Here is a 143,423-nt window from a genome sequence, read left to right as displayed (position 1 = left end):
ATTAAGATATTCCAATGCTGTGATTAATTAGTTGCGTATTAGATTTTGGAAATTTTACAATTTATGCACATAGAGCAACATTGGACATTTGTTATTATTAATTTCATCCAAATGGAAGGCCATTTAGCTTAATTGAGGGTTTTGCTGTGCACATGGGAGCATCTAAACAAGCAGTGGCACAAGGCGAAGGCAATGAACTTCCTCCACTTGCAAATGATCGTGCCCAAGAACATTTGGTATTGAAAAATTTGACTGTTCAAACTGTTTTCCACTTTATATATATAAATATAGCATTTGTCGCTACCATATCTAGCAATTTTCATTGTGTTTAGACCTTATCTTCGTTTATAAAAATTGAATATTTCCCATGTGTTAGGATAAATATCGCGATGGAATGAAGGAGGCTCACGGTGAAAATATTCCATGGGTGAAGGTTCCTCTGGACCAACAAGTTATGTATAAGTGCACTGGACGGAAGCCACATGGGAAGTTTGCAATAGCAGATGGTGCCATTGACAGCTCACAAGTGCAATTCTCCCCTGATATACGTCCTTCTACATGCTATAGTTCCAGTAGTCAAAGAGAAAGGGAGCTTGAGCAGGAGGTTCGAGATCTCAAAAGATCTTTTTGCAATGCATTTACCAAGTTCAATGAAGATTTGACCCAGGTTATTGTTCCTTCCATATCACTAATACATGGCTGTATAGATTGTATGAACTACTTATTATGTGCATGTATAATAACTAATTATTACAATATTTATTAGTATATGAGGCAAGGTTGCCGAGATGCTCCTCCTTCTCAGATCGATCTGGCCTCATTGTTCCAAAACCCTGTACCTCCAACTTCTGAGCCGGTAATAATCAATTTATTTAGTTGAATATGTTACTACTTTGAACTGTTACATGGTATATGACAATTAGCATCTTACAACTTACATGTCTGTCTAAGTATCTCCTGACTTTTCATGTCTCGGTGTAGTTACTAATTTTTACATTGTTCATTAGCATACAAGACCAGGCGGTGAAAGTGCTTCTATGCCTCCGATCAATTTGGCCTTGTTTTCCCCTAGCTCTGTACCAGCACGGCCTCCACCAGTAAAATTCTTAAAATGAATACTATATATGAATTCAATAGTACTTTGTACGGTTGTATGTATATGTATCTCACAACTCACACCCTTGTCTTATATATTTTAAGGGCATCATGGACAACAATTCTGTAAATGCAACGATACGACACATGAGTGGAACTCCATCTGGACATGTTGGCCAACAATCTCCTCCTAACATCTATAGACGGCAGGTAGTAATATTCGATACTATCTTTTACTGACCCTAAAATATCTTGAGTGTCACCTATCATAAATCTGAAAGATCTTGCACCACTATCTAAATATTGTCTGAAGGGCGGCATGGATATCAACTCTGTAAATGTTGTGCCACATCAAATGAATGGAAATTCATATGGACATGTTACTGGACAAGCTTTTCCAATGCCTTATCAACAGGTTACAATGTGCTATTGTTATGTTTTTACTACACTTCATTATCATCCCACATATGTACTGGTAAGAAATTGCACCAATGCATTTTCTTTTTGGTGAAGGATGGTAGTGGAAACAATTCTGCTAGTGTAGATTTACAGAGAATGGATGGAAGTACCTTCCGGTATTCAGCACGGCAGAACACTTTTCAGCCGGTAATAATAACAAAACTTTGTCAAGTCATTTGAATTTATTCATTCATCAGTGCACAAGATTGAATGATTTCACAGCTCTTGGTTTTTCTTTTTGCAGGAATCAATGCAACGAAGTTCTACAAACGTACTGGAGAGAATGTGGGGATCTTCCATCAGAGACCAAGGGACTCCTACAACAAACTATCACAGCAGCCACATGAGGGACAGGGATACCACTGACAATGGAGGAGACGATTTTTTCTAATAGGATGCAGTAACATTTTAGTCATATTGGAACTTATCCGTAGATAATATTAGTCGTTTATCTATCACTTGTTTTAAATGTTAGATTTCCAATTCTTTATTTACTTGTGAAAGACTACAAACATAACTTTGCTTTTATTCTCTAATGATGCAAGGACATGATATCTCTATACTGCTTGATATCTGCAATGTTACATGAACATGTATGATTATTATGATATGTTCTGTGTTAGGTGTCCATTAGCTGATAGTTCAATTTGATACAAATATCTGGATATTTTGGAAATATAAAAAGTTCAATGATACAAAACCATTTTATGGCAGTGATGTCATAGTTTTTTTGATACGGGGGCCTTGCTATAATTGTATGGGCAACAATGCTGTCAGAGGACAATAAACAATTCCATGACAGGGGCCCTGTCAGGGAATAGATATCCAACATTGCTCTCGTTGTTTGTTTCAACCAAAATGGTGTGATGGCTATCGGGAAAGAGGGCATTATTATCCGACAGTGCAGTCATGGAACAGTCTCTGCCGACACCCATCCTGGTCAATCTGACAAATTGCTTCTCCGACAGTCCTCACTGTTGGAAAAACTCAGCACCGACAAGGCTGTTAGAGTTTAATTTCTATTCCCGACAGAGCAACTTTGACAGGTAATCTCTGACAGCTAGCTGTCAAGAAATAACAGTCCCGACAGTTTCCCTATATTTTCCGACAGTGCTCGGCTGTTGGGGTTGCTGTGATTCGTTGTAGTGATCGGAGCAGATAGAAGATCCTTGATAAGTTGAAGCTGATGTGCCAAGTTAGCCGATTGTTGCAGAGAAGATGTTTCTGCTCCAGGAGTAGTCAGGCCCATTGATGTAGGGTCAAAGGAAAGCAAACCTGAAATATCAAAACTCTATGGGCATATCTGGAGTTAGTGCAAGATGCATTTATGGAGTTATCGGCTGGTTCAGAATTGGTTTTGTAATGTTACCTGTTCTGAAGAAGAAGTGTTGGGCGGTTCAGGAGCAATCGTCCTATCAGAGCTGGTGTTGACGTCAAGAGCATCTACTGCATCGGCTTGTTCTTCGCTTGCATCCGACAGTGCATCAGGAGTTGCAGCTAGCTCATGTTGATCCAGGTTTTCTGCATTGGGGATTTCTTCAGCTGTGTCCTGAAAATAGAATTACAATCAACTGGAGTATACGTATACGAAATAAAAAAAAGGGGGTTTTAGAAAGATGAGTTACCTGGTTGGTGTTGGACTCTGATGGACTTGGGGATGCTGGTGTTGGTTTCTTGACCACTGGCCTTGTGATCATCTTCCTTTTCTTGGTCAAGACTCGGGGGGCAACGATTGCAGAAGTTTGTCTTCGCTTGGAAGCCGACTGAAGTAAGTCTGGCTGAACAGTCATTATCACTTTCTTCATTGGTGGTGATCCTTTGCAAAAGAGTATATCGGAACAGTTGGAAGAAAGTGGAATGGCTCTCCAGTGCTGGTCATAGGTTCTGGACCATCTTGTCGCTGCAAACAGGATGGGTTAGAATTACACAGATGCAAAGGATGGAGGACGTAGAAGGATGAATGCGTAAATTCAGTACCTCTTCCTCGGGGATTACATATTCAGGATCGATTTGCTGCAGTTGAGGACCTAGAGCTTTTCTGAAGACATGAGTTTTCCACATGTTCCACCAGGTATCAAAGCCGATTGATGAAAAAGTGAAGGACAGATCGGCTGGTATTGGAATGTGGAGATTGTCAAACATGTTGTAGCATCTCGAGCTGGTGAGACCATCAGGCAGATCGGCTCTGCTCTCCACCAAGTGGTGAATATGGAAGTGGGGAGGGACCTATCCTAGGCCAAATTGCCGAGCTACTATAACTGGTTGGTAAGATTCATAACCTGGCTTGATAATTCTGTTAGAAGTGCTGATGCCAACAGGAAGGAAACCGGGTTGAATCATCAAAGAATATAGATGCCGAGTGCTGTCGTCATCGGCAAAGTTGTCTAATCTGAAGGCAGTGGGGTTCTCAAAGGATTCAGATTCATTAAACGGGAATTAGAGAGGATTGTCTAGTCCTTTGTAGAAGACTCTGAACCAATTTGCTGCATCTGTTGAGTTCAATTTACTTCCAGGAAGGCTGAACAAAGCTTGGCCATAACTAGTACATCTGATTGGTTTGCCACTTTCATCGGGGAAAGAGTTCTTGGTCAGGCCTTAGAAGTTGGGAATATGATGTTGGAAGTACAATTGTGCCCACAACTAAATGAACCACCAAGGGCCTCCAGTTCTCAGTTTCTTTTTATTAAGCAAGTTAGATGTCATCAAGTGGAGATATCTGTAAATTTCTCCAAGGAAGAGTTTGCCTAGGCCGGTGTGATGACCATGGGCTAGGTGGTAGGCCAAGGGGAGATAGTTCTTAGTTGGAGCTAAGGAAGGGCCACAGAAGATGAAGTGCTCTAGCCAAAGATTTAAGAAGGCTGTGTGTTCCTTCTCAGTCACTGGACCTTTTGTTTTCATGTGCTGACTCATGTAAGTACCCCAATTTGTGCAGTTGACTTTGGAAGAGAGTTTAAAGGGGACTTCTGCCATTTTGTGAGCAGTAGGATTAGGAGAGCTAATGTCTAGTCCAGTGATCATGGTGATGTCTAGCAGAGTAGGGGTCATGGGTCCATGACCAAAAAGGAAACAATTCAGAGCATCAGACCAGAAATAGCCGATGGTTTTCAGAAGATTTTCATCTTTGTCAAGGGGTGACAGTGATAGGCTAAGTGCAGCGGCTATGTTCAAATCTTGCCACAAGGGCATGTAGGCTTTTGCTACTCTATTGTACCACGTAATCCAGCTCTCGGGTGGATTAGGCCAGACTCTTAAGCAGTCGGCCCAGAGGTTCAGGTCGATGTTTTGACTCACAAAAGGGATCCTATTTGCTTCACAAGAGATCAAATCTATGGGGTTTTCATGGGTTTGTGGGCCAAGACAGAAAGATTTTGGATTGGAGGGATGCGGCAGAAGGATGTTTGACACCTGAAGTTCAGAGGTTCAGAAGCATACGTATGGTGTCATGTTTCAGAATTTTAGTTTTAGAAGCTTAATAAGCTGAAGAAAACTAAAAGACTAGGCCGAATATTACCTTCAGGCCGTGGATTGCCGCATCGTGGATTGCAGAGCTTGTCGTTTGAGCTGCAGAATCTGCCATGGTCAGATATGTTGACTTAGGGTTTTATTGCTGGAGATTCTGATTCGAATTCCGGCTGCTTGGGGAGTTATTGCTCGGATTTGTAAAGCTTGGTTTTCGAATTGTGCTCGGATTCAAGAGTTCGTTTCAAGTTGGAGGTGTTACTCTATTCCTGTGCGGGTTGCTTCTGGTTTGAATTTCGTCGGCTCTTGGATATTTATGGAAGCCTGATGTGTTGCCATCGGCTTTTTGGAAAGTAGATATCAGACATATGGAATTGAAAGGAAACTGATTTCATTAATGGAAAGTTCATTACAAAGAAAGCCGATTGCTACAAAGGAATTAATCCTTCGGCTTTATGATTCTACCCCTTCGACGCTACCTACATCTACCAGTCGTAGGTGTCTAAACTCCTACGGTGCTTCGGGCTTCGCGACGGTGCGTCTCCACCATCGTCATCGTTATCGTCGCCGTCATCGCCGCTGCTGCTGCCATCGTCCTCGGCGCTGCTGCTGCTTCGCCCGCCGATGCTGCTGCTTCCCTCTTCGCTTCCCTCCATGGGGGCTTTGAGGAACTGATGGGGGTTTCCCCCTGCCGCCGTATCGTCGCTGGAAGAAGAGCCGATCTCTTCGGAGGAGTCGGCTCCTTCCCAGGAGAAGGCGTCGTCTTCACTGCTCTCCAGTTCCTCTTGGAAGAGGAACTGGAGGTCTTCCTCTCCTTCAGTCATGGGCTCGTCCTCCTCGGAGGTAACTCCGAAGTCGAACTCCTCCGCATCCTAGTGCAGAGGAGCCAGCGCCTCATAGGCTGCTGTCGGGTCCCACTCGGGGGTCGGCTCTCGGCTCTCTGGGATAGAGTCGATGGAGGAGGCCGAGAGGGAAGAAGAAGGAGGAGAGGAAGAGGAAGAAGAGCAATCTCCAAAAGAGTTGGAGCCGGAGGAAGAAGAGATGGCCATGGCTGGTGGAGGATTGGGATTTCTGCGCTACTGGCTCTAGGAGGAAGAAGGAGTTTGCTGTGAAAAAAAGGCGATTCGGGTGAGATTAAATAGTGAAAAGATGGAAGACGGATCGGCAGTTTTCACATTCTACGAGGAGCCAGTTGCAGAGACGTTGCGTCTTCCTTTATGGTTACAGTGTGTTTAATGAGCATTAACGGGAAGATGAAGCGACGGATTGGTTTTGGAAATATCATTGCCAAAACCAGGAGCCATGTGTTATCACCAGGGTTAATTTATGGGCCGAAATCAAGATGGGCTTAAAGCAGAAGACTGAAGAAGACTTGTAAATTGGCTCCTGCGTGAGCATCTGGGCCACATGGGCCTTGTATCTTTAGATTTAGTTCAAGGTTAGAGATAGAGTCCGATCGGGACAAGATTAGTTTAGATTGTTTCACAAGTCTCCGGACTATAAATATGTATCCTTTGTTATTCGTAAAGAGAGCGTCATCACGACTCACAAACAACAACTCTCGGCACAGCGCCACCCCTAATCTTAGGGTTTCATCCAAGTAAGCGCCATGCTGCCCTGATCACTTCTTGCGATCAGGGCAGTATTGTTCTTGCTTTTACCTTGGTATTACTCGTACTGAAGCATTTTTTATGGCGAGTAGTACTAGTTATCATGATGTTCGTAGCATGGCTTTTAGTAGATTTATTGTGCTTCGTTGCTTGTCATCTGCAAATATCATGTTGTCTCTGTGCAGTCACGTTTCAATCTCATGCTAGTTCTTGTCGCATAGAATTAGTTGCACAGAGGCAACACCTTGCTTCTTTTATGTTTAGTAGATCTGATCTGTTCTGGTTTGCTCTTATCTTAAGAGTTGGCGTAACATCTGCTAGGTTAGGCCTTGCAAACGGATTGGATGATCCGGTGGTGTAATAGATGCTTTATCTTAGCCTTGATAGGGATTGTTCCGGGAATCGGCTCTTGCTAGTTCTTAGGCCTCTGTTTTGGGTTGTGGTTTAGTTATCTGTTATGTTCATTAGGCCTAGTCACGTGTAGGAAGTTCCGATCTAGCAGTGAAGCTGTTACCATCGTGGATTCGATCAATTAGATTTATTTGAAGCAGTTTTATAGTTATTTGCTTTATTTATCATATCTGGATACAATCAGATCCCATCTGACACCGGGACTCGATCGGCTTTTTAAAGCCGATGCAAGAGTCATCCCGGGGAGCCGACCACGGCTCGGACTTACATTTACACATGTCTTTGTATGCAGGAAACTGTTTGGAGCACGTCCGCACCCTCCTGATCGGGTATAGGTCAGGTGGCACGCCCGGTTTTCACACATCCTCCGGGCGCGTGACGGAATTACGGGCCGTCGACGAGGGAGCAGTGCCTGCCAGCGCCCCAGCAACCTCCCGGCTCTTCGTGTTGCCCGTCGCTGCTCGCCGGTGGGTTTCGACTGACAACACCTCCTTTCTTCTTTGTCATCTTCCAGGATGAAGTGTCCACGAAGATAGGCCATTATGGTGGCCCTCCAGTCTTCACTGGTTATGGCGTTGATGAACTTTGCAGGCTCTTCGGCACAATTGACAGAGCCCTGCTTTATTGTTTCGAAGAACACATCAGGTGGCAACAGATCATATTGTGCTGCGGCCTTCGCCAATATATCTGCTTGCTTGTTTTGTGATCTGGGAAAGCTTCGTATGCTGAATCCAAGGAAGAATTTCTCCATGCTTCACACAGCTGCTAAGTACTTTGCCAGCTCTGGCTTTAGTGCTATATTGGATTTGTTGATGTGCCCTGTGATTAATTCAGAGTCGGATCTGATTGACAGCCTTCGCGCCCCTAGTGCTCTTGCCTTTCAAAGACCCAAGAGCAGGCCTTCATATTCTGCAACGTTGTTCGTACATCCTTTGAAGTCGAGCCTTACTGCATATTTCACCTGTGTGCCCGAAGGGGATGTTAGAATTGCCGAAGCCCCGGCTCCATCCCTCAGGTACGCCCCATCACATTCAAGTTGCCATATTGTTTCAATCTTTGGTGGTTCATGCGAAGGCATCGCTGGAGTCCAGTCTGCGATGAAATTTGCCAAGACCTGAGACTTGATTGCCGTTCTGGGGACGAAGTCAATTGTGTGCTCCGCTAGCTTTGTGGCCCACTTGCCAATTCTGCCGGAGGCCTCCCTGTTCTCAAACATGTCCCGAAGAGGGAACGAAGTTGGGATTTTTATCTTGTGACTTTGGAAATAATATCGGAGCTTTCGTGAAGCCATCACAACTCCATATGCCATTTTTTTCCATTTCTACATACAAGAGTTTTGATCCGTTCAGGGCTTCGGAGACCAAATATATTGGGATCTACTTGAGTTCGCCTTCGATCATGCGTTCTTCCACAAGAGCTGCACTGACTGCTGCGCCCGAAGTGGCGATGAACAACAGTAGCTCCGCCTTCTCCGAAGGGCTGGACATGATGGCAAGTTTTTCTATGTATGCCTTCAGGGCTTCGAAGGCCTTCGACTACTCTTCGCCCCACTGCATGTTGCCAGATCCTTTTAAAACCTTGAAGAATGGAAGACATTTTTCTGCCGATCTAGAAATGAATCTGTTCAGCGAAGCCAGTTGGCCCGTGAGTTTTTGGACCCCTTTCTTTGTGGTTGGTGGTTTCATCCGCCTAATGGCCTCGATCTTCTCATGGTTCACCTCTATGCCTCTCTCAGTGATCATACAGCCTAGTAGCTTGCCCCTTCGGACGCCGAGGACACATTTTTCCGGATTCAGTTTTAGTCCGTGTCGACAAAGGTTGGCGAACATTTCGCGAAGATCTTGAATGTGATCTCTTTTCCTACTTCGGACGACCACGTCGTCAAGATATGCGGAGACATTTCTGCAGAGTTGGTCTCCGAGTACTTTCTTGATCATTCTGTTGAAAGTACAACCCGCGTTGCGAAGGCCTTCTGGCATTCTCACGTAACAATATGTCCCGAAGGGAGTGGTGAAACTGGTTTTTTCTTCGTCCGCCTTGTTCATGAAAATCTGATGATAACCGGAGAAACAGTCCAACATGCTCAGCATTTCTGAGCCCGCCACCGCGTCAACCAATGTGTCGATGCGAGGCAAAGGATATTCATCCTTCGTACAAGCCTTGTTGAGATTCGTGAAGTCAATGCACATCCGACACTTCCCATTCTTCTTCGGTACTATAACAACATTTGCCAACCACTCTGGGTATTGTACCTCGCGAATGACGCCTGCATCTAGCAACTTTTGCACCTCACCTTGTGCTACCTTCCGCCTTTCTTCGGACATTGACCTTTGTCCCTGCTTTATTGGTTTTGCCTTCGGGTTCATTGTGAGCGTGTGTTCGATGACTTCTCGACTGACTCCTCGCAAGTCCGACGAGGACCAAGTGAAGACGTCTTTATTATTCTGCAAGAACTATACAAGTCTTGTTTCTTCAGCCTCTTCGAGCTCTTTGCCGATGACCACCATGCGGTCGGGCACGTCTTCGCGCAACGGTACCTTCTTTGTGTGTTCCGCTGGCGACACCCCCTCATTGTTCTGATTTCTCTGGTTGTCTTTGGTAGCAAATGCTTCGGTGTCCTCTTAGGACGCTTCGATGGCGTGCACCATCTTGTTAGCGCTGTACGCGTTGTCTTCGCATCTGCGTGCTTCTTCTTGATTGCCGTAGACAGTGACATCTCCTCCAGCCGATGGCATCTTCATACATAAGTACGGCTGATGAATTACTACCGCGAACTTTACTAGTGTGTTACGGCCGAAGATGGCGTTGTAGGGGTAATTGATGTCCACCACATCGAAGGTTATCGCTTCTGTTCTTTGTGTAGCCCCTTCGCTGAACGTGACATTGAGCTCTATTTTGCTAAGGGCTTCGATTCTCTTGCCTCCGAAGCCAATAAGAGGGTACTGCGATTTCTGCAAGGCTCTCTATGAACCCCATCTTGACGAAGCACTGCCATACCAAAATATCTGCGGAGCTGCCATTGTCGACTAAGATCCACCCTACATCATTTCCTGCGAAGTGTACTGAATTTTTGCTAATGTTTGCTCTGGTGACAAGGGGGTCATTGTGAGGGTAATGTTGCAGCCGAAGATCTACCTGTGTGAAGGATATTGGGACATGCGACCACGGGGTACGGAAGCATTTGCCTTCGCTCACATGAGAGACAGTTCTGAAGTATTCTTTGCGCTGTCTCTTCGTCCTATCGGGTACCATAATTAGAGGCACCCTGATTACGGACTAAGACACCCCCAAATAACTCAAACACAAACCGAATGCTCGGCCCAAATCCTATCCAGGTGCGGGCGGCCCAAATACGCGCCGGGCCCACGGCCCAGCACCACGGTACGCCCCCTCCGAGGCTCCCCCGGTCGAGGGGCAATCTCCGACTCGCTCGAGGGTTGCCCGCCGTGACCCCTCGATGCGAGGACGAACTCTGCCTCACTCGAGGCCCCCTCAGCCGAGCCCTCCACAGGGCCTCGGCGCGGGGGCAATCTCCGCCTCGATCAAGGCCACCCTCGGTGGGCTGGGGCTGCGACTCAACCACTCGATAGGACGGGTGTATTTATGGTCAGCGTCCCGTCCGCCTGCACTGCTCACTGTGCCACTGGTTCCTGGCGTGGATCAGAGAGACCCTTTGCGGACAGGTCTGACACCCTCTCACCACTGTGCTGCCTACCCCTTGTACTTTTCTCTCCTGCAGGACCCCCGACCGGCATGGGTGACAACCCTCGAAGACGGTACGACATTTGACCAAGGAGAAGCCACCCTCGGAAACACCCTCAGCACCTTGCCTCGTCAACTTTATACCCAGCGCGCCTCTACAGCAAATGCCACACCGCCGACTGGTGCCAAAGGATAAGGACGCGCTCCGAGTATGGGCAGTGGGATTCGCAAGGACGATGACCATGCCTGGCGTCACGCTCTACAGCACTCGGCGACAGGAGCTGCCAGCTACTCTCCCCAGAAATCTCCCACGAATGTAACTCATCCCTCCTTGAGTATATAAGGGGAGGGAAGAGCTGACAACGACAAGTCTCCCGGACTCACACGCGACTCTCACCTACACTCACTCTCCCCACTGGATATTGGCACTCGCCTCAATTAGACTCTAGCTCACCTAGAGACTTGGGTCCTTCCCTCCCTATCTCACTCAAGCTTGTAGCCCCTACAATAAGCACTCCGGTGCAACAAAATACAGTGCATCCCCCTCTGCTGGACGCATGGCCCCCTCGGTCGGAACCAGGATAAATCTGGTGTCATTGTGTTTTCTCTTGCATCAACCATCTAGAGACAGGGACACGCTGCACATTTACTAGTTGGTGCCGGGCCGCGAGGTTCGAACACCGACAGTTGGTGCGCCAGGTAGGGGCCGCTGCGTGACAACTCTTTTTTGTTCCCATTTGATCTCCATATGGCGGGCAGATCAAACCCGTTTCTGATGGGCGTATCGGATCCGTTCCCAGCGGGATATGTGATCTGGTTTGGGAGCCTCGAGTTCAGGGCAACCGGCAACAGTTACCTTATGAAGCGCCTCTCGTCCAGGAGCAACCCCGACACCCCAACGCCGCAGCCACGACGTAGGGGACGCTCGGACGGCGCGCGCGGCAGGCGCGCACAGAACGACGCAGAGCAGCTCGCGCTAGATCCCCCACGCGGGTCGAAGCTAGCGAGCTGCGAACTGATGCCACGGGGGGTGTCGGTGTTTACCGCTAAGCCTGCTCAGGGATACCCTTAGCAGTAGGGTTTGTAGGTAGGGATCGACAGCTCTAGAACTCGATGGTGCAAGGAACACAAGGATTTATACAGGTTCGGGCCGTGAGTTGCGTAATACCCTACGTCCTGTGTGGTGGTTTGTATTGCCTTAGGTGTAGATGTGTTTCGAGAGGGTCCCCGTCCACCCTTATATATCCGGGGGAACAGGGTTACATGGAAAGTCCTAGCCGAGTACAGTTAGAGTCCTACTACAGCACGATCGGGTAGTTTCCTTTGTACTGCAGCTAGTTCTACGCCTATTCGGGTTGTTTACAAGAGAGGTAAGATATATCCATGAGCTATCCCTTACTCTAGAACATTCTACGCCTGTGAGCAGTCCCGCTGCCCCGGGTCTGACAAGCCCCCAAGCTCTTCGTAGCCGAGTCCTGCAGGCGTCGAGTACTTGACGGGGCGTCTTCGAGTACTTCAAGTAGTCTGAACATCTTTCTGGTTGATTCTGGTTCTTCCTTCAGACACGTCGAGTAGTCCTTCAAGTACTTCCGTTTGCCTCGAGGATGTGAGGTGCTCATGCCCCGAAATCTTGATCATATACGGTGCGCGGAGTACTCGCGCTCCATATGGAGTAGCCCCCGAGCCATAGGTTGAATCGTAGAATCAGGCTGAGGGTCACTTCAGTCTTTTTCTTCTTCTTTATTTTTCAAAAAATTTGAAAAATAAATCTCTGATACATATATTCCGCAGCCCCCGAGTCTTGAATTTAAATCCCTCCATTTAGATTTAAGAATCAATGAAATCTCGCGGCAAAAACTGAAATCTTCCCTGAGAAGGAAAGAATCAGTTGGCATCTTAGATATTCATGAAATTACCCCTGAAGACCGTATAAAGTCGGTTGAAAACTTCCGAGGATTTTACCCCTTGAACTCCTGGCCGCCGTCAGACTCAGATTCACATTCATATCTTCTCAGTCAAAATCCAAAATCCCCTCTCGTAGCCCCCGAGTTAAAACTCGTGACTGTAAGATGGCTCCCAAGAAGAACAAGTCCAAGATTGAAGAGGAAACGACCGCCAATTTGTCCACAGGTTGGCGCAAAAGCAAGATGTCTGAATCACTGGTCCGAGAGTTGGAGAATATGGGTCTCCTCCAAGAGCAGGGCGTGAGCCAATGGCGTGCTGGAAGGTATTCTTGAGACCGTTATGTTTCGCGATTTTGTAGAACGTGGTCTCACCCTTCCTGTGTCAGAATTTTTCTATAGTCTGCTTCAGTTCTGGGGAATTCAATTACACTATCTCACTCCCCAATCCATCTTGCATCTTTCAATTTTCACTCGTTTCTGTGAGGCATTCCTTGGAATTCTCCCATATTTCCACCTTTTTCAACATTTCTTCTTCCTTGTTCCTGTTCCAAATGCCACCAATCCCGCCGTCGTCGGGGGATGTGACTTGGTACTCCACCCTGAGAACCGAGGTGAGTACTTGGCTTATGATCCGGTGAGTAAAGGAGCCGAATGGAAGAAGTTCTGGTTTCATGTTGGGAACTTTGAATCCCACTTCCAGGAAGGACTGCTGGTGCCCCCCAAGTCCAGGAGAGCTGGTCGAGTAGAGGACCTAGTGGCAAGCAAGTTGAAACCATTCTTCGTGCGATTGCCGTTGTTAAGAAAAAAGGAGTTACTGGAGATCATGTGGTCTTCTCGTTTATCGGTCACCGGACGCAACCTCTTCAGCTGCGACAACATCCTGCCTTTAGATATGAAGGCACAAAGGATCCCACTAGGATGTCCCCAGAGCCAATGGCTCAGTTTGAAGTAATCAAGAGATGTTGTAAAGTACTCGATAACTTCGACAAGTCTTTGGTGCTTCCAACGCTCTTCTCAGCACAGAATCCACCCGAGAATACCTGGGTACGTGTGTTGGAGACCGTGTCGAGTACTTGTAGTTAACCATTCATGATTTTTTGACTAACTCTTGGCCTTTTTTCTGTAGAAAAATTATAAATCCTGGTATTGCATGCCGCCGACTTCTGTAGGTGCTGATTCTGATGACAGCAAGAAACGGAAAGCGACTTCCGGATCAATATTACAGAGAAAAGTTCCTCGTCTTGATGCCGGCCAGTAAGTGTATAATATTTTGTTGGTTTTATCCTCGTTGCCTCAGCTGTCTTATATAGAATCTTGCTTGGCTAGGGTCCAACATCTTCCGGCGCATGAGAAAATTCAGGTCCAAGACTTCCGCAATTGGGTGTCGAGTAGTTCAGAGGGAACTAGTCGATCGGCCCCCGAGTCTCCTGTAATTGGGTTGATCGAAACCCCAGATGCCAGTTTGCCCAGTGCAGACATAGCTAAAAAGCTAAGCGAACCATCCCTTAAAGCACCTGAACATACTCCAGCTGCTGCTGAAGGAGCCTCCAATGCTGGTGGGTCTGGAAATAATGGGGCTGAAGGGTCGAAAGGTCCTTCCGTTCGACTGGTACCTTTCCAGTCTATGCTTCAGTCAACCCAGGAAGAATTGGAAAAGGAACTATTTGATGATCCTTTGTTGACTGTAGACAACATGAAGAAGCTCGCAGATTGTATGCAATGGAGCTTTAAATTTACCAAGGTGAGTCTTCTACCGCTACTTGTCTTTGTCGAGTAGTTGTTGATGACTAACCAGACTTGCTTTGAATGTAACAGGATGTAGCCAATCGATCTTTCTTGAAGTCTCATGCTTTATACAAGACTGTAGACAATCGGAAGATCTTGGAGGAACAGAAAGCCATAATTGCCAAATGACTGGATGAGGCCCTTGCTGCTCGGAACAAGCTTTATGAAGCAAGTCAGCAGCATCATCTGGTGGTTTGTGGCATGAAACGCCAGATTAAGGATCTTGAAGAAGAGAGATCAAAGCTTCAAGAGAAAAACTCCAGGCTGCAAAATCAATTGCAGACTGCCCAAGCCTGTAAGCACTCGATCTTTTGTCTTGTTTTCTGCCTTGCCAACAATTATTGAAATATCTTTCTTTCAGGTTCTCCAGAAGACCATACTCGACTAGTTGCAGCAGCTCAAGCTCTTGTGGATGTGGTTGATTCTGAAGAAGAGTCGTCGAGTAGCAAGTCTTTGGTGGAGCGTTTGGAAGAAGCTTCCCAGAAGATATTTGATGTTATGACGGCTACTTCCAAGAATTATCTAACTCACATAATAGGAGTTGTCAAGTCATACTTGCCTCAATTTGATTTAGCTCCCAGTTGCTCTGATGAGAAATTCCGAGAGTATTGTAAGGAATCAGAAGTGATTGCGGAGGAAATCCTGAAGAACATGGCAGAGTAGACTGCTTGTAACAACTCCTGTAATCTTCATTGTGTTCTTGTCATTGTCCATAATTAGTATCCTGTTGGTGTGTCTTCAGAAGCATGAACTGATACCGTAGGATAAATATGAACTTAATCGAGTAGAATACTTGAGTGGAGTGATCCTTAAAGTTAATCATTTAGGATAGGTCCCGTCAGGCTACCCGATTTGAGAAACTTGTGAAGGTATCCATAAACTACTCGAGCAAGCGAGTAGTGTGTCCTTATCAAGGACTGGAGTAATCCATAGGACAAAACTGTTAGGTACGAACCCCGTCGGGTTGCCCAAGACGTAAATGTCATAGGGATATCCAAGGCTTACTCGAGCAAAGCGAGTAAGGTGTCCTTTAGCCAAGGACTGGAGTAATCCTTAAGGCAAAACTGTTAGGTACGAACCCTGTCGGGTTGTCCAAGATGTAAATGCCAAAAAGGTATCTGAAACTTACTCGAGCAAGGCGAGTAAGGTGTCTAACCTGTAGACTGGAGTAACTACTATGATTGACCTATTAGGGCGAACCCCGTCGGGTTGCACAAGATGGACAAAATGTAGTAGTATCCATAACGTACTCGAGCGAGCGAGTAGTTTTGCCTTTTCAACAAGGCTGGAGTTCCTCATAGTTGACCTGTTAGGATGAACTCTGTCGAATTACCCAAGATGAACAACTAGTAAAGGTATCCAGGACGTACTCGAGCAAGCGAGTAGTTTTGCCTTTACAACAAGGCTGGTGTTCCTCATAGTTGACCTGTTAGGATTAACTCCGTCGAGTTACCCAAGATGGACAGCTAGTAAAGGTATCCATTCACCTTCTCGAGCTAGGCGAGTAGGTTGTGCCCTTATATTAAGGGAAAGGATGCGGCTTGTATAGTTGTTCTGATGGAAAACTGTGTAAGCTTATCCTGAACTGGTGATGCTGTCAGATTGCCATTAATGTAGTCGATATGCCAACAAGGATCCTCGCTTTATTAAAGAAATCCACTAACACCATTAAACTGCTTGGATCAAGGATAAAACTTGCGCAAGTGCTCAATGTTTCAGGAATTCGGGACCTCATTGCCGTCTGCATCAATAATTCTATATGTTCCTAGTCTTGTAACCTTGGTTACGATGAATGGTACCTCCCATCTGGAATTTAACTTGTGCAATCCTGTCTCATCCTGAATCCTGCGTAGTACTAGATCTCCAATGTTGAAAGATCTTTGCTGGACATTGCGATCATGATAGAGTGTGACTCCTTGAAGATATCTAGCCGATTGAGTTAAGGCATTGATTCTGGCCTCTTCGACTGAGTCTAACTCAAGTTGTCGAGCTTCATCTGCTTCTCCTTCTTGATAGGCTTCTACTCTTGGAGATTTCCACGTGATATCTGCTGGTAGTATAGCCTCTGATCCATAGGTGAGGAAGAAGGGAGACTGTCCGGTTGCTTTGCTAGGCTGCGTTCGCAGCCCCCAGACCACATGGGGTAATTCTTGAATCCACTTGCCACCTTTCTTGGTGTTAGCGTCGTAGAGTCTTTTCTTCAAGCCGTAGAGTACTAGGCCATTGATATGCTCTACTTGACCATTTGCTCGAGGGTGAGCCACTGAGGCATAATTGACATCGATGCAAGAGTTGTCGCAAAAATCCCAAAGCGACTGAGACGTAAAGTTAGAGCCAAGATTTGTGATGATGGTATGAGGAAAACCAAACCGGTGGATGATGTCAGATATGAAATCCACTGCTCGATCTGATGAAATCTTGACAATAGGCTTGTACTCGATCCACTTGGTGAATTTGTCGACTGCTACCAGCACATGATTGAATCCTCCAGGAGCTACGGTTAATGGTCCGATCATGTCCAAACTCCGACAGGCGAATGACCATGATGGAGGGATTGTTATCAGGTTGTGTGCTGGAATGTGAGTCCTTTTGCCAAAGAATTGGCAGCCTGGGCATCATCTGACAAGGTCTTCTGCATCTGAAACGGCTGTTGGCCAGAAGAATCCTGACCTGTAAGCCTTGCCGACTAGTGTCCTTGACGCGGCGTGATTGCCGCAAACTCCTTCATGTATCTCCCTGAGGATGTCTTTGCCTTCTTCAAGGGTAACACATTTCATGAGGATGCCGGAAGCAGAGTGCTTGTATAGGTTGTCGCCAACGAGGACGAAACCCTTGCTACGCCTGATGATGCGGGCAGCTTCAGCGCTTTTGTGATCGACATGTGGTGGAAGCTTGAATTCCTTGATGAAGTCGATAAACTGAGTCCGCCAATCTGCTTCAATCATCAGCACTTCTCTAACTGTGGCCGAGGCCTTAGTGTCAGTAGCTTGTTGGCTTTATTCCTTGACTGATGGGTGGTGAAGTTCATGGACGAAGACTCCTGGTGGAACAGCTGCTCGAGTGGACCCAAGTTTGGAGAGGACATCAGCTCCCACGTTGTTGTTGCGATCGACGTGGTGGATCTCCAATCCTAAGAACTTATTTTCGAGCTTTCTGATTTCCGTAACGTATGCGTCCATTGTGTCCTTGTTGGTGTCCCATTCTTTATTAACTTGTTGAACAACGAGTAGTGAATCGCCATAAACAAGTAGTCGCTTGATGCCGAGAGATACTGCTAGTCGGAGGCCGTGTAGCAATGCCTCGTATTCAGCTTCATTATTGGAGACCTTGAACATAATTTGGAATACATACTTCAATTGTTCTCCCTTGGGGGAGATGAACAAAACTCCTGCACCGCCTCCGTCGATCTTGAGTGAGCCGTCGAAGTACATCACCCAATTCTCTGAAACGTTCTGGGGTGCTGGAATTTGATTTTCCCGCCATTCAGCCAAGAAGTCGACTAGTGCCTGTGGCTTGATTGCTGTTCTTGGCTTGAAGTTGATTTCCAAGGCTCCCAGTTCAACTGCCCATTTTGAGATTCGTCTAGTGGCATCCCGATTGTGGAGTATATCCCCCAATGGAGGGTCAATTATGACTGAGATCTTGTATTCGTTGAATTAATGCTGGAGCTTCCTGGAGGTGATTAGAATTCCATACAGAAGTTTCTGAATTGATGGGTATCTAACCTTTGATTCAGAGAGTGCTTCGCTGATGAAATAGACTGGTCTCTGAACACCGTATGCGTGGCCTTCCTCCAGTCGTTCGACTACTATCGCCGTACTGACTATGTGGGTAGTCGCAGCGATGTAGAGGAGTAATTCCTCATCAGGTAGTGGAGCTGTTAGAATCGGCGGTGACTGGAGATGATGTTTGAGACTCTCGAGTGCTTACGCGGCTTCTGTAGTCCACTCGAATTTGTCTTGTCGCTTTAGGAGTTCGAAGAAGGGTAATCCCCGTTCGCCAAGCCTAGACAAGAATTGGTTCAAGGCTGCCATGCAGCCTGTAAGCTTCTAGACGTCCTTGATGGTGGCTGGAGCGTCCATGGCCATGATGGCATTGATCTTCTCTGGGTTGGCCTCAATTCCTCGGTTACTGACGATGAATCCGAGTAGTTTTCCAGAGGGTACACCGAAGACGCACTTGGTTGGGTTGAGCTTCCAGCGAAATTTTCGGAGGCTGTTGAAGGTCTCTTCTAGGTCAGTAATGAATTGATCCTGGGTCTTCGTTTTGACAATGACGTCATCAACATAGGCTTCAACATTGCGATGTAGCTGATCGAGAAGCACAGCTGTATCGCACGTTGGTAGGTGGCGCCAGCGTTCTTCAACCCAAAGGACATGGTCTTGTAGGCGTATGCCCCGTAAGGGGTGATGGAGGCCGTCTTGATTTGGTCTTCTTCTTTTAGGGCGATCTGGTGATACCCTGAGTAGCAGCCGAGGAAAGATAACAGGACGCATCCTGCTGTTGAGTCGATTACTTGATCAATGCGTGGTAGCCCGAAAGGATCCTTTGGGCAGTGCTTGTTTAGATCAGTGTAGTCGACGCACATCCTCCACTCGTTGTTGTTTTTCTTCTGGACGAGCACAGGGTTGGCCAACCAATCAGGATGGTAGAATTCCTTGATGAACCCTGCTGTGAGTAGTTTTGCCAGCTCTTTCTTGATAGCTTCACGCTTGTCCGGGGAGAACCGCCGCAACCGTTGCTTCTTCGGTATGGCTTTAGAGTCGACTTTTAAGGCATGCTCGATCAACTCCTTGGGCACCCCTGGCATATCCGCTGGTTTCCATGCGAATACGTCTCGGTTGGCCCTAAGGAAGTTGACGAGCTCGAGTTCCTATTTGTCGCCCAGTCCTGCTCCGATGATGGCTGTTTTGGAGTCGTCTCCCTCTTGCAACTGGATAGTCTTGGTGCCTACGTCACTGGTTGGTTTAACTGATGGATGACTTGGCTTCTTGGAAGGTATCGAGTCCTTGAGTGAGAGTTCCTCGGTAGCGGCTAGTATTTCACTGACAGAACTAGGAACCCGGATAGTGGAGGCATGATCTATTGCTTCCTTGTCGCACTCAAAAGACTTGAGGAGTTCTCCACGTAATGAAAGGACTCCTGTGTTGCCTGGCATCTTGAGGAGCAGGTAAACATAGTGCGGTATTGCCATGAACTTGGCTAGTGCTGGTCTTCCCAAGATAGCGTGATAGGAAGATTCGAAGTCGGCTACTTCGAACTTGATGTACTATGTCCGGAAGTTCTGTTCTGTACCAAATGTGACTGGGAGAGTAACCGAGCCGATTGGTGTAGAAGAGTTCCCGGGGACGATGCCGTAGGACAGAGCCTTGCTTGGGGTGAGCAGACTCATATAGTTGAGGCCCATCTTTACCAATGTGCTTGCAAAGATCAGGTTGAGCCCACTTCCGCCGTCGATGAGTACTCGAGTAAGCTTGGAGCCTTGAACGACTGGATGAAGTACTAGCGGGAATTTTCCAAGTTCAGAGAAGCTGGTCCACTAGTCCTCCCTAGATGAGGTAATGGGGACCTCGCTATATTTGAGTGGCCTCTGAATTGCTGGCTCGACTGAGAGGATCTCTCTGAGTAGGAGCTTCTGAGCTCGCTTGGAGAAGCTAGGATCTCCTACAAATATGACGTTGACGATGTTTTGATGCTGTTGGAAACCGTCACGGTCTTTCTTGTCGTCTTCATCATCTTTATCTTGTTCTTTCTTTGGAGCAGCTGCAGGTGCCGACTGGAAGGATTTGCGCAGGATCGTGCACTCCCATATCGAGTGGTTGCTCTTGGGATGGATTGGACATCGTTTGGTGTGGAGAATCTTGTCGAACTGATCCTGCGGTTTGTCGCCCTTCTTACCACACGGGGTGTGATCCATAGTACCGACTGTATCGTCAGGCTTGCGCTTGCGCGCGGGATCCCACTGGTTGCTGGGGCCTCAGCGATCGTTGAAGCGCTTCCCATTGTTGTCGTTGTTGCGACGGGGGAAGCGACCTTGTTCTTGCTCCTCTTCATCTGCCCAGCGCTGCATCATGTCACGTAGATCTACCATCATTTTGGGCCGATTACGCCCAAAGTTGTGGTATAGTGACTGGACGGTGATGCCGCTCTGGAAGTAATCGATGACGTCGTCGTTGGCGATGTTGGGGATGGTGGCTCTTGTGTCAAAGAAGCGCTTGATGTAGGATCTGATTGACTCGCCTTGCTCCTGCTTGCACATGGACATGGCGTGTCGAGCCCTTGGAAGTTGTTGATGAAGGCCTCCTTGAGGTCATCCCACGAGTGTATGGACTCGCGCGCCAAGCTTTCGAGCCACGTGAGGGGTGCGGGCTCCAGGGCCATCGGGAAGTAGAGGACCTTGGTGTTGGTGTCTCCCCCTGCAACACTAACAGTGGTTGAGTATAAACGTAACCATTCAGCAGGGTCTTGCTTACCGTCGTACTTCTGGACGTTTGTCGGCTTGAAATCCTTTGGGTCCTCGATGTTGTCGAAGACACTGCTGAGGGCGGGGAAACGATTGGAGTTGTCTGCAAGCTGTGCTCTGTGTCTTGCGTTGATGATATCCCGTGCGTCCATGATAGAATCGGCTACCTCTTCCCTGTTGTGCCCACGGTTGTTGTTGCGGTGCAGCTGAGGCCCAGGGGCTTGGATTACAGGTGGTTGGCCACCCCTAGGGCGATGGCTACTCGCAACTTCTTGATCTTCTTGGTTTCTTTGGTTCTGCTGCTCCGGGGGTGCGACTTGCTTGAGGTATTGCTGTTGCAGTAGCCCTTGATCGCGTACCGTGAAGCGAGGACAGGGGGTTCTGTCTCTCGAGTTGTTCAACAGCGTTTTTAGTGAGATTTATGACTCGTTCCAGCTCGGGATTCTGGGGCATGGTCATGAGTCGCAGGGTTGCTTCTGTCATTGCGGCGATTGGTGTTTTGAAGATAGGATCCGCAGCATTGTTGAATTCATTGTTGAGGTTGCGTGGCGGAAGATTGGCACGTTCGGCCGCACGAATCCTGCGCACTTTTTTGCATTGATTCCTTTCCCTACGGGCTGTACGAGTAACTTCGTCTTCATCAGCTGGGGCATCTTGGGTCAGATTGTCTGCTGAGATCTGATCCAAGGCTTCGTTTGGATCATGGTGGCTTGGAGCTTCCCCGTGCTGGATGATTACCAGAACCAAATGTTCGCGAGAGAAGCTCTCCAGGTCTGATCTGTAATCAGCTAGGACAGTTCCACCGGAGCCAGTTTCCCTCTCGGTTACGAGGGGAGCACCGTGTTGGAACGGGAGATCGTCAATGCTGGCGACTTCTCACATGTTGACGAGTAGTTCTGCGAGAGTGTGGCCTCGGCAAGATTTGAGTTGCATCTTGGCCAGTGCATTGGTGATGAAATCTAGGCTGTCTTGAGACGACTCGACTGGATCTGGGTATACGTCAAAAACGGGTGCCTCCCGGCTAGCGGTGGCTGATTGGTTTTCAACGTGAAGTGGGCGATCCAAGCTACTTTCATAGATGGATTTAATCATCTGTTTGTAAGCAGATGATGAATTGCGCAGACCAAAGATAGGTTGCGCAAGAAGAGTCCCAATCCAAGTAGATTTTGATTTGAGATCAATCTGAGTCTGAGTAGAACTCGAGTTGTCTTCGAGTTTCGGCTCGGTATCCTTGGCGAGGTCGGGAAGCAACGCAACGCCGTGATCATGAGATCTGGCAAACTTGTTGGAATCTTCCGATGTAGGATTCTTCAGCGTGGGAGAGTTGGTTAAGTGGCTATCGAAGCCGCCTGAACCATTGGCGACGCAGACCCACGAACCGAAGATGAAGGTGATGCCTCTGGGAGGCGTCGTGGTGCTGAAAGCGAAAGTGGCCATCGAACTCGCTGATGAACTCACCGAGTCCCCTACCTGGCGCGCCAGCTGTCGGTATTTACCGCCAAGCCTGCTCAGGGATACCCTAAGCAGTAGGGTTTGTAGGTAGGGATCGACGGCTCCAGAACTCGATGGTGCAAGGAACACAAGGATTTAGACAGGTTCGGGCCACGAGTTGCGTAATACCCTACATCCTGTGTGGTGGTTTGTATTGCCTTAGGTGTAGATGTGTTTCGAGAGGGTCCCCGTCCACCCTTATATATCTAGGGGAACATGGTAACATGAAAAGTCCTAGCCGAGTACAGTTGGAGTCCTACTACAGCACGATCGGGTAGTTTCCTTTGTACTGTAGCTAGTTCTACGCCTATTCGGGTAGTTTACAAGAGAGGTAAGGTACATCCATGAGCTATCTCTTACTCTAGAACATTCTACGCCTGTGAGCAGTCTCGCTGCCCCGTGTCTGACAGGGGGGACATCGCCCCTTCACCATCAACGACGACTGCGACGCTGACGGGCGACGGCGTGTCTAGGCCACCGCTCTACCCTTATGGGATGCGAGCTTCTGCAGCAACCTACGCATCATCCGTCAGCACCAACATGAGCGTGTATGAGGACTTTCCAGGGCATCACCTGCTCTCGGCTCGCAACCTCATCGCGTCGACGCCTGACAGCTCATACCCCTACTCCGCGGATGAAGGGTCTGTCCCCGAGCAGGGTCGTGCGAACCCGGAGTGGGATTACTCCGGGGTCCGCGATCTGGGAGCTTTCTTGTCATTTTAGGCTGCGGCAGACTATTGCCTCACCTGTTCTGACGATTCCAGCGAAGGGGACTATGCCAACTCGGGAATGCTTCATTGCTGTGCTAGGAGAGCACAACGACGACGACGATGTCGCGGCGGACGCGGCTCGCGCCGCAATGGCCGCGGCAGGAGCGACTGCAGCGCCTGGACCATCCACCCCGACAAACGCGGCAGAGCAGCAGGCACAGCTGGCGCAACTCCGGGGGCTTGAAGTCAAGCTTGACGATGAGCGCCAGCAAACGCAAAAGCTGCACCTCGCGCTCGAGCAAGGACATACCGGCCACAGAACGGGAGCTCAAGAAGCAGGACGTGTAGCTCGAGAGCTAATCCTAGCGGATGGCGGCGAAAAAAGTCCCCTGGCTTTGAACAGGGATAGCCAGAAGATCATCGCTGCAGCACTCCTGATCCGAGCTATGCCCGAGCCATCGACGCCCGAAGGTCACAATTTACGCCAAGAAGCGCAAGTCCTCCTCGAGGAAGCCGCGGTGCAGCAGGCCGAAAGCTCTGCGTCTCGAATGTGCTCGGTGGCCTCGGCAAGAGCTGGCGGGGCGGCACAGCAGGACCGTGAGGCCTCGGTACACACCCCACCAGCGGCGGGCGGTGCAAAGGCACCCACGGTATACGACCGTGTTAAGCTGACTCCTACAAGGGATCGCCTTCAGGACACGCGCGGCAATGCCTATGACGGCGACGCTCGCGACATCCTGAACCAGAAGAAGAAGGATGGAGCCACACATGGCTACCACCCTCGACGTGGTGGACACTTTGATAGCAGGGAGGATAGGAGCCCATCACCGGAGCCTCCGGGCACCCGTGTGTTTAGCTGGGAAATCCGCGCTGCTCCGTTCCCCCCCTCACTTTCGATAGCCCACCACGCTCACTAAGTATTCGTGAGAGACAGACCCTACACTCTGGCTCAACGACTACCGCCTGGTATGCCAGCTAGGTGGCGTGACTGATGACGCGGTCATCATTCGCAACCTTCCTCTGCATCTTGCAGACTCTGCACGCACCTGGCTTGAGCATCTTCCGGCCAGCCAGATCCACGACTGGTCCGACCTGGTCAAGACTTTCGTGGGAAACTTCTAGGGCAAGAGGAGGACTCCGACGAGGCCCTCGTTGTCACCCCTGATGGCAAAGGTCCTCGAGGCCCCACTCGAGGCGGCGGCTTGTTCGACGACATGCTCAAGAAGCCCTGCCCTTATCACAAGGGCAAGGTTAACCACACCCTCGAAGAATGTGAAATGCTCCGCAAGTACTTCAACCGTCACGGCCGAAAGGACGAGTCCAAGAAGGAAAAAGACAAGGAAGACAAGGGTGGCGACGGTTACCCCTCGGTCAAAAATGTGTTCTTCATCTTTGGTGGGCCAACGGCAAACATGACTGCTCGGCAGCGCAAGCGTGAGCGCCGAGAGGTCTTTTCCGTCACCAGGGCTACGCCATCTTACCTCGACTGGTCGGACGACACCATCTCCTTCAGCCGCGAAGATCACCCCGACTATATCCCAAATCCGGGCATGTACCCACTCGTTGTCGACCCCATTATCGGCAACACTCGGTTCTCCAAGGTGCTCATGGACGGGGGCAGCAGCCTCAATATCCTCTACGCACATTCCCTCGAGCTCATGGGGATTGGCTTGGACAAGCTGCGTCCCAGCGTGTCGCCGTTTCACGGCGTCGCGCCACGGAAGCGAGTCCAACCCCTCGGTCAGATAGACCTGACTGTCTGCTTCGGCACGCCGACGAACTTCCGCAAGGAGGTACTCACCTTCGAGGTGGTTGGGTTCCATGGGGCGTACCATGTCATACTGGGACGGCCATGCTACGCCAAGTTCATGACGGTCCCCAACTACACCTACCTCAAGATGAAGATGTCGGGCCCGAAGGGCGTCATTACCGTTGGTCCGTCGTTCGAGCACGCCTACGAATGCGACATCGAGTGCGTCGGGCGCGCCGAAGCCCAAGCGGAGGACGAGGCCCTCGCAGCCACCCTTGATAAGATGGCGAGCAAAGCTTTGGACTCCGTGCACCGACATGCAGGCAGTTTTGAGCCCGCAGAGGGTACTAAGAAGGTGCCCCTCGACCCGAGCCACCCTGTCGACAAGGCCCTGCAAGTCAGCGCCACCCTCGACAGCAAATAGGAGGTGGTGCTCGTCGACTTCCTCCACGCCAACGCAGACATCTTTGCGTGGAGCCCCTCGGACATGCCTGGCAAACCAATGGAGGTCGCCGAGCACTCCCTTGACATCCGACCCAACTCCAAGCCGGTGAAGCAGCGCCTGCGATGCTTCGATGAGCTCAAGTACCGGGCGATCGGTGAGGAGGTGCAGACACTTCTGGCGGCCGGATTCATCAAGGAGGTATTCCATCCCGAGTGGCTAGCTAATCCTGTGTTAGTTAAGAAAAAGAATGGAAATTGGAGGATGTGCGTAGATTATACTAGTTTAAATAAAACATGTCTGAAGGTTCCTTTTCCTTTGCCACGCATTGATCAAATCATTGACTCAACTGCGGGATGCGAACTCTTATCCTTTCTTGATGCCTATTCCGGTTATCATCAAATAAAGATGAAAGAGTCCGACCAGCTCGCGACTTCTTTTATCATACCCTTCGGCATGTATTACTATGTCACGATGCCATTCGGCCTCAGAAACGCCGAAGCTACATACCAGCGGTGTATGCTCCACGTGTTTGGGGACCATATCGGGCGGAACATAGAAGCATATGTCGATGATATCGTCGTAAAAACCAGGGAGACGGGCGACCTGGTAACCAATCTCAAGATCGCGTTCGACTGCCTAAGAGCTAAGGGGGTAAAGCTTAACCCAGAAAAATGCGTGTTCGGGGTACCTCGAGGCATGTTCTTGGGCTTCATTGTCTCCCAGCGAGGCATCGAGCCCAATCCCGAAAAAGTCGAGGCCGTCAGACGGATGGGACCAATCCGAGACTTGAAGAGGGTGCAGAGGGTCATGGGTTGTCTTGCAGCCCTCAGCCGTTTCATCTCGCGCCTCGGCGAGAAAGGCTTGCCTCTGTACTGACTCTTGAGGAGAACTGAACGCTTTTCGTGGACCCTCGAAGCCCAGGAAGCCCTCGATAGGCTGAAGGCATCGCTCACTCACGCCCCCATCTTGACACCACCGATAGACGGCGAGCCCCTCTACCTATACGTCGCCGCGATGACCCAGGTGGTCAGTGCGGTGATCGTTGTGGAGAGACAAGAGGAGGGTCATGCTCTGCCCGTCCAACGTCCGGTGTACTATATCAGCGAAGTGCTGTCCGAAACCAAGACACGGTATCCACAGATCCAGAAGCTGCTCTACACAGTGGTTCTGGCTCGGCGCAAGCTGCGCCACTACTTCGAGGGCCATCCCGTCTCCGTGGTCTCGTCTTTCCCTTTGGGGGAGATAGTCCACAACAGGGAAGCCTCGGGTAGAATTGCCAAGTGGTCGGTGGACCTAATGGGAGAAACACTCACCTACGCACCTCGCAAGGCGATTAAATCCCAAATTTTGGCAAACTTCGTTGCCGAGTGGACTGACACTCAACTGCCCCCACCACAAATCCAAGCGGAATGTTGGACCATGTACTTCGATAGGTCAGTGATGAAAACCGGAGCCGGTGCCGGCCTCCTTTTTATCTCACCCCTCAGAGTGCATATGCGCTATGTGGTTCATCTCCACTTCCCGGCATCCAACAACATGGCGGAGTACGAGGCCCTTCTCAGTGACCCCCGCATCGCCATCGAACTCGGCATCAAGCGCCTCGACGTGCGCGGTGACTCTCAGCTCGTCATCGACCAAGTGATGAAGGAGTCAAGCTGCCACGATTCAAAGATGGAGGCATACTGCAATGTAGTACACCGCCTCGAAAACAAGTTCGACGGCCTCGAACTCAACTACGTCCCACGCAAGTACAACGAGGATGCGGACGAGCTAGCCTAGATCGCGTCGGGGCGGACCACCGTTCCCCCGAACAACTTTGCCCACGACCTCGCCAAACCCTCCGTCGATTTCAAGGATCCGGAGGGGCCGGGAACCTCGACCGTCGAGCCCTCGGACAGGGACCCCTCGGCGGATGAGGCCGAGCCCATGGAAATCGAGACCTCCTCGACGGACGAAGCTGAGGCAATGCAGATCGATGAGGCCCCACATCAGCAAGATTGGTGTGACCATTACCTCGACTGGATCAACCGAGGGGTCCTACCCTCGGATCGTGCTCAGGCGCGATGCGTCACCAGGCGGGCCAAGTCCTTCGTCATAATCGATAGGGAGCTGTACAAGCGCAGCCCCTCGGGAGTCCTGCAACGTTGCGTTCCCATTCCCGAGGGAAGGGAGCTACTTCGAGACATCCACGCTGGAGTTTGCGGTCACCACCCGGCGCCACGAACCTTTGTGGGTAACACGTTCAGGCAGGGCTTCTCCGGCCCACGACAGTCGTTGATGCCACGGAGATCGTGCGAACTTGCTAGGGTTGCTAGTTCTACGCCCGTCAAACGCACCTCCCAGCTCATGCTCTGCAGACCATCCCCATCACATGGTCTTTCGCTGTGTGGGGATTGGACCTCGTCGGACCACTGCAGAGAGCGCCCGGGGGCTACACCCACTTGCTGGTTGCGATCGACAAGTTCTCCAAGTGGATCGAGGCTCGACCCATCACCAAGATCAAATCCAAGCAAGCCGTGCAATTCTTCACCGACATTGTCTACAGGTTCGGGGTCTCTAATTCGATCATCACGGATAATGGCACCCAGTTCACGAGCAAGAAGTTCTTGGAGTTCTGCGACGACTATCACATACGTGTGGATTGGTCGACTGTGGCGCACCCACAAACGAATGGCCAAGTGGAACGTGCCAATGGCATGATCCTACAGGGCCTCAAGCCAAGAATCTTCAACAAGCTGAACAAGTTTGGCCGAAGATGGCTCACGGAGCTACCCTTGGTCATCTGGAGCTTGAGAACGACCCCGAGTCGAGCCACGGGTTTTAGCCCGTTCTTCCTGGTCTATGGCGCCGAGGCCATCCTCCCCACTGACTTGGAATACGAGTCCCCGAGGCTCAAAGCCTACCAAGAGCACCTGAACCAGCAAGCACGCGAGGACTCGCTGGATCAGGTGGATGAGGTTCAAGACGTGGCGCTTCTACACTCGGCACGTTACCAGCAGTCTCTGCGATGGTATCAGGCGCAGAGGGTTCGACGTCGAGACCTCAACAAGGGAGACATCGTGTTGAGGCTTCGGCATGATAGCCGAGGGCGCCACAAGCTCACCCCGCCATGGGAAGGTCCGTACATTGTTGCAGAAGTCCTCAAGCCTGCACCTACAAACTAGCCAACAAGAAGGGCGAAGTCTTCACCAACGCTTGGAATATCCAACAGCTAGTCGCTTCTATCCTTAAAATTCCAAGCTATTTGTACATATTGTGTACTCGTATCTTAAAATTCCCGAGATAATAAAAGGGCGCGCTTCACTTGTAATTTTCTCGGGAGTCTTCTGAACCCTCGGGGGCTACGCCCTCGGGGGCTCGGATGCGCACGCAACACTGAGAGAGCCTTGGCTTTGCCCTCGTCAAAGCCGAGCCTCCCTCGGGGGCTACAACGGGGGGAACACCCAGATGTCCCCAAAACATCACGTTTTTTCCCGAAAATTTTTTCGCACCTAAGTCTCTCGAACACTTAGAAAAAAATGAACGCAAGGCGTAAACAACTCTGGCACGGGACCGGCCGAGCTGTGGGACCGCCTACGCCTTCGGGATACGGCATCCCCACTCACCTCCCTGTACCTAAGTAGTTTACAAATGCGAAAATCCTTGCAGAAGTTTATCTAAGCCACACGCAAGAGCGCGAGAAAATAAGTAGGGAAAAAATGACACATAAATACACACAAAGGCCTCGAACGGCCACTCTGTTAAGATATTGTCTTTATACAGTGAAACAAAATTAAGACAAAATCCTAACTTATCTACTTGGGCCTTGAAGCCCAGACTATCTACAGACTGCCCTCCTCCTCATTGCGCTTTCCTCGTCTTCGTCATCCGCGGCGTCGGGGAGGAGGTCACCCTCGAAGAGCGCAGATAGCATGGCAGCAGCACCCTCGGCACCGGCATCGGCCTGCTCCATAGCCTGGACCTTGGTGTCATCGTCGCCGTCAGGGACGATGTAGCCAGTCGCCAGGTGCTCGAAGTCGATGATGTAGTGCGTCGAGAACACCCCGAGGGCCTTCTACACGCCAAGGCGGAGGGCGCCTTTGAGCCGCTCGGTCACCCGATCGCCCAAGGATCTCAGGCGACCCGCCCGATGAGCCGCCTCACCCTCGACCTCCCGGCACGCGGCCACGGCGACTCCCTCCAGGTCCTCGTAGTCCTTTTGTACAGAGGTGTACACGACTTGGAGGGCCTCCTTCACCGCGGACTCGTCCGCCACCTTCGTCCGTAGCTCTGAGTGGAAACCAAGATAAGTTTCGACAAAGTTAAGTAAACTGAGCCTAGTCTCGGTACTTACCCACGACGCATTTTCTCTCTGCATCTATGTCCTCCCGCGCAGCTTTGAGGGCAGCCTCCGCGCGAAGGATGGCTTCCCCTGTCCCTTGGCGAGGGCACTCTTCTCCGTGAGGGAGATGGTCTGCTCCTCGAGGGTTCCCTCCTGCTGCTGGCACCGAGCCGCGAGTGCCTCCACTTGTTTGCGAAGAGCGGCCACCTGCAGCTCAGCCTCCCTGGCCCGCTGCTCAGCTGCCGCCCTCTGCGCGTTATGCTCGGTGGTGGCACGGGCGAGCTCGCGCTCCAAGTCGTGCGCCCGCACCTCCATCTTTGATGCCTAGGTGATGGCCTCGTTTAGCCGCATGCCTACGCTGGCGCTGTAGCGTTCGAGCCAGTCCACCCAGGAGTACAGCTGCGCCAGCTTGACGCTCTTGTCCCTTGACATGTTCATCAGCTGCTGCGAGCAAAAAGCATGAGCAAACATCGATGGCAAGGAACGTGCAAAGAACAATCGAGAGTAAACAAGAACAGGAAGGGTGCTTACCCGGGTGATATTGTGCTGCTCCTGCTAATGGTTCTGCACGACGTGTTGGAGGCCGGCGTCAATCGCCGCGCCGAGATCGAGCTGTTCTTGCCAAATTTCCACCTCTTCGTGCTCAGCGCGGATAAAGTCCTCGGGGACCCCCCCCGCTGGACGACCGCCCAGCTCGCCCCCTCGTTGGGTGGCTCGGACGATCCGGCTCCAAGGTTACCTGTGGAAACGACCGCAACATGGCCGCTTGCACTGGCCTCGCCAAGTGAGGCGTTCAAGGCAGCTTCCCTCGGGCCCTCGAGCTGCGGCTCCACCACCGGCTCCACCAGTGGTGCCGCCAGCTCCAACGTCGTGACCACTGGCTCCGCCACCGGCTCTACCAGCGGCATCTCCGCCACCGTCTTAGTGGCCCCAACGTTCCCGGCCTCCGTGGGCTCCGGGACGGGACCTCCTCTTTCCACCTGACTGACGGGCTGCTCCGATGCAGCCCCGTCGGCCCTCTCCTCTCCACCGGTGTCCGGCCGGGCGGCATCCTCCTTACCGCCTCAGCCGGTCTCCCCCTCGGCACCTTGGCCGGCTTCCTCCTCGGCGCTCGGGCGAATGGCGTCCTCCGTTCCATGCCGACCGACGTCATCCGCGCCCAATTGCGCGTGGGCCGATGCGGCCCCCCGGGCCATCGCCACCAAGTACTCTTTGGCGATCTCCTCCGACGTCCGAGGCCCCTCAGTTGGGGGCCGCGGCGCCGTCCCCGGCATTGCGGACCTCCCCGACCTAAGAGCCTTGGTGGGTATCAGCTGGGGGGAGCCGCGCCAACCTTCAGGCTGAGCCAAGAAGAAGGGAGTTCAGAACCGACGGAGAATAGAGACGTCGGATTAAAACAAAACATGAACAAAAGGGAAACTTACCTCGAGGCAGCGTCCAACTTGGGCTTCCTTGAGCCGCTTTTTGGGGCCTGCGTCGACCTGCTGGCTCCCGCCTAGCGACCACCGGATGCCGCACCCGGGCCGGTTTGACCCCTCGGCAGCAACACCTGTTCGAGGGTCCCCGTGTCCGGCTGCGCGGGTGACCCCTCGACCAGCGACCGTGCGCGCGTGTCCTCACCCTCGGCCCGCACCGGGGGCTCGGTGCCAGCCCGACGCTGGCCCGGCGACTAGCCCCCGGCCCTCTCCATGTCGGACTCGGGCCACATCGAGTAATCGACTTGGCCCGCCGCCGCCGAGGATGAGGAGTCCGCCTCCGGCGTGGAGTCAGGCGAGGGGATCGGCGACTTGCCCTCCCTCCCTCGCGCCCGGTTCTCCTTCTCCCTCGCCTCTCTTCCGTCCCTCTTCCGGTCGCGGCACCGCTTCTCCGCGTCCTTCCACTCCTTCTTCCTCTCCGCGAACTCGCAGTTCACGGCCCGAGTCTTGGGGAGCGGAGGCTCCGAGGGGTACCCCTGGTGCCGCACCCCCTGCGAACAAAGCTCGGATTAGGGAAGAAAGGCTACGTCGACACCGAGGGCTAGACATAACACTTACCACTTGAATGTACCCCTTGTCGGGGCGCATCACGATCTTCCAAAGGTCTCCGAGGTTGCTCGGAGACATGCCCACCACGTGCCCCGCCCTGTGGGCGGCGATGTTGCGAGAAAGCAGCTCCGCCGCCATCCGAGAGCCCTCGAACGGGGCCTCCTGCGTCATCTTGAAGAGAGGAAGCCTCCTCTCCATGAGAGGGAGCACCCTCCGCCGATGAAAGCCGGTGATGATGATGGCCGCCGTCAGCCCCTTGTCCGCCAGCCGTCGCAGGGCATCGGTGTACACCGATAGCCGGGCTTGGCGCTCGGGGGGGGGGCGACACCCCGTAACCCCAAACGTCCGGCTTATCCGCCAGGATCTTGCCGGAGTATGCCAGGGGCCGCCCGCCGTCGTTGCGGAGGTAGAACCACGCCTTGTCCCAGTCGTTGTTGTTGGTCGTCATTGTGCAGGGAATATAGGAGTCCTTCCTCGACAGCCGCAGATGAAGCGTCAGGCCGCCGGCGCGGACTGGCCTCCTCACCCCTTGCTCCACGAAGCTGATGAAGAGCTCGCCCCGGAACAAGTGTTTCCACAACTCCCAGTGCGCCTCAACCCCCAGCAAGCCCTCGCAGACGGCGATGAAGATCGCCGCCTGCGAGATGGCGTTGGGGGAGAAGTTGTGCAGCTCCACCCCGTAATGGTGGCAGAGCGCGCGCACGAACCGACAGGAGGGGACGCTGAAGCCCCGCTCATGCAGCCGCCCCAGACTGACGATGTAGCCGCTCAGGGGCCTCGGCTCCATCTCAGACCCTGGCGCGATCCACACCGGCCGCGCCGGGTCGATGTTCGGTGCCAGGAGTCCGCCGGCGACCAACGCCTCCAAGTACGCCTCATCGGCAGTGGATCTCCCCCAGGGCACTGGGTTGACCATCACAGGCTTCACCATGACGATGACGGAGGAAACAAGGGGTAGAAAGGGCTCGAACGAAGCAGAGGTGCCCTCACTACTTTCTTCTTTCTCTCGCTCGTTTTGCTCTAGAGTTCTGGCGCAGGACGGAGGAGGAAGAAGACGAAAGCAATGGCGAAAGGGAACCGATCGGAGTCCCCCACGCCTCCCTATTTAACCACGGCCAGCAGGCGGATTCGCCGCGGCGGTTCCGAATCTACCGCATTAAATGCGGTAGATATCGCTGTCCCTGACAGCTGGGGCCCACAATCGAGAGAACCCACGCGCGCGCGGAGTAACTATGGCGGAATGGTTATCGAAGCGGCCCTGGCGCGCTGTCGCGGGCGTCCCATCACTCTGCGGCAGCCCGCACCGTTCCGTCTGCCCGAAAACACCGCCTCAAATGGCGCGCCCACTCCGCACGCGCCGGCCCACGTCAGGAAGCGACCCAATGGCTCCGCTCCTCGCACCGAAGACCGCGGCAGAATATTCCCCCGCGGGAAGGGGGTTCCTTTCTAACTAAGGAACTCCCAGCCCGAGCCCAACTGATCAGGGGTTCGAATGTTGGCCCACCGAGGGTTCGACAGCCGCCCAGATCGACCGAGTCAGGGGCAACATGGGCATGCTCATACAAAGCCTAGCCTCGAACATGAGTTCGAGATGCCCTACGTTGTGTTCGAGGCCAGATGAAGGCAGCTAGAACGAGGGATCCCATCGAGGGAGAGCGTCGAGCCCTCCGACCCAATCGAACGGGACCGAGCCCTGCCTAGCGAACCTTTGCGAGCGCTTTATGAATGTGTCTCCGGACCACGAGCCGACCTCTATCGAATGGGGCACAGACGTTCACTCGAACCACCCGCTAACAGCTCACCGAAGCGACCATAGCTCGCCGCCGGGGCAAGGGTAGCATGGCTCGTTTCACCCCCTCCTCCTTGCGGAAAGGAAGACCGAGGGTCGTAACAAGAAGACGAGGGTTTCCCCTGATCGCCCCCACAGGCTAGGGCTCGGGGGCTCCTCGCACGTCTCGGCAAAAGCCGTGCTCTCGAATAAACCGGCTACTGCCCGGTGGTGAAGTCTCACATGACAGACATGCCCCCTTGCATGCTCGACGAGCCATCGGAATTGGTTCACAGAGGGTAGAAATTGCCTTGCCAACTGAAAAGAACGCCGATGCCAGCTGAAATAATGCCGAGGCTAGCTGAAACGAATGCTGAATGGCCAAATCGCCCAGTCAACCATGCAAACATGATGCTCACAGCCCTTGGGCGAGTGTTTCCACTCCCCCAAGGCCTCGGGGGGCTACACCCGCGGGTGCGCTGACGCGCCCCCACGAAGAGACTTCACAAATTTGAGGGACTAACCCTTTAAGTGTTAAGCAAGAAGAAAAAACCACGCCAAAGGAATAGGAGGCTTCATTGCTTCTTGCAAACAAAGATTACAAAGGGTTATCGGCTCAAGGCCGTCGAAAGATACAAACGCATTGCCACTTACGTGGCAATCTTTTCTGTCTTGGGGAGGAGCGAGCGCCGATGAAGAGCACCGAGTCCTTGACCGACATTGCGACCAGGCTGCTTGGGATTCATGAGAAGCAGTCCCCAGACCACATGGGTCCGAAAGGATACCCTTCTCGCAAGCTTTCTTCTAGCTTCTCCTCCACCGAAGACCTTGCGGGGGTCAAGCTGGCGGACAGCACCCTCGAACACCACCTCTCCGAGAGCAACCTTGTCGCCGACGGGGACGGTGCGCAGAACGGCGACGAAACCTGGCACCGCCACCGTGCCTGAGATGCCTCGCCATCCCTATAGGCTGGGGGACATCACAGAAGCAGACCCTTCACGGGCCCGATGTTCTTCTGCTGATCCCACTAAAGCTGAGGGATGTCCAGCACGCCCTCTCCAGTTATCGCCCGCCGCTCGCAAGAATTCTTCTAGCCTCAGACCTAAGGACATTGAACCACCCAGTCCGGGGGTTGGCCACAGAAGATGGGAGGAAACATTACAAGTTTAAGGGAGGTTAGGAGCAAGAGCAGGGAAGCTGGAGAGGCGAGGGAGTTCCCGGACCCCTATTTATAGCCAAGAAAGAGCATCAAGTCCAACCCGTCACGGGCACACAGCTTGGAATGCCCGTGAAGGCACAGCACACCACGAGCAAGAGATGCTCTCGGTTAGCGCATCCTGACGAGATGGAGCGAGGCAGAGCTGAGCCCCCAACTGCCGAGCGGCGCAGTGACAGCACTGTATGCTGCCCTCGGTCAGTGAGTCACGATGCGATCGCACGGGGTAAAGCCGAGCCCCTGCCCGCTGGACAGCATGATGTCGGCACTGGTCGCGGGGCAGCGAGCGTCATCATAGCTTTGACCCGCCCAGTGCGCCGACAGGACCCGCCGCTGAAGATAAAACAAAGGGGGGCACGCACCCCAGAGTACCTCTCCAGCGAGCGCACCTCCCCCTGCACGAATCGTCTAATCGTGCACAGGCTCGGGGGCTGCACCCACTGGACCACCCGCATGCAGCTGACAAAGAAAGCTGCGTCGACCGGTCATCCCGAGGGGCAGTTACCCATCCATATGATCCTTTGATCGAGTCTCTAATTCGACCAAAGGCTCGGGGGCTACTGTCGGGTACCATAATTAGGGGCACCCTGATTGCGGACTAAGACACCCCCAAATAACGCAAACACAAACCGAATGCTCGGCCCAAACCCTATCCAGGTGTGGGCGGCCCAAATACGCGCCGGGCCCACGGCCCAGCACCACGGTACGGCCCCTCTGAGGTTCCACCGATCGAGGGGCAATCTCCGACTCGCTCGAAGGCCGCCCGCTGAGGCCCCTCGATGCGAGGACGAACTCCGCCTCGCTCAAGGCCCCCTCAGTCAAGCCCTCCGCAGGGCCTCGGTGCGGGGGCAATCTCCGCCTCGATCAAGACCGCCCTCGGTGGGCTGGGGCTGCGGCTCAACCACTCGATAGGATGGGTGTATTTATGGCTCCACCACTCCGCGGTCAGGGCAGAGAGTCAGACAGTGTCAGCCACCATGCCGCACAACGGATATGGTCGGCGTCCCGTCCGCCTGCACCGCTCACTGTGCCACTGATTCCCGGCGTGGCGTGGATCAGAGTGACCCTATGCGGACAAGTCTGACACCGTCTCGCCACTGTGCTACCTATCCCTTGTACTTTTCTCTCCTGCAGGACCCTCGACCGGCATGGGCGACAACCCTCGAAGACAGTATGGCATTTGACCAAGGAGAAGCCACCCTTGGAAACACCCTCGGCGCCCTGCCTCGTCAACTCCATACCCAGCGTGCCTCTACAGCAAATGCCACGCCGCCGACTGGCGCCACAGGATAAGGACGCGCTCCGAGTATGATCAATGCAATTCGCAAGGACGACGACCACATCTGGTATCACACTCTACAGCACTCGGCGACAGGAGCTGCCAGCTGCTCTCCCCAGAAATCTCCCACGAATGTAACTCATCCCTCCTTGAGTATATAAGGGGAGGGAAGAGCTGACAACGACAAGTCTACCGGACTCACACGCGACGCTCACCCACACTCACTCTCCCCACTGGATATTGGCACTCGCCTCAATCAGACTCTAGCTCACCTAGAGACTTGGGAGCTTCCCTCCCTCTCTCGCTCAAGCTTGTACCCCCAAAAACAAGCACTCCGGTGTAAGATAATACAGTGCATCCCCCTCTGCTGGACGTACGGCCCCATCGGCCGGAACCAAAATAAATCTGGTGTCATTGTGTTTTCTCTTACATCAATCATCTAGAGATAGGGACACACAGCACATTTACTAGTTGGTGCCGGGCCGCGAGGTCCGAACACCGACACGTCCCATGCACTGATTCGTTGGATCCTCCGGAGATGGCGTTGATGATGTTGACCATGCTGCCGGAGGGTGCGTCACTTGCTCTTTCTAGTATCTGTCTTGGTTCAAGCTTAGGTGGTGGGGGTAAGGGCGTGGAGCTTCTTGACCATGTGTTGGCGTACTGCGGAGCGGGTAGCATCGGCATCGGCTGGTGCGAAGGTGGTGGCATGGATTGCTGCGAGGGCAATGACATTGGGGGTGTGTATGATGGGTTGTAGTTATAGATTGGTTATGAAACTGGCCAATTTGGTGTTGGGGTCCAAGTGGTGGGTGGGAGGGAAGCTTGTTGCTGTTGTTGCGAGGTGTAATTGGCTGGTTTTGCTGACAGGGGGTTCTGGCGCTCGAGCTCCGCTTTCCTTTCAATGGTGATGGGGCATTCATTGGTCCAATGGCCTTGATTTTTGCCATGGAAATAATAGAATGGTGTTTTTTTCTCTTCGCCCCCCCTTTTCTCTTCGGCCTTTCTAGTGACGGTCTTCGCGGTTGTATTTGTCTTCGCGGCTAGACTGGTCATCACGGCTAGACCTGTCTTCGCGGGTGGATCTGTCATCGTGATGGTCTCTGTCACTCCTGCTCTTATGATGCCTGGAGTCTCGCGACTCCTCTTCGAAAACATTGTTGACAATTTTCTGTTTCCTCGACTGATCGGAGTGCCATGGCTTCGAGTGCGACCTCTCACTATTCCGTGACTTCCTCTGCTCGTTCATCTCTTTGAGTCTTTGCCTCTTCCCGCGGTCAGATACGCAGTATTCTTGCATTATTTCAAACAGCTTGGTGACTGTCTTCGGCCTCCGCCGGGATAAGTATTCTCTGCATGGGCCTAGACTGATCTCTTTGACCACTGAGTCGATGATGCTTTGACCCGCAACGTCCGGGCCTCTTGCGCGAAGCTTTATCAAGCTCTGAAGGTACACTTGTAGGGTCATGCTTCCTTGCTTCAAGTTGTTGAAGTCACAGGATGTGACTTCGTCGGGCCTGACGGCTCGAAAACTTGCGCGCAACTGAGAACGAAGCTGATTCCATGATAGAATGCTTCCGGATGGTATGTTTGCATACCAGTGCTGGGCCAGGCCTCGCAGCGTGAGGACGAGTGCCTTCGCCTTGCACGCAGTGCCTCCTCCTGCTGCCTCTATGGTGGCTTCATACTTGAGGAGGAACTCTTTGGGGTCAGACTCGCCGTCAAACTGAGGCAGTACTACTGCGTTGAGGCGATGGGGCAATTGTATCTCCTCCAGTTCCTCGGATAATGGTGTCCTTCGCTGATAGCTTCTTCGGTAATGATCTTCGCCTTCCGACTCGAAACGATCAGAGATCTCTTTGATCGGTATGATCCTTGGGCGAACCCTTGGTGGCTCATGTTGCCTCAGGTTGGTTGCAACCATCTCCTTCGGTGGTTGTGGTGGTGGTGGTGGTGGTGCTTGCATTTTCTCAAGCAGCAGCCGTTGTGCATGTAGCTTCTCTTGCAGCGCTTTGCAGCGAAGCTCCTCCTCTCTTAACTTGTTGTACTGCTCTTGACGCTCTGCTTCAGTGAGCATGGTCTCCTTCCCCTTCGCTCTTGTTATCATCTATCGCTCCGAAGGCTCTGCTTCCAAGGCTTGCTGTTGAGCCCTTCGCGCCTCTTCGATGCGGGCATCGATGCGGCGCATCGCCGCGATGTCTTCGGCTGAGACGCCGAGGTCGAGGAGGTTGACTTCAAGCTGGTCCCGTTGGTCTGCATTGCCGCCGCTTCGTCCTGCGTCATCGTCGTCGTATCCTCCGAAGTGGTTCCGGTGCTTCCCCTCTTCTTCGTTGCCGCCATGTGGTGTATCGAACCAACGGGTAGGCGCCAAACTGTTGGTGGAGAATGCCTCCGGAACGGACGAACACAACAATAGTAGGGAATATGCGCACCGGACAAAGACAACAACTCAGAGGCAAACACAAAGGCTTCGCACAATCAAGCGAAATTCTCTCTCTCTATCCAATGTGTCCCATCAATGTACAGCGGTCGGGTATTTATAGGTGACGGTTCACCTACCAATTCCCGTAATTTACACCATAATACCCTCCAACAACTATATTCCCAGAATATTCTTAGGACGAGATGGTATTTTTACATCACATAGTGGATCACAGTTAGACTCTCTACTGTCCCCTGGGCCCAGCCCTGTGCGTCATCAATCGCCAGCCCGGTCTCCACCGCCTTCGGGAGCGCCGCCGTCATCGAAACCCTCAGGTCTCCACCCAAGGGCTTCGTCTCTCCACAAGACTTCGCCAGGTATCTTCGCCTGACTGCTTTGGCTCTTCGCTTGGCTTTGCCATATGGCTTCGCCGGATGTCTTCGCCTGACGGCTTCAACCCTTCGCTTGGCGAATGGTCCGTCCTCACTCCTCAGACTCCGACGGTCCGCGGGCCTTCGGTCGATGGCCGAAAGGTGGCGTCCCCAACAACGGGCCCGTGAGCTCGTGCTTGGGCTGAGGACATGGCACGACGAGCAGCCCAGCACGGCCCATTAGTATGTTCGGGCCGGGCCTGGCCTGATCTGTTCGTGCCCGGGCCAGCCCGGGCTCGGGCCGGGTGGCCCGAATAGCCGCAGATCGCACGTTGTACCAGCGTTCCCGTCCGATCCGCCTACCTCCCCCCGTCTCCTGTCTCTCACCTCTTCCCGCCCCCGTCCAATCCATTTCGCCCGGACGCCCTCCCCTCGCGCAGCCCCAACGTCCGGCGCCCTCTCCCTCCTCTTCATCTCCTGCGCCGCGCGTTCGGCACCGCCTTCCTCCACCACGAGCCGGGGCCCTCCTCCTTCGCCGCCACGGCGCCAGGGCGCGAGCCGCAGGCGCATCGTCCCGGCGGAGTCCATTTGCCACGCCCGCCGCCACCAACAGCGCGCGCTCGGCACCCCTCTCCTCCACGAGCTGCGGCACCCACCCCTCCTCCTCCGCCGCGCCGCCTGGGCGCGAGCCATAGGCGGATCGAGCCGGTGGAGTCCATCCGCTACGACCGCCGCCACCAACCGGATCCAAACGCCTCAGCCGATTGCGCGATGTCCCTCCATCCCGCAGGCTTCGGATGCAGTCGCACCTCTACGAGCCCCCACCTCCACCTCGCGCCGCCCCGCGCTCCAGAACCGCCGCTGCGCCGTCGACCCGCTGTGCAGTTGCGCCGCCATCCCTTGTTCATCCTCTCTCCTCCACCATCCTCGACGCGGCGCCATCCGTCCTGCGTCTGCTCGCCGAAGACGGGCAGCGTCGTCTTCCACCACGCCGACCTGATGGAGGGCTCGAGGAGGCTGGATCCAGGGCGTCCGCGGTGAAGGAGAGGAGAGGGATGGATGCGATGGCGACGACAAGCAAGGTGGCGGTGTGTGGGATGGTGGTCTTGGTGCTGTTGAAGGAAGGGGCATATGCGACACTGCTGGTGCCAGCGCCTCTGCAGGACAGAGCCAGGACGGGGCCAGGACCTCCATATCTTCTACCCCGTCATCCTCTCTTGCACCTTGGAAATCTTCCATAGGTTCATTCTCTTTTGTCGTGCCAAGAGATTTTCAAGCTGGTAAGGTCAATTGATATGATTTCTACTGTCTTTGTGTGTTCAATTCGTTATGATTGAAATCCTCAACTGGATTCACATGGTCAAGTGTTGGAGGTTTGTTTCCTGTTTGTGTTAAAATTTAAATGGATCTAGTGTGCAGTCTGCAGTAATGCTCATTTCAAGTTCCAGATGATTTTGATGGTAACAGCGGATAGTTTTTCTTTTTGGCTGTGTACAAGAGAACTGAAATTGGATTACCAATTTACCATGCGAAAGACATTGTGTTTGGAGAATGCCGCAAGATAATGCTCCTGCGAGCTTTATGTTCGAATCATGTATGTTTATCTTTGCTTATATCTCAGGAGAATACCGCATGAAAGGTTAGAGAAATGACCAGCAAAGTTGGACCTGTTGTATCAGTAGTGTTAATCTGTTAGAGGCTGAACCACACATTACTGTTTGAAGAGCACACTGAGGCTCTTGTTAGCAAGTAAGTTACCAAATGTGAACTAATCTACTTCATGCATCTCCTTAGCACGCCTCCTTATTTGCTTGTAGATTCTGATAGTTCAGTTTATCTATGTTGTGACAAATGAATGGATCAACTGGATCTATTACATTATTGTGCTACACATCTCATATCAGCTCATTATTCCATGAAATTTTGGTGAATCTCGTAATTGTTATGTGCTTGTAACCTTTTCATTTTGGCATGAGTACAGATGGATTCTTTATGTGCCCTACGGTGTATGTTTTCTCTACCATATAACTGATGCAGCTAACTTTTTTCCAATTATGTCATGACCATTGGTGCTAGAGGTTTTTTTTAGAAAAAATGGAGCGTGGACTCGTAGCTCTAGAATCTGCAAACTAAATCTGTTGTAGAAGAGGTATGCACTCTCCTGAGTTTTGTAGATGCATTTTTGTGGTCGTTAGACAAATATGGAATTGTTGTTCCTGCATGTGACACCAATTTACAGTTAGAATTTTGGATTCTTCATTACAGCCTCTATATAAACTTTATAAATTTTGAGACATTTGGCTCTCTTAAGTAAAAAAATTACTTATATATCTCTATAGGATTCCTCTTCATGGGAAAAAGAACAAACTAAGAAGTTTCAAGCCCTCCAATCTCTCCCTGATGTGCTTACATGAATGCCTTTGTAATCAGTCTCATGCTTGCCTTTGATTTTTCTGGTCGTGCCGGATTTGCCTCACGATAACAAACCAAGAAGTTTCAAATTCTATTCATTTTTCTATCCTTGCGCGAGTCGTCTTTAATTTTTTGGATAATGATAGGTTCAATTTTTTTGTTTGAGAAATGGATGATCGATACATTTGACTGACACAAATAATAGATGATAGTTAGTTCATTTTATAGAGGAGCATGTAGGCTTTCAGGCTGAAGTTAGGTTAGTAGCTCACTTCAGCAGTTTTCTATGGTCAAACCTATCAGCACCTTTTTGATCTGCTTGTGTTGCACCTTGAAGCAGGGCACTAGGAGTCATGGATCAGAGCTGAACTCTGATCTCATCTGATACCAGCATAGAAATCTCTTGGTTTTTGCTAACAGATTGTTACTTATTTTGCATATTCGTGTCTAGCCACCTTCTCGGTACTCTGCCATCTTTTTGTTTATCTGTCCGCCATTCGCTTCAACTCCAGCGATAACCATGAGCCACACCATCGCCGGTCCTAATAATCCTGGTTCTAGCTTGCTTAGAAGTTAGAAGACACCATATAAGCAATGTTTATTCTGCCATGATGCCTCCATTCACCTTGCAAGCAAGCAGCAGGGATCAATGTGCTCAATATGTATCATGCACTCCTGTAATAATGTTGGCCTCCTGATTTGGTCGGAGAAGTGGTGCTGCTCCTGACTCAATGCACTAGGAGGTTAGATGAGTATTTCCATAAGTTAGGTCATTTCTCTTTTCTCCTGACTCTCTCTCAGTTTGACTGTTTGTCATGTGAGTAGATCATCAAGCCTATATAAGTGGTTTCTTTTGATCCTTTAACTGCAATCTGCTATATTATTCATTTGTATCGTCCTTGTGCAACTCAAGAGATTTCTATGCTAATCCTATATGAGATTGTCCGAGCAATTATCCTTTTGTGTGCCTAGAAAACAAATGTCAAGTTGATCGTGTTTTTCAGATGGTGTCGTAATTTTGTCAGTACACTTGAGTACTAGATGTTGCCTAAAAAGTTTTTTTTTAGTTTATTATTCCACTGAGATGCACTTCTCCCTTGCCCCATATATTCCATTGTGGCCAATTATTTGCATTTCTTTGTGTAATTATTCTATTATTTACTGTTACCAGAAATCTAGCATTGAAATATGCTAAGGTAGCAATTTTGGTAAGCCGTCAAAGCAGCTCCAGGTTTTACTTTGCTATTGGCCACTTGCTTGACCTTGAATATTTCATTTGTTGGGATTGCAGGTCAAGCTACATGATGGGTTATAGTGAGTTTCCGACGAGCTGAAGTTCACCATCAAATTAGGTGAGGCTATGTCTACTGTTGTTGAAGTGTGACTGAACTGAAATGCATATGTATCTGAATTTCAACAACAACAACAACAACATAGCCTTTTTTCCCAAGCAAGTTGGGGTAGGCTAGAGATGAAACCCAAAAGAAATAAGTTCAAGGTTCAGGCACATTGATAGCTAGTCTCCAAGCGCTCCTATCCAAAGTTATCTCTTTAGAGATATTTCAATCCTTAAGGTCTCTCTTAACCGACTCATCCCACGTCAGTTTAGGTCTACCTCTACCCCTCTTTACATTATCGACCCGCTCAAAAACCCCATTACGCACCGGCGCCTCAGGAGGCCTTCGTTGGACATGTCCAAACCATCTCAGTCGATGCTGGGTAAGTTTCTCCTCAATTGGTGCCACTCCGACCCTATCCCGAATAACTTCGTTCCGGACTCTATCCCTCCTTGTGTGCCCGCAAAACCACCGCAACATCCGCATCTCTGCTACACTCAGTTGCTGGATATGTCGCCTTTTTGTAGGCGAACATTTAGCACCGTATAGCATCGCCGGACGAACTGCTGTCCTATAGAATTTGCCTTTTAGCTTTTGTGGCACCCTCTTGTCACAAAGGATGCCAGAAGTTTGCCGCCATTTCAACCAGCCAGCTGAAATTCTATGCCTAACATTTTCATCAATGTCGCCATCCTTTTGTAGCACCAATCCTAAATACCAAAAAGTATCCTTCTGGACCACCACTTGTCCATCTAGACTAACATCTCCCCCCTCATGCCTAGTCGCGCTGAAATCGCAAATCATGTACTCGGTCTTGGTCCTACTAAGTCTGAACCCTTTCGACTCTAACGTGCGTCTCCACAGCTCTAACTTCCTGTTAACCCCTGCCCTACTCTCGTCAACTAGCACCACATCATCAGCAAAGAGCATACACCAGGGGATCTCACCTTGTATATCCCTTGTGACCTCATCCATCACTAAAGCAAATAAATAAGGGCTCAATGCTGACCCCTGGTGTAGGCCTATGTTAATAGGAAAGTCAGTGGTGTTGCCATCACATGTCCGGACAAACGTCGTCGCATCCTTGTACATATTTTTAATTAGGGTAATGTACTTAGTTGGGACTTTGTGCTTCTCCAAGGCCCACCACATGACATTTCTCGGTATTTTGTCATATGCCTTCTCAAGGTCAATGAAGACCATGTGCAAGTCCTTCTTTTGTTCCATATATCTCTCCATCAATTGTCGTATTAAGAAAATCGCCTCCATGGTTGACCTTCCAGGCATGAACCCATATTTATTTTGGGTCACACTTGTCACTCTTCTTAGGCGATGCTCGATAACCCTCTCCCAAAGCTTCATCGTATGGCTCATCAGTTTAATCCCACGGTAGTTAGTACAACTTTGAACATCACCCTTGTTTTTGAAGATATGTACTAATATACTTCTCCTCCATTCTTCCGGCATCTTGTTTGACCGAAAAATGAGATTTAAAAGCTTAGTTAACCATACTATTGCTCTATCTCCTAGGCATCTCCACACCTCAATGGGAATACCATCAGGGCCATCGATTTACCTCCCTTTATCCTCTTCAAAGCCTCCCCGATCTCTACCTCTTGAATTCTCCTCACAAAACTTCTGTTGGTATCGTCAAAAGAGTCATCTAACTCAAGGGTAGGGCCCTCACTCTCCCCATTAAACAACTTGTCGAAGTACTCTCTCCATCTATCCATGATCTCCTCATCCTTCACTAGCAGTCGATCTGTCCCATCCTTAATGCATTTGATTTGGTTGATGTCCCTTGTCTTCCGCTCGCGGATCCTAGCCATCCTATAAATGTCCTTCTCCTCTTCTTTCGTGCCTAGCCGCTGATACAGGTCATCATACGCCTTACCCTTTGCTACATTCACAGCTCGCTTTGCAACCCTCTTCGCTAATTTATAGCCCTCGATGTTGGCTGCACTCTTGTCAAGGTGGAGGCGCTTGAAACACTCATTCTTCTCCTTAATAGCCCTTTGCACCTCGTCATTCCACCACCAGGTGTCTTTCCCCTCCTGTTTGCCTCCCCTACTCACGCCAAACACCTCTGAGGCCACCTTCCGAACACATGTGGCCATCTTTAGCCACATGTCATCTGTGTCTTCTGCTTCTTCCCAAGGCCCCTCACCTAGCATCCTTTCCTTAAACGCTTGTGCCGCTTCCCCTCTAAGCTTCCACCACTTTGTTCTCGCAATCTTGGCACATTTGTCCCGGTGGACATGTACCCGAAGACGAAAGTCCGCCACCACAAGCTTGTGTTGAGGGACAACACACTCTCCAGGTATCACCTTACAATCTAAGCAATCACGTCTATCCTTCATCCTAGCAAGGATAAAGTCGATCTGGCTCGAGTGTTGTCCACTACGAAACGTCACAAGCTTGTGTATCTGAATTTCAGCTTCAAATATACATCCTCTTTCATGCTGCTGTGATATCTGGCTATTTTATTGTTGCTATTAGAAATAGCTGCACTTATGTAGCTTTCACACAACATTACTGCTATAATTGCAATGCACGAGCTTTTGGTTATCAATCGGTATCAGCACTGATGGGTGTTGGGTTTAGTCCCACATTGGAAATTAATGTAGGGGAGTACAACATATAAGACCAAGCAATCCTCACCTATCAGACTAGTCTTTTGGGTTGAGTTAGGCCCATTATCTTAATTCGTTGTGCTCCGTTATGTCTAGGCCTCCATATAATTTCTAACAAGTGGTATCAGAGCCCATGAGCTAACAATCTCTTTCACACGTTGACGGGGGAGCCCGTTATCTCCGTTCAATCTCTTTCACACGTTGACGGGGGAGCCCGTTATCTCCGTTCAATAGTCACGTCTTTGTGACATTGGAGATGAAATTACTCTTGTGACGGGGGAGCTCGTTCGGATCCACATTTGGAGAGTTTAAAAAATTGGCATCTCCGTTCGGATCTAAAAAAACTTAAGGCCCGTGATGATGCCTTCTAATAGAAGATTTGGGCCTAATGTGTGACCGGGGGAGATTGTTGGGTTTGGTCCCACATTGGAAATTAATGTAGGGGAGTACAACATATAAGACCAAGCAATCCTCACCTATCAGACTAGTCTTTTGGGTTGAGTTAGGCCCATTATCTTAATTCGTTGTGCTCCGTTATGTCTAGGCCTCCATATAATTTCTAACAATGGGTGTCAATGGGTATCAATGCACACGACTGTTTATTTATCTTGCCGTCTTAATCTATCAGATAATTTGGAGTTGGCTGCTATATATGCACAGAAAAATTGAACCCTCACAATATCTAAGTTTCTGAGTGGCAGTAATACTTTCAAGTAGTTCTCGGTTCTTACATTTTGGGTCATTTTGTCTAGGAAGGTAGCAAAATGGAACATAAGTTATGTGCAATAATTATTTAAATTGTTCAACGCGCAGTTCATAGTCAAATGCAATGAACTGATTGTGCCTACATTTTTATGGTTGAAGAGAGTATTACCTAAGACATACATGCCTGAGTGTTTGCAAATCCTGTGAACTCCCCAACCCTGCAGCTTGTTGCTTCGGTTCTGCAACTACAAAGAGCAGTGGATATTAAACTAGGGATGTGCCTGAGTTTAGGACGGTGTTGTTTATGGAAAATAATATTGCTTGGTATGCCATTTTCGGATCAAACTTATCAGGCGCTCAGCTTCCCTAATGGCCACATCAATGACAAAGGCATATTTAAACTTTTACTGTGTCTTGAATTATTAAGTCAACAAGAGACATATCTTAACTTTATAGATTTGTTGCCCCTACATTGTCACTGTATGTAATTTATCTTGAAATTTGTACATTGGTCATATGCATGGTTTTTATTAGGTTTTATTGTGTAGGAAATAATTCTAGACAAGGTAGTGGTTGCTGGGGCAGGAGATTGCAAGGGAGCAGCTGGATAGTCGAGAGTCATTGTAGCCTCACTTATGGATGGCTAGATTAGCCCATTTCCTGTTCCGCCTATCCACTATACACCATATTTTTAAAAGAAACTTTCAATGTAGTATAGGATACAATGACTTTGCTACATTTCAGTCGGTACCAAAATAAAAAGGCAAGTGTTTGTCAGATCCAAATGAGTAATACTTAGTCACATTAACGGATTTGCTAGAGGGCAGCACACTCTGGTTCACGTTTTTGTATATTTTGCTCCGATTGGCTGCTGTGTTTGTCTTCCTATAATGTTTTCAGTCTTTTGGAATTTGCACTAGTCCTTGCGTATAAATTTTGGCTGAATTTTAAATAATACATGGAAGTTTGCAAATAGTTCTGGATTGAACTTCAGGGTGCTCACCCAACTAACATGCTTGAATGTAGATATACACAATTTTGATTTTGGGATGAGATAAACAAATATGTATTTCTATGGGAGGTAGAAACTAATAGTTGCCAATATTTTTGTATTTCTTGAGTTGTATTTTACATAAGTCTTTACAAATATAAATATATCTTGCAAATAATTTGAGCTAATACATTTGTTGTCCGTAGAATCGCACGGGCACTGACCTATGAGGTTAGAAGCCAGTTGTTTGGATTTGATATCATGTTTGGATTTGATATCATGGCGTACCTTGGTTTGATTAATTTTAAAAGAATTATGTAACGCTTGTTTGTGGATATCGTTAAATTTGAAAATATCATGTGTTGCCCATAATTTATGTATTGCTATGAAATTTTATGCCGCCCATAGCAACGCACAGGCACGGACCTAGTAAATAAGTTTTTTTAGTATTAGTTCGATGCAATCCAATCAATTTTAGTATTAGTGGAGATGCACTTCCTCCGTTCCAGCCAAATTGATTGACTAGTGGAGATGCATACAACAAGAGTACGGCGACCAGGACGAACTGTCCCAAACTCTGGACCTGCATTTCCTCCGTTCCAGCCATCAGGGCCGGAGTGTGTCTGAATTCTGAAATTTGGCGATTTCCCTCGCGGAAGCTATCAAGAACGATAACTGAATTGCATCGTACGATACACATCCAAGTTTTATTGTGAAAATTCCTTCGTTCCGAACAGACCCTCATCCAAGGGTAGATTAGGTTGAACACACATGTATGCATTCACATTTGACACCAGTGACCACCAGAGCCCAGAGGTGAGAGGTCATCACACAAAATCAGTGCCATGAGGCAGTGGTTAACTACTAGTAGCAGATTGCTCCTAACTACTTCTACAGGTGAATTAAAAAGGAGGCAACCGCTTACTAGAAGCAAGCTCCTGAGGAAGGAGCTGGAACTCAAACAAGAAACGATGGCAGCTACCAAGCTTGTAGCCGATCACTAGTCGTCACTCCAGCTGACAAGTAATAACAGGAGGCTGACTTGTCTCTGTTATTCATGATTTTTTTGCTAAATCAGATCATTTGAACACCATTCTTCTAGATCATGCAGAAAAGAATCCACCTTATCACACACAAACACTAGTCACTCGTCCATTCATGCAGAATTGCAAGTTGAGTTTGGCAAGGAGTTCAGGAAGCGATTGACCTTTTTGGTTCTTACCACTCGGTTTTCTTGCCTGTACACCGAAAATCGGACCGAAAACAACCAAGTGGATGATGTGTCATTATTCTATTTGATGGGAAAACTTACTGAAATTTTTTTCACCTTTTTAATTGTTTTTTATCCGGTGGGTGAGTAGATAGTCAGGCTGAGTAAGATGGTTTGATACAGATCATTGATGATGAATGATGAGTAATAGGATGATCATTGCATGCCGCTGTACGCGGTCGCCGGCGTTTGAAAATCGCCGTGGAATTTAGGGTCGTCGGCGGCGAGGTACGTCCGGCCACCTGCCACGGACCGACATGTCCCTCTATTCAAGTCCGCCGTGTGTTCTTGAATGCCGGACCTGTCCCTCAGATTCGGAGCCTGCAGAGTGCATGGAATTCCAGCCATTTCCCAAAGGACAACCACCGGCTTCGTGGCAACGGCAGTCAGTCAATGGCGCCAACTACCAAACCGTCACCTCGTAAATGCCCAGCACGCGCCAAGCATGCCCCAATTTGCATCCGCCATTCAAAATCCGTCAGCAACACAAGACGACCACTGCCCCAAACTCGGGACCTGCAGTTGTTCCGCTCCAGCCATGCATCAGGGCCCGCCGGAGTGTGTCTGAATTCTGAAATTCGGCGAAGCTATCAAGAATGATATATAACTGAATAGCATTGGTAGGAAACGCATGCATTTTATTGTGGAATTCCTTGGTTCCAAACGGACAAGGGTAGATTAGGAGGCAACAGCTTACTACAAGCAAGCTCCTGAGGAACGAGCTGGAACTCAAACAAGAAACAATGGCATCTAGCAAGCTAGTAGACAAGCCTTGGCCATATCTGCATCGGTAGACATATAACCCCAGGGGGGCGACGGGCCGAACCCCTGCCGCCGCCGCCGCCCCAGCAGGCCACCCCGCCACCGGAGCGGCTCGACGGCCAACAAGCCGAACAGCCGCGAGGAAGGTGGCGGCCGGGCAAGCTCCACCTCCCCCACCCCCACCCATCCGCCGCCGTCGGAATTCAAGAGGAGGACGGCCGGATCTATCGTCTCCAAGGCCAGATCCACATCCCTCATGGCCAGATTTGGTGTCTCCAGGTGATTCCCCCGCCGTCGGCCGGATCCGGTGTTCCGGTCGCCGGATCCGTCGCCTAACCTGTGGTGCACCCGGTCCTCGACGTGCGTCCGAGCCAGGTGCCCGTTCTTCCCCAAATCCGTCGTCTCGTGATCGGATCCGTCGCCTCCATGGCCGGATTCGGTTCTCCTTGACCGGATCTAGCCATCCTGAGGGTGGATTCCACCACCCCCAAGTCCGGTCCGTGGTGGTGTGCATGGCTGCGCCGCCGGCGCCCCCCACCTTCTCAAGCGGCGGGATCCGATGGCCAGATTGACGGCCCGAGCATTCCACCGCGTCGACGGCCGTCTCGGTGGCGCACGGAAGTCACACCGCAGCGACGGCGGCGAGCGTTAGGAGTGCCAGGCGAAAGCTTTGTTTGGTACAATTTGTGCCGACTCCGGCAACAACGACGCCACTGGTGCTGTGTCCCTCGTTGGAGGTGTTGCTGAGGCACTCCTACTCATCGCCAGAGACCTTGCAAGGAAGTGTCTCATGATTCGGACCTCACGCCGCTAGCATATCCGATGCCGGCGGCAGCACCTCACGCCGCTCGTGCATAAGCTGCAGGCGGGGGTGCCCAAGGAGGAGGTCGAAGAGGAGAGGATGGGGTCGCAGATCCAGTGGCGACTTCCCGTCTTCGCCGTCACGACGACGGCGGCCGTTGCTCACGCATTCTAGCAGTGAGCAACGACCTCTCTTTCGTCGGGGACATGTGCTTCTCCAATGGCGACCATTCGGCGTCGCGATGCACCTTGGCGACCCGATAACGCAAAGAGTCGGCGGCATATCCATCGCCGGATCTGTTCCACATTCTGGTTTTTGGATCGAGCGTGGACCGTTTTATGAGCTGCAGTAGGGGATGTCTGGAAGGCGACATACCACTTTGCCTTCTCGTCGGGCGCGCTGAGGTGGGATGTCCATGGATCTCAATCTTTCAACGCCATGGATGCTAGTTGATCTTTAGTACACATATCTTCATATACTAAAGTTTTTTTTTGTTCGTAGATTCTGTAATAAGTTTGGCTATGTGTGGTCACGCAGAGGCTTTAGCTGTGTGCGTTACCGTAGAGGCCGGAATGTAATTCCGTTATCTTAAAAAAATCTAGCAAGCTAGTAGCCGATCACTAGCCGTTGGTAGGAGTGCAGCGCTAGTTTTGTGTGAGACCAAAAACAATCGGGACTTGGGACCACCAAGCTCGGATCTACTCCCTCCGTTCCAAAATATAGGTGATTTTAACTTTTTTAAATTTATATATTTTGCTATGTACATAGACATATATTATATCTAGGTGTATAGCAAACACTATGAATCAAAAAAATCTAAAACAACCTATATTTTAGAACGGAGGGAGTACTGTTTAATTTGTAGCAACTGTGTACTACATGCATCCATGCGTTGGTCGTCGTCGAACAAGCCAACCAGCGATCTCCATGAGGAAATTCCTTCGTTCCAAACAGCAGATTGTGCCCCAAACTACTTCTACAGGTAAATAAATTAAACGAGGCAACGGCCCACTACAAGCAAGCTCCTGAGGAAGGAGCTGCAACTCAAACAATGGCAGCTAACAAGTAGTAATATCAGAAGGCGGTCTCTGAAAAGCAACGCCCGTCGTACTTCACTGGCTGGTGCCTAGCTGCTGCAGCACGGCCGCCATGGCGGGGCGCTGGGCGGGCGCCTCGGCGGTGCACAGCAGCGCGACGCCGGCGAGCTTGGCGGCCTCGGCCCGCGAGAACCGGCCGCCGAGGCGCGGGTCCACGAGGTCGTCCAGCCTCCCGGACTCGGCGCCCAGCCGGAGGTGCGACGACACGGCGCGCCGCCCCGTCAGTGCCTGCAGCACCACCACGCCGAACGCGTACACGTCGCTCTTGTCGGTGGACCGCCCCGTGGTGGTGTACTCCGGCGAGAGGTACCCCATGGCCGCGCTGTCCTTGAGCGACGAGAACACCACGTCGTCGGCCAGGAGCTTGTGCAGGCCCGCGCCGGCGAGGCGTGGGGTGAACAGGTGGTCCAGCAGGACCTTGTCCGCAGAGATGCTCTGGTGGACGAGAGGGGGCTTGTGTGGCTTGCTGCTGTGGAGGTAGTCAATGCCTGAACAATTCAAGAGATTTTGCATATCAGCATAATGTATTGTGCAAACTGCTAGTAGTACACACACTACCAAGTGCTGATCCTATAATACTAATAGATATCGAAATGGATATGCTGAATTATGCATACCTTTGGCAATGCCCTTGATGATGGAGACCCGAGTGGCCCAGTCGAGGACGGTCGCATCGCCCTCCTTGACATCAAGATACTGCGAAAGGCTCCCATTCGCCATGAATTCATAGACGAGGAAGCATTCCCCTCGTGCCCGGGACCGGCAGAAGCCCCTCAGACCAACAAGGTTATCATGCCGCAGCGACGTGAGCATTCGGAGGCCTTTCAGGAAGTCGGCCTCCTCCGATTTGCAGCTGCTCTTGTTGATGCTCTTCACCGCGACAACTGAGCCATCCCGCATGATCCCCTTGTATGTCGCTGCGAAATTGCTCTTGCCAAGTAAGTTCACATCCGAGAAGTACTGTGTCGCACACTCCACCTCCTCAAGATTGAACCTCACACTTGGTGAGCCCTCCGATGACAGCCTCACTCCATGCTGTGACCCCTCAGATGAAGTGTCCCAGCCACTGGAGTACTCAACATTGATCAGTGAGGAGGCACTTCTCTGACATGTTTCCTTTGACTGGTCCAGGCTAAGCCGGCCTTCCAAATGCTCAACTGAACTGCCAACCTTCTGTTTCTGGCGACGGTGCCATGAGAACACAGACAGGCCGCAGGCTGCTGCTCCGGCTACAATGATGATTGTTCCAGCAATAACAGCCCCTGCAGAGAGCGTCGAAGATCTTGAGCAACCTCCTGTGTCGCAATTTCTGTTGAGGTCAGCTGTCTTTTGAATTTGTTGGGGCTTGACAGAGGTTGATTCGGGTTTATGGGGCATTTTGCCATCGTCATTGCCGTCGTCAGGACAAGCTTTCAGAGAATCGAATTGAGCTCCACATAGCTCTGAATTGTTCTCGTAGTGAAATCCCTCATGCAACTTCTTCAGACCTACATCATCAGATTCTTTTTTTCAGATAACAAAGAAAGTGGGCAGTGACATCAAGAAAGAACACCATTCCTGAGTTGTACTAATTAATTACCAGATGGAACACTTCCTGAAAGCGTGTTGTTCCGGAGGTCCAGTGTCAAAAGCTGAGGTATCTCAGCAAGCTTGGAAGGAATGGAGCCAAAGAGTTGATTGGAGCTCAAGTCCAGCCGTGTCAGTGCCGGCAAGTCCCCGAGGGATGCGGGTATTGCGCCAGTGAGCTGGTTGGACTGAAGGGCAAGAACAGTGAGCTTCTTTAGCCGACCCAGCTGAGTTGGGATGCTCCCTGACAACTGATTGTAGCCGAGCTGCAGTACTGCACAAAGAAAGGAACCTTTTTGAGCTAACTACCATTAGAGGCGGACACTTATTGCTGCAAATTAACTTTGGGTAGGTTGGTCTACTGATTTTGGGCAGGCTAGTTTGATCCTGAAGCAGACAGAGAAGTAATGTCAATTATGAGCTGTAGATCAACAGGAGCAAAGCTGTAGGAGCAGTGTAATTGCAGAGCTCTGGTGGAGCAAAACCAACACATTAACAGAATTCCTTGAGCAGAATCCAAGCATCTTTTTGTGTCAGTAATAACAAGCTTTAGGCCTCAGTACAAGAGGTAGGGAGTAAAGATGGGATGTCATGATTCATAGTACATCAAATTAGCCGTACAATCAAATCCACAAAAGGCCAAAATGTACTGAGAAAAAAACAACCTTTGTGTCGCTTCAGTCATGTGGTGCTGTCCTGAGCCTCTAGGCAGGCAATCAGCACTCGAGAGTCAACAGTCACGACAGAGGAAGCACAATGTTTTGAACGAATGAGAAAGGGCATGCCCTGGCTGAGTATGTGAAAGAACGGCATTTTGAGCAGCACGTGCACGAGAAATTGAACTTTCCTGCTGTCAGTTCAAAGCTCTGGAGGCCACAATAATAAGATAAAAAATAATTTCCCTAACAAACGAATTTTGTGTGTTCACTAGCCCAAATTCAAATTCAAATTTCCACAAGTTTTACCCATAAATGGAAGCAACTCGGTTGAACTAACTATTGAGGCGCGTGAATGCACACATGGAACTCCAAATAGGCAAATACTCCTACTCAGCATTTCAAATTGGGTAGCTAGCTAGCCCCAGACATGAGACACCCAAGGCAGTCGAGTCGAAGAAGAGCCAGGTCACCTTGGAGGCTGCGGAGCCGGCCGAGCTCGGCGGGGATGGCGCCGGACAGGTTGTTGACGCCGAGGTAGAGCTCAGCGAGGTCCGGGAGGCCGGCGAGCTCCCGCGGGATGTCCCCGCGGAGGTCGTTGTAGTGGAGGTAGAGGCCGGTGAGGCCCGGGAGCATGGCGAGCGCGGGCGGGACGGTGCCGGCGAGCCCCTTCCCCTGCAGCGCGATGGCGGCGACCCTGCCGCGCGCGTCGCAGGAGACGCCCTCGAAGTAGTCCCCGCGGCCGCAGGGGTCGCCGCCGCCCGCCCACGAGGCGAGCGCGCGGCCCGAGGGGTCCAGCGCCGCCTTGAGCTCCATGAGCGCGTCCACCTCCGCGCTGCGCGGGGACGACGCCTCCGCGGCGGCGGCCGCGGAGAGGAGCAGGAGCAGGAGGTGGATGAGCAGCCGGGGGAGCGAGCGCCTGGACGCCATGGCCGGGAGAGAGGGAGCGGGGACTGTCACTGTCGCAGTGGCACTGGTGAGTGGTGAGAACTGAGTTCTTGGGCGCCTGCCGCCGGGTGGGTGGAGGCGTGGGAATCGGGAGGTTTATAGGGGGTTCACGGTAAAAAGCGGGGGAGTCAAAAGTTGGGAAACTCGAAAGGCGTTTGGATGGATAGTAAAAAAGGTGGAAAAGGGATTGTAGCTGGTACCATGATGATGCTGGTGGTGCAGAGCTACAAGGATACAAAACGACGGATCAGAGACTGTATCAGCGTGGAAGTACACTGCTCAAGATCGGTGTGGGCGTGGTCTCTTGTGCGTCACATTAGGACCGGGACGTGAAAAGAATATGAAGTTCGAGACTAGTGTTGTTTTTTTGTGTATAAAGACAATAAAAAAGGTCGTGAGGACATTTGGCACCATCTTTCCTTTGCAAAAAAAGATATTTAATTATGTTCGGCTGACTGTGGCTGGTGCTGATTTGTTATGAGAGAAAAATATTGTTGTCTAGCTGGTGCTGGTGGCTGGTGCTAATTTGGTGTGTGAGAAAAAACTATTGGCTGGTTGCAGCCGAACAGAGTGTGGGTGAAAATGTAACGAGGAGTATTTTTTTCTTAAAAAAAAGTGAAATCAAGAATGAAATTAGCTTAGTTCTATTTCACTATTTGGATGGGCTAAAGTTGCTTGGATGCTAAACTTAATCACGTAATGTTTAAATTTTTTAGTCTTATTTAAATTTAGCTCACCTCATTAGTACTCCTATTTGAATGGGCTAGTACTAATTTTTAGTACTTTTGGACATTAGTGCTTGGATTCAAACACCCTGTAAAATCATTGTAGAATCACAGGAGATGCATGCGTGTCTTTGTTGGAGGACTCGTTGCAGGAAGAATGGCATTGCATCCTTGGAGCACGGTAGATGCGGCGGCGTCTTGCTCGCTGCTACGTACGTACGTACACGGGTCCAGCGTACACCACCACGCGACGCCGTGGCTGGCTGGTCGCCGACCGGGCATCGGCGCAGGCGCTGCTTGCTGCTTGTACAAGCCGCGGAGGTGTGCAGGGGAGACGACCACGGTGGGAAACCAGACTAGCGCCGGCCGCCGTGGCACGGTAATTACTAACCGCAGGTTAAGTTTTTTTTTAAGAAAAAAGAAACAGGTCGCTGCTGCGGTAACTAAATTCAAACAGGCGGAGGCGCCCCGACCCCACGGCGGTGGGTGGCGGGGCACGTGCCGGCCACGCACCGCACGTACGGCGATCTCACCGGAAAGGGAAGGGAATAGCAGGATGGATCATGGATGATCTCTATAAGGTTGGCGGTGTGCGCGACATGCTTTGACGGACGCGATTCAAATTTCGAATTAGGAGCGTCCTCCCGGCGTGACCGCATTAAATTAAGGCCTTTTGAGAGGGCTCCGGGTGCTCCGGCTTCACCTACTATAGACACTGTAGCGCAGTGTAACTGTTCGGAGTCGGAGCCGGTGGAGCTACGCTTTCCCAACTCCACCGGCTCCATTTGTTCTCTAGGCCGTGTTTGGTTGGGTTGTGAAAAAATTTTGATGAAAACTTTTTGGTATTTTGACCACGAATTAAGGGTATTAAATAAAGTCTAATTACAAAATTATCTCCACAATTATGGTACTGTAGCACTTACTCTAACTAATGAGGTCTTTGACCGCACAATCAGGGGATGATTGAGCGCGGTCACTGTAGCATCACTGTAGCCAATTATGATGAAACTTTGCTCATTAGATTCGTCTCGAAAAGTTACACCCATCCTTGAAAAATTTTTACAAATAGACTTCATTTAGTACTCCATGCAGATATTCGTCATTTTGTGAAATTGTGATTTGATGGCTAACCAAACATAGCCCTAATTTATTTTGGGTCTGAATTTACGGTATGGCTCCACACTATAGCGCGGAACAGAAAAAACAGTATCGCTACAGTGTTATTTACTGTAGTACGGAGCTGAGCCGTTCGGGACGGAGCTCTCCAAAAAGAGCCCTAAGCATCGACCGAGCGCGGAGTATTTTTTTTTTTTTGAGGGGGACCGAGGCGGAGTAGTTAATGCTTCGCGCGTCCAGGGCCCACACAAGTGGAGGATGGGATTTTGCTAGTGCTCCTGCTCTGGTCGGTCCGACAAGATGGGATGAGCCCAGTAGGCCCATAACTCGGCCCTGCTGCTGGTTCCGGTCCCCTGGGCCTCAGCCCACTCACAGGCCCACAGGCCCGCCCATTACCAGCCCATCACTCATCTTGAAAGTGCGCGCAGCCCATCGCGCTCAAGAGGCCCCCGAGCCAAATTCCACACCCAAGCCCACCACGTCCCCTCCCCGCTGGCACGCCACCACTAGCCCACCGCGTGATTCCGATTCCCCTCGCCGCTCGCTCGCTGGTTGGCTGTTCCCCACCACCACCGCCCCCAATCAATCCCTCCTCCCCTCCCCTCCCCTCGCCGCGAGATCCCCCCCCCCGATCCCGATCCGGCGGCGCCATGGGCGGCGGCAAGGACCTCACGGACGACCAGATCGCCTCCATGCGGGAGGCCTTCTCGCTCTTCGACACCGACGGCGACGGCCGCATCGCGCCCTCGGAGCTCGGCGTCCTCATGCGCTCCCTCGGCGGCAACCCCACGCAGGCGCAGCTCCGCGACATCGCCGCGCAGGAGAAGCTCACGGCCCCCTTCGACTTCCCGCGCTTCCTCGACCTCATGCGCGCCCACCTCCGCCCGGAGCCCTTCGACCGCCCGCTCCGCGACGCCTTCCGCGTCCTCGACAAGGACGCCTCCGGCACCGTCTCCGTCGCCGACCTCCGCCACGTCCTCACCTCCATCGGCGAGAAGCTCGAGCCCCACGAGTTCGACGAGTGGATCCGCGAGGTCGACGTCGCGCCCGACGGCACCATCCGCTACGACGACTTCATCCGCCGCATCGTCGCCAAATGATTCCTCGCCGATCCCACTACCCCCAAACCCCCGCCGCGCGCTTGACGATTTCATTTGCTTTGGTTTGCGTTCTATCATCTGATCTTGTCTCATTTGAATTTGCCCCGTCACTTCTCTTCTCGTCTGTGCTTTCATTTCATTTCCGGACTGCTGCCTGTGACTACTAGGGTTTGGATAAATGGATGGATAATGCTGTGTGCGTGTGTGTCTGTTTGTATCGACAGACCGATCAATTAATTAATGGATCTGGCTGATGATGCTTTGCTTAGCTACATGTAATGTAATACTTTTTGCAATGTAAAGTGTGGATCTGTTTCGGTGTTTCCTTCATCACTGTTTGGTGGCTACCTACCTTGCTTATTTGATTGATACTACCGTGATGGGATCAGTCGATACTACCTTGTTTGGTTGCTTGCCTTATCGCAAATTGATGCTATATAATCTGTGCCGGTTTACAAACTGTTGCTGATTTAGTGCTTCTGCTTTTGTTTGTTGCTGGTATAGGGTCCGTGATGTTGTCGGCCCACCAGTCCAATTGTGCCTAATCACACTGGTTTGCCTTATATCAATCTAAATTCTCATGAGTGGGACTAGCCCTTTATGGTTACTAACCTTGCAGTTCATGAGGTTGATGCTGATAAGTGGATGCCCATATACTTGAAATTGCAGTCATTTCTTTAGATTATGCTCAAAAGCTGTCCATGATTTCCGAGCATCATGAAACAGTACCTGAGCCTTCCATTGTCTTCAATTAGGAATCATGTTTTCATGAAGTTTTGGTTTCATAAGCTCAACTGATAGTCCTGATGAATGGATTGAAACTCCCTATGGTAGAAGGCTAGAAGCTATATGCTCTTTCATTTATCTAACTTTATACAATGTTAATTTACTCGTCGAGAAAACTGTCTTCTGATAGTAAAAGTAATCTAGCAAGAAGTATGTGAAATACGTTGGATGTTTTTTTTAGTATGTATTCATATCATTAAGATGTTCCTCCTTTTCAGAGCATGAATAACTTGTGTCTTCCACATACTTGTAAGTTCCATTATTTGTTTGGATCTCCCCTAAAAGCTTCTCATCATCTCATGCCTTTCAAGGTTGTCATGAAGCACAGTCCTCGAGCACCTACAATTAAAACATGCCTTCATGCACCTATAACACAGTTTACTTTCCTGATTGACTGGTTAAAATGCCTTCTAGAAATCTAATGTGCTGTTACACTGATCTAACACTATACAATGTTAATTTACCAAAGGAGCCAAAGGAGAAAACCTTACATTCGGCTTCTTCTAGCATATAGTTGTGGGCTTTTGCATGCTCAGCCAAAATTTGGGAAGTCTGGCTAGTGAAACAAGGTAACCATAAATGGAAGGGTTTCCCTGTGTTCAGCAGAGTTGAATGAGAAGCTCTTAGATCTCAGCTTTTGCATACTTGCCAAGGTTATCATGAACTATATCAATAACTGTAGACTAAATCCTTCTTTGTAATATATTTCCCTGTGCTCACAAAAGTCACAAAGATTATGTAATTTGTTTTCACCTCCCTTTGCTTTTGATTCATGTAAGCTATGGTCTTTCATTGGTTCAAAATTCCTTTATAAGTCCAATGCGCCATTACATCTTACAAAGCTCTACTAGAAATGCAATATGTTGTTTCTCTTACATTGATCTTCCAGAAAAGCATTGTGCTGTTGTCTGTTAGACTGTTACATTGATCTAGATATCTAATGCTATGCTGTGAGTTTGCTCATGGAGCCCTGTTGGTACCCAAGGTTGGAGGCTTCTGCCTGTTACACCTGTATATGTTGCCTATAGTCCTCCAAGTCTGTAAGTTTATTTTTTCCAATAAAACTGTTGCTGGTGAATCGAAGAAATTCATTAATTGTTGACTTCTCCCCTAGCCTCAGAAGGTTGAAAAGATAAGCGAAAGGATTCATTTACTATACACTTGAATAGTTGGTGCATGCAGTTCAGAAAGCTGTGCTGAGCTACCTCTAACTGACATCATCTGTAGATATCTATCTGCCTGTAATCCTAGCTTGGTGGTGGATCTTCAGTCAGCTGCTGAGCTCCCCTGCATACATTGCTCGATCATTCTTTCGCTGCTGGCCGGGTAGTTGCCTAGTTGGCTAACCGGATTTTCCTTCACCTGTTCTGTTCACAATGTAGCACAGCTATTTCGGCGAGTGAGGTCGTATGGGTGTACCTGTTCCATCAATTACCACATCCTCAAGTTTCTGAAACTTTCAGAATGTGAGCAGCTAGCTATACCTGCAACAATCAGGCTACAAGGCATACACCTCCATTTTCAGGAAATGTCGCCGAGGCCGTGTTTAGATCTTTTAGCAAAATTTTTTTGAAAGCGAATCTTACTATTTAGGAGTGTTAAATAAAATCTATTCATAATTTTTTTTGCACGGGTGGATTGTAAATCACGAGAAGAATCTAATAAGTCTAATTAATTTATGATTAATCTATAATTAGCGGATGGTTACTGTAGAATCAACTTCAGAGTTCCGACCCTGTGAGCATGCTGAAATGTTCAGTCAGCTCAAAACTTCGGAAATCAGATACTCCAACAAATAGAGTCAATGAAAAAGAAATTCCAAAATCTGTAACTTTTAGGTACTAATATAATCTCATAGTTGAATGAATTTCAATCGTAAAGTTGAAACAAGCCAAAAGACATTTTCAAAGATGGCTTGCCACAAAAGAGTAATTCCAGCAACTTAAATGACGCTCCCTGGGCCGAAACATCCCGCGTAAACGAACGAAGCCCATCATAAGGCCCAGCCCAAACCGGGCAGCCCTAGAAGCGAAACCCTCAGCGCCGCCACTCACTATAAAGCTCCCCCAAACCCTAGACCGAGGCCTCCCCTACGCCGCTCGCGTCGTCTCTCGCCCTCGCGCCGCCGCCGCCGCCGCAGCTGCTGCAGCAGCAAGACCGTCATCTCCTATCCCCCTCTCGTCGTCGTCCCAGCAAACAGTCGCCATGGGTAATTCCTCGCTTCCTCCTAGCTGCTCCTCTCTTCCGCTCCATTTACGATCTGGCCGATACGGTTTTTGCTGACTTTTTTGCTTTCGCTTTTCATTTCGCTGGCTGGATTTGGGGATGCAGGCAAGGTTAAGATCGGAATCAACGGTGAGTTTGTGCCCTGTGCTTGCAGTTCGTGCTCATTTGGTCCGTCTATCGTTGAATCTGGACTGATCTAAGCGGGTTTCTGCTCGTCTGCCTCTGTGATTGGGCTCAGGATTCGGAAGGATCGGCAGGCTCGTGGCCCGGGTCGCCCTCCAGAGAGAGCATGCCGACTATGTTGTGGAGTCCACAAGTGTCTTCATAGACAAGAAGGCTGCGGCTCTCTTGAAGGTATAGTTGCTGCTTGATAGTTCTATGGCTGTTGTAGAAAGTTTTTAGTTTGTTTGTGTATTATATGCTTATGTTCTCTCTAGTTTCTGAATGTATGCATTTGGGGGGATTCATGCTTGCAGGGATGACAAATTAGTTGGGGTTAACAAAATGGTGTCTTAATTTTTAGGAGTAATTTTTTCGTATTTATTAACTTGCAATATGTCAGGCCTGTGCTTAATGGTAGCTTCTTGGTTCCCCAATTGAGCTGATCATTTGCTTCTGACATGCTGTAGTAATCTGAGATTTGGAATTTACTCTTGTTTAGTCATAACTGTTTGTATAATGTCTATTAGTTTTTGTTGTTGTGAGCATAGATACTGGGAGACTGAAACAAGGTAGTTTAGTGTCATGATTAGAAAAATACATGTAGTCTATACTCATTCGCTATACTTCTCAAGAATTTATTTTTGAGCTGTGTGATTTTCACATATATTCTGATGCTTTCTCTAAGTTCCAATTGCCTGTTTCTGATAGCTGCATTTTTCCTTTAAATAATAGGGTTGTGCCAAAAACGTAATCTCTGCTCCAAGCAAAGATGCCCCGGTTCATGCCATCGCAGGTGAGTTTTTTTTTTTGCTGTTGACCAATCTTCTGTACTGTACTGGCATTATTGGGAAGGTGCTTGTCGTTGGCTGTAAAATGACAGCATCATACTTCCATGTCAGCCACCCAGAAGACTGTTTATGGGCCATCTGCCAAGGACTGGAGAGGTGGCAGGGCTGCCAGCTTCACTGGTGCTGCCAAGGTATATGATAAGCTCGCAATGTTGTATGCTGGGAGCTAATATTTCCTTGCTTTTTTCTGCAGTTACTGTTTGCAAAAAAAACAGATTTGAACTACTGGTTTGGCTGACAATTAGTGGTAGAAATGTGATAACATGCTTTACTGTGTTATGTGGTTTACTTAGTTCTGTGAATTAATTTATGTACTGTGGTCCAATCTGAGCTGATGTAACATAGCTAAATGAACATGCACATACATTGGTAACCGTGTGTTGAAATGATTGCTGTACAAGTTCTAATTGATTACATGATACGCAAGAAATACTCTTTTTACTTAAATGGTTGGTTACTCCACCTCATTATTCTGCTATGTGTGATAGTATCCATTCCATATTCAGTAAATTTGATTGAAATTCCATATGCTTACTTTTGCTATTAACATGTTGCAGGCTATTGGCAAGCTCACTGGTAATTATCTATCCTGGCAGTGGATATGTGCAGCTTGAGATTTAGTGCTTCGCTTTGTGCTTAGTTTTGTGGATATGCGCAGCTTCAGATGTATTGCTTTGCTCTGTGCATAGTCTTGATAGGGTACTGCGCTGTGAATTCTGTGTGCTGTGCTCATGATTTCTGTGCTACCCCTGTCCTGTGTAGACCTACATGTTCAAGTACGACACCATGCACGGCCACTGCAAGCATAGTGACATCAGCATCAAGGACTCCAAGACCCTTCTCTTCGGTGAGAAGCTGGTCACTGTCTTCGGCATCAGGTAGCCCCTGTTACTGCTTCATTCAGAGATGGGTTAAGCTTTCTGTTCATGTTGTGGGCTGATGTTTGAGTTGCCACAATTTTAAAGGAACCCGGAGGAGATCCCGTGCGGTGAGGCTGGTGCTGACTATGTCGTGGAGTCCACTGGTGTCTTCACTGACAAGGAGAAGGCTGCTGCTCACTTGAAGGTATAGGTGCTGCTTGATAGTTCTATGGCTGTTGTAGAAAGTTTTTAGTTTGTTTGTGTATTATATGCTTATGTTCTCTCTAGTTTCTGAATGTATGCATTTGGGGGGATTCATGCTTGCAGGGATGACAAATTAGTTGGGGTTAACAAAATGGTGTCTTAATTTTTAGGAGTAATTTTTCGTATTTATTAACTTGCAATATGTCTGGCCTGTGCTTAATGGTAGCTTCTTGGTTCCCCAATTGAGCTGATCATTTGCTTCTGACATGCTGTAGTAATCTGAGATTTGGAATTTACTCTTGTTTAGTCATACCGGTTTGTATAATGTCTATTAGTTTTTGTTGTTGTGAGCATAGATACTGGGAGGCTGAAACAAGGTAGTGTCATGATTAGGAAAATACATGTAGTCTATACTCAATCGCTATACTTCTCAGGAAATTATTTTTGAGCTGTGTGATTTTCCCTCTTCTACATATTTTCTAATGCTTTCTCTAAGTTCCAATTGCCTGTTTCTGATAGCTGCATTTTCCTTTAAATAATAGGGTGGTGCCCAAAGATAATCTCTGCTCCAAGCAAAGATGCCCCTGTTCATGCCATCGCTGGTGAGTTTTTTTTTTCTTCTGTTGACCAATCTTCTGTACTGTACTGGCATTATTGGGAAGGTGCTTGTAGTTGGCTGTAAAATGACAGCACCATACTTCTATGCCAGCCACCCAGAAGACTGTTGACGGGCCGTCAGCCATGGACTGGAGAGGTGGAAGGGCCGCCAGCTTCAACATCATTCCCAGCAGCACTGGTGCTGCCAAGGTATATATGATAAACTCACAATGCTGTATCCTTGAGCTAATATTTTCTTGTTTTTTTCTGTAGTGATTTGTTTGCAGTAAACTGATTTGACAATTAGTGGTAGAAATATGATAACTTGCTTTACTGTGTGTTTTGTGGTTTACTTAGTTCTGCGAATTAATTTATGTACTATGGTCCAATCTGAGCTGATGTAACATAGCTAAATGAACATGCACATACATTGGTAACCGTGTGTTGAAATGACTGCTGTACAAGTTCTAATTGATTACATGATACGCAAGCAATACTCTTTTTACTTAAATGGTTGGTTACTCCACCTCATTATTCTGCTTGGTGTGATAGTATGCATTCCATATTCAGTAAATTTGATTGAAATTCCATATGCTTGCTTTTGCTATTAACAGCAGGCTATTGGCAAGCTCACTGGGGCCTCAATTGCCTCCTTCCACCGATGTTCAGCTCCGGACCCAAGGACATCACCAGCAAGGACTCCGTCGCCGCCGCCTTGGAGTTCAGCGACGGGGAGTAGTTCAGCGACGGAGAGGAGTGGTATGAGACCACCTAGAATGTCAGCGACTTTCTGGTCTAATTGTCACCTTGTTCTGTGTGGAGCTTCAGGGAGTACAATCACTTCGCGAAGCTCAAGTTTATGGTGTCGGGGAAGCGGGGGTGGGGAAGAAGTGGGACTTTCGCATGGATTGGTGCAGCAGGTACAGCGATAAGTGGTGGGCGGAGTGGGATAATTGTCTGGTATTCAGACTTGCGGAGGTGGAGGAGCGGGAGCTGGAGGTGGAGGAGGGGAAGGAATCGTGGCGGGGGCCATACGTTGGGTTCTTTACGTGGAGCCATTATCACAGGGACGCTATCAGAGTGAAGGTGGACCCGAAGAACAAAGCTGTCCTGATAATGACATTACCAAGGATCAATGTCTCTTGAGTCCGAGGAGTCCGAGGAGTCGGAGGAGTAGGACGTACGAGTAGGTTTAATATGTAGGTTGGATTTTCCCCAATTCGTATCTTTGTTTGACTTGCTCTGACTTGCCTGACTTTTGCACGACTTGTCTAGTTTTCGGGATGAATGTTTCCCAAGAACAATAACAACCCTAGTGCACATTTGTATAAGTAGTTATTAATAGTTCTGTAGTTTTCGGCGACGCGCACATTTGGCGGTGTGCAATTTGTCTAGTTTTCGACGACTATGAGCCGAAAACTGTCCGCGCCGCGACGCGCCATGCTCTCGCCTCCATGACCGCGGCGCGTGAGCCGAGGGCGGCGGAGGCTACATCCCCATCTGGTGCCATACATTGCCTGCCATCTACTCGTCCGTCGCAAGAACGCTCTCTGTTGCACACAGTCCGGCAGAATTACAGAATTATCCTCTTGTTTAGTTGCCTTATCTGCCTTAACAAGAGGATAATTCTGTAATTCTGCCGGCCTGTGTGCAGCAGGAGTGTTTTTGCGACGGACGGGATGACAGGCAATGCATGGTACCTGCTGTGGATGTAGCCTCCGCCGCCCTTGGCTTACGCGCCGCGGTCATGGAGGCGAGAGCATGGCGCGTCGCGGCGCGGACAGTTTTCGGCTCATGGTCGTTGAAAACTAGACAAGTTGCACACCGCCAAATGTGCGCGGCGCCGAAAACTACAGAACTACTAAGACAAATGTGCACTGGGGTTGTTATTGTTTTTGGGAAATATTCATCCCGAAAACTAGACAAGTCGTGCAAAAGTCAGGCAAGTCAGAGCAAGTCAAACAAAGATACGAATTGGGGAAAATCCAACCTACATATTAAATCTACTCGTACGACCTACTCCTCGTCTGACTCCTTCTGTCTGAGACATTGATCCTTGGTAATGTCATTATCAGGACAGCTTTGTTCTTCGGGTCCACCTTCACTCTGATAGCATCCCTGTGATAATGGCTCCCCGTGAAGAACCCAATGTATGGCCCCCGCCACGATTCCTTCCCCTCCTCCACTTCCAGCTCCAGCTCCTCCACCTCCGCGAGGCTGACAATTGTCCCACTCCGCCCACCACTTATCGCTGTACCTGCTGCACCAATCTATGCAAAAGTCCCACTTCTTTCCCACCCCCGGCTTCCCCGGCACCATAAACTTGAGCTTCGCGAAGTGCTTGTACTCACTGAAGCTCCACACAGAACCAGGCGGCAATTGGACCAGGAAGTTGCTGACATTCTCGGTGGTCTCATACCACTTCTCCTCGTCGCTGAACTACTCCCCGTCGTTGAACTCTAAGGCGGCGGCGACGGAGTCCTTGCTGGTGGTGTTCTTGGGTCCGGAGCTGAACCATCGGTGGAAGGAGGCAGTGGAGGCCCCTGTGAGCTTGCCAATAGCCTGCTGTTAATAGCAAAAGTAAGCATATGGAATTTCAATCAAATTTATTGAATATGGAATTGATACTATCACACCAAGCAGAATAATGTGTGTGTGGGTGTTTGTGAATTCAAGCATGCTAAATCCGCTTGGTTTGTTTCCTTTCTAAAGGTGTTGATCAGCCTGGTGTTGATGTTTTTGTCTCTGATGCAGCATCTTTCCGGCCAGTACTCAGGACAGTGTGGTAGCCGGGGACCCTGAACGCCATTTCCTCTGATACTGGAGCGCAGCAAGCTGGAGGCGGCGATGACACTGTGTTGCCGTCAGTCCAAATCCAGCACGCGGTTGGCTTCTCGGACCGTGTTCTCATGATCCTCAAGGACGGCTCGTTGTTGCCAGCTTGTTGGAGTTGGAGGAGGTATCGGCTCGCATGGCGGAGACCGGGGGGGGGGGGGGTGGTGTCGCGGCTGTACGCCCCACTCCGGCCACCGATCGATGACCTCCGCCAGCCGCGCTGACAGCTCCCTCGGCTTCTCCCTCGCAGCCTCTCTCTCTCCTCGATCGGCTTCTCCTCGGCGGACCTCGCGGGCGGCGGTGCCCCTGCCATCCGTGCTCGCCGTGCCCTGGTGCACCGCCTCCGCCATCCCCCTCCATCTCCTCTGCTCGAGTCCCCTACCTCTGACCCTGAGTCCATGGCGCCGGTGGTGCTTGCGCGGAGCTCGCAGCGGCGCGCTTGCCTCGCCTCGTTGCGGTGCACGCGCGGCCACCAGCTCGCCTCGCCGCGGCGCGCTTGCGGTGCGGCGAGGCCCTCAGCTCCCTCCTCCCGCGCCCTCCCATGGCCGCGGTGCGGAGGCGGGCCTCGCGGTGGCCGGGGCAGCGGTGGTGGGGGCGGACCGGCGTGACAGCGACGGCGGGGACGGGGCGCAGGCCAGTCGGGAGGATTCGAGGGCGGCGCGGATCCAGGCGCCGCTGGCCGGATACATGTGTTACCGGCGTCCCTGCTCCCTTTTTCCCCGTGGAGGCCGGGTTCCCTCTCCCACGGCGGAGGGCGTGCTCGGGGAGCAGCACCGACGGTGGCCTTCTCACCATTATCGCCGGCGGCGGCTGCGGCGGTCCGGATTCGGTGAGCCCTCGGCTCCAGCTTCCCGAGGCGAACGGCGTGGCAGAAGAAATGCCGCAACGGGCTGTTGTCGGGCCTACGCGCCGCCGTGTTCCTCCGAGCGCCGCCATCTCTTCCCCTTCGCTCGCCGGCCAGCAGCTGGGATGGCGCACGGGTGCGCGGGCCCAACGCCACGTTGGCGCGGTAGCGTTCCCCGCTACATCCTCTTGATTTGGCGTGCGCGGAGGCATCCGGGACGGTAGCGTGTCGCTTACCGTCCCTCGCTGTAGGGGTTCGTTCCGGTATATCGCGTTGGGATGCGGCTGCTGGGTTTCGTAACCTGGCGGAGGTTGATGCGAGCGGGTGTAACATTTGTAAAAATCATCTAAATAAATCACACGTTAAAAGTGCATTTTAAAAATCTTTTTTCATTGCTGAGCTCAAATCATTCCAAATTCTTTTTCTATCCGAGCTCCCAAACTTTCAAAATCTCTTTCCGGCAACCTCGCCGACCGACACCAGAATCAATCATCGTACTCTCGTTCTTTTAACCTCTGCTCGTTCCACGTGCGCGACGCTTCGTTCCGGAGCCACTCGCGACCGTCACCGCGAATCCTGCCGGCGACTCTCTCTTTCTTTTCCTCTCTCTTTTTTCTTTTTCTCTTTTCTCCTTTTCTTTTCTCCCTTCTCCTAACTTTCCTCACGCGCAGCAAAGCAGAGGAGCACGCCGAGCAGAGCACAGCACGCCGGCCACCCACCTCTGCCGCGCCATCACTCCCTCTGCGCCGCTCGTCACTTCACCGCCGCTAGGCGCCACCGCCCACGCCTGCACGCCATCGCCTCAGCGCCGCCGCTCCGCGACACCATGCCGGCCCCATCGCCATTAAGCCGCCGCAGAGCTTGCCCACGCCGTGCCGTCCCTCGTCATGCCCCCACCGCGCTACAGCCTGCCTCGTCGGCCTGCCCGCCCTCGTTGCTCGCGCCACTCCGCGCCGCTCGCTAGCTGCCGCCCGGCCACAGCTCCGCCATTGATAGCAAGTAGAGGAGCGTTGGCACAGCTCGTCGTTGCCCGCCTATAAAAGCCACCCCAGGCCACTCCATCATCGTCCCGAGCTCGCTGAGCCACCCCGCTCCGCCCAGCTTCGCTACTCACCTTCTTCCTCCCTGAATCGAGCTCTCTGCTCCTCCACTCCAAAAAGGGGCGCTGCCTCGATCTGCCGCGTCGGGCTATCTCAATCCAATTCCTTCGACGGTGAGCACCCCTGTACCCTCCTCGACCTCCACCGCCCCCGAGCGCGCCCTCCCCGGCCTTGCATCGCCGCCACCATAGCCGCCGCCGCCCACCTCCGCCCACCATCGTGGAGCTGCCTCCTCGTGCCGCCCCAGCTCGTGGTGAGGAGGGGAACCGATTCCCCGCTGACCCCTCTCCCCGGCCGCCGTCGAGCCCCCAGGGACACCGGCTAGGGCGCCGCCGCCCCTACCTCCCCCTCCTCTATTATGGTCACAAGGAAGAAGAAGGGCAAAATTGCCTAGAGGCCCCTGCCCTTTCCTTCTTTTGTTTAAGAGCCCCCTCTCTCTATTTCCTTTTAAAAGGAACCCCCTCCATCTTTCATTATTCCAAATCAACCCTTCCACCATTCAAGATAATTACCAATAGATCCCTGCCCCTTTTCAAAGGAGCCCGGATATTTCCAAAAATCCTAATCAAGTCCTTTCTCCACCGAAATAATTACAAATAGGCCCCTGGACTCCAGTTTAGCCCCTAATCACCTCTTTAACCTATCATCTCATGCGCAAAAAATCCTCCGATTGACCCGAAATTCAACCACGCAATTTCTAATATAATTTTGGTCGTGCCATTAGAAAATCTCCCAAAAATATTCTTCCTATCTTCCTATCTTCACTTTTCTCGATTCGAGCTCAACGGTAAAACTTTTATTTCGTTTTTCTTTATTGTGTGCTTGTTTGTGTGCGCCATAGATCACTGTGTGAACGAAGTAGAACCTGTCGAGGAGTTTGCCGAGTTGTACCGCGAGCCGGAGTACGCGGAGCAGTACCGCGAGCCGGAGCCCGAGAACGAGTACCGCGAGGAGGAGCTCCCGGAAGGTTTCGAAGACGGCAAGTCCAATCTCATCCTTTGATGCATATTTTGACCCAGTTTTACAAACACAACCTATTGGCATATTTTCAAAGCTGCATATTGTTTCACTGCTGAAAACTGGTTGGATAGCCACCCCTTGGTTTTTATAACCATTCCTTGATGATCTAGGTTTGTCTCTAAATATGATTTGCTCTGTTTGGATGATAAACCCTGCTAGAATGCTTAGCACCCTATTACTCATTACACTCCAAATGTGATTACAATGTGTTTTCAAAACAAAGAAATGCGTGAGTAACAAAATGGGAAAATGGGATTTTTGGAAAATAAAGGAAAGATATGCTTAGATGGGATGGATGGTGATTCCTGTGTGGGACACCAAATGGTGGGCTCGTACCTTTGTGGTTGAGCCAGGTTGGGAGATATCTCACAATTAAGGACCGAGTTGATGTGTCATCTCACCTAACTCAACTTATTGTACAACCACTCGACCGTTGTGTGTGGCAATGGCTTAGCATAAGTCCCACTGGCTTAGTCTGTTAGTCATCAGGAGAGCTGGTGAGCAATGGGTGATCAAGGAGACGGGATAAGATCTGTGTGACTTATACCCTGGTTGGGCCTCGTTGGTAGGTCAATGACCCCTTGGTGGATCCCATGTTGGCTACTCAGTTCTAGCTAGGTGGGTAATGGCTTCGATGGGATCTGCACCGACACTAAGGTGATCATGCTGTGGTACCCCGCTTGTGGGGAAAGTGTACACCTCTGCAAAGTTAAAAACTATTCGAATAGCCGTGCTCACGGTATTGGGCGAGTTACGGTTTGGTCACATGACTAAATTTCTTTGGAGGGATGGTGTCGGTGTGAGTTGTTTTGGAAAGTGTCCGGCAGTTGTGCCGTGTGCTATGGCGGATGAGGAGTCTGGTAGCAATTTAAAACTTGGATCCTGTGTGGATCAACCCCACTCGATTACAAAAGAATTATTTTGAGAATTTTTTTTTTCAAAATAAACCCTTGCATGTGTTAAAACTAGCTTTACTGCAAATAAACCTGAGCCTTCTCGATATATCCTGTGCATATGATTTATACCCCCCCTCTGTGGAGGAGGTTGGACTTGTTGAGTACTTTTATACTCACCCGGATATATGTTGTCGCTTCAGAGGAAGATCCGGACTTCGTGGTTGAAGATGTTGAGTAGAGGTTGCGTCCGCACCCAACGCTGCCTGTGGTGTTGGCCCTTTGCAGGATGCTTCTGCTGGCGCGATACTCTGAGCCCGAGCTAGATCCCATCTGGATCGTGTTTGGTGCATCACCGTAGCCTTTTTACTTCTTGTTATTGTCTGTCTCGAGTGTCCACCTCGAAGGTTTGTATGGTGACTGAACTCTCTGATGAATAAATGTGTTATCAGCCTCCTAGGACTGATATTTATATCACATTTAGTCTCTACTTATGTGGGGACGCTTCATGTGGTATCAGAGCCGTCGTTGACTGTAGGACGCGACCATTAGGATTGGAAAAGGTCTTTTGACAAATACAAAAGCCTTGCAAAACTTCTCAACCCTTTTGCTCTATTGGAAAATTGATTTACACCTCGGTTCCTTTCAGATGGCCGCAGAAGGATGGGTCACTAGCCGCTGCTTGGAAGACCCCGGGTTCCCTAGGCTGCTGTTTGCCTGCATGGACCGCCTCGGCATCTACGAGTGTCCGGAGTACACCGTTATGGAGTACATAGACCGTGGAACCCCCCGATGTGAGATAATCGTCTGCGTCGTGAAGAGCATTCGTTACCCCGATATTCAGCAATGGAGCGTGACGGTTGTTGGATTTCGTCACCAAGACACTTACCATAAGGCAGCCGGAAAGGCTCTGCGCCATCTGTGCTAGATTTATGAGAAGCACATCTGCCACACACCAATGAGGTTCTATCCGCCAGCCAAGAAGGATTGCCCGGTTTGGTTGGCCCGAGTAAGGAGTTTGAAAGAACATGGCCAACATGATGATAGCCCCACAGTGCTCAACATAGAAGCCTATCCCCTCGCCCTAGATGAGTATTGTGATGAGCAGCGTGTGAAGCTGAAGCAGCAGATTCGCAGAGCTGAGGATGCAGAGATTACGGTGAGGAGACTCTAAGTAAGGTTGGCCACCGCTGAAGCACGAGCTGCCGCCGCCCAAAGCAATGAATCCGAGGCCAAGGAAGCTCACCTCGTGGGCCGTGCTCGGAGGAGGATGCAAGTCCTTGAAGATGAGGATCCACTAGTTTTGGATAAGATTCCCGTCGCCCAAGGGTCTGGCAAAAGAAAGAGCCCTAGTGCTCTAGTGGCACCACCGCCTACCGAAGTTTCCCCTAAGACCTCTGATTCAGAAGCCGCAGAAGATCCACTACCGCTGACACAGCCAGGACTAAGGGTGGATGTGCGTTCTCTCCTACTACCCATAGGGGAAGAACCCACTCAAGCCAACGAGTCTTCCTGAATGCCCATGACCGTCAAGGGATGAAGTGTGGTCCAAAGTTTAGAATTGTACCCCCTTCTTTTAGAGTCTTTGTACTCGGTCGTGTAGTGCGTGTTTTGGCCTTGCCCAAGTGTTGTACCCCTTTCCGTGGCGAATAAAATTGTTTGTACTTGTTGTTTGTTAGACTGTGTGCGTGTCGGCAGGAGGTGGATTCTGCCTTTTTGAAAATACAAAATAATAACTTAAACATCACCTTAATCCCAATCCAAGTCTCATAAAGGTCCACTCAATCTGCAGATGCCTCCCACGCGTACCACCAGGACCTCCCAAAGCCGGACCCGTGCAACCCCAAGTGCGGGAAGGCAGCCAGAGATGCGAGGACAAGCCGCTGCTCTCCCAGATCAGGAAGTTAGTCAGCATGAAGTAGAAAGTCAAGTGAGGTCACAACAGCCACCACCTCCGCCAGTTATGGACCTAGTGCAAGTAATGAACAACCAGACCCTTCTGCTAGAAGCTTTGGCCAATGCCATCAACCGCCCAAGACCCCGCGCACAAGGCATGAATGAAAAGTTGAACGACTTTCTGCGGGCCAAGCCACCCACTTTTGCGGTTATGCTAACCCCTTGGACGCAGATGATTGGTTGCATGTCATCCAAAGGAAGGTTGAGCCGTTTGGTTGTGAGGACCGAGATAAGGTTCTCTTGGCCGCCCACCAGCTCACTGGAACTGCCTTAGCTTGGTGGGAGAATTATTGCACAGCTGCCCAGGATGCCTTCACGATCACTTGGAAGGAGTTCGTGGATGAGTTTCGCCGCTATCACATGCCAGCAGCCACCATGAAGCGCAAGGCAGATGACTTCCATGAACTGCGTCAGGGCAACAAATCTGTGTAAGAGTATACTCACCAATTCATGGAATTAGGCCGCTATGCACCTGGTGAAGTGAGCAATGATGAAAAGAAGCAAGATATGTGTCGATGTTTACCACCAAGCCTGCTCAGGGATACCCTTAGCAGTAAGATTTGTAGGTAAGGATCGACGACTCTGGGACTCGATGGTGCAAAGAACACAAAGATTTAGACAGGTTCGGGCCGCGAGTTGCGTAATACCTTACGTCCTGTGTGGTAGTTTGTATTGCCTTAGGTGTTGATGATTGTTTGGAGGGGGTACCTGCCCGCCCTTTTATATCTGGGGGGACAGGTTTACATGGAAAGTCCTAACCGAGTACAGTTGGAGTCATACTATAACACAATCGGGTAGTTTCTTTTGTACTGCAGCTAGTTCTATGCCTATTCGGGTAGTCACAAAAGAGGTAAGGTACATCCATGAGCTATTCTTTACTCTAGAACATTCTATGCCTATAAGCAGTCCCGCTGCCCCGGGTCTGACAAGCCCCCGAGCTCTTTGTAGCCGAGTCCTGCAGGCGTCGAGTACTTGGTGGGCGTCTTTGAGTACTTAAAGTAGTCAGAACATCCTTCTGGTTGCTTCTGGGTCTTCCTTCAGAAACGTCGAGTAGTCCTCCAAGTACTTCTGGCTGCCTCGAGGCTGTGAGGTGCGCGAAGTACTCGCGCTACATATGGAGTAGCCCCCGAGCCTTAGATTGAATCACAGAATCAGACTGAGGGACCCTTCATTCTTTTTCCTTCCTTATTTTCCAGAAAATTTGAAAAATAAATCTCTGATACACATATCCCGCACCCCCCGAGCCTTAGATCAAAATCCCTTATGCTGCTGGTAGCCCCCAAGCTATTATTTTGAATTAAGGATTTAAGACGTGGCATCAGATTTTATTCTTCAGAATATTTGCAGGATTCATCAGATCCGGTATACGAAAAGACCTCTTTTTCGGGTAAAATCCCAGTAAAATGATACAATTGAATACGCCACACTGATTGCACCCGAAATAACTTCGGAAATAAAACCCGGGATGTACGCTATTTACTGTGTGCTCACGTGGGACGTTACTGTATGGAGAATCTGCATTATTGCATCCTTGAATGCACCCGTGAATGCTACCACTGTAGCGTCACGGGTTTTTTCTCCAGTAGTGTCCCTCGTGGCTATAAAAGGTGGGAGATAGGCTCTTGCCAGAAGCACCAACGTGTAGCAGCCATGGCTTATCCTTGGTGTTCTTGCTCTCGCCTTCCTGATGTTTGTGTAGTCCTTTCCAGCAAAAGATGCTAGAAGAGAACTTGCGAGTGACAAGAAAAGTCCCTGCTACCTTATCCTGCCACTCCCATGCTCTCATTGGATCCATTCTGGACATCATGTCCTTGCATCTTCTAATGAGGCATGTTTTCTATGGACTGGTTGAGTCTTGTTGTGTCATACTCTTGGGGTTCCCAGGTTGAGGGTACCCAAGAGCTGACATCTCTGGTAAGGAGACTTATTCTTGTCACAACGTATTCAGGGAGAAGGAGAAATTTCTCCGCAAGATGCTACAAGAGGACTTGCGAGGTGATTACTGTAATCTGCCTCCAAACTCTTGAAACTTTTCTTCCAGAATACGAGTATCATTATTCCCTTGATGGGAATAACAAGTTTGTACTTTGTCACGGCCTTGGGCCGATCTAACTTTCGCAGGCTTCTCAGGAAGCCAAGAAATGTGCGTGTAGACCCGAGGCGCTGTAAAGTTAGTTAGGAAAAAGTACTCGAGTTGTAATATCGAGTAGTTGTACTGTGTCGAGTACTTTCCTTGTTTTGGAATGTAATCCCAGTTAAGGAAAGAAGAGTCGAGTAGTTGACTAGTGATGTGAATGTTTTCTTTTTCTAGAATGTAATCTTAGAAAAAGGAATGTCTCAGAAAATCTCGTTTTTTCCGCGATTTGTAACAGACTGTTGGCCTGTTGGGTGTTTTTACTGTGCTACCACCGCCATTATAAAATGAAACGGTAAATAAGTTTTACCCCTCCGGCCTCCATTTACTTTCACTGCTTTAGATCTGTTCTCGCCCTCAAGCCCCCAGATCTAAAGTTCTTGCTTCTCCTTGCTTCCCAACTCCGCTCCTTTAGGGTTTAGCCAGTGTATGCGTATGAAGCGCTCCGTAGATTTTTGGATGGCTCCCAAGAAATCAAGCAAGGGAAAGAGTGCGACTGCAAAGCCAACCCGTGAGGAAGGCTGGAACATGAGTAAGTGCTCTGAATCTGACCTAGAAACTTTAGTTTCGGCTGGTCTTTTGGTTCCCAGATCTATTATCCAATGGCGTCCTGCCTTGGGTAAGGATCATCCGTATGAAAATATGGGGGAAATTGTTGCTTTCACACCTTATTTGGAACAAGGATTGGGGTTTCCTTTTTCGTCTTTCTTCTCTGGGCTCCTGCGCATTTGTGCGAAGCTTTTCTGGGCATCGAGTCCCATTTTGAGCTCTTCCGATGCCTTTTCCACTTGAAACCGCAGCCAGACTCCTTCGTTTTAGATGTAGTAGGAGGTGCGGGTCTCCAACTATGCAGAGGAAGGATAGAGTGTATATTCCTTATAGTCTTAGCAGTAAAGTAATCGAATGGAAACCCAAGTGGTTCTATGTCGAGAACCAGTGGGATAGCTTACCAACGATTACTTCAGGCCCTCCTATCCAATGGCTTGAGTGGAATAAGAAACCAGTCGATGAGAGTCAGATTCTAAGGCAAAATAATTTGACTTGAGAGGCAGTCATTTTCGACTGGATGAAGAGAATGATCCAGCCATTACAGGCTCGGGAAAAACTTGGTTTCCAGTAACAAGGAACAATTGACTCATCAAGGTACTAGGAGGAAGAGATCTCAGACGAGGAAGTGTTCAGTTGAGTACAACGACCGCTAAGGGATGTAAAGAAAATCCCAGTTGTTCCTGATACATTTTCTACTGCGAGTCCTCCGAAGCAGGTACTTAATAAGAGTAGTCGATACGTAGTGATCGAGTACTTTACCTTAGTGTGAATCTGATAGGATTTGCTTTCTATAGGAGAACGTGGAGCGCTTTAAGAGTAGTCCTTCACCGCCAGGCATTTATTCGCCTTTTATTATACTTTTCGATCTATTAACCAAGTCTTAGTATACTCATATGAGATTTCATATAAATAGTACTGTCGTCTAGCCTTGGTTGTGTAGATGAGGCGGCGGCCGGGGAGAGGAGTGACAGGGAGCTCAGCCCTACTCCAAGTACTGATACCCAAGCTGGGCATCCAAGGGGTACTCAGTCGGTGGCAAGGAAGCGTTGCAGCTCCTCCCAAACTGCTAGCGATAGATAAGTAGGTAGTTGTTTTGCAATCGAATACTTTTCGTTGTCGGCTTGCAAGTTTTGATTTGTGTTTTTGCTTTTTCAAGTCCGGCGGCTAAAATGCCACGGACATCAGCATCTGGGGATGATACTGTGGTGGGACAATCCATCCCTTTCACCATAGTGGACCCATCAAAGGGGACTGGGACTACTTTTTCACTGAGTAGTTCTGATGTAAATAAAGCCGGAGATGCGGGTATGCAGGCCCTAATTGTGAAGCCTGCCCACAAATTTGGCATCAAGGGGCTTGCTCTGAAGAGTTGATCCTTATTTTCAGATTTTATTTTAGCCACTTTCTAGTTGGATTAACCATTCTAAGTTTGCAACTATCTCTACTCAAACGTTGTAGAGCAACCATTTAATCATATAGTAGTATTATCAACATTTGTTCCACTTGTTACTCTGTGTGACCGAAAACATTAAGCAATCACATGCCGTGAGAGGCGGACGATTCTGAATCGAATTTCAACCTGGCCAGGGGAACCTAGACCACACGCATGGGGATCGACTTTGCTCCCACCCACGCTACTTTTCCCCTTTCTTTCCAGCCTGTGGATCCGGCACACCCCCCCGACTATAGAGTCCGACCACTCTGCACCCGTACGTCTGGACAAAAATAAACCTACTACTACCAAGGGGGTGCGAGATCGTTCCACTCACTGGTCCAATCAGGTACTTAAGCTTACCGATTATCATATTTCTCGGTATGTGGCTAGTACTTTCAAACGCTTAACGAAATGAGCCACACACCGCGACCTTAGCAAATTTTGACTACACCAGCGGGGTATCACAACTACACAACACCGCCCGTTGTCCTTATATTTCAGCAGGAATTTAAAGTCAGTCAAATCCTATATGCTCGCGAGAGGCAGGAAACCACTCGACTTCTACCATTTCTAGTTAGCAGGGCAACTAGTTGATAAAAAGATCTGGATATCAAACATAGGTACCTAGGGATAATGCATCCAAGGTTATCGATCAACGCCGAGAAAACTTATATGTAGAAATAAAATTATTACAACACATTATGAATAGTTAGATGAATAATAACTCTAAAAATAATGGGATTATGCACCGGGGCTTGCCTTCTTAGGCACTGTCAGGCAGAAGAACCTCTGGGGCTTGGCCCAGGCCTTGAGCTAAGTTAGTGCAGTTCAAATTAACCTCCTAATCAATACGAGAGTCCGCGGGCAACAGTTCGTATTCACCGTCAGCAAGATTAACCGTTTCTGTATGCAATGTAAGATTATGAGTTACACATGAATAATGATTTCTTTTCTTCACGATAAAGTTGTAGTCCAATAAAATAACTTAGAGATGATTTTTGTGAACTTATTTACTTCGTAGTCATTTATGGAGTAGTAGTTATTACTATGTTTCTTCATGAAGGAGTGTGGTTTGGTTTTCATTTTTAGCATTAAAACATAGCATGTTTTCACCATTTCATAACAGCAATTCTACTCATAAGCTAGTGATGAAATTTTAATGTAGAATAGCTCAGATACTTTAGCATCTATTGTATAAATTTCAGTATCTAACAATAGAGCATTTAATCATAATAATTCATGCAAATAGATTACTCTAAATATTTCATAAATTTGCACAGAATAAAAGACATGGATTATGGTGCTAAATGTTTTACAAAAGCATCTATATATCATATACTCAGTACTGTAAAATTTGCAGGTTTTATTTCCTTAAGAATCAGAGGTTATAAAATTAACAAAAACAGCAAGCTACTGAACCAGATTAATTTTACAGAGAGTTATACAAGGGATATGGTTCTCAAAATTTTACCAGAGCCTATATATGAACTGAACATGTTTCATAAAAATTATCAAGCATTATATTTAATATATAAATTAATTATGCATTTAACTATACATGAGCTAGCATAATAATTCGAAGTTCAATATGATCAGTATTGCATGTGAAATTTTTATCATAGCGTTTATGTGCTGTCACCAAGAATATATCCAAAAATCATGATCAAATATAGTATATTTTGCTCTGAACAAAAATAGTAAACCTAGCCATGATATATTAAGCATGATTTTTATCTGAAGAAAAACTCATGAACTATAGCTAAAACTTTGCAGGCAGGATTAAAAAATCAAAATAAGACTCCAGAAATTAATCTAGATTTTTCTAGGCACATTAACTATATATGATGATTTAAGTTGTTTTATCAAGCATTAAACATGGTATATAGCAAACTATCTCTAACAGTCCTGAAATTTATGGATTAGCAAGGATTTAGTTACACATGCATGTAGGAAAACTTCCAGAGCAAGATCAGGTCCATATTTTTCAGCATTAAATCATGAAATACATTAACAGATTTGAGAATCTTGATTGTTCTAACAAGTTAACTGTTTTATCTGGGTCTCATCTTTTTACCAAAAGCCTAACATTCTACCATTGTCAACATATCCAAAAACTAGGGTCATTCAGTGAGCAGAACTTCTAGAACATCCCTTAGTTGGTTTTCTTATTCTTGTTTCATAGATTAAAATAGATAGAGTTTCTGCATATTTGGTTGTTACAAAACTTGTATATTTTGTTACCAGGATTCCAGATCAACTGAGTTTGCATTTTTATGATTTTTTTGTGATTTGTTATGCATTTTTGAAGTTCACTGCCAAACTCTAAAAAACTTGCAACCAAACCCATATCCGAAAAAGAAAAATTACAACCGGGTCCTTCGCCGGCCTTCTCCGCCGTTGCATCTTGCCGGTGGTGTTCTGCTAGGCATGGCTTACTGGGGCTGCAATAGGGAGGCACCTTGGGTAGAGGAGTTCGAGAGCTACCTACCCAGGTCGATGTTCGGGTGGATGGTGACTGGAAACGTGCTCGCCGGCGATGACGGCGGCGGTGGTGCTTGTGTCGTCGGCGGTGCAGGTGAAGGAGAGCTCGGGGTAGTCGAGCGTCGCGCGCACGAGCACCGCGAGAGCGTGAGGAAGCTGCTGGGGAAGCTGTCGTGCTCGGACTCCCCTGGATTTGGCCGGTCCGCGGCGAGCCTCGAGCCGGCCGGCGGCGGCGCGGAAGGGCAACGACGTTTGGGTGGGTTCTGGTGGGATTCAGCACGCGTGTGAGCTTCACTAGAGTTGGGTGAGGCTACTGGTGCGGTCGGGTGAGGCAATGTGGGTGGGGTTGGCCTGCTCGCGCGAGCTCGAGCTCGCCGGCAATGGCGGGTGGCGGAGGGAAAGGGGAAATGAGGGGGGTCGCGCGACGGCGGGGGTTTTGGTCCTATTTATAGGCAAGAGGGCGTCAAGGTGAAGCCAATGGCGCCTGGGGGAGGTCGGTCTGGGCCGAGATGCGTTCGGCGGCGAGGTGGCGGCCAGAGGGGGCGGCGCTGTGCATGGCGGGCGGCGTGGCGCCTCGCCAGCAGGCCGGGGGCGCGTGGCAAGTGAGGGAGAGGCCAGCTAGCGTGCCAGGCGGCGAGTTTGAGGTCCACTGGGATCTAGATGGACGTGGACGGCGTCCACCGTACTCCAGCGGCGGGTGGTGCACCGCGGCAGGGGGCAGGGGAGGGGAGATGAAGGTAGGGAGTCATTTGCAATTTCTAAAAGTTCAGGGACCTCTCGGTAAACTAAAATTTTCTCTAATTTCCGGGGCTCAAATGAAAAAGTGTTGAATACCAAACTTGCATAACTTTTCAAGATCTACAACTTTTGTTTTATGTAAATTTTCATTTGAAACCCACATTTTGAACTATTTTAAATCTCCCAATTTGCACAAAAGGACTTTGAGTTTCATTCAGTTTTTGGATGGTTTTGGCTGAAAGTTCAAATGAGCACATGTCATTTAAGGTACCATTTATGAGCCAAACTTATTTTTGTGCACATTTTTGAATTGGATTTTGAGTAGGTTTTCACCCCTTTTTCTTTCTCATTTCAATTCCTTTTGTGTAGTTTGACTTTTATTTGACCTTTCCCTTTTTGAATTAAATTCCCAAACACTTCCTTTAAGTTTTATTTAGGTAAAGTGTTCTGTGTTTAAATGCACAGACACCAGAGGTGTCACAGTGGCAGACGCCCACAACGACCCCGCCGTGACAACGACCCCGGCAACGACCTCGACGGCTTCTCCGCCTTCTCTAGTCGGCTTCGGGCCATTCAGTGGCCCGCCACCTTCAAGCCTACCAGGATCGAGAAGTACGACGGCGAGTTGGACGCCAAGACGTGGCTGCGCACCTACTCCATCACCGTTCGAGCTGCACGCGGCGACAACGACATCATGGCCGCCTACTTCCCGGTCATGATTGGTCCCCAAGCTCTCAACTGGCTCGAAGCGCTCCCCGCCGGCTCCATCAGCAGCTGGCAGGATCTTTGCAACGCCTTCGTCCAGTACTATCAGCCATCTTGCCCGGGTCCCAAAACCAGATGGGATCTGGCCAGCGTCGTGCAACAACCGGACGAGTCCCTCCGCGACTACAAGAGGTATTTTGCTAACCGTAATACCATTACGGAAGCCGATGACAGGGATGTCATCCACTACTTCAACGAAGGCCTCCACAACATGGAACTATGGAGGAAGATGTTCGAGACCTACCCCAAGACCGTGGGCGACATGTTGACGGTCGTCAACAAGCACGCCGACATGGAAGAAGCCGAGCAGGCCGCCGCCGGCACAAGAACGACTACTCCGAGCGTCCCCCTTAGCGGGACAACCGCTCGGAACGCCGCCGCGACGACCGCCCACCTCGCCACGGGAAGAAGCATGACCGCGCCGAGTCGTCCAAGAACCGGGACCGCAAGCGTGGCCCCGAGAACACCGTCGCCATCGCCAAAAGGTCCCAGTTCCGCTCCACCCTCAACCAAGTGGACCTAGATCGACTCCTGGATGGCAAGTGTCCTTGGCACAATGATGCAAAGCACACCGCCCGGGAGTGCCGAGCACTCTCCAATGGTGTCATCAGGGACGACGACCCCAAGAAACCCCGCCGCGAGGACTGCGACAGGCCGGGAGGTTCCAGAACCACCCGGGCATGCCCACGGAGGCGCAACTCGCCCAGGCGCTGTGGCAGAACCGCCAAAATTAATTCGGACCAAATGCGTTAACCATCACTAATACAACTAAAATAGTTAATACGCACTTAATACAGAGAAATTTGACAGTCTGTCGGGTAAAATTCCGATAAAACCACTTGATTTCGGATCGAAACAACATACCTCACGCGAAGGTGAGTCCAGAGATTACATTAATCATAATATTTACCATACAACTTTAATAGTAAAAAATTATTATAACTAAGTTTGAGGATTTAAATAGGGTACCTTAGAAATTCAAAATAAAAATTGACAATTAGCGACGATATATGACATCATGATGAAGCCCGTACATGGCGTTAATTTCACCAAGTAACCTGAAAACAAGTCACAAGCAAGACTGAGTATACTAATACTCAGCAAGGCTTATCCGAAAAAGGGTATAAAATATCCCTTTAACTAGACATGCAAAGGCTAGTAAAAGCTCTAGGGTTTACTTTTGCTAAAAAGCTACTAAGAGTAGGTCCCTAATTTCAATTTTTAGCTTTCAGATTCTATGTTCATTAATTATTCTAGGTAAGCACCTATCTATACAAGCATGGTAAAATTATTTGCATTCAACCATATTGAAATCATCATTGTTCAACTTCTTACTCTATGCAGCAAAGGGATTAAGCAGTCTCAATCTTCGTGAGAGGCGGACGATTTTGAATCGAATTTCAATCCTTGCAAGGTAAAACCTAGCTCACACAATTGAAGCACTGTCGAGTCACTTCCAAGCAACCTTTGGCTTTTCATTCCGGTTCATGGATCAGTGCCACTCTCCCCGACTACAGAGAATCCCACATCTATGTAGTCGTGGTGTTGCAACATAATTTAATATAAAACCCTATCTCTAAGAGAGTGGGAGGTATGTCCACTTGCCGGGCCGATCAGTTACTAGGCTTGCTGCGTGCCATATTTACGGCATGTGGCTAGTACTTTCAAACGCTTAATCACCGCTACCACGCTGCGGCCTTAGCAAATTTATTAACACGGACGGATTTCCGATGAAGATGATGACCAAATCCGTCCATGGTCCTTATAGTGATTGCAGAAATGTAAACAATCAACACCTATAAGCTTGCGAGTGACAGGAAATCACCCGACTTTTACCGGTGCTATTAGCATAGCATCTAGTCGGACTTTGTTTCTAGTGTTCAATCAATAGGTCCCTAGAATTATGCATCTAAGATTTTCATCCAACTCCAATAACTTAAATGCACAATAAATAGTAATAAGTTGCATAAAATAATAGGATTATGCACCGGGGCTTGCCTTTAGTGACATCTATAAAGTCAGTAAGCTTTAGCTCTTCCGAATCGAAGTTCAAGACTTCAATTAATTCCACAACAATAGCTTGGGCTTCGGAAATATCCCATCTGGTTCCTGGATGAATTCGAACGTTCCGTCGACTAGAGATATCATTTCTATATGCAATGCAATAGTTGAAATTAGTGAAGTGCTTGAGTATAGCTTTTCTTCACTAAATAGTTGGTTTTCAAAATAGCTCACACCAAGAAAGCAATTACTTCATTTTCTACTTACTGGGCAGTCATTTATGGAGTAAAAGCAAAGATAACAAATTTCATAAATAATATGACTAGTTACTTTAAGCAACATAGAGTAGTTTCCTTCAAATCTAGAGTTTGAATTTAAAAGAAATCAAACAATTTAGACCTTAATACAAACATGGCATGGCTCTGCATTCAATCACTCAAACAACCTTGATTATCTATGTTAAGTACTCTGGCTACCCAAATTAGCAAACCCTAAACTAGGAACATGTCTTAATCCTAAAGATTTATGCTAAACAGAACTAAATAAAACAACTCTACCCTTCTAGACTCAAAATCAATCATGCAGCACATAAATCATGAATTATAACTAATACCACATGGTTAAAATTAAAACCTTAATCTAGACAGTGCAAAAATTCTTCCAAAAATTATCATAGATTATTTGTGATCAGTAGAGACCATGGTAAAAAGATGACCCTAAGAAAATTAACAAATCATGCTTTAATAAAAAGATAAGTGCATAAATTAGATTTAAACAAAGTACATGAAATAATAAACAAAAATCAGGTATTAGGGTTACCACTTTTACACAAGAACATGCATAGCACATAGGTTACATGGTTCAAAAATGAAGTCCAGCACAGCTATGGTTCAAGAGATAAAAATAAAACATCCATTTTCTAATAATTAAACTAGAGCATCCAATAAAAAGTGTCATACAAACTTTAGTAGTCTAAGTCATAGAGCTAACCAAGAGGAACACGATAAAATTTATTTCATATTTTTCTGATTTTTCTACTATTTTCTAGGATTTTTCAAAGTTCACAAGAAAAGAATAAAAGGAACATGTTTTCTTTACAAAAAGGTCCCTGGAATAAATTGACTCCTTGCAACTAGGCCCTTGGCCGGAATCAGGACAGAGGAGCGGCGGTTGGCGGTGAGTTGCGCTAGCGGAGGCGGCGCTCCGGCGAGGCAGGGAGAGAAAGGCTCTTCCGCTGAAGCATCACTGAGACGAGGTGAAACTAATGGAGTGCTCAATTTGAGCGGGGAGAGGCCGGAGCTAGAAGCTCCACGACGAGGTTGGGTCTCGACGGTGATAATGGTGTGCGACGGCGCTCTTAGGGCTCGTCAGCGGGAATGGCTCTGGGCAACAGGGTTTAGAAGCTTCAGTGGTGGGTGAGGAAGGGGGTTGTGGTGGCTGGGATGAGCTTGAGCAACGGGTCCCCGACGGCGGTTCTCGTCGGAGTAGAGGAAAGAGGCGGCGGTGGTAGTTGGACAGGAAAGGGATGGCCGGGCTATTTATAGCCCGGAGAGAAAGGGACGAGCACGAGAGAAAAAGGGTGAGCTCGCTGGGATTTTGTGAGCGAAAACCGGCGGTGCAAGTGGCTGTCCAGGGGGCGGCCGGCGCGGTTGCACGGCGCGGGGGCGTGGCCCGCATGCGGTGTGCCAGCAGAAGGGGAAAAGAAGCGGTGGCAAGAGTCCTAGCGACGAGTGGAGGTGGCGCGATCAATCTGGGGGCGAGGAAGACCGGCGACGATGGGTTAAATCGGCGGTGCCCCTGTTTCAGCAGACCGAGGAAGAAGAAAGGGATACAGTGGGTGGACCTAATTGTAAAAGGTGAAAAAGCTAGGGGGTTTTCTATAAACCTAAAATTTCCCGCTGTTTTAGGGCTCATTTTTTCAAGACCTACAACTTTCATGTTGTGCAAATTTTCACTAGATCAAAGGATTTTGAAATATTTTAAAATCCGTCAAAAGTTTTATTTGCTAAAGAATACAACTTATGTTTTAAATTTGCAAGGGTAGCCCTAAGCATACAAATTTCTTTTTATGAGGGTAAAAAGTGAAAAACAAAATATGTATTTTAATCCCTCATAATTTTTGAAATTTTTGCCTTTTGCAAAACTATTTTATAAAATAAAAAGACTTTGTACTTTTCCAAAATAACAAAAATACCCTTGCTAGGGAAAAAACATGGTTTAAATTTTTAAACAAACACAAAAATTATATTTTTAACCCCTAAAACCTGGTTTGTCACAGGCGAGACGACGATGACCAGAGGGAAGTTTTCCCAGGGAATTTCCAGGAAGAAGACAGGGCCGTCAACTTCATATACTGCGGCCCTAGCAAGCCGTCATGCTGGCGCAAGCTCAAGCTGGATGACCGCGAAACCAACCTGGTATTGAAACACCTGGTTGAACCCCTCCGGTGGTCGGAGATGCCGATCACCTTCGACCGCCGCGACCACTGGGTCCACCTGCCCAGGCCGGGTGCCTACCCTCTTGTGGTCAGCCCGGTGGTGAGCCAGGTCCGCCTGGCCAAAGTACTCGTCGACGGTGGCAGTGCCCTCGACATCATCTTCGCCAGCATGTTGTAGAGCATGGGCTACAACATGGCATCCCTAGTCCCATCCAACCAGGCCTTCTACGGCATCATCCTCGGAGCCGGGTCGACTCCGGTCGGCCGGGCCACCCTGCCGGTCACCTTCGGCACCCGCGACAACTACCGTACCGAGTATGTCAACTTCGAGGTCGCCGAGTTCGAGACCTCCTACCACGCCATCCTGGGAAGACCCTCCCTCGCCAAGTTCATGGCGATCCCTAACCACACGTATCTTCTCCTGAAGATGCCAGCTCCAAAGGGGGTCCTCTTGGTCTACGGAGATTTGCAGACCTCGTACGCGTGTGAGGCCAAGAACATCGAGCTCTCCGACACCCTGGAACGATCCAGGAACTCGGTTCTTGTTGCTCAGGCAGCAAAGAACCTCCCGGCGGATAAGCAGCACATTCCCGCCAAGGAGTCAACTTCTGAGTCGCAACTCGTGCCAGCCGTGGCAACTAAGACCATCGTCCTCCGGGACGATGAACCGCACAAGACCGCCGTGATCGGGGCCAGCCTCGACTCGGCGTAGGAAGGCGCGCTCACCTCCTTCCTTCGGGAGAATTGGGACATCTTCGCATGGAAGCCATCTGACATGCCCGGAGTCCCAAGGGAGGAGGCTGAGCACTCCTTAGACCTGGACAAGAAGGCGAAGCCCGTCAAGCAACGGCTCTGCCGCTTCGCGCAGGATTGAAAGGAGGCTATTAGGGTAGAAGTAACCCGGCTCCTAGCCGCTGGTTTCATCAGAGAAGTCGCACACCCAGATTGGCTGGCAAACCCAGTCCTTGTAAAAAAGAAAATTGGTGAATGGAGAATGTGGGTTGACTATACCGACCTCAACAAACACTGCCCTAAGGACCCCTTTCCTCTACCACACATCGACCAGGTCGTCGACTCGACGGCCGGGTGCATTTTTCTTTCTTTTCTTGACTGTTACTCAGGGTACCACCAGATAGCCCTCAAGGAGTCGGATCAAGAGAAGACGTCCTTCATCACCCCCTTCGGGGCCTACTGCTACAACACCATGACGTTCGGCCTCAAGAATGCCGGCGCGACCTACCAGAAGGCCATTCAGAGATGCCTCCAGGGGCAGATCGGGAGCAATGCCGAGGCCTATGTCGATGACGTCGTCGTCAAGACAAAATGTAATGACCAGTTCATTACAGACCTCTCCGAGACATTTGAAAATCTCAGGAAATTCAAATGGAAGCTCAACCCGACCAAGTGTGTGTTCGGTGTCCCGTCCGGAAAACTACTCGGCTTCATAGTCAGTAGCCGGGGCATCGAAACCAACCCCACCAAGGTCAACGCCATCAAGTTCATGAAGCCTTCCAGGAGCAAAAAGGAACTGATGAAGCTCACAGGGTGCATGGCTGCCTTGAGTAGGTTCATAAGCTGAATCGGCGACAGAGGCCTACCCTTCTTCAAACTTCTCTGGAAGTCCGACATGTTTGAGTGGAACGACGATGCTTCCAAAGCATTCCAGGAGCTCAAGGATTTCCTCACCTCGCCACCTGTCCTAGCAGCACCAGAAGACGGGGATGTCCCCCTCCTATATATTGCCGCCACCACCAGTGTGGTGAGTACCGTCCTGGTCGTCGAGCGCGACGAGCCAGATCACACCTACAAAGTGTAGCGACCCGTCTACTTCATCAGCGAAGTACTCGGTGAATCGAAGGCACGATACCCACAAGTGCAGAAGCTGCTGTATGCCATCCTCATCATGTCAAGGAAGCTCCGGCATTACTTCCAAGCTCACAAGATCAAGGTGGCCTCATCATACCCACTCGGCGACATCCTGCACAACAAGGACCCCAACGGCCGAGTCGTCAAATGGTCAGTAGAACTTGGTGCATTCTCGATCGAATTTACACCGCACTCCACCATCAAGTCTCAGGCGCTGGCCGCCTTCGTTGCCGAGTGGACCGAGATCCAAGATCCTCCACCCGACACCAGATCCGAGCACTGGATCATGTACTTCGACGGCGCCCTCAACCGAGATGGAGTCGGCGCTGTAGTCCTCTTCATCTCGCCGAAAGGTGAACAACTCAAGTACGTCCTCTAGCTACTTTTCAAGGCTACCAACAATGCTGCCGAGTATGAAGCTCTTATTCACGGTCTTTGGATCGCCGTCACACTCGACATCAAGCGTCTGTTGGCATATGGCGACTCCAAAGTCGTCATACAACAAGTCAACAAGGACTGGGAATGCACCAAGGAAAAGATGGATGCCTACTGCAAGGAGATCAGGAAGCTAGAAACCAAGTTTTACGGCTTGGAGTTCCACCACATCCCCAAGGACGACAACGTGGCGGCCGACGCACTGTCCAAGCTCGGATCCAAGTGGTCCATTGTACCACTCGGCGTGTTTGTTCAAGCACTCAATAGCCCTACGGTCAAGATGGAAGAGGAACCTCCCACAAAGCACGACTTGGTCCCGGCCATAGGGCAGGAGGTCCTAACCCTCGACACCGACTGGCGCTCTCCAATCATCGACTTCATCAAAAACAACAAAAGCTACCCAAAAGGAAAGGAGCACGAGAAGCTTGCTCGTCGGTCAAGCAACTACGTCGTCATAGGAACCGAGCTGTTCAGGCACTCGGCTTCCTCAGGAACCCTGTGCAAATGCGTTGCACAGGATGAAGGAGTTCAACTCCTTAGCGATATCCACTCGGGTATCTGCGGCAACCACGCGGTTCGCCTCTATCCTCATGGGAAAAGCCTTCCGATCAGGCTTCTACTAGCCCACGGCCCTGGCCGATGCCCGAAACATCGTCAGGCGATGTCCTAGGTGCCAGTTCTTCTCCAAGCAACAGCACGTCCCGGCTCAGGCCTTATGGACCATACCGCCTTCCTAGCCCTTCGCTTGTTGGGGACTCGACTCGGTGGGACACCTAAAGACTGCCGTCGGTGGATACAGTCACATATTTGTGGCGATTGACAAGTTCACAAAATGGATCGAAGTCAAACCAGTGACAGCCACTACAGCAGCCAAGGCAGCCGAGTTCATTGAGGAGATATCACACCGATTCGGGGTGCCTAATCGGATCATCACAGATCTAGGTACTTCATTCACGGGCTCTGAGTTTTGGGACTACTACCAAGAAAGCTGCATCGACATTTATTATCCCTCCGTGGCACACCCCAAGTGCAATGGCCAAGTTGAAAGGGCCAACGGCTTGATCCTCCAGGGGCTCAAAGCCAGAATTTTTGACCCGATCAAAAAGTATGGCGCAAAGTGGCTCCAAGAACTACCCAAAGTAGTCTGGGGACTCCGCACTTTGGGCCCCAGGCGCCGAAACACCGACGTCTCGCCTGACTGGCGTGCCCGAGGCCTGCACTCCAGGCAATCATCGATAGTAGGCAATCGGCTCATGCCTGAATTCCAACAGTACCTGAAGAACGGGCAATGCCAGTGGTCGCGTATAGCTTGACACCTCCCCAGCGTTCTCCCCGTGCGATGCTCGTACTCCTCCTCTTCCGATTCATACCGGTGACGCAGCTTGTATTGATACTCGTATTTTTCAAGAAGCCGATTGGAAGCTAGGAGTTGATTGCGGATGTGACACACTTGTTCCTTAGTGATATGTTGCTGCTCCGACTCGTCTTTATCCTGGGGCCGTTTGCCAGAATCGGCCTTTTCCCTCTGCTCGTCACGGCGGCGTACGGGTCCCGCCATGTTAATCTGGAATGCAAAATTCTGGCCCCCCGGGTATAAGATCTGACAGCTCCACCATGTTAGCCTGTGGGAACGGTTCACTGTCAACCTTAATCGTGTGTTGGGCTAGAATTAATCGGCCTTGCTCAATAGCCAATTGGATCTGCCGACGCAGCTCCTTGCAATCACTCGTGGCATGGGTGAACGAGTGGTGCCACTTGCAGTACGGCCTCCCCTGCAGCTCTTGCGCCGTTGGCCGCTTGTGGTTCTCTGGGAGCTTCAACTATTTTTCTTTGAGCAGTAGATGGAATATCTGCTCTGCCTTGGTCACGTCAAAGTCAAAGCCCTTCACAAGCCCCTTCTGTTTGACCCTCTTGCACGGGACGGGGTTTGCCCCCCGGGTCCACTCTGCCACGGCCACTTCTTGTTCCCCCCAGAATCATCAGAATCATCTGCTTGGGCCATGTTGACAGGGCGCTTGAATTTTTCCTGGTACAGCTCAAGGTGATAGTTCTCATACGCCGTGAGCTTCTGCACCATGTGCGCCAGAGAGGTGAACTCCAACTGAAAAGCCAGATCCTTGATCGGCTTAGCGAGCCCCATAACTACCAAATCGACTGCCTCTTTTTCTGTGATGCGCGATGAGTAGCATCGATTCTTAACCTCTCTGAAGCGCTGTACGTACTCTGACACATTTTCCCCTCGCTTCTGCTTGACTTGGGCGAGATCGGCAATCCCGGCTTCAGCGGTCTCTGAGTGATACTGGGTGTGGAACTGATCTTCCAGCTGCCTCCATGTACGGATCGAATCTGGGGGCAGTGACGTGTACCATCCAAAGGCTGAGCCCGTGAGAGACTGGCAGAAGAACCGGACCCTTAGAGGATCCGATACTGAGATCATCCTGAGCCGCATTAGGTATCGGCTCACATGCTCGATGAAGCTGGCCCCTTTTGACCCGCTGAACTTGGTGAACTCCGGGAGCCGATACTTGGGTGGCAACGGGATCAAGTCGTAGTCACTTGGATATGGCTTGGAATAACCGATCGCCTTTCTCTTGGGCAGAATGCCGAACTGGTCCCTTAGTATTGCGCTAACCTGCTCCACACTAAGAACTCCTGGGGCCGAGGGCTCAGCACTCGGCCCGGTAGCGTACTTTGCTAGCCATGCTTGTTTCTCCGTATCTGTTCCTGAAGCTCCCGTAATCGCCAGCTGTCCCGCGCGTGTTGGTTTGATGTTGTCAGGTATGTACACGCACGTGTAGCCGTGCGGGATCTCCTTAGGCGGCTCGCTCAGGAACTGGCGCTCCCCGGGGTCACCGCCGATCTTGTAGATGACGTATATCGGCGAACTTTGCGGTCCTGGGGTTGTGAGCGAGTATGATACTGGCGGCCTGGAGTGAAGCAGGGCTTCTCCCCTGTGACTCCCCAGGACTGGTCCCGATGGGGAGTACTGGTTCTTGATCACCTCCTGGACGACGTGATGCGCCACGCGCTCGAGCTCGTTCACTAGGCTTTCTGAGTGCCGATGAAGCGAGTGAGCCACCATGTAGTTCATCTCCTGGTTCAGGGCCCTGGTGCGCTCCTCTGATGGTACGGACAGGTCAACGTTGTCAAGAGTGCCTTCGGGTGAGAACCCCTTCCACCTGATGCCGTGGCTGCGGGTCTTCTCGAAAGAGCCGATGAGATCAGCTTCAAACTGAGCTTTGACCTCATCATACTTCCACTGGTGTTCTGGAGTCAGCTCTTCATACGTGACAGGTTTGGTGACCGGCGGAACCGGCGCTTGGTCCTGAGGTCCAGTCATCCAGGCGGTGGACGTTGTTGCTGATGGGTCCCACCGGGCGTGCCAGAATGTGTTGTCGGTCAAAACCCACCGGCGAGTAGCGACAGGCAACACGAAGAGCCGGGAGGCTGCCGGGGCGCTGGCTGGCACCGGTCCCTCGGTCAACGGCCCAGATCCTGGCACACGACGACGCTTCCGGAGATGCAGGGCGTGCCACCTGACCTATACCTGGTTAGGAAGGTGCGCACATGCTTGCGACGATTTGCCTGCATACACAAACACTTGTAAACATTAGTCCGAGCCGTGGTCGGCTCCCCGGGACGACTCTTGCATCGGCTTATAAAGAGCCGATCGAGTCCCGGTGTCAGATCAGATCTGTATATATCTGGATATTGATGAATAGAGCAAATAACTGCAAAAACTGCTTCAATTAAATCTAGCTGATTCAATCTACGACGGTAAAAGCTTCACTGCTAGGTCGGAACATCCTACACGTAGTTGGGCCTAACGAGCGTAATAAATGACTCAACCTTAACCAGAATAGAGGCCTAAGAATAAGCGAAAGCCGATTCCCGGATCAATTCCCTGTTAAGATCAAGGCAAAGCATCTAATACGTCGCCGGATCGTCCAACCCGTTTGCAAGGCCTAACCTAGCAGATATTAAGCCAATTCTTAAGTATAAGAACAAACCATAACAGATTAGATCAACTAGATACAAAAGGAGCAGGGTGTTATCTCTGCGCAACTAATTCCATGCAACGACAATTAGCGTAAGATTAATACATGATCACGCAAAAATAACATGATATTCGTAGATGATAAACAACAAGAGCATAATAGATCTACTAAAGGTCATGCTACGAATATCAGGATAACTAGCACTACTCGCCATAAAAACGCTTCAGTACGAGTAATACCAAGGTAGAGGCAAGAACAATGCTGCCCTGATCGCAATAAGCGATCAGGGCAGCATGGCGCTTACTTGGATGAAAACCCTAGAATTAGGGGCGGCGGTGCGCCAAGGTGTTGTTGCAAAACGTGATGATGTTCTCTCTTTTACGAATGTCATAGGGTATATATTTATAGTCCGGAGACTTGGAAAACAATCGAAACTAACGTGTCCATATTGGACTCTATCTCTAACTGAACTAATCCTAAAGGTACATGGCCCAAATGGCCCGAACGCCCACGCAGGAGCCGATTCGTAAGCCTCCTTTAATTTCTGCATTAAGCCCAACTCACTCGCGGCCCATTAATTAACCCTGTTAATTTATGGCGATAACAGTTACCCTGACCAAACGCGCACATTGATGATCTGCTCTCAAGCGCTAATCAAAGGGCTCAGAGATCCCTTTCCACATACTCGGCAAATTCAGAAAAGAACTCGAACCGTGGGCACAACATTAACATTAAATTAAAAACATTATTTACATAAATATTGTTCTTCGCTGGTCCATTCTGACCAACTTTCCTTGCAGCAAAACAAATGAAACAAATTCCTGGAGACCGGCAGCCTACAGCTCGGAAAACGCTCGGCGATCTCCAGGACGGCGGCATGGTTGGCCTCCCACTCGGCGTCCGAGCAGTCCTCGGGGACGTCGTCTCCCACCGGGTCCAGATCCGCTTCCGGGAGGTGGGTCTTCACAAGACCCAGGGTATGCTGCACTGCATCCTTGGTAGCTTCCTTGACACAGGCCTCCAACCGGCCGCGTGACGCCTCTAGCCTCTCAACCAGGCTCTCGGCAGCCGCCACGCCCTCGGGCTTGAAAGCCCCAAGCAGCGCCTCCAGCGGCCTGCTCAGGCGATCCAGCGTCGCCCGGCCCTGCGCCACTTGCTCCTCCGCTTCTGCAAAAAGCACTCGGCTGGGTCAGCCCAAGCTAAAGAACATGACAGAAAGAACACAGCGTATGATCTCCGGGTCATACCTCACCGAGCCTCCCGTTCCAGGCGAAGCTTCTCCTTGGTGGCGGCCACCCGCGCCTCGGCCACCTCTCGGAACTTCTGCAGCTCCTCGTTGGCCTTGATGTAGGCCTCTAGCTCTAAACAAAAGCAAGTCAGAGACAAAACAGCGCGCAAAGAACTCGGCAGACATGACTCCGACTACATACCGCGCTTCTCCTTGCGCAGAGCATCCTCGGTCTTGACCTTGTCGGCCTCTAGTTGGCAGCTCCTTGCCTCCATCTTGGCCACCCTGGCCTCGAGCCTCGCCACTCGACTGATGGTGGCGCTCCCTTCGGCCAGCTCCTGGGCGGCCTGCTCAGACAGCTCCACAAGAGCCTGACGAACAACTATGCATTACAAGACAACGCCTCCAAGAACAAGTCGGCTTCACAAATGGAGGAAGGCAGGAGACTTACCTCGACCCATTCATGGGTCAGCTTGGCACACACGACCATGTGGCTGCCAAGCGATTCGCCCTCCTCGGCCTCCTCCTTCGCCGGTGGGGACCTGACCCCCTCGGCGGCCTCGGTGGGCTCGGCTCGGGTCCCGTCCGCCTCGATGGCCGAGACCTCCGCGGTCTGGACCACCTCGATGGCCGGGACCTCCAAGGCCCCGACCTCAACGCCCATCGCCCCTTCATCGCGGGGCGGATCCTGCATCTCCACGTCACGGGGAGGGGGGAGACCCTGTTGCTAGCCACCTCCTCCTCCTTTTTCTCCTCCTCGCGGCGGGCACGGCTCTTTACCGGGCTTGCCCGTGGTGACGCAAGCTTCGCGGCATCACTGGAACCGCCCTCATTGGATGACTCCTCCGCCTTCCTCTTGGCGCCACTGAGCGTCGCCCTCCTACACCAACAACAAGGGCGCTAAGAACGACTCCAGGTAACAAAAATCAAGACAGAGAAGGATCATGATTGCAGAACTTACCCGCCGCTGCGACGCAGCAGGAACTTCAGCCTCAACGGCGCGGCCGGTGGAGTCCCCGAGCCCAACTCACTCGCGGCCCATTAATTAACCCTGTTAATTTATGGCGAAAACACATGCCCCCTGGTTTTGGCAATAATAATTCTAAAACAATTCCGTCGCTTCATCTTCTGTTGATGCTCATTAAAACGCACTGCAACCACCACGGAAGACGCAACGTCTCTGCAGCCGACTCCTCGCAGAATGTGAAAGTGTCGATCCATCTTCCATTTTTCTATTTAATCTCACCCTGAATCGACTCCTTTCACCACAAACTCTTCTTCCTCCCTAGCCAAACAACACAGAGCACCCAAACCTCCTGTAGCCATGGCGATCTCCTCCTCTAGCTCCAATTCCATCGGTTTCCCTCTCTCCCCCTCTTCATCGAGTTCCTCCGTCTTCTCCCTCGACCCCATCTCTGAGAGCTGAGAGCCGGCGCCGGAATACGACCCGATGGCAGCGCATGAGGTGCTCGCTCCTTTGCATTGGGACGTAGAGGAGTTCAATTTCGGGGTCGTCTCTGAAGACGACGAACCCAAGACCAACGGCGAGGACCTCCAGCTCCTGTTATAGGAAGAGCTGGAGGGGAGCAGCAACGACCACTTCTCCTGGGACGGAGTTGATTCCTCCTCGGAAGAGGAAATCGACTCCTCCTCTGACGAAGACGACCCGATGGCCGGAAACGCCTTCCGATTCCTCGGCTCTTCCGAGGAAGAGAGCAAGGAGGAAAGCAACGGCGGCGGCGGATGGAGCAGCGACGACGAAACCAGCGATGGCAGCAGCGCTGACAAGGGCAACGACAGCGACAACGACGGCGACGACAGCGACGGCGGAGATGTGCCGGCGCGAAGTCCCAAGCGCCGTAGGCACCTAGGTACCTCCAGGTGGTAGATGTAGGTAATACTGTAGGAGTAGTACTGTAGCGTAGATTGAGCCGAAGGATTCGCTCCTTTGTCAAATCGGCTCTTCCTCTTGTAAAAAACTTTATCTTTAATGAATAAAGTTCCTTATTACTTAATTGCTTGCTCGGACAACCCTCCAAAAGCCGATGGCACCGCATCGGGCTTTACCAATAACCAAGAGCCGACGAAATAGATATTCCAAATCCGAGCATAACTCGAAAATCCCGCTCCATAAATTCAAGCGAAAACTCACAGAATCCAAAACTTGAACCAGAGCCCGCAGAACAACCAAACCCTAAGTTGGCAGATCTGAACCATGGCGGACTCTGAAGCTCAAACAGCGAGATCTCCAATCGTTGATACGGCAATCCTCGGTCTGAAGGTAATATTCAGCCTGTCCTTTCAACTTTCTTCAGTTCATTAATCCTCCGAATGAATTAAACTCCGAAACATGACACCATATATAAATTTCTAAATTTCTAAACTCCAGGTGTCAGACATCCTTTTGCCGCATCCTTCCAATCTCAAATCCCTTTGTCTTGGCCCACGAGCTTATGAAAATCCCACAGATCTAATCTCCTGTGAAGCGAATAGAATCCCATTCGTAAGTCAAGACATTAATTTAAATTCCTGGGCCGACTGCTTAAGAGCCTGGCCTAATCCACTCGAGAGCTGGATTACATGGTATAGCAGAGTAGCAAAAACCTATATGCCCTTGTGGCAAGAACTGAACATAGCTGATGCACTCAGTCTATCATTATCCCCCCTTGATAAAGATGAAAACCTTCTGAAAACCATCGGCTATTTCTGGTCCGATGCTCTGAACTGCTTCCTCTTTGGTCATGGACCCATGGCCCCTACTCTGCTAGATGTTACCATGATTACTGGCCTAGACATTAGTTCCCCTGATCCTGCAGCCCACAGAATGGTAGAAGTCCCCTTCAAACTTTCATCCAAGGCAGACTATACAAACTGGAGTACTTACATGAACCATCACATGAAAATAAAAGGTCTAGTAATTAAAAAGGAACACACAACCTTTCTAAATCTTTGGTTAGAACATTTTATCTTCTGTGGCCCTTCCTTAGCTCCAACTAAGAATTACCTTCCTTTGGCTTATCATTTGGCCCATGGCAACCGTACCAGCCTAGGCAAACTTTTTCTCAGATAAACATACAGATGTCTCCATCTGATGACAACTAGTTTGCTCAGCCAAAGGAAACTCAAAACTGGAGGCCCTTGGTGGTTTATTCAGTTATGGGCACAACTCTACTTTCAGCATCAGATTCTAAACTTTCAAAGCCTCGCCAAGAATTCCTTCCCCAATGAGAATGGCAAGCCAATTAGATGCACCAGCTATGGCCAAGCCCTATTTAGCCTCCCTGGCAGTAAACTGAACTCGACAGATGCAACAAACTGGTTTAGAGTTTTCTACAAAGGTCTAGACAATCCCCTCTACTTTCCATTCACTGAATCTGAAGCCTTTGAGAACCCAACTACCTTCAGGCTGGATAGCTTCGCCGATGACGTCAGTACTCGGCATCTATACTCCATAATGATCCGACCTGGCTTCCTCCCTGTTGCATATGCACTTCCAACAGAATCACCAAACCAGGTTATGAAACCTATCAACCAGTCGTAGCAGCTCGACAATTTGGCTTAGGACAAGTCCCTCCCCACTTCCATATTCACCACTTAGTGGAGAGTAGAGCCGATTTACCCGATGGCCTTACTAGTTCAAGATGCTACAGCATGTTTGAAAACCTCCACATTTCAATACCAGCCGATCTATCCTTTACTCTCTCGTCAATCGGCTTTAACACATGGTGGGGCATGTGGAAAACTCATGTATTCAGAAGAGCTTTAGGCCCTCTTCAACAGCAAATTGATACTGAATATGCAATCCCCGAGGAAGAGGTACTAAATCCGTGCACTTACTCTAAATCGTCCACCACTTTACTTGGCTAACCCTGCTCACCTTGCTTACAGCAACAAGATGGTCCGGAACCCATGACCAGTAACGGGGAGCCATTTTGCTTTATTCCAACCGCCCCTGATGTTCTTTTTTTGCAAGGGATCACCGTCAATAAAGAAAGTAATAATGACTGTTCAGCCAGGCTCATCCCAGTCGGCTTCTAAGCGGAGACAAACCTCTGGAAGTGCTGCCCCCGAGTCCCGACTAAGAAGAGGAAGATCATCTCAAGACGAGTCACCAAGAAAACAGCACAATCTTCCCCGAAATCATCAGAATCCAACACCAACCAGGTAATTTATCTTTCCAAAACTTCTTCCATACGCATATATATTCTGGTTGACTGTAATTCCTTTTCCAGGACGCAGCTGGAGACACTCTCAGTACTGGAGGCTCGGCACAACAGGAAACCACCGTTCATGAAGCCGACACCGGGACAACTGAAACTCCCGATACTCCGATGGAGTTGCGTGACGAACATGCTAACATAGCTGATACCCCAGTTGCTGCCTTAAACCCAACCGGACCGATCGCACTCGGACCGATCATTGCTTCTTCCTCAGAACAGGTAACACTATACGAGCCGATTTTAAATCAGCCGATAACCCCATTAATGCATCTTTTTCTCAAAACTAACTCTAATATCTCCACAGGGCTTCAACATTTCAGACTTGCTCTCCTTCGGCCCAGCATCAATGGGTCTGATCGTCCCTAGAGCGAAAGTACCGCCATCACAGCAGCCGATTGACCTCGCAGATCAGCTTCATCACATCAAAAATCTGCTATCTGCTCCAATCAGTGCCCTGATTGATGATTCCAGTGAAATAAAGAAAATCCTCGAGCAGATAGAATCCCAACTCCTAAAGTCACTTCAGGTCAAGCTCTGGCCAGCCGGCCATCTTCCCTTCTTTCGGGCAGAGGTGAAAGCAGCACAACATAGAATAGAGTTACGCCATTCTCAAATCCCTCTAAAAGCCGACCTCGCTCAAAAGTGCAAGATGCTCAACCAGAAGAAAGCAACTCTGGACGCCAAAGCCGATATCTCCGCAAGTACAAGGCGACTCAATCTCTTGGAGAAAGAACTGGTGGAACTCGAAGAAAAGGTCCGCACCACCCAGAGACTGATCCAAGAGGAGAAAGTCTCGATTGCGGACTTCAAGCAAGAAGCCCAAGACATAACCGAGCAGATACAGGCAGAATTCGCAGAGATCAGCACCTTGAGTTAGCAGATAGTAACAGGCGATGACAAGGACAACGAAGCGATCATAGCAAGAGCCGATGGCATACGCACAGAAGCCATCTATGCCATAGAAGGGTTCGTGAACTAGTTAGAACAGTTCAAAGAACATTTAATGTTGCATGTTAAATCTGAAACTGGTACTTATTAAAAACATCTTAAGTCGATGGTTACACATCGGCTGCCTTGCTTCTCTTATATATGTATTTTTTTACTGGCCAACTCAACGTGTTGGCCTCTCCCACTTTTTTTTGCTGGCCAACTCAACGTGTTGGTCTCTCTCACTTTTTTTTTACTGGCCAACTCAACATGTTGGCCTCTCTTTTTTTACTGGCCAACTCAACGTGTTGGCCTTTTATAATACAGTCAGATGAATTTCATCAGCTCAATATTCGCCTTCCCACATGCTCGGGAAATATTTCTTGAGGTATTGGCCATTGACGGCTACAGGAAACTTGACACCGTCCAATTCTTCAAGCATGTACGCATTTCCAGGCATGACCTGATCAACCTTGTACGGCCCATGCCAAGTCGGAGACCACTTACCATACTTCCTATCTTTAGTTCCCAATGGTAGCACTGCCTCCCAAACCAGGTCTCCAACCTGGAAGTCTTTTGGCCTGACCCTTTTGTTGTATGCACGAGCGACTTTAGCCTTGTTTTCCTTGATCTTCTCAAGTGACCAAAGTCTTAGCTCTGTGAGATCCTCCACATTGTCGCTCATCAAGGCTGCATACTCCTCGGCCGACAAATCATTCCGGAACTCAACACGCCTCGATCCGGCCGTGATCTCCCATGGCAACACAGCATCTTGACCGTAGACTAGATGGTATGGTGACGTCTTGATGGATCCGTGACACGAAACATGATATGCTCACAAAGCCTCTGACAACACCTCGTGCCAGCGCCTAGGATATTCATCAATCTTCCTTTTGATCAGCTTGATAAGGCTCTGGTTGGATGCTTCAGCCTGACCATTAGCCTGGGCATAATATGGGGATGATCTGATCAGCTTGAACCCCGTGTCATCAGCGAATTTCCTAAATTCCTCCGATATAAAGACCGATCCTCCATCGATCGTAATGGTCTGGGGAATCCTAAACCTATGAATGATGTGCTCTTTAACGAAACTGATCACATCTTTCGACACCACCGACATCATGGGTACCGCCTCCACCCATTTTGTGAAATAATCCGTGACAGCCAACACCCATTGATGACCTTTGCTGGATGGCGGGTTAATCTGGCCAATCATATCCATGGTCCAACCCCTGAACGGCCATGGCTTAATGATAGGATTCATTACTGATGCCGGCACCATCCGAATCTTGCCAAATTTCTGACATGCCTGACATCTCTTGTAATATTTAAAGCAGTCCTCAAGCATGGTAGGCCAGTAATATTCCGATCGCCTAATCAGCCACTTCATCTTATGAGCCGATTGATGAGTACCGCAGGCTCCCTCGTGAACCTCATGCAAGAGCCGATTCAACTCCCAAGGCCCTAGACATTTAAGCAGCAGTCCTTCCAAAGTCCTGTAGAACATATCGTCCCCTATCAGAACATACTTCATAGCTTTGAGTCTTATTCTTCTGGGTGCCCCCGAGCCGAATCCTTCAAATAATTGAAGATATCGGCTCTCCAATCTCCAGGTTCTAGAAACTGAACCTCTACATCGACCCCATCGGCTGTTTCCTTATATCCGGAAGCCATCTGTGCCAAGTCATTGGCTTCATTGTTCAGAGTCCTGCGTATCCAGTGGAAATTAATGTACCTGAATTGTGACATCAACTCACGGCACTGCATCCATATCGGGAAAAGGGCCTCGCTCTCACACCTATATTCTTCCGTGAGTTGAGAAATCACCAGCTTCGAATCTCCAAATATTTCCACCGGTTCTGCACCAACTTCCAGGAGTAATTCCATCCCCCTGCGAACGGCCTCATACTCTACTAAATTATTGGTGCATGGAGTAGTCATCCTGATGGAAAAGGAATAAGTCGCCCCTCGAGGCGATACCAAAAGAATTCCCATGCCGCACCCATCGTCACATGCCGATCCATCAAAAAACATGGCCCAGGCACATATAAACAGTGCAACCACATCGGTGTTGACCCTGTCTGCAACGAGATCCGCCAGAGCCTGTCCTTTGACTGCCTTCGCGGGCTGATATCGGATATCGAACTCTGACAATACAAACATCCATTTTCCAAGCCGGCCTTTTAGAATAGGAGCCGACAACATGTACTTTATAACATCCGATTTGCAGATGACAATCGTTTCCGCCGAGAGCAAAATATGACGAAGCTTTGTGCACGTAAAGAATAAACAAAGGCAAAGCTTCTCAATCTCAGGATACCTGGTCTTGGCGTCTAACATGCGCTTGCTGAGGTAGAAAACCACCCTCTCCTGGGCGTCGTGCTTCTGAACTAACACTGAAGCAATGGAAGTATCACTCACGGACAGGTACACGCAGAAAGGCCTGTCTTGCTGGGGAGGAATCAACACTGGAGGCTTCGATATGTATTCTTTGATTTCATCGAAAGCCCGCTGATATTCTGCCCCCCAGTGAAACTCATCATCAGACTTGATCTTTACCAGACCCATGAACGGCTCGATGCGCACAGACAGATTGGAGATAAATCGTCTGACAAAGCTGATTTTACCGATGAGCTTCTGTAACTCTTTCTTTGTAGTAGGCGGCCTCATTGTCCTTACGGCTTCTTGACCCTTTAAGCCGATCTCGATTCCCCGTTCGTGCACCAGGAACCCTAAGAATTGACCGGCCGATACGCCAAAAGCGCATTTCTTTGGGTTCATTCTGAGCCCAAACCTTCGAGTCCGCTCCAAGACTTGACGCAAATCTTCCAGATGTTCCCCAGCCATTGCCGTCGCCCGCCACGTCGACAGCAAACACGGAGAGATAACAAGAAAAAAATTTCGGCCAACCGCACGGGCTGGCCATTTCTGTATTTCCATTACTATTCGAAACTGAATACTTAGTAACTGGCCAACTACTAGAGCAAGCTGTTGTTTGTACATAATGTAACAGTTTCAACTCCAAATAAGAATTATCTACTTTTAGGGGCCGGTCGCTGGGACCGGCCTCTCTAGGCCTGCTGATTTCCGTATCGTGCCAGGATGTGTTCACTCTGTGAGGCCAGTGGATAAGACCAGCCTCAACCCATTTTTTGTCGCTTTGATCCAATCACAGTCTTCCAGCGCAATCCCCGAGATCGGCTCTTGTCCTTCTGCGTCCCAGGCGTTCATATCCGCGAGCGAAACCTCGCTGGAGTCATCTGCACGGACCACCTCCACTTCGTCGCCATCCCATTGAACCAAACACTTGTGCATTGTGGAAGGGACACAACAATTGGCGTGAATGCAATCCCTCCCAAGCAGCACTGTGTACGTACTCTTACTGTTGACGATGAAAAATGAGGCCGGGACAGTCTTGCGGCCAACTGTCAATTCCACATTGAGGACCCCCTTCGCCTCCGACGGCTGCCCGTTGAAATCATTGAGCATCACATTGGTCTTGATAAGATCAGCAGAAGAACGCCCCAGTCGGCGCAGCACCAAATACGGCATCAAATTGACTGCGGCGCCAGTGTCGACCAACATCCTGTTCATAGGCTTGCCGTCGATGAAGCCCTTGAGATATAATCCCTTCAGGTGCTTGTAGCTCTTTTCCTTGGGCTTCTCGAAGATGATCGGCTGGGGACCAAGATCGAGCTGTGCGACGGCCAACTCCTTCGGTTGGGGCGCCCGAAACTCTGATGGGAGCAAGAACACCATATTCACATCAGCCGATGGCTTCTCATCGGCTTTTAGCTGCTTAGGATGCCACTCCCTCCTTGGAGGGCGTCTTTCCACCCTTCGCGGGTGCCTGACTTGCTCCGCGAGATCCGGACGCGCCTTCCTCAACACGTCGGGGTACCTTGCTTCCGCCTCTTCGAGATTGCGTAGGCGCTGCACTCTGCGCTTCTGGGAGCGATTGAGTCCGCCGGGACACCATCGTGGACGATGATACTTATCCTCTTCTTTGAGCTCAAGATCATCCTTGGATGGCCGCTCAACATGGTCGTCGCAACGCACTTTGGGCCCCAGGCGCCGAAACACTGACGTCTCGCCTGACTGGCGTGCCCGAGGCCTGCACTCCAGGCAATCATCGATAGTAGGCAATCGGCTCATGCCTGAATTCCAACAGTACCTGAAGAACGGGCAATGCCAGTGGTCGCGTATAGCCTGACACCTCCCCAACGTTCTCCTCGTGCGATGCTCGTACTCCTCTTCCGATTCATACCGGTGACGCAGCTTGTATTGATACTCGTATTTTTCAAGAAGCCGATTGGAAGCTAGGAGTTGATTGCGGATGTGACACACTTGTTCCTTAGTGATATGTTGCTGCTCCGACTCGTCTTTATCCTGGGGCCGTTTGCCAGAATCGGCCTTTTCCCTCTGCTCGTCACGGCGGCGTACGGGTCCCGCCATGTTAATCTGGAATGCAAAATTCTGGCCCCCCGGGTATAAGATCTGATAGCTCCACCATGTTAGCCTGTGGGAACGGTTCACTGTCAACCTTAATCGTGTGTTGGGCTAGAATTAATCGGCCTTGCTCAATAGCCAATTGGATCTGCCGACGCAGCTCCTTGCAATCACTCGTGGCATGGGTGAACGAGTGGTGCCACTTGCAGTACGGCCTCCCCTGCAGCTCTTGCGCCGTTAGCCGCTTGTGGTTCTCTGGGAGCTTCAACTATTTTTCTTTGAGCAGTAGATGGAATATCTGCTCTGCCTTGGTCACGTCAAAGTCAAAGCCCTTCACAAGCCCCTTCTGTTTGACCCTCTTGGACGGGACGGGGTTTGCCCCCCGGGTCCACTCTGCCACGGCCACTTCTTGTTCCCCCCAGAATCATCAGAATCATCTGCTTGGGCCATGTTGACAGGGCGCTTGAATTTTTCCTGGTACAGCTCAAGGTGTTAGTGCTCATACGCCGTGAGCTTCTGCACCATGTGCGCCAGAGAGGTGAACTCCAACTGAAAAGCCAGATCCTTGATCGGCTTAGCGAGCCCCATAACTACCAAATCGACTACCTCTTTTTCTGTGATGCGCGATGAGTAGCATCGATTCTTAACCTCTCTGAAGCGCTGTACGTACTCTGACACATTTTCCCCTCGCTTCTGCTTGACTTGGGTGAGATCGGCAATCCCGGCTTCAGCGGCCTCTGAGTGATACTGGGTGTGGAACTGATCTTCCAGCTGCCTCCATGTACGGATCGAATCTGGGGGCAGTGACGTGTACCATCCAAAGGCTGAGCCCGTGAGAGACTGGCAGAAGAACCGGACCCTCAGAGGATCCGATACTGAGATCATCCTGAGCCGCATTAGGTATCGGCTCACATGCTCGATGAAGCTGGCCCCTTTTGACCCGCTGAACTTGGTGAACTCCGGGAGCCGATACTTGGGTGGCAACGGGATCAAGTCGTAGTTACTTGGATACGGCTTGGAATAACCGATCGCCTTTCTCTTGGGCAGAATGCCGAACTGGTCCCTTAGTATTGCGCTAACCTGCTCCACACTAAGAACTCCTGGGGCCGAGGGCTCAGCACTCAGCCCGGTAGCGTACTTTGCTAGCCATGCTTGTTTCTCCGCATCTGTTCCTGAAGCTCCCGTAATCGCCAGCTGTCCCGCGCGTGTTGGTTTGATGTTGTCAGGTATGTACACGCACGTGTAGCCGTGCGGGATCTCCTTAGGCGGCTCGCTCAGGAACTGGTGCTCCCCGGGGTCACCGCCGATCTTGTAGATGACGTATATCGGCGAACTTTGCGGTCCTGGGGTTGTGAGCGAGTATGATACTGGCGGCCTGGAGTGAAGCAGGGCTTCTCCCCTGTGACTCCCCAGGACTGGTCCCGATGGGGAGTACTGGTTCTTGATCACCTCCTGGACGACGTGATGCGCCACGCGCTCGAGCTCGTTCACTAGGCTTTCTGAGTGCCGATGAAGCGAGTGAGCCACCATGTAGTTCATCTCCTGGTTCAGGGCCCTGGTGCGCTCCTCTGATGGTACGGACAGGTCAACGTTGTCAAGAGTGCCTTCGGGTGAGAACCCCTTCCACCTGATGCCGTGGCTGCGGGTCTTCTCGAAAGAGCCGATGAGATCAGCTTCAAACTGAGCTTTGACCTCATCATACTTCCACTGGTGTTCTGGAGTCAGCTCTTCATACGTGACAGGTTTGGTGACCGGCGGAACCGGCGCTTGGTCCTGAGGTCCAGTCATCCCGGCGGTGGACGTTGTTGCTGATGGGTCCCACCGGGCGTGCCAGAATGTGTTGTCGGTCAAAACCCACCGGCGAGTAGCGACAGGCAACACGAAGAGCCGGGAGGCTGCCGGGGCGCTGGCTGGCACCGGTCCCTCGGTCAACGGCCCAGATCCTGGCACACGACGACGCTTCCGGAGATGCAGGGCGTGCCACCTGACCTATACCTGGTTAGGAAGGTGCGCACGTGCTTGCGACGATTTGCCTGCATACACAAACACTTGTAAACATTAGTCCGAGCCGTGGTCGGCTCCCCGGGACGACTCTTGCATTGGCTTTTAAAGAGCCGATCGAGTCCCGGTGTCAGATCAGATCTGTATATATCAGGATATTGATGAATAGAGCAAATAACTGCAAAAACTGCTTCAATTAAATCTAGCTGATTCAATCTACGACGGTAAAAGCTTCACTGCTAGGTCGGAACATCCTACACGTAGTTGGGCCTAACGAGCGTAATAAACGACTCAACCTTAACCAGAATAGAGGCCTAAGAATAAGCGAAAGCCGATTCCCGGATCAATTCCCTGTTAAGATCAAGGCAAAGCATCTAATACGTCGCCGGATCGTCCAACCCGTTTGCAAGGCCTAACCTAGCAGATATTAAGCCAATTCTTAAGTATAAGAACAAACCATAACAGATTAGATCAACTAGATACAAAAGGAGCAGGGTGTTATCTCTGCGCAACTAATTCCATGCAACGAGAATTAGCGTAAGATTAATACATGATCACGCAAAAATAACATGATATTCGTAGATGATAAACAACAAGAGCATAATAGATCTACTAAAGGTCATGCTACGAATATCAGGATAACTAGCACTACTCGCCATAAAAAACGCTTCAGTACGAGTAATACCATGGTAGAGGCAAGAACAATGCTGCCCTGATCGCAATAAGCGATCAGGGCAGCATGGCGCTTATTTGGATGAAAACCCTAGAATTAGGGGCGGCGGTGCGCCAAGGTGTTGTTGCAAAACGTGATGACGTTCTCTCTTTTACGAATGTCATAGGGTACATATTTATAGTCCGGAGACTTGGAAAACAATCGAAACTAACATGTCCATATTGGACTCTATCTCTAACTGAACTAATCCTAAAGGTACATGGCCCAAATGGCCCGAACACCCACGCAGGAGCCGATTCGTAAGCCTCCTTTAATTTCTGCATTAAGCCCAACTCACTCGCGGCCCATTAATTAACCCTGTTAATTTATGGCGATAACAGTTACCCTGACCAAATGCGCACATTGATGATCTGCTCTCAAGCGCTAATCAAAGGGCTCAGAGATCCCTTTCCACATACTCGGCAAATTCAGAAAAGAACTCGAACCGTGGGCACAACATTAACATTAAATTAAAAACATTATTTACATAAATATTGTTCTTCGCTGGTCCATTCTGACCAACTTTCCTTGCAGCAAAACAAATGAAACAAACTCCTGGAGACCGGCAGCCTACAGCTCGGAAAACGCTCGGCGATCTCCAGGACGGCGGCATGGTTGGCCTCCCACTCGGCGTCCGAGCAGTCCTCGGGGACGTCGTCTCCCACCGGGTCCAGATCCGCTTCCGGGAGGTGGGTCTTCACAAGACCCAGGGTATGCTGCACTGCATCCTTGGTAGCTTCCTTGACACAGGCCTCCAGCCGGCCGCGTGACGCCTCTAGCCTCTCAACCAGGCTCTCGGCAGCCGCCACGCCCTCGGGCTTGAAAGCCCCAAGCAGCGCCTCCAGCGGCCTGCTCAGGCGATCCAGCGTCGCCCGGCCCTGCGCCACTTGCTCCTCCGCTTCTGCAAAAAGCACTCGGCTGGGTCAGCCCAAGCTAAAGAACATGACAGAAAGAACACAGCGTATGATCTCCGGGTCATACCTCACCGAGCCTCCCGTTCCAGGCGAAGCTTCTCCTTGGTGGCGGCCACCCGCGCCTCGGCCACCTCTCGGAACTTCTGCAGCTCCTCGTTGGCCTTGATGTAGGCCTCTAGCTCTAAACAAAAGCAAGTCAGAGACAAAACAGCGCGCAAAGAACTCGGCAGACATGACTACGACTACATACCGCGCTTCTCCTTGCGCAGAGCATCCTCGGTCTTGACCTTGTCGGCCTCTAGTTGGCAGCTCCTTGCCTCCATCTTGGCCACCCTGGCCTCGAGCCTCGCCACTCGACTGATGGTGGCGCTCCCTTCGGCCAGCTCCTGGGCGGCCTGCTCAGACAGCTCCACAAGAGCCTGACGAACAACTATGCATTACAAGACAACGCCTCCAAGAACAAGTCGGCTTCACAAATGGAGGAAGGCAGGAGACTTACCTCGACCCATTCATGGGTCAGCTTGGCACACACGACCATGTGGCTGCCAAGCGATTCGCCCTCCTCGGCCTCCTCCTTCGCCGGTGGGGACCTGACCCCCTCAGCGGCCTCGGTGGGCTCGGCTCGGGTCCCGTCCGCCTCGATGGCCGAGACCTCCGCGGTCTGGACCACCTCGATGGCCGGGACCTCCAAGGCCCCGACCTCAACGCCCATCGCCCCTTCATCGCGGGGCGGATCCTACATCTCCACGTCACGGGGAGGGGGGAGACCCTGTTGCTAGCCACCTCCTCCTCCTTTTTCTCCTCCTCGCGGCGGGCGCGGCTCTTTACCGGGCTTGCCCGTGGTGAGGCAAGCTTCGCGGCATCACTGGAACCGCCCTCATTGGATGACTCCTCCGCCTTCCTCTTGGCGCCACTGAGCGTCGCCCTCCTACACCAACAACAAGGGCGCTAAGAACGACTCCAGGTAACAAAAATCAAGACAGAGAAGGATCATGATTGCAGAACTTACCCGCCGCTGCGACGCAGCAGGAACTTCAGCCTCAACGGCGCGGCCGGTGGAGTCCCCGAGCCGACGCGCGGGAGCGTCACCTCCCCGCACAGTTGGCCCAGCACCTGGGCCGCCTCCTTCCCGACATGGGGGCCGGCCGATGTCGACCCCACCACAGCGGTGGCTGGGGGCGCCGATGCTCCCCGGACTTTGCTCGCCCCCTTCCGGGTCGAGCTCCTCAGCGTCTGCTGCACCGCCACCAACCCAGCTTTCGACAGCTGGATCTTCTTCATGGCACGGCGCATCTTCCTCCTCAGGGCGGCCGACGGCGGCGGCCCCAAGGCTCCGGTGATCTCCACCTCAGGCTCACTCCCCATGGAGGAGTCGGAGGAGAACTCGGCCTCCTCCTCCATCGGCAGGCGCAGCTCGGCGGGGGCGGCGGCATCCTTCCCAGGGTCCCCCTTAGGCAGAGGAGTGGGGGACCAGCACTCCAAGACCTTGGCCTGCGAAAGAACCGAGTTGTTATACAACCCAACAGGTGCACTCAAAAAAACAGAGCGAAAACAGAGGAAACAAATCGATATGAGCAAAACAACTCGGCAAAGTTCAAGAAGTCTTACGGCGTCGGTCGGCCGCTTCAGGCGGTGGGCTTTAGGACAGCCCTTGTCCCGGATCTGCCCCGCCCTGATGCGGGCGACCCGATTCATGTCCCCGGGTGGACCCTCTCCTGGATCGGCTGCGTGAGCCGCCTGCAGAAGAAGATGGCCACCGTGAACCATTCCCGCACCCACCCCTTGTTGGTGTCACAGAGCTCGAAGTTGGAGTAGATGCTCCCCTGGCGCAGCGAGAAGGTGGCCCCGCCTACAATGTTCCAACGAACATTGGACGGGTGCCCCTTGAGGCGGTATAGAGCCCCCCACAGATTGAAGTGGGGAGCGATCCCCAAGTACCCCTCGCAGAGGTGGATGAAGATGGCGATCTGTGCAATTAAATTGGGCTTGAGATGAGTTACCTCGAGCCCGTAGAAATGGAGAAGCCCGCGGAAAAACGCCCCCGCGGGCAGCGCGAAGCCCTTCTCGTAGAAGGAATTGAACACGACCGCCTGGTTCGTGTCCTCCGACAGGAACTCCTCCCCGTAACAGAACCGCCACCCGGAGATTTGCTTCTCCGGGAGGATGCCGCGCTCCACCATGTCCTGGATGTCGCTCTCTTGGAGCGAGCATCTCTGCCAGGACGACGACGGCGGCGGGGCCTCTCCAGAGCTCCCCGAAGTCGACGACGCGGACGCAGCGGGCGAGGCGGCCATGGCGACGGTGGCAAAGCTCAGGCGAGGGGAGGAAATCGCGAGGAAGAAGAAGGCCGAGAGCTCTAGAAGCTTGCCGAGTTGGCTAAGACGGTGGAAAGCTCTGGAGCGCTCGGGAACAGGGTGGCTGCTCCGCGTTGCTTGCCCTATTTAAATATCGGAGGCCCCACAATGGGCAGATCCAAAATCAACGGCCGGATCGGATCGGGCCAGTGATTTCACGGCAGATAAGGCGGGATAAACGGTAACTTCCTTTTTTTACCGTTGCCTCTGACAACCCCGCTCCCCTGTCAGCCGCGACAGATCCGCGCAGAAAATAACGGTTGGATTTTCACCCCGATACGATTATGCTTCGAATATTCCTGGAAACGACCCGGCGTGTCTCTGTGACCCAGCCAGGGCCTCAGGGCCCGGACGCCGTGACAACTCGACGTGTCTCTATGACTCTGCCAGCGACCCTGTTCGGGGGCTGGGCGCCACGCACGACTCGGCATGTCTCCGTGACTCCGCCAGCGACCCTGCTCGGGGGCTGGGCGCCATCTACGACCTGGCGTGTCTCCGTGACCCAGCCAGGGCCTGTAACACCCGGTATATAAAAGGATATAAACCGAGCAATCATATACGTGCCAGGATCAAGTCACACGTATATACAACAGAATGAACAGTATATCACAACACATCACGTAAAAAGATATAATAAAGCGAGTACGAATGTTATTTATTACAATAATGACAAAATGTCTGATACAGAGTATGCGGAAGCGTAATACATATGGGATAACTCTCGTCGGAAGCTGAGCAGGGCGCCACAGGGACGTCGACTGGGAGACGAACGCCTAGAAGTCCTCGTAGTCCTGGTAGCGCTGTGCAAACTCCCTCGTGTCGGCAGGAACTGAGCAGCAGTAGAGTATCCCCAAGAGGAAAAGAGTAGAGTAGGCAAAAGTGAGTACACAACTTGTACTCAACAAGTATAACACAAACTATGAGGCTCTAAGGTTGGCTGACATAACTGCATTAGCTTTTAAGTCTAGGCAAAGTTTTATTAAGCTATTTACTACAAGTTGATGAATTACCATAACCCAATTACATAGTAATTAATCAGAATTAATTATGATAATACTGAGAACCAAACCAAACCAACCACCCGGGGAAACCCTCCTAACCAAAGGAAGATAACCCCACTAATCAAAAGGAGGATTTGAGCCGCTCATGACTGTGAGCACGGCTAGTATACCAGTTTTACACTCTGCAGAGGTTGCACATCTTTACCCACAAGTCGTGAGCTACGCTAGTTGTTCATCACACTTCCTTAGGTGAGATGGCTAGCAAGCACACTACGAGGCCTTTACAAAGAATCTCGTTGGTAAGGGGTAACCGCTAAGGATTCAGGCTCCGCAACGATGGGGCCCACCTCGAGGGGGTACACAGACCAAGCCTCATAGCGCAGGGACCATTGAAGCTCACCACCCCTCCTGCCCCGTCGGTAAGTTACTCCGAACCAAAATGACCTAATTAGTAAGCCAAGACCGTCCCATTCTAGTATTGTGGTTGCGCGGTTGTCCCAGGTTGTCGCTCTAATGACGTACAGTCCTTATGGAGAGTAGCTAGCACAAAACACAGTGCGAGCCCCCTAAACCAAGTTTCTAGAAAAACCAATTTTTAACGAGACGTGAGCTACTCAAACAGGCCACTCCCAGAATTAAGTTGCATATACCATTAATCAAATTAATTAAAAAGGACCAAGTGTGTTATAGCGCGGCACCTAGCACAACTAACCAAAATGCAACCCAAAGGATATATATAAAGGATATAAAGTCGCTAGGAAAGTCCTTATAGGCATACAGTATTAAAATGCAGTATGAAAATGTATTTAAAAGTGATAGGTGGTGTTCATGTTATACTTGCCTTCCTCAAACTGCTCCTGCTGCTCAAAGTGCTCAGAAGGTGGTGGCTGCTCCAGGTACTGGTACTGGGGCTCCTCAGATGGATCAACGTCTACTCACGAACACATGGCCAAAAACAATACACAACATAAACATACATGCAAACAATAGCAAAAACTAAGAAACAGTACAACAATACATGAAAACAGCAAACAAAACTATGCTAGAACTATTCTACGCGTTACAACGATCGCGTGGACATAAAGAACGCCTAAAACGGAGTTAAATCGCGAAAACTAGGCCTAAAACAAGTTCTAGGGCTTAACTGCAAGAAAAACTAAGTTTTTGGGGGTTTTCTGCAAAAACCAAGGGTCTAAACATAATTAAACATTAGATCTAAGGGCTAGCGCGTAAAACTGCCAAGGGTGGATGGCGGGTTCTAATAGGGAAAAGCTCAGGGTCCTATGAACTGGAAATAGTTTCGAACACTGTTGGACTGCGGGTTGAATATGAAGAAAGGCAGGGGTTCTTTAGCATATCTACCAGGCTGAAGCGGTACGCGCGAAATAGGACCGTCAGATCTAGATCTTGCGGCTAGGATTTGATGGGGGTTCGATCTAATCTTGCGCGTTCGTTCTTGATCAGACGGCTCAAGGCTAAAGCGAGCGACGGCGGCGGCGGCGGAATGCACCGGAGCTCCCTGTTCCGAGACGGCGCCGCGCGGAGTTCGCCGGACTTCGCCGTTTCCGGTCATCCGGAGGTCAAAACAGCCGGGATTTGGGTCAGGGAGGACCTACGTGGCATGTGTGATGCACTGGTGACCTAAGCGCGGCTCGGGAAGGCTCTGGTCGCCGAGCGTGACTGTGGTGGCGGCTCTGCGTGGGGGCGCTCTCCGGCGTGCGGTGCTCAGGCGGTCCTGGTGCTAGGGCTAGAGCGCAAAGTGACCAGGGGGCAAGCTGGTGCTTACCGAGGGCGCGCGGCGGTCGAGGTCGTAGCGCACACGTGCCGACGGCGAGGACTGGCGGCGGTGCTGGGCGGAGCTCGCAGAGGACGTCGCTGAGGGTGCGCGCTGGGCCTACTGATCTCCTCAGTCGATCCGTGTGGGTCCTGCGGAGGTGGTATGGGATCAGGACGGCCAAAGGGCCACCGGCTGTGAGAAATCGAGACGGCGGCCGAGCTCACCTGCGTCGGATCTCGGTCAAATTACGGCGAGGACGCGGCTCGGATCGGGGTAATCGGGCTCAGGGTGAAGCCTGGGCTCGGGGCGGATTTCTGGAGGGGCGGCAGGGCGACGTGGCCGCGACGGCGTGGAGCTTCTGCACGGTGGAGCTAGGTGGGGGCACGGCGTGGTTCGGCTCTGGATGCGCAGGTAGGGAAAAAGTGAGGCGCAGGGAAGGCTCACGGGGCCAATTAAAGGAGGAGGCTGTGATCCTCGGCGCAGGACGATGGCAGGCGAGCCCCGGTGATCTCGGCGGGATCCTGCGCGGGGAAAGCGGATCGCGGGCAACGGATTGCGCGATCCCAGGCTCTGGCTTCTGCTTCTAGAAGGCCAGAGCGTGCTCGGGTGGCTGGCCGGTGGGGCTACGAGGTTGGGGTGGTCCACAGGGCAGCGGGATGAGCGAGCGGGCCGGAGCAGAGAGCACTCGGCGCGGGGAAGAAGGAAGGAAAGGTTGAAGAAGGGGCGCTGACGGGTGGGGCCGTGGTGTCAGTGGCAGAAAACGCGTGGCGCGGGCGGTTGCTGGCTGTTGGGCACGCTCGGTGTGAAGGGAGGCGGTGCTGGCGTGCGGGTGGAAGCGGGCCACGCGCGTGCGGGTTGGAATGGGCCGCGTGGGAGAGAGCGAGGGAGCGCGAGGCACAGCGGGGCGACGCGGGCTGTGGGAGCAGGCCGGCGCGCGGGGATGGGCCGGAGGAAAGAGAGGGTCGGCCCAGGGGATGCACCAGCATGAATGCACAAACATGTTAGCCCTAAAATAAATTTTAATTACTTTATGAAGCGAAAATAGATTATAAATGCAAGGCTAAGCAAATTAAATCCTAGAAAATTAAATAAATCTAATTAAATTTATTATTAAATACTGAAATTTAAATTAGGGTGTTACAGACCCTACCCCCTTATAGGAATCTCGTCCCCGAGATTCAGCTGGACTGGCTAGCGAAGAGATCTGGATATGTCTTCCTCAGCTTATCTTCTCGCTCCCATGTAGCCTCAGCTTACTGTGATGACTCCATTGAACTCTGCACATCTTGATGCGCTTGTTCCGTGTAACCCTCTCTGATGTCTCCAGAATCTTCACCGGATGCTCAATATAGGTCAGATCTTCCTGCACATCTAACCCATCCAGTGGTGCCTGCTCCTCAAGTACTCGCAGACACTTCTTCAACTAAGAAATATGGAAGACATCATGCACTCCAGAGAGATCAGTGGGCAACTCTAGGCGATAAGCAACTTCGCCTTTCCTCTCCAGCACCCTGAATGGACCAATGTATCTTGTTGCTAATTTCCCTTTCAAATTAAACCTGCGGATTCCCCGCATTGGTGACACCTTCAAGTACACATAATCGTTCACCTTGAAGGTGAGGTCCCTCCGTTTGCCATCTGCACAGCTCTTCTGCCTAGTCTGTGCAATCCTCAGATTTTCCCGCACAGCCTGTACCATTTGCTCTGCATCTTCTATAATGTCAAGGCCAAAGAGCTGCTTCTCACCAATCTGATCCCAATAGAGAGGAGTCCTGCACTTTCTGCCATACAGTGCCTCGAAGGGGGACTTCTTCAGACTGGCCTGGTAGCTGTTGTTGTATGAAAACTCAGCATACGACAGGCACTTATCCCAACTAGTACCATACTGAATAGCACAGGCTCGCAACATATCTTTCAACACCTGGTTGGTTCTCTCCTGTCTGCCCATCTGTCTGAGGATGATAAGTGGTACTGAAGCGCAGCTTCGTATCCAACGAATCATGGAGCTGCTCCCAGAACCGTGAAGTGAACTGAGATCCTCTGTCAGATATAATCTTCTTGGGCACACCATGCAAACAGACAATCCGGGAGATATAATATAAGAAGAAGGTGCCTCATATTAAGGGAAATGAGGCCAAACCATACAATGCTCAGTTTAATAGGAAAACCCGAGCGAAAATCAACACGACGCCACACCACCACACCCTGGGAGAGGAACCTACAAGAGACCACCAAAGCAAGCGCCGTCATTCAACGTTGTTCCACGCCAAAACTGGCGCAGCCCGCTGCAAGCCTGGATAGAAACCACAGCTCCTCCATCATGGCACTGTCCTCCTCATGCCGCACGCACATAGTGGTCGATCTCCCAGCCGCCACCGCGAAGCAAAACCAAATCTTGACCCTCGAAGACACCTCAACCGCGTGGGGGCCTCGCCACATCCACCGCCTCACAACACAGAAGCAAAACCACCTTAAAGTGACACTCCACCACTGGACACTGCTTCGCCAAGACTTGCTAAGTCGCCATGGTTTAAAGATTAACCTTGCCACCACCGGGATCACCACTGCACCACAAACGCCGACCCAAAGCTAACAGCAATCATGAGCCCTCAGCACCTCCAAACACAGCCATGAACGAGCCACCACCACCCAACGGGCCACCCCCACCCATGGCTGCCTTCCCTCACCATTGGCATCACAACACTGCCGCAAGCCAAACCCGATCTCAAAAAGCCTTCAAGAAGGGCACGACGCCAATGGCGCCGCTGACTTACCTCATGAATTAAAGTTACAATTCTTATCATAAGACAACATATTTAGATTCGCAGAATAATTCAATACTAAATCAATGAAATATTGCTTTGAGTAAGGTTCTAAATTTTTCGAATGTGTAGGCAGAATAAATAACAAGTCAAAGCTTTAGCAAAAACCACGGCTACGTTTGCTTTCCTTTGATGAAGATCAAGAGAACATGAGTTAGGCGTGATCCAATGGTGCACCACCTGTTTAGCACCATGATTTCAGTACAAGCATTCACGAACATCAAGTAAAGCGCTACTACTCCCCAACCCATCATACCGAACAAAACAATGCGTATGGATTCGGGTAACAACAGCACACAGCTTATTCTTTTTGTATCCTTAATTCCTGATGGAAAATAATTCTGATCTGTTGCCACATGAAAGATAATTTCAGAACCTAAAACTTTCTAGTTATTCAAAAGTAGAGGAAAAATCATCAACATTGGTTAGATTCGAGGTGAACCTTAATCTGACAATCTGACGGATTCTGTAGAACAGTCTTACTAAAACAGTCATAACTGAAACTCCTAAATTCTGATGAATATGAACTTTAGCAATCTGGAAAGCTTGTGAAATTACATACAACTCTTTCAACTACCAACAAGTCCAAATCTGCCAATAAAGTTTCCTAAACTCCATGTTAACAGACCTGCCCAGAATTACGAGACTGAAAATAGTGAGATTCCAACCTTAGTTTCTCCCTAATCTTAAATCCGATTGAGGTGTTCTCTGCGGCCACGGAAAGATCTCTAACTCTTCTCCAACTCATATAAAGGTTTAGTATTTATTTGAGATCAATAAAAGAACGAAAAACTGATAGGAACAGAATCTGCCGAATCTGTCAACCAGCAGAGACTAATCACGAGATCCATCTCTAAATCCCCCCACCCCCCCACTAATCCAACGAAAAATACTAAATACCAGCCATAAAACTCATCCAAAAGAGGGGAGGACGTCCATGGGGTCTCACCTTTGGGTTCCCCTTGAAGGGCGACGATCTAATGATGGGGAAGATGATGATGTGCACCTCTTCTTGGTCCTCTCGTTCTCCTTAATCCGTTTTCTCCTCTTTCCCCTTCCTTTCCCTTTACTTTCTCCCTTGAATCTTGGGGCTACTGGAGGAGGAGGAGAGGGGGTGTTTTTCTTTTGTTCGTGAGAGAAAGAGGACGTGAAGGAGAGGGAGAGGGGCGGCACTAGGGAGGGGCGACAACTTAGGGGTTTTTTTGGGGGTACTGTTCATGGCACTGTAGCGCGCCGCCCGCCTAGCAACTTACAAAAACTATAACCATTTGGTCCGAACTCCAAACGCGACATGTAAATAGTCAAACGGAATGTACTCGACGAGCTCTACGCAACCATAGTGTCCGTTTTTCCATTCGATCAATGGATAAAAAAAGTTAATTTTGGCTATCAACTTTGCGCTTTCCCATGCAGAAAGTGTATTTTGCCCTTTGTTTATTTTGGGTGTTACATTCTCCCCTCCTTAAAGAAATTCGTCCTCGAATTCAGCATCACTAATGCATGATTGGGAAAAAGAACCATATATAAACAACCAATTACTTATCAGACTCGAGGAGCTCTGGATATTTCTCGCGCATCTGCGCCTCCAATTCCCATGTGGCTTCCCGCTCTGACTGATTAGTCCATAGAACCTTCACATACTTGATGGTTCTATTCCACATAACACGATCAGAAAATCCAATATGCACACTGGGTGACACTCCATAGTCAAATCCTGCTGAATAGTCAATGGCTCAACATGCATCTTCTGCTTTGGATCCTTTAGATACATCCTCAGCATCGATACATGGAACACGGGGTGCACATCACCCATCTACTCAGGCAACTACAAATGATAAGCTAATGATCCGACTTGAGCAGTGATCTTATACGGTCCAATGTACCACGGGCTGAGCTTTCATCTGATGCCAAAACGAACAACACCTTTTGTTTGTGAAACTTTGAGAAGAACCTCATCGCCAACCGAGAACTCTAAATCCCTTCATCTGACATCTCCATAGCTCTTATGATGACTCTGAGCGGTCAACAAGTTCTTACGAATCTCCCGTACATTATCATGAGTATGTTGTACCCAATGCGAACCAACCAAAGACCTCTCACCAACGACATTCCAACAAAGTGGGGAAATACACCTGCAGCCATACAATGCTTCATATGGAGCCACTTTGATACTAGCCTGATAACTGTTGTTATAAGCAAACTCTACCAAAGGCAAGTGATCTTCCCAACTACCCTTCTAGGAGAGGACACACGATTGCAACAAGTCTTCTGTTATCTGAATAGTACACTCTAACTGACCATCCGTCTGAGGGTGAAAAGCAGAGATCCAATCTAGTGCCCAAAGCACTATACAAGCTTTTTCAAAAATTAGATACAAATTTGGAAGCACGATCAGAAACAATAGACTTAGGCACACCATACAACATTACCACTTCCTTGACATACAAGGGAACCAAATCTGAAGCAGAATTTGTAGTCTTTATGGGAATAAAATGGGCAACCTTCGAGTCTATCAATTACAACCCAAATAGCATCCTTACCCCTAGGGGAACGAGGTAAGCCAACCACAAAGTCTATGGTAATATTCTCCCATTTCCAAATAGGGATCTCCAATGGTTTCAATAATCCAGATGGCCTTTGATGCTCGGCCTTCACTTTCCGACAAATACCACAAGAAGCCACATATTTAGCAATATCAACCTTCATTCGCTTCCATCGGAAGTTTTGCTTCAAATCCTGATACATCTTTGTCTCACTAGGGTGCACTGTATATGGACTACGATGAGCTTCCCTCAAAATCTCCATCTTTACTACAGCTTTCTGTGGTACACAAAGACGACCTCTAAGAAAAATAGTGCCATCCTCCTCCATAGTGAACTCACGAGGTCTCCCCGCCAAAATATGCTTGCGAACAGCCTGAAGCAAGCGATCCTGCAATTGTGCCACCCGCACATGCTCACACAATGGTGATTGAATCAACAGCTGAGTCTCCTCACGGGCAACACCAGCATAGCAGAGAGAAAAACCCATACGGTCCAAGTCAACTATCAAAGACATACAAGTCTTAGGTACACCGGTCCTACTAAGCACATCTGCAACAACATTTGCCTCGCCAGGATGATACTGGATAGTGAAACCATAATCCTTAATCAACTCGAGCCACCTCCTAGGTCTCAATTTTAACTCCTTCTGAATGAAAATATACTAAGACTCTAATGATCTGTAAGGATATCACATGACTCACCAATAGAGATAATGTCTCCAAATCTTCAATGCAAAAACACACTGCTGCTAACTCTAAGTCATTGTGTTGGATAATTCTCCTCATGCTTCCTCAATTGCTTTGATGCATAAGAGATCACCCCTACACTCCTACATGAGCATACAACAAGACCGACAGGGGAGGCATCCGTGTACATTGTGAAATGCTTGCCACTCTCTGGCAACACTAAAATAGGGGCACTCAGCAGCTTCTCCTTTAAAGTATAAGAACTTACCTAACAATCATCAGTCCAGACAAATGGAACACCCTTCATAGTTAGCTTCGTCTTCTACTTTGCAATGGTGTAAAATCCTAAACAAACCAACGAAGTAACCAGCAAGACCAAGAAAACTTCAAACATCCATGGTAGTTGTCGGTCTCTCCTACTCAACCAAAGAAGCAACATTCCAGGGATTAACAATGATACCATCCTGATTAAATCTTCTATAATGCACACAAAGTTTTTTGTTCTATCATTCTTTTCCACAAATATCATAGGAGTTGTTCAAAGCAAGACTCTTGTCTAATAAATCCTTTTGCTATAAGATCACCAATCTGTTTGGTCAATTTCTTTTGCTAAATGGCTACCATCCTATATGGAGACCTAAAGATGGGATGAGTTCCCTGAATCAACTTAATCCTAAATAGAGGCTCCAATTTAGGAGGCAAACATGGCAACTCATCAGATGAATCCTTTGTCTTCTAACCATTGTTGGGGCTACATCCTCTACTCCTGCACCTGGAGAAGGAGTCTTTGGTCCATACACGTTTTAGGGAGCAGCAAGACCCTCCGGATCAGCTCCACCTCCTCCTCCTCCAGATTATGGTTTTGGTACTTTTGGAGCTCCAGGGACATCCACTATGGCACCTCTGCATCATACACAGACAGAAGCTTCACGTCCCTCGGCAACAGAAACCTTTGCTCAATCCACAGCTGCCTCCATTTTTGGTACTCATCCTGGTATGTCAAGCATTGCAACTTCCTTAAATCCTTCGCTAGACACTGCTACCACTTCACTTGAGGCCACAACTTTACCTGAAAATGCTTATCTGACCTCAAACCTTTGGATAGGTATGCATGATTGGGGTGATCGGACTCCCTCAGATGCCACTAGCAATGGGGGTAATGGACAGTGATTGGCGCCAAGCTACTTCTCCCAGGGCCTTTATGGTGATAGATGACAAAAGGGGAGAAGAACATGGATTAAAACTTGGATTAAAGCTTCAGTTTGGCAAAGGAGAGAAGGAGAAGAGTAGAAGAAAATCTCAATTCAGAGTGTGTCTGTTTTAGCAGGACCGGTCTGACCGGTCTGTTGGACTGGTCTGACCGGTCATCATTTCTGTACTCTAAAATCTGTAATAATTTGTATCTTATTTTTATTTGTGGACTTGAGGCTTGTAATCTGTGCTACTATGTGTTATGAACAGTTTTTAATTTATCTAAGTTAATATGTGCTAGTGTGATGCTCATTTGAATGATGAAATGTTGTTTTTGGGTGTCTGCCAGGACACGCCGGTCTGACCGGTCTGCCCTGACAGAGCCAAAATTTCTTTTCTTTTGAAATGAAGTGAATATTCTTGTCATATGCATCACGTGTATCTTTTATAGACACACTTGCACTCTTTGCACCCCATGAATTCTGAGATATAGGGGGAGCTCCTATTCGTTTTAAAATATGTGCAAATTGGCATTTGAGGCCTTGGTTGTTGAATTCAATTCAAAACACATATTTAGGGGGAGCTCATGATATCTGAGAATTTGAAAATTTTTATTTGATTCATCAATCACCAAAAAGGGAGAGATTGTAAGTGCATCTAGGCCCTAATGGATTTTGGTGAGTTGATTGACAACATAATTAAAGGACTAATGATATTATTGAAGTTGTCATGAGCAGGGATTTATTTGCAAATCAATTATTGTCATTAGCTCATGTGATATAGAATCAAACAAAAGGCAAATAGTAGTGAAAGTCAAGCATATTGTGAAGAGAAACAAGATATAAGTGTTCATGCAATGACAACAAGTGGTTTCTATATATATGGCTTGGCATAAATTTAAAAGGTGTTTGATTAAAAGAATGATAGCAAAGCATGACACATATATGAGATTATTTCTCATTCAAGTCATTGATGTTTGGAGGAAGCTTGAGATATGGAGCATTATATATGAGATCAAGCTCAAGCAATCAAATAGAAAGTTCAAGTGGAATTCATTGTTGATGTGCAAAGCTGAACTTAATGTGGCAAGGGTAAGTGATGAAGAAGCCAACCGAGATGACTAGTGCGAGGGACTAAGCAAACTTTGGTGAAGCAACGGCTTACCATGTGCGAATTGCTAGGGTGAAGTTGCTAGTATCCGTGGGGCTTTCGAAGTATCATATCTAAGCTATGTTGGGAGAAGCAATGCAATGCATCAAGTATATTATGGAGTGACTTGGATTCATGGACATACTTTACTAAGAGTTGGAATTCCGAAGTCACTAGCTCAAGTATGGATTTGCTCATGATAAGAAAATGCAATGTTGAAGTCCCAAGATTGACAAGTCAAAGTATGGCAAAACTGAAGTGATTCAAGGCTCAAGTGGTTGAATTGTGTTTTATATTTAATCTTGAGTATAGGTATGTCGTACTATCAAAAGAGATGCAACATTGATTGTTTGACTTGGTCAAAAGTGCTCATAGATAACCCATGAGAGAATCCTGAGAGAAACCCTCTGAGAACTAACTTAGAAATACTTGAAGATCAAGTCTTGACTTGATGGATCAAGTGAGGTCTTATATACAGGGGTTTGGGGTTCTCTGGCCCTGACCGGTCCAGGGGACCGGTCTGACCGGTCATGGAGAGTAACAGCTAGTTTTAGCCAGACTAGTCTGACCGGTCTGGAGGACCGATCTAACCGGTCTAGTCTGACAGTCTCAACGGCTAGTTTTTGAATGATGGGTATTTATACCCCTTGGCCCTCTCTTGCGTGGGCTGCTGGTTTCTTGCATTCTCCTGAGCTTCTTGAGGCATTTTCTTGACCAGCTAGCTCTCCCCAACACTCTTTGTGAGTTGTGCTAACTAGATTGCATATCCTTGGATTGGGTTGAGAGATTGAGTGAGTGTGAGCAAAGTAACCATTGTGAGAGCTGCATTTTGAGCAGCTGAGAGCATCCATAGCTTGAGCACTATTGATTCCGTCAAAGATTCATATTTGCATTTGTTACTCTTGGAGGTGAGCCTCCTAGATGGCTAGGCGTCGCCGGCTAGCTCCCGACGGTGTGGTGAGCAGCGGCAAGTCTGTGCGGACGTGATCTTGCCCCATTGGTGGAAAGGATCAAGATAGTGGAAAGGATCAAGATAGTGGAAAGGAGGAGTGGTTGAAAAAGACCCAACTCTGTAACGAACATGGCCCCATTTAGGCCATTTCGAGTGATTTTGGTGATCGAATGACAACGCAATCAATGGGACTAATGTGTTTGTCAAGTATATCTCATCAGGTCCCAAGAATGAAGTAAAAAAGCACTAGCAAAGCAAAACACGAAGAAAGAACTCAAAGAAATGCTGAATTGGACGAGTTCTGCAAAACACAGTGGGGTCGGATTATTCGAACCAACAAGGTCGGATAAACATACCGAAGAAGCTGGATGATCCAACGCCATAAAAGAAGGGTCGGACAAACCCTCGGATGATGTACTAGAGAGCATGTCAAGGGCGATCAGAGAAAGTCTTCAAGGTCGGATGATCCGACACATGGTACTTGGAGCGTCGGATTAAGGGTCGGACAAATGATCAGAAACATTGGCTTTGGAATTCAAATTGACCATTGCACCTGATGATCCGACGCATTAATCAAGAACTGGTCGGATAAACACGTCAGACAAATGATATCAGTTGTTTGTTTGAAAAGTAATGGCTACCAGGGGAATCCTAGTGGGGTCAGATGATCCGATGCCTATCTCAGAGCCACGTCGGATTATCCGACGCCCTGTGCAGAAAAAGTTTAACGGCTCTAAAACAGCTAGTTAACTTTGAGGGCTATATATATGGGTTCCCCTGGTCATTTGAAGTTTTGGCTGGAGTTCAGAGTAGTTCCACTCACATCCTCAACACCTCCAAGCCAACCAAAGTGCTTAGTGATCACATCTTTAGGTTTAGCACTAGTTTAGCTCTTGAGTGAGTGAGCAAGGTTGTGTGCCTTGTGCCTTAGTTCTTGAGTGAACCAAAGTGTATCTCGGTGAGCCGGCCACCCTTGGAGTCTTGGTGACTCGCCGGCAACGTCAACGACCCTCCGGCTTAGTGTGGATCGGCGTCGACAAGCTTTATGCGGGGGACGTGGAGACCCCCTTCCTTGGTGATGAAGCTGTAACACCTCAGGTGTTTAAAAATAATTAGTAAGGTCATTAACCAGGTCATCGTGCACAATCATCTAATCATCAAGAGTAAACAATGCATTTCTTGTATGTCTACAAATGCATGTGTATGTATGTCTGTGTACATGTGTATGTGTGCCAGTATAGTGTGACTTTGTAACGTTTCTTAAACAACTCAAAATTGGCTAGTAAAATGCATCTACACATCCCTTTTAACAGGGTCTACAAAAGCCTAGTTGACATCATGATCAAAATAATAATGACTCCACATGAAATGACAAATAATTTGAATCATAGTTTTTGAAAATTTAAAATAACTTTCAAATCATTGCTCAAATGAATTTTGGCCTGAAAGGAAAGTTGTAGGATTTTGAATTTTGAACAACTTTCGTGTTCAAACTTTTTCGTTTCCATGGAAAATTTTGAGAAAATCGTGAGTCAAAAATGTTGACCTCTCTTCTCTCTCTACCTCTCCCATTCTCTCTCCCTCCCTTTCCCCTGCTCCTGGCCACGGCCTGCAGAGCAGAGCAGCTATGCTGCCGCTGCCGCTGCTGCACCGTCGTTGTGCCACCACCTCCTGCCACCACGCTGAGACCCCAGCCCGACCATGAGTGCCTCTGCACCGCCGCACACGCGCCTAAGTCCCGACGGCCGCTCGGCGACAACCACGCAGTGCCGCCCACCGTTGACCCAAGAGTGGAGCAGAGTGGCACGACGGCCGCTCGCTCGCTGCGCTCCACTCATGGCTTTCCATGATGAGCACGCAGCTCGCCCCGTCCCGTCGCCGCTGCAGCGTCCCCGGCCGGTCCTCACCCTCCCTCCCGCACCGGAGCGCCGCCGCCGCCGTCGACTCCTGCCACCGCCCCTACTGCTACCGCGGCGAGCTCGGTCCAGTCACCCCCGACGCCGTCCAAGACCACCTTTGGGTAGCCATCGATGTCCTCTAGCTCCTCCCCCACTTCCCCCTCGCCGCCGGCAAGCTCCCTCGCCGGGAAACGGACCGCCTCCTCTGTTCCTGGCTCCGGCCAGGGGCATTTTGGCAAACCCCCAAATCATTCCAGGGGCCTAGATGCAAGATTTCGTTTTCTTTTTCTTTTGTTTTCAAAAATAGCAAACTTGTAAAATCGATAAAAATTCAAAGAAAAAACAGAAAAATGCAAACTTAATTGATCTGAGTTCCTTGTTACTAGATTTACAACTTTACTTACATGCACTTTTTCATTTGCTCACTGGTTTTTGTTCTTGATTTTTGGACATATAGGTTTTTGGACATATTGTTATATACTGTAGGTGATTTGTAGGTGATTTTTGGACATATTGTTATATACTGCAAGTGTAGGACTCCTTAAAAATTTGAGGTCCATTTGACACTCCTAGATATAGGTTTTATTTAAGACTTGATGTATGCCTAGGATAAAATTTTTATTTATCCAAGTTGTTATGTTATGATTCATGGGTTCAAACATTTACAGTACCTGTAGTTTCGTTACCAGATTCTACAGAAAAAGTTTGAGAATTTTTAGTTAAACCCAACTGGATCAAATGATTTTTGATAAGGATAAATACATTAAATAATGAAAAATAGTTTCTGTACCTAGAAAAATCTTATATTTTTACCAGAGCTGGAATTTGTGTACTTCATATTGGTGGAAAAATTTGAACCTCTGAAACTTAGTAGAACTATCTGTGGAAATTATTTTTCTTTACTGCAGTTGTACATTTTTCTATTTTTCATGACCTGTGTAATGCTTAATTAAATGTGAAAATTTTACAGCATTCTCATCATTAAGTAAAAAACATTTATTAAAAGTTTCATTACCAGAACTTGCATATTTTGCCCTGTAAAAATTCATCTTGTTTTCAGCAGAGGCTAGGTAAAAGATTTTTCATGGTGTTTTTGCTGCATGAAATGGACTGAAATTTTTATGGTAGATTACTTATCATGAATTTCCTTCTGTGTAAAAATTTCATGACTAGGGAGTTTAGGGAACTATAGATTTTGATTTATACATGGATAACTAGTGTAAATAAAGTATTTTTGAGTTGCTTGGTTGAGTAGTGTTTTGGGAAAACCACCCCGGTTCCCTGTGAACTAAATCATGTTAGATAATACCCAGTAAATGATTGCCCTGAGAGATGATTTTGAAAATGGTTGTTTTCAAAGTTGGGTTTTGTTGGATTACAACTCTATAGTGAAGAAATGAATAAATCGTTACCACTAAAATAACTCACGCATATGCATTCATGTAGATTTGACTACTCTCGCTGACGGTACGTACGAGCTGGAGTCCGAGAGTGAGCAGCGTGAAGCTTAAGTTAATCTAACTGAAATTACTGAAGACCTGAACCAAAGTTCAGAAGAGCCCAAGGCTAGCTCCGCTCAGGAAGGCAAGCCCCGGAGCATGTCCTATCTATTTTAAATTTATGCAACTGCTTATATTCCTATCTACTTGTGCATTTAAGTTTGTAGGAATTGTTTGGAACCCTAGTTGCATAATCTTAAGTACCTATGTTTGAATACTAGCATGTATAGGTCGCTAGTTGGCTATGCTAATGGTTCGGTAGAAGTCGAGTGATTTCCTGTCACTCGCGAGCTCATGGGAGTTGAATGTCTACTACATGCCGCAATCATAAGGTTTACGGGCGAGGTTGTTGTACTTGTGATACCCCGTCTGTTTAGTGAAAATGGATAATGCCGCAGTGTGTGGTAGTGGTGGTTAAGCGTTTGAACGTACTAACCATATACCGAGAAATATGGTAATCGGTAAGCTTAAGTACCTGATCGGCCTGGGGAGTGGACTTTTCCCTCACCCTCTTTGAACGTTGTTTCTCATGCGGCCACATGCGGGTGCAAGCGTGGTCATGACCCGGCGTCGACTGTGGCGTGGGGCTCTTGTAGTCAAAGGGGGTGACCCTGATCCACGAGCCGGAAGGAAAGGAGAAATGTTGCGTGGGGACTCGGTTCCCATGCGTGTGTTTAGGTCTGCCTGGCCAGGTTAACAAATTCGATTCGAATCGTCCGCCTCTCACGGATATTGGGATTGCTTAACCCTTTTGCCACATAGAGTAAGAAGTGGAACAATGAGGATGATGAATATGGTTGAATGATGAAAAGTAATTGTTTTTCACCATGTATGCTATTGGATAGATGCTCACTTAGAATGGTCAATCGAACTAGAATTTTGAAGCTAAAATTTGAAATTAAGGATTTACTCTTAGTTGCTTTTTGGCGAAACAAACCTCTCCAGCCAAAAGCCTTACATGTCTAGGTAGTGGGCTAAGTATACCCATAGTCGGGTAAGCCTTGCTGAGTATTAGTATACTCTGCCTTGCTTGTGGCTCAACTTTGTTTTCAGGTGATATGTTTGAAGATCAGATAACTAGCTTGACTTGGCCGTGTACTTTACCTCCTGGTTGGTCGGTGGAGTGGTATACGACTCCGGCCAACGATGACAATGCCGAGTGATGTCATGTACGGGCTTCATCATGACATCTTGTATCGTCATTTAGAACTCGCTTTATTTCCACTGCAGTTAAACTCTCAACTACTTTCAAGTTGAATTTCAAGTACCTTTCTGAGATTTTGAACTTGGTTTGTAATATTTAAGTTAAGACTCAGTAATGTAATATATTTGTGAAATGTTGTACTCTCTGAACTCACCTTCGTGTGAGTTGCATGTAAGCTTTGGGTTCGATCGACGCTCAGGTGGATTCTTCGGGACTTTACCCGACAGCACTGCCGGATTACTCCGTTTCAAGTGCGTGTTAGCCGGGAGTACCTTTAGGGTGATGGTTAGCGCACTTGAGCCGGATTAATTTGGGTGGTTTCTGCCACAGCTGGTATCAGAGCCGAACAAAGCGCACACCCGAGAGTGCGACAAGATTTCAAAAGTTTTCCTTAAAACTTAGCCACACAATCGCGTTTGGAAAATACATTGGTTCGCTAAGGATCGTGCATAGTACGTAAAGCCCTAGGGAAAAATTATGGGAGTACTAGGTGGCTATCTAACTTATGGTTTATTTATGACTGACTTCCAGCACATTTCTTTTTATACTTTAAATTCAGTACTTTACATTATGTAACGACGCACCTACGCTAAGGTAAGACGGTAAGGATCCTCAGTCAACTGAGAGAGCTTGACCTTCCCGTCGGTGATGCGAGCCGAACGCTGCCCTCAAGCAGTGGCTTACTTGAGTTGCTGCCAATATATCAACTATTACTTGACTATATTGGGAGTAAAGTATACTCAGTCAGCTGAGGGAGTCTGACCTTCCCGTCGGTGATGCGAACCGAACGCTGCGCTCAAGCAGTGGCCTACTTGAGCTGCTGCCAATATACCGACCATCGGTCGATTATATTGGGAGTAAAAGAAACCGTGAATACATCACCTCGGTAGCGTATGAGCACTATCCATGCAGTGTCGACGCATGGCTGCCGCTTCTATAGTGAGCGGTAATGTATGGGGATGCTTTTATGAGTGCTGGCATGAAAGGTTCAATGAATATATATCTGCCAATTTTCTGCAGGTACACTAACCACGATTACGTAAGTTAAGAACGGTTAGAACTCGGCTAGAAATATATATATATATATATATATATATATATATATATATATATATATATATATATATATATATATAGACGTAAATTGTGCCATGCCACCGGTGCTAACCCCGTAAGTCCAAAGCTATTTGGCAATTGTTTTTCTTGTGAGGACGAATAGGTCGTGCATGCATCACGATCATAAATTGAAAGCCAATGAAAATGGATGTGGGTTAGTCGGGAATGTTAAGGGTTGCACATGAGCACGGTTCATTTTCTCACGATTAAGGTCTATCTAGAAATCTGTCACTTTCTGCTATACCCTAAGAGATGAAATTATTGGACCTATAAAATGACCTTTTCTGTAGTTCTTCCTATGGAGGATTTTGATCCAAATCTTGTTTTCTAACTGCTGTTTAAATTTGAGAATGTTTCGATTAGTATACAGAGGGGTAGACTAGAAACTTTGACACCCTGTTTTCTGTCAGTTTTGAGCACTTCGGTTGCACAAATTTTTAGGCCTTCCTAGGGATGTTTTCTGCAGATGTGTTCAAAACTTGTGCCAAATTTACTCACCGAGCTGCTATCAAAATTTGTTGATTTTAGGCTTAGTAGTTTGTCCTCAGCACTCATTTTACTAGCTCTCTGGTCACTGAAAATTCTGGGCAGACAGCAAAGGAAAACTCTAAGGATAAGACCTTCTTAGGCTCTGACCTAGCTCTTGGGTTGACTAGCAAAGTTGTGCATAAGAACCTTAGGAATGTTCCTGTAACGTTTGAGAATTTTTAGAGTTATGTGCTTTCAGTTATGTTTGTTTTCGTGCACTACCCAAAATCTGTTTTAACCATCACTCACTTGTGCACATCTTTTGTACAGATGGCTGCCCCTGCTCTCCTGGTGTTTGATGAGGATGGGCGTGCACACTCCGAGTGCACACACTGGCAGGGTTTCCCCTCCATTCTTTGGGAAGTGATGCGCGATGCCGGATATCCCAGTCCCCCGCGCTATGTGGGCGAGGAGTTCCATGAGATGGGAGTCGCGCGCTATCGCGTGCGCATGACTCATGCTCCCCACCCTTTTCCAGCTCACTGGGCTTCCTTGGAGCTAGAGGTAGTTGGACACCATCTGATTGACACTTGGGAACTTGCAGCCAAGAGAGCGCTCAACAAGTTTTGCGAAAAAAAAATATGCAGCTGTCACACTAGCCCCTATTGGCCTCTTCCCAGCAGAGCAGCCCAATGACCCTAACTGGCTTAGTCAGATCGGACACACTGGGTACCTTCAGCAGAACAGAGCTACAGAGACTATCTCCATGTCGGTGAAGTGCATGAATGCACTCTACCGCTTGCAGACCTTACAGGCCAAAGCCATGCCCCAGATCATTGGTTCTGCACAGACTAGCCATGAGATGGTGAATGCTAAGAATGAGCAGATCGCGGATCTTGATGCCCATATTGGCCAACTTGAGGGTCAAGTTGAGGAGCGTGACGCTCTCTTGGATGAGAGGGATGCTAACTTTGCACTTCTGGAGCAGCAGTTCGCCGCTCAACAGATTCAGCTAGATAATGCTTTGGATCACATTGAGGTGTTAGAGGATCAGCAGGCCCAGCCCGAGGCCATGGAGGAGAAGCCCCAGGAGGTTCAGGGTATCTCAGGACTTGACACTACGTCTAGAGTGCCCATGCCACCACTTCCGGGAGCTCACTCACCAGTGAGGAGCGAGTCGTCAGTCAACAACCTCGACGACTTTTAGATGTTGTCTTAAGTAGTCTTTTGTGCATACTCCTCGATAGGGTAGCCTAACTTTTGGACAGTAAATAATTAGTAAGATCATTAACCAGGTCATCGTGCATAATCATCTAATCATCAAGAGTAAATAATGCATTTCTTGTATGTCTACAAATGCATGTGTATGTATGTCTGTGTACATGTGTATGTGTGCCAGTATAGTGTGACTTTGTAATGTTTCTTAAACAACTCAAAATTGGCTAGTAAAATGCATCTACACATCCCTTTTAATAGGGTCTACAAAAGCCTAGTTGACATCATGATCAAAATAATAATGACTCCACATGAAATGACAAATAATTTGAATCACAGTTTTTGAAAATTTAAAATAACTTTCAAATCATTGCTCAAATGAATTTTGGCCTGAAAGGAAAGTTGTAGGATTTTGAATTTTGAACAACTTTCGTGTTCAAACTTTTTTGAGTTTCCATGGAAAATTTTGAGAAAATCGTGAGTCAAAAATGTTGACCTCTCTTCTCTCTCTACCTCTCCCTTTCTCTCTCCCTCCCTTTCCCCTGCTCCTGGCCACGGCCTGCAGAGCAGAGCAGCTATGCTGCCGCTGCCGCTGCTGCACCGTCGCTGCGACACCGCCTCCTACCACCACGCTGAGACCCCAGCCCGACCATGAGTGCCTCTGCACCGCCGCGCACGCGCCTAAGTCCCGACGGCCGCTCGGCGACAACCACGCAGTGCCGCCCGCCGTTGACCCAAGAGTGGAGCAGAGTGGCACGACGGCCGCTCGCTCGCTGTGCTCCACTCATGGCTTTCCATGATGAGCACGCAGCTCGCCCCGTCCCGCCGCCGCTGCGGTGCCCCTGACCCGGCCATTACTGCCGCTCGGCGAGCACGCCACCGCGACGCCGCACGCGCCGAGTTGCTCCACTACTACGCCCCCCTCCTACCGAGCTCTCCCCCTCCCCATTTGCTTCGCCAAGAGGCGTTTCCACCCTCCCTCTCCACTCTCCTTCCCTCACAAAGCCGAGCCGAGCCGCCCCTGTGCCAGAACGGCGCCGCCGCCCCGCCATTGCCACCCACCGATCGATCTCACCGTCGAGCCCCTGCTCCGTCCCTCCTCGACCCAAATCGACCCCCAAGATAGCTTCCTCGTGGTCCGCTGAACCTCCCCGGCCAGTCCTCACCCTCCCTCCCGCACCGGAGCGCCGCCGCCGCCGTCGACTCCTGCCGCCGCCCCTACTGCTACCGCGGCGAGCTCCGTCCAGTCACCCCCGACGCCGTCCAAGACCACCTTTGGGTAGCCATCGATGTCCTCTAGCTCCTCCCCCACTTCCACCTCACCGCCGGCGAGCTCACTCGCTGGGAAACGGACCACCGCAGCCTCCTCTATTCCTGGCTCCGGCCAGGGGAATTTTTGCAAACCCCCAAATCATTCCAGGGGCCTAGATGCAAGATTTCGTTTTCTTTTTCTTTTGTTTTCAAAAATAGCAAACTTGTAAAATTGTTATAAATTCGTAGAAAAATTGGAAAAATGCAAACTCAATTGATCTGAGTTCCTTGTTACTAGATCTACAACTTTCCTTACATGCAGTTTTTCATTTGCTCACTGGTTTTTGTTCTTGATTAAATACAAATTTATTAGTCCTTTATTTAGATCTCAAGTTCTAGCCATGATCAGTAGGTGATTTTTGGAAATATTGTTATAGACTGCAAGTGTAGGACTCTTTAAAAAATTGATGTCCATTTGACACTCCTAGATATAGGTTTTATTTAGGACTTGATGTATGCCTAGGATAAAAATTTTATTTATCCAAGTTGTTATTGTATGATTCATGGGTTCAAACTATTACAGTACCTGTAGTTTCGTTCCCAAATTCTACAGAAAAAGTTTGAGAATTTTTAGTTAAACCCAACTGGACCAAATGATTTTTGGTAAGGAGAAATACATTAAATCATGAAAAATAGTTTCTCTGCCTAGAAAAATCTTATATTTTTACCAGAGCTGGAATTTTTGTACTGCATATTGCTGGAAAAATATGAACCTCTGAAACTTAGTAGAACTACCTGTGGAAATTATTTTTCTTTACTGCAGTTGTACATTGTTCTATTTTTCATGACCCGTGTGATGCTTAATTAAATGTGAAAATTTTACAGCATGCTCATCTTTAGGTAAACAACATTTAGTAAAAGTTTCATTACCAGCACTTGCATATTTTGCCCTGTACAAATTCATCTTTTTTTCAGCAGAGGCTAGGTAAAAGATTTTTCATGGTGTTTCAACTCCATCAGTTGAAACAAAGAATCCAACAAATTTTAGTTTGCAATTTTCTGATTTTTCTATTATTTACTATGATTTTTCAAAGTTTCAGCCAATTTATTGCAAAATAACCCTTCGCAGCACTATTCATATGAGTCTACGGTTGTGCAGATAGGCCCCTAAACTTGTTTCAATTGTCGCACAAGGTCCCTGGTCGTGATTTTGAAGCAGGGCAGAAAGGGAAACGGCGATTCCGGCCATGGGGGGGCTTGCTGGCGGCGAGGGAGGGGTGGAGGAGCATGAAGGCGACGAGGACTACCTGTAGGTGGGCTTGGTTGGGGTTGGGGGCGACCGGAGAGGCGCCGGCGGCGGTAGCAGCACCTCGGCGGCGGTGATGGCTGCGTGCGGCGGCGCTCCAGCGAGGGAGGACGATGGGGCGGCCATGGAAGGATTCAGCAAGGCCGGCGGAGTGGAGGCGCTCGGCGGCCCAGCGCAGGGGCGCGTGCACGTGGCTCGCGGCGAGCAGCAGCATGGCGGCGGCGGCATGGCTCGGGAACGAGCGCGGAAACTCACGGAACGTGATGGAACGAGGAGAGCATGGGCTTCAGCGAGTCGAGGGAAGTCGATTCTAGCCTTTGGTTGTCGAAGATGGTGACCGGAAGTGGGATTTCACCGCCAAGTGGATCTCGATGGCCATGGCAGCCGATGGTGGAGCTCGGGCGCGAGCAAGAGAGGCCGGCGTGGTCTGGGAAGGAGAGGAGGGAGTGAGGCACCTGGGCGAAGGGATAAGGGCGCGGCGAGATGGGCACGGCATGGGCACGGGACACACGTCGCGCGCAACGCGTGCGGGCGGCGTTCGTGGCCAACTTGACCACGGCGATGATGAGCAGCAGACAGTAAAGCCAATTAGTTTTGGGTTAAGCACATTTAGGTTTTACTAATTTTGTAGTAACCCCTGGGGTGTTACAATCCTACCCCCTTAAAAAAATCTCGTCCCGAGATTTAAGTGGAGAGGAAGTAAAGGAGAACAATCGATAAACTAAGGACAAGGATCGGCCAATGTGGGTGCTAGTTTCTAGATTAATCAATATAGCTGATTTTAATGGTATAAATATTGCCAGCCGATTTGCTAATTCCTTGCTCGATATGGTTCTGGAAGACATAAGTTGCGTAGCAACCAGACTGTCATTACCTAACTGAAGATTAACCATGCCACGGTGTGAGCTAATCAATTGTTTTTCCACACTAAAAAGCTCCAGGGCTTCAGCTTTTGCAGCAAGTGACTGTGGATAATATATGTGGACACAATCACCATCAAAGTCGGCTGAAAAGGGCCGGTTGATTATTCCCGTACTAGCAAAAAGTAGGATTTTTACAAAGAAGAGAGGTTCTAAGCTTCTCAACGAATATGAATCAAGGAGATTTCTGAGAAGAATCAAATTCTCAATTTGATGGTGAATCTTGATAGAAAAGACATCCAGGTGAGTTTTAAGGAACTCAGGGAAACTGAAAAGAAAGGGTATAAAGACAAGTTTTTCTCAAGAGCATTCTTGCTCGATATTATTTGTTAATTAACTTTCATGATGCAGGATGCACATGATGCCATGCCAGTTAGTGTATTACTACCCCAGAAAATCAAACCTAAAACAACCCGTTCGCGTTGTTATTTGTCTAGGGCCTACCCCCTTAAAGAGGACGAAGTAGAGAAAAATATTTTATGGGTTGCATAAAAAGACAGTCGTAACAGTCCATGTCCCTCCGTACTTAAGCGCCAGCGCGCACCCAGTGGTACAATCGTATGCGTCCATACGAGGCACTAGGTCTCGTCGCGGCACTATAGTTCGAAAGACAATCACCGCTACGAAAGAAAAATCATAGAAAGCAATCCAAGCAGCACAAATTCAGAGAGGTTTTTCAGATTTCAAAAACATCAAAAGTTCTACGTAGACATACGGGACACATAATGTTAGTTAGCCTGTCATCCGGGTTTCACCTTGTCAGACCCATACCTAAACAATGTATGATTATGCAATGCAACAATGTTGCAATCCTATTCATGCATGATGACTACAATGTATAGGATCAAGTTTTTAAAATATCCTTATTTATTCGAGCAAGAATGCATTTGGATCCATTTCAGGGATAGGAATTAAGACGATTAGAAGTAAACGGATATCAATGCTAGAAGAACAACAGAATGTCTTTAGTCGTCAAGGATGGCTGTAATGGATTATCGTTAGGCAATTTGAATGAATGGCCTAGAGATGAGGATATATGATTTTGAACTGAACATTGATCCATAGTAGAAAATATCGATATTTGGATTAACTGGAATGGTCATTGAGTCACAGATAGAATAAGATTGGCTGATTATGAGATAAAAGGCATACGAAGAAAACCAACCGAGGATTTCATTTAACGTTAACATTTCTACTTTAACTATCAAGGAGGATAAAATCGGTCAAAAGATTCTAACATTAGAAACGAGAAACACCGACCATACTACTAGACTCACTTCGCACGTCTATTGTTTGAACCAGTAGATAGGTTTTGTTCCAAACACACGCATTTATTTTTCTACTTCCCTAACGACATAAGGTCTGAAATTACCGAAAGTGAGATGTACATGGTACAAAAAAATTTATACAGAAATACTAACAAACAGTCAATACATAATAGTATGCACGATATAATGCATTCATGTACGACCTATACGTTCTCGCCAAAATCTTGCCAACATAATTATATGGCAATATACGTGGACATTCGGTGGCATACTTACGTACTCTCCCTATTATATATCTAGTCATTTTGTACTCGTTATAACTCACGCGATCGTTTGTTAGTGTACCTGCAGAAAATCACATGATATACATATATATATCCACGACTGGACCCTTCGTGCCAGCACACACGAACGACCCCCACGTGTCCTACGCCACATGGGTAACGCGTATGCAGTTGCCCACATATTCACACATACATCACCATCCACTATAGAGATGGCGCCCATGCATTCAACGCTGCATGGACAGCGTTGCATACGTTACCGAGGTAACGTATTCACTTGCCGTACAAATCGCCTTACGGGACACCCAAGGGTAAACGTGTCCCAAGGTACACGGTCATGGCCAATCGCATGACAGATTTACATCTCGTAACATTGCCTTACGAGATGGCCGTGATTGCAATCACACGGCGGAAAGTCCACACTCCATATCAGGCGGCAGATAGCAACAGACTCATTTGAATGGAGCCTTATCACCTCCTCGTATGCTCATCATACGGGACCCGCGCACGTATGAAACACGTGGGCTATTCTAAGGGACTACCAAGAATGCTTACATTGCTTACCTTAGCGTAGATGCGTCGTTACAATATTAAATAAAGGTTATGCAAGAAAGTAAGTTTTGACATAAATGTAATGTGCTGGAAATTAGTTAATATCATATAGAACCACCTGATATAACACAAACTATATATATATGGCTTACGAACTAATCTCTCTTAATCAGTTAAGCGCAAAGAAACGTATTTTTCTAAAACTCATTTTTAATTTTGAAAACCCTAAAAATAATCATGCTAGTACCCTCCCTGGTGCATTTCAGCTCTGATACCAGCTGTGACAGAACTGCCAAGTTAAACGGCTTAATTAAACGTAATGGCCATCATTTGAATGCATCATGCGCATTAGCTTAATTAAGTGTAACCTGACAGTCTGTTTCCAACCCACAGGCCGATCGAAACACACCAGAAGTCTCGCACGACGGCGAGCGCAGACGGTACTAGCATAATAAAATCTTACTAAATAGTAAATAATATTAAGGCTTTTACAAAACAGCTTTAAATTTAACATTTACAAAAGAAAAGATAGCAGCGGAAGAGAATATGACCTGAGAGAAGGAAATTTGATTGAGAACCAATAAAACAAAATGAAAACTACGAACATGTGAGGACGTCACATCGAGCCCACTGATGCGAATCCTGATTAGCTTCTATACCTGAAACAGGGTAAACAACAAACCCTGAGTATACTAATACTCAGCAAGACTTACCCGACTTTTGGGTATACTTAGCCCACATATCTAGACATGCAAAGCTTTCTGGCTGGAGGATTCATTTGCAGAAAAGCATCTAAGGGTAGATCCTTAATTTCAAAATTTTAGCTCCAAATTATAGTTAGTTGCTACACATCTATGATTTGCAGATCTATAACAATCAATATGAAAACATAATTGATTAAATAACATCAACATGTATCATATCATTTCGTTTCATTTCCTTACTACGATGTAACTCGGAGATCAAGGTGCTCATGTCCGAGAGCGACTAACGGCGAATCGATCCGATTTAACCTTTGTAGCGCATCTAGGCCGATAGATGCTATTGGTAAGTTTCGGTGATTCATGACAACCGTATGCGACTAACGTGTGTTTTGAAGGAAAACTCTTTGACTGGATTAGTCTCATATGAAATATGAAAGGAGACCCCTCAATTCAAAACAATCTTGCGAACCAAGGACTCAATTTGAAAGCGTAAGGACCTTTCTAGTCTCAAGTGTCACAAGGAGATGAAGGACACTTGTTTTAGCTAGGTTTTATAGTTTCTAGTTCTTGATCGTACTATTAAGAGGGGTTCATGAGTTAGTAGCCTGATCAAATTTGAGTTGGCCTTAGAAATCTTGCACACTCGCTCAAAATCAGCTCAAGATGGTCAATAGAAGTTAACACAACACTTGGAAGAAGAAACAATCGAAGTTACATTCAAATCCAAGTCAATTCAGCTGAAAACAAAGAAAAACAGCAGCACCGGTTGAACCGGTGCCCTAGCGTCGGAGCAACCGATGCTTGGCGGAAGGACCGATGCCCTGTCGGTCTATCTTCTCTGGATGCAGGCAGGAATCAAGTCAAATAACTCTATAGCACCGGTTGAACCGATGGTCAAAAGATAAGCACCGGTGCATTAGAAGTACTTTGTTCCAGAGAGCATGTTTTGGTGGACTTCAACTTCTCTTCAGCACCGGTTGAACCGACGCTTAAGAATCAAAGCACCGGTGCATTGGATGTACTTTGTTCCAGAACGCTTGTTTGAGTTGATCAGTGAACCTCTTCAGCACCGGTTGAACCGACGCCCCTACGGAGCATGCACCGGTGCGATGATGCAAGCGTGGATACTGTGTCAGAACTCCAACGGTTACTAATTGGACACAGAGAGACCGGTTGAACCGATGCCTATACTTTCTATCCCGTCGGTTCTTCCGGTGGTCACGGTTTTTCTGCAGAAAACTTCCAACGGCTATGTGACCTCCTCCACTCTATATAAGGGTACCCCCTGGCTCATTTCAGTTGCCTTTTACACCTTGAAAACCTGAGTCCACCCTTGAGAAGAAGAGAAAGAGCTTTGAGCAAAAGAGAGAAGATCTAGTGCTTTGTTTGTGCTTCAACCTTGAAGAATTAATCCTTTGCAAGTGTAGCAAGTGTGCTTGAGCTAGGGCCAACTGAGTGTAGGTCAAGTGAAGGCTTAGGAGCTTGTTACTCTTGGTGATTGGCAGCACCTAGACGATCTTGGTGATTGAAGGTGTGTCTTTCGGAGCTTGCCAAGGATTGTGGGAGCCCGAAGAAGTTTGTACGTGGCTTGAGCTCCACCACGCCGGGATGGTGAACGGAGACTCTTAGTGAGCGCCCAAGTCTTGGTGACATGGGAGGTGACAAGACTCTTAGTGAGCGTCACAACGTGGATTAGTTGTGTGTGCCAACACATCGACACCACGGCAAAAAATCCGGTTGTCTCTTGCCCACTCTTTCATTTCAAGCATTTACTTTCTTGCAACTTTTCTTATGCTTGACCTTAGAGATCATAACTTAGCTCTACCTTGCTTAGCTTCTTTTCTTTAGTAGCTTGTGTAGTTTGCTTAGTTAGCCGGTTGGTAAATTGAGCCGTACTAGCTTTGCATAGGTTAAGGTTGTTTTAATTGCTTTAGAATTTTGAAAAAGGCCCAATTCACCCCCCCCCCCCTCTTGGTCCATTGTTGACGTTCACTAACGCCCCCGATTTGTATACCGCAAGCGCACGGTTCGTGGTAGCTTTTCCCTTAGAGTATTCCCCCAAGGTTTATCAATCAGTGGATCGACAACGAACTTACTAGGGTTTTCCATCTAATCTAACGGATCTATCCTAACATGAAGCATTAATTGCATAAAAGGTGAACCTTTGATAGATATGAGTGATGTACGAAGGTTGATCTCATCCATGAACATCGGTAAGGATAAAGCATGACCGAAGGCATGACTAAGCCTATCACACGCATTCTAGTTGTAGTTCTAGCTAAACGAGTAAGCTCAACATGCATCTCATCCAAAGCCTCTTTAAATCAAAACCTCCAATCCGATCCCTCGATACCCAACCTATTCTGTGGAGACGGCCTGTCACGACGCCCCCCTTTTCAACGGGATACCCTGAAGCAAGTCGAACCTCCTTTGGGTAGATCCGGTATGAACTCCTAGCCACCATAGCTACAAGAACACCCCATGCAATCTATCTCGAGAATAGATCTAGGAATAAGCGTGTGACACCTCTGGTGTCAGTTTAACCAAAGCTAGTCAATTAACATAACTTCACACACAAATGAGCTAAGAAAACAAAGATAAGAACCCTATGTCTAGTTCTTGCAAAATTGTGTGTAAATGTATGTGTGCATGTGTTTGAGTGCAATGTGTTTGAAAAACAATAATTGGTACCCTTTTAAACTTGACTTGACATGTGTGGTAAATAAGGCAATAAAATACACTTTTCATAATGAGCTATAAACTTGCTATGCAAATCAAACCCAAACTGGAAAGCCCTCAAATGCAAAGATCAATGGAACCATTATTTGATTTATGAAGAGCTACTAGTTTAAACAAAATAAAAATTCGAACCAAAGGGTTAAACATTCCATTGGCTCATGATAACAAAGTTTTATACAAAACAATAATGCATCCTTGTATATGAGTATGTGTGGATATAAACTTGTTCCTTTAGTATTCTTGAACTTTCATGCTCAACTGGTCACAAAAATGTAGAACAAAGACACACTCATATTTTTGTGACACATAGTTTAATTTAAAAGACTTTTTGGCAAATTCAAGATTTAAACAAATCAAATAGGAGTTCAATTTCTAGTAATAAGGAAGTTAAAAATAACTTAAAAACAATGCAAAGAAGCCTATGAAAATTAATAGACATATTCAACATGTCATGTTAAACAAAAACCAAGTTGAAGCCTAGGAGTAAAAGTGCCAAAATTCACATGAAATGATAAGTACTTTAAATGGCAGTTTTTTAATTAATTAAATAACTCTCAAACCATTGCTCGAATGAAAAAGTGCATAACATGAAAGTTGTAGATCTAGAAAAACTGAGCAAAAGTGGTATTCAACACTTTTTCATTTGAGGCCAAGAAGAAGGAGAAAAATTGAAATTACAGAACTGGGTTTTGGAACTTTGGTCTAATTACGAAATTGCCACTGACCGTTTCTTCAACCTCTCGCCTCCCTACGCTCGGCCTACGGGCAGCGGCCGTACGCCGCCGGCGCCACATGGCCGGCCACGCGCCGCGCCCTGCTAGCTCCGCACCTCCCCCAGCACGAGCTCCCCCAGCCCGCTTCCCCCTGGCTCCGCGTCGAGCTGCCACGCACCCCCCGGACGCGCCCCTGCTCGCCACGACGTCGACAGCCGTCGCTGTTCCCTGGCATGCGCCCACGCCATCCCGGTCGCCTCCCCCAGCACCGTCCTCCCCAGCAAAATCGTCCCAGCTCGACCTCCCCCTCCGCCCTTGCCTATAAAGGGCAGAGCCCAGCCTCTCGCGCGCCCAGGAAACTAGAACTGCCACCACCATGGCCGGCCTCACCGGAGCTCCGTGGACAACCCCCATCCACCATCCCTCTGCTCCAACCGAGACCCTGAATGGATTCCTCTCAGCACGCTGATGCTCCCAAGCCCAACCGCCCCCTTTCCCTCGCCGGAGTGGCGCCACCGGCGACCAGAACTTCCGCCAGCCGCCCCACACCGTGGACCCGCCTCCTCAGACCCACCTCCCGGCTGCCCCCGACCCATCCGAGACCACCCTAAGGTCCGCCCTGACCCCCTCTCTCTTTCCCCCCTGTTTCCCCTCGCCGCCGGGAACCGCCGCGCCGAACCCTCCTCTGTTCCTGACTTCCGCCAGGGACCTCGTTTGAGAAGAACCAAAACTTCCAGGGGTCAAACTGCAAAATGTGCCTAAACTCAAAACAGCAAACTTCAAAAATGTCTAGAAAATCGTATAAAAATCAGAAAAATGAAAACTAAAATGTTCTGGAATCCTTAGAACAAGAACTACAACTTTTGTTACAGTCACATGTTCATATTTTGCTTTTATTTTAATCTAAGAAAAAGAATAAGAAAATCACCTTATGCATGTTTATGAAGTTCTACTCATCAAATGACCTTGATTTTTGGATATGTTATCAGTAATGGAATATTAAGATCACAGTAAAAAGATGACACCCAACCAAAATAGTTATCATATTGGAACAATCAAGATTCTGTAATCTGTTATTGACATTCTCGAATTAATACTGGAAAATATACACATGAACTTGCTCTGTAATTTTTACTTCATGCATGTGAAACTGAATCCCTGTTAATACCTAACTTTCAGATTTATTTTAGTTAATTTTCTATATACCATGATTTATGCTTGTTTAATCAACTTAATTCTTCATATATAGTTCTTATGCTCAGAAAAATCTATATTTATTTTTGAAGTCTCTTTTTAGCTCTGTGTTCCTGTCTAAAAATTTTGAGCTGCATTTACTGAGTTTTTCTTTGGTGAATAATCATGCTTATTATCTTAGGGCTAGATTTACTATTTGTGTTCTGAGTAATATACACCATAACTGATCTTGATTTTTGGACCTGATCTTGTTTAGAGTATGTTCTATCTGTAATAAAAAATTCATAAGCAATACTGGTTAAATGCACCTTGAGAAATTTATGCTAAATCATGTTAAGTTAAATGCATAACTAATTTATCTTGTGGTTATAAAGCTCGATAATTTTTCTGGAGTATTCTAAGCTCATTAATAGGCTCTGGTAAAAATTTGAGCATCATATCCCTAGTACAACTCTCTGGAGAATTAATCTTAATTAATGGCTTGTTGTTTTTGTTCTTTTTATTACCTCAGCTGTATAAGTGAATAAAATCTGGAAAAATTACAGTACTGAGTAGATTCTTGGTAGATGCTCACATAAAATTTGTAGCACCAGAACCCATGTCAAACTTGCTGTGCAAAAAGGTGAAGCAACTAGAGTAATCTATTTACATGCTTTGTTATGGTTAATTACTTTATGGTTAGATGCTGAAAACTATACCATAGATGCTAAAGTACCTGATCTGAGTTACTTTAGTTTTTCATCACTAGCTCATGAGTAAATTGGTTGCTATGAAATAGTGAAAGTCTGCTATGTTTTAATGATAAGAATGAAAATCAAAACACACAGCTCTTTTATGAAGTAAAGTGAAATTAAGAACTACTCTATAAACGATTGCCCAGAAAATAAAGTTAACTAAGACCACCACAACAAACACGTGCTATTCTGGACTACAACTTTATAGTGAAGGAAAGAAATATGTTATATCATGTTGTAACAATATCATTTCTGCATGCATATAGAAACGGTAAATCTACTCGACGGTGATTACGAGTTGGTGCCCGCGAATACTACCACTCCGGAGAGTGTCTCTCTTAATTATACTGACTTGAATCAAGACCCGAACCAATGTTCGGAAGAGCAAAAGGCTACTTTTGAACAGTGCCCAAGAAGGCAAGCCCCGGTGCATAATCCCATTATTTTACACATTATATTCATCTTACTATTTGTATATGTTGTAATAATTTTTATTGTGCATTTACGTTTTTTTGGAGTTGATCGAAAACCTTTGGTGCATGATCCCTAGGTACCTATGTTTGATACCCGGATCTTTTTATCGACTAGCTGCCATGCTAATTAGGTACGGTAGAAGTCGAGGGGTTTCCTGCCTCTCGCGAGCAAATAGGAATTTTACTGACTTTAATTCCTGCTGAAATATAAGGACAACGGGCGGGGTTGTGTAGTTGTGATACCCCGCTGGTGTAGTCAAAAATGGCTAAGGTCGCGGGGTGTGGCTCATTTCGTTAAGCGTTTGAAAGTACTAGCCACATGCCGAGAAATATGGTAATCGGTAAGCTGAAGTACCTAATTGGACCAGCGAGTGGAACGATCTCGCACCCTCCTGGTAGAAGTAGGTTTTATTTTTGTCCGGACGTACGGGTGCAGAGACGTCGGGCTCTGTAGTCGGGGAGGGTGTGCCGGATCCACGGACTAGAAAGAAAGGGGGAAAGTTGTGTGGGTGACTTGGTTCCCATACGTGTGGTCTAGGTTCCCCTGGCCAGGTTGAAATCCGATTTAGAATCGTCCGCCTCTCACGGCATGAGACTGCTTAATGTTTTCGGTCACACAGAGTAACAAGTGGAACATGATGATGATAATACTGCTGGTTGATTAAATAATTGCTCTACCATGTTTGTGTAGGGTTGGATGCAGACTTAGAATGGTTAATCCAACTAGAAGATGGCTAGATAAAATCTGAAAATAAGGACCAACTCTTAGTGGCATTTTTGGCAAAACAAACCCCACCAACCAAAAAGCCTTGCATGTCTAGTTATCGGACTATGTTATATCCGGTGACGGGTCAGTCTTGCTGAGTATTAGTATACTCAGCCTTGCTTGTGGCACTGTTTTTCAGGTACTAACTTCGAAGATCTGTTTGCAAGTCTTGCTTGGCCGTTTACTTTGCCTCCGGGCTGGTCTGTTGAGTGGGATGGCCCTTCAGCTGGTGCTGACCACCCTCCCGCTGAGTGACGCTTTCGTACGGGCTTTATCGATGCGTCACGTTATTTCGCTAGTTATCTTTTACTGCTTCCGCTGAACAATGAGACTTGAATAATTTGAGTAGAAGGAACTCTGTAGTACTTTCGCTACTCTGAACATGGTTTGTAATAAATTTCTTTTCCGCTGCAAACTCTGAGATGTATGAATTGTTCTGTGTTGTAATCTCTGGGCTCACCCTCGTGTGAGTGTTGTCTGCTGATCCTGGAAGAGCGTGGCTTTTATCGAGGCTTCACTCGAGGAACTACCGGTGAGTGCCAATTTGGGTCAGAGTTGCTTAGCAACAAAGATCAGTGCACCCGGGCCCATTAGTTTTGGGTGGTTCCGCCACAGCTGGCATCAGAGCTCGCAGACAGCCTACCAGAGATGGCAACCCTTGTTTTCAAAACAACAAATTAAAACTTGATTCCAGAACTACTAAAGTTGTTGGAAAGAGTTTAGGATCTCCAAGGACAAGTCTAGACGTAAAGCCCTAGGGAATCTTATGGGTATAATCAGGTGGCTTATTTTGTATGTCTAACTTCCAGCACATTACTTTTTAGTATTTAAATTCTGTAATTTAAATTCTGCAACTACATCGTCGCCGCAGAGGTATGCTTACTCAGTCAGCTGAGGGAGTCTGACCTTCCCGTCGATGATGCGAGCCGAACGCTGGAGCTCAAGCAGTGGCCTACTTGAGCTGCTGCCCATATACCAACTTCGGTTGATTATATGGGGAGTAATGGTTCGAAATTGGAATTCAATTCCCCGTCAAAGACGGTACTCAGTCAATACGTTGTTTCGATAACGTATGCTTAACGTTGTCCATACGGCGGTAATTGTATGGATGCCGATTCTATAGTGATCGGTAATGAATGGGAACGCTTTCGTGAGTGCTGGCACGAAAGGTTCATTTTATATACTGTCAATCTTCTGCAGGTATGCTAACTCGAAATCAAATCATAGGCTAGATATCTATATCGAGTAGCTATATAGTGAGAGACGTAATATGTATGCCACCAAAGTCATTTGCGTAAGACCAAGGTTACTTGGCAATTCTTTTCCTTGGTGAGGACGGATAGGTTCTGCATTCATCCCTAAACCTTTAGCAAAGAAATGTTGAAAAGAAATTCCAATCAAAAAGGTTACAAGTCCATCATTAAGGATCATCTAGGTAATCTGTAAAAATCTGGAATTCTGGTTTCCTCGAATTTTAAAAATATGAAGATTATCTCTAAATGAGTTTGGTCTGTAAGGTGAAATGTAGCTACGCAAAATTCCAAGCTTCTGTAAAAATTTAAGAATTTTTCAAGTTCTCTACCTTAGTGTTTTCCAATTTATAGTAACCTTCTGCAAATCTGTCAAATTAGAGCAATCTGTCTAAAGTGAATTTTTTCGACAATCTTAAGTTGCTCAGCTGAAAAATAGTTCAACACAAAAGTAGTAGGCAACTTAATAAAGAACTCACTGTACAATTTTGAATTATCTTTGCCTACTGGTTTGGTAGATATTGTCAAATTACTCGCTCTCTGGACAATCTGTTTTCTGGTTTGACATCACTTCAAAACCTTGAGCATAGCACCTTGTTAGGATCTGAACTGGCCCTAGTGTTGACTAGATGAAATATTCCTCACTAACTTGGGCATCTTCTGTAAAAGTTTGAGAATTTTTTACCAAGTATATTGTCCTTGGTGAAGAAAACACTAGCTCTCTGTTCGCTGAATTTTCTGGACATACAGTAAGGAAGACTTTTAAGAAAAAGACCATCATAGGGTTGATCTAGACCTAGCCTTGACTAGAAAAATTGTGCACAATGATATTATGAATGCCCTAGTAAAATTTCAAAAAAAAAATTTTGGACCCCTCAATTTAGAGTGATGAAAAACTAAACTTGCTTCCGGTACAATTGAACTCTCATTGTCCAATTTATATCCTACGGGATATTGCTAAAATTTTCACCCTTGTAGATGACTTTTCTTGGATATGAGTTGAATAACCAAGTGGTCACAAATTTCATGATCTAGGTTCTCACAAATTTTCAAATCCATGAAGCTAGTATACTCCAAGCTATAGACAAAACATTATCGCCTGGCCTGCTGAAAAACAGCCAGAATAGAGAAGCAAAGACCGAATATTTCAACCATCTTAACCATTGTTTTAGCCTTGGGGTTGAATACCAAAGTTTCTCCAAACATCCTAGGCTACATGCCTACAAAATTTCAAATTCATTATATGTATATAGTAGGAGTTATGGCCTAAATACAGAGACTCTGTTCAGAAAACCAGAGGTGTAGTAATGGATAATTTAGACCATCTTACTCTTAGAATTAGCCTCTGAGTTGACTACCAAAGCTGTAGCACATGAAATTATATAACTCCGGTCAAAATTTCAAGGCATTTTGATGAACGGAACGCGAGTTATGAGTTTTCTCGTAACCTGCAGCTTCCTGCACGTTCGGTTAACCATGCCTTTCGAGTTCTACTCATCTGCCCATCTATCCTTTGAATCATACCAATGTTAGGGACCATATTGCTGGTGTTAACCCTTCCATATTGTTGAAGCACAATGTTCTCCAACCTCAGGATGCTGGTTATCAATAGCTCAACAAAAAGAAGAATGACACAAGGGATGACTGAATTTACTTGGACGAGTTGAAGGAATTCTCATTGCCCTTCTTGCTCAAATGGTTCTTTTGAAAACTTAAAATAGGTGCACAAAAATGCTAGAATATCATGCGTAATCATGACTACAACATCCATGCCTTACATATAGCTAAAGTACTACCGATGCATTGTTATTACATTCCCACGATTTTAAATCACATATGCATCTGGGAAGTAATTGTGAATATTATCTGGCTCTTCATCTTCTTTTCTTGCCACGAGCATTAATCGGGTTGCTATGTTTTTGCTATGTTTTTACCTTGTCGTGGTGTTCATCACTAACCTAAGGTGCCGCGACGGAACCTAGGGCCTCGTGTGTGCTACCACAACACGATTGTGCCACTAGGTGCGTGCTGGTATCTTGGTCTGTGATAGCGACTCTGTGACAATCTATTCTCTCGCAACCTGAATAATGTGTTGATTTGTTTGAGTTCTATTTTGGTTCCACAAAAATTAAGAGTACGTGCCTGACCTTCCAGTAGCTAACCTACATTACAACCTGAGCACCCATGCCACATGCATGATCATTCTACCAAATAGATATACCCCATCATGCATGAAAACCAAGTGCATCAGAAGTTATACACCAGGAAAACGCCCATCATTCAATAGTATCATGACAAATACATCATGCCATGTGCATCATGTCATCAATGCATAGATCATTTTATCTGTGCAGTGCATCCCCCACACATATATTACCTAGGTGCGTTGCCTCATTACAACCAAACACCTGCACCTAACTTATCAATGTGTATCATCAATCTCATAACATGTTGGCATCTCCACCATACTTCATGATATTGAACTAGTGTGCATTCTTCTCAAAACAAGTACCAACTATTAAATAAAATCATCTTGAGCAAGAATGTCTTGAGAAAAGTTTGCTTCTGCCGAAGAATAAAATCTCCATCCTAGAAAGCAGTCAGATGTAAGCGGACCAGCAGGTACAGAAGGAAAACCCAAATCTTAGACCTGGCCAACTACCTCAAAATAAGTTGAGCCTGTGGAATAAAATGTAGTAAAACAAATCTCCTTAGTTCTGTAAAATTTTGAAAATTTTTGGAGAATTGTAACCCTCAAAATTCAGTCTTTTGGTAAACCCCTATGATCCTGTCAACTTGTAGCAGTCTGGCCACATGAATTTTTCGACCCACTTAAACGCTTTTCCTGAGAAAACGTTCAACATGAAGGTTGTAGATAACTGAGTCTAGAAAATACTGTAAAATTTTGAGAATTTTTAGTCATTATATTTGGTACTTATAGTCAAAAAAAACTAGCCCTCTGTTCAGT

General features: G+C 48.7%; 4 protein-coding genes, 5 long non-coding RNA genes and 1 pseudogene across 9 annotated transcripts; 8 read left to right on the top strand and 2 right to left on the bottom strand.

Annotated features, from left to right (window-relative positions):
• Positions 1–1,060: 1,060 nt before the first annotated feature.
• Positions 1,061–2,119, top strand: LOC120679920. The gene is made up of 4 exons (XR_005677385.1): positions 1,061–1,097; positions 1,201–1,305; positions 1,409–1,510; positions 1,609–2,119. It is a non-coding gene; the product is annotated as an uncharacterized LOC120679920 (long non-coding RNA).
• Positions 2,120–39,064: 36,945 nt separating this feature from the next.
• Positions 39,065–46,964, top strand: LOC120679882. The gene is made up of 3 exons (XR_005677373.1): positions 39,065–40,434; positions 42,389–42,449; positions 46,321–46,964. It is a non-coding gene; the product is annotated as an uncharacterized LOC120679882 (long non-coding RNA).
• A 3,464-nt stretch (positions 46,965–50,428) lies between these two features.
• LOC120679285 (LRR receptor kinase BAK1-like) lies at positions 50,429–53,905 on the bottom strand. The gene is made up of 4 exons (XM_039960830.1): positions 53,390–53,905; positions 52,274–52,534; positions 51,312–52,181; positions 50,429–51,182 (listed from the first exon to the last, which is right to left on the bottom strand). Exons 1-4 carry the CDS (start codon positions 53,844–53,846, stop codon positions 50,710–50,712), a joined length of 2,061 nt encoding a protein of 686 aa, XP_039816764.1. The 5' UTR covers positions 53,847–53,905; the 3' UTR covers positions 50,429–50,709.
• Positions 53,906–56,266: 2,361 nt separating this feature from the next.
• LOC120679413 (probable calcium-binding protein CML7) lies at positions 56,267–57,138 on the top strand. Its single transcript, XM_039960998.1, has one exon. It carries the CDS (start codon positions 56,356–56,358, stop codon positions 56,803–56,805), a length of 450 nt encoding a protein of 149 aa, XP_039816932.1. The 5' UTR covers positions 56,267–56,355; the 3' UTR covers positions 56,806–57,138.
• Positions 57,139–59,652: 2,514 nt separating this feature from the next.
• On the top strand, positions 59,653–65,492 carry LOC120678368 (annotated as a pseudogene).
• Positions 65,493–77,681: 12,189 nt separating this feature from the next.
• Positions 77,682–83,854, top strand: LOC120679735. Its single transcript, XM_039961390.1, has 4 exons — positions 77,682–78,019; positions 78,939–79,509; positions 79,593–79,891; positions 83,518–83,854. The coding sequence occupies exons 1-4, from the start codon at positions 77,682–77,684 to the stop codon at positions 83,852–83,854; spliced, it is 1,545 nt and encodes a 514-aa protein (XP_039817324.1).
• Positions 83,855–86,080: 2,226 nt separating this feature from the next.
• LOC120679734 lies at positions 86,081–86,647 on the top strand. Its single transcript, XM_039961389.1, has one exon. It carries the CDS (start codon positions 86,081–86,083, stop codon positions 86,645–86,647), a length of 567 nt encoding a protein of 188 aa, XP_039817323.1.
• Positions 86,648–94,773: 8,126 nt separating this feature from the next.
• On the top strand, positions 94,774–96,182 carry LOC120678367. Its single transcript, XR_005676500.1, has 4 exons — positions 94,774–95,019; positions 95,092–95,367; positions 95,436–95,642; positions 95,728–96,182. It is a non-coding gene; the product is annotated as an uncharacterized LOC120678367 (long non-coding RNA).
• A 16,261-nt stretch (positions 96,183–112,443) lies between these two features.
• Positions 112,444–113,472, bottom strand: LOC120680050. The gene is made up of 2 exons (XR_005677448.1): positions 113,330–113,472; positions 112,444–112,560 (listed from the first exon to the last, which is right to left on the bottom strand). It is a non-coding gene; the product is annotated as an uncharacterized LOC120680050 (long non-coding RNA).
• A 59-nt stretch (positions 113,473–113,531) lies between these two features.
• LOC120680051 lies at positions 113,532–117,093 on the top strand. The gene is made up of 2 exons (XR_005677449.1): positions 113,532–116,603; positions 116,715–117,093. It is a non-coding gene; the product is annotated as an uncharacterized LOC120680051 (long non-coding RNA).
• The last annotated feature ends 26,330 nt before the right edge of the window (positions 117,094–143,423 follow it).

Source organism: Panicum virgatum, chromosome 6N (assembly GCF_016808335.1).
Source record: "Panicum virgatum strain AP13 chromosome 6N, P.virgatum_v5, whole genome shotgun sequence".
Lineage (NCBI taxonomy): Eukaryota > Viridiplantae > Streptophyta > Magnoliopsida > Poales > Poaceae > Panicum > Panicum virgatum.
Note: the sequence above shows the minus strand (reverse complement) of the source record. Positions and strands in the feature narration are given on the sequence as shown.

What these genes read in the sequence shown, in the direction of transcription:
- LOC120679734 (XM_039961389.1), top strand. Translation starts at nt 86,081, where the DNA reads ATGGATGCCTACTGCAAGGAGATCAGGAAGCTAGAAACCAAGTTTTAC.
- LOC120679413 (XM_039960998.1), top strand. Translation starts at nt 56,356, where the DNA reads ATGGGCGGCGGCAAGGACCTCACGGACGACCAGATCGCCTCCATGCGG.
- LOC120679735 (XM_039961390.1), top strand. Translation starts at nt 77,682, where the DNA reads ATGGCTTACTGGGGCTGCAATAGGGAGGCACCTTGGGTAGAGGAGTTC. An exon ending in CCGTGGGCGACATGTTGACG is followed by an intron (nt 79,510 to 79,592) that starts GTCGTCAACAAG and finishes CGTCCCCCTTAG; the next exon opens with CGGGACAACCGCTCGGAACG. An exon ending in CGCCGCGAGGACTGCGACAG is followed by an intron (nt 79,892 to 83,517) that starts GCCGGGAGGTTC and finishes GGTTTGTCACAG; the next exon opens with GCGAGACGACGATGACCAGA.
- LOC120679285 (XM_039960830.1), bottom strand. Translation starts at nt 53,846, where the DNA reads ATGGCGTCCAGGCGCTCGCTCCCCCGGCTGCTCATCCACCTCCTGCTC. An exon ending in CCGGCTCCGCAGCCTCCAAG is followed by an intron (nt 52,535 to 53,389) that starts GTGACCTGGCTC and finishes TTCTTTGTGCAG; the next exon opens with TACTGCAGCTCGGCTACAAT. An exon ending in CATCAAGGGCATTGCCAAAG is followed by an intron (nt 51,183 to 51,311) that starts GTATGCATAATT and finishes TGAATTGTTCAG; the next exon opens with GCATTGACTACCTCCACAGC.